Source organism: Vidua chalybeata, chromosome 16, assembly GCF_026979565.1.
Source record: "Vidua chalybeata isolate OUT-0048 chromosome 16, bVidCha1 merged haplotype, whole genome shotgun sequence".
NCBI classification, from domain to species: Eukaryota; Metazoa; Chordata; class Aves; order Passeriformes; family Viduidae; genus Vidua; species Vidua chalybeata.
The window spans coordinates 11,337,208-11,475,118 of record NC_071545.1 but is presented as its reverse complement, the minus strand read 5'-3'; the positions used below and the strand labels follow the sequence as shown (position 1 = coordinate 11,475,118).

The 137,911-nt window shown below is 50.1% G+C and overlaps 6 protein-coding genes across 16 annotated transcripts; 5 read left to right on the top strand and 1 right to left on the bottom strand.

Annotated features, from left to right (window-relative positions):
* Positions 1–11,111: 11,111 nt before the first annotated feature.
* Positions 11,112–14,483, top strand: PSMG3 (proteasome assembly chaperone 3). 3 transcript variants are annotated; one of them, XM_053957999.1, is made up of 3 exons: positions 11,112–11,450; positions 12,004–12,221; positions 14,239–14,483. In XM_053957999.1, the coding sequence occupies exons 2-3, from the start codon at positions 12,006–12,008 to the stop codon at positions 14,389–14,391; spliced, it is 369 nt and encodes a 122-aa protein (XP_053813974.1). In that variant the 5' UTR covers positions 11,112–11,450; positions 12,004–12,005; the 3' UTR covers positions 14,392–14,483. The 3 variants fall into 3 exon arrangements, with proteins under 3 accessions (XP_053813974.1, XP_053813975.1, XP_053813972.1); XM_053958000.1 differs by lacking the exon at positions 11,112–11,450 and adding an exon at positions 11,587–11,642; XM_053957997.1 differs by lacking the exon at positions 11,112–11,450 and adding an exon at positions 11,673–11,868.
* Positions 14,484–16,881: 2,398 nt separating this feature from the next.
* TMEM184A (transmembrane protein 184A) lies at positions 16,882–25,803 on the top strand. 2 transcript variants are annotated; one of them, XM_053958017.1, is made up of 9 exons: positions 16,882–16,927; positions 19,840–20,064; positions 20,682–20,847; positions 21,679–21,769; positions 21,857–21,932; positions 22,478–22,569; positions 22,981–23,150; positions 23,250–23,447; positions 23,871–25,803. In XM_053958017.1, the coding sequence occupies exons 2-9, from the start codon at positions 19,840–19,842 to the stop codon at positions 24,119–24,121; spliced, it is 1,269 nt and encodes a 422-aa protein (XP_053813992.1). In that variant the 5' UTR covers positions 16,882–16,927; the 3' UTR covers positions 24,122–25,803. The 2 variants fall into 2 exon arrangements, with proteins under 2 accessions (XP_053813992.1, XP_053813993.1); XM_053958018.1 differs by lacking the exon at positions 16,882–16,927 and adding an exon at positions 18,401–18,452.
* A 2,142-nt stretch (positions 25,804–27,945) lies between these two features.
* MAFK (MAF bZIP transcription factor K) lies at positions 27,946–42,773 on the bottom strand. 6 transcript variants are annotated; one of them, XR_008433730.1, is made up of 3 exons: positions 34,568–34,647; positions 32,501–33,371; positions 27,946–30,628 (listed from the first exon to the last, which is right to left on the bottom strand). XR_008433730.1 is itself a non-coding variant. In XM_053957449.1 (3 exons), exons 2-3 carry the CDS (start codon positions 34,601–34,603, stop codon positions 32,937–32,939), a joined length of 471 nt encoding a protein of 156 aa, XP_053813424.1. In that variant the 5' UTR covers positions 34,604–34,647; positions 42,677–42,773; the 3' UTR covers positions 27,946–32,936. The 6 variants fall into 6 exon arrangements, 4 of the variants coding, with proteins under 4 accessions (XP_053813424.1, XP_053813423.1, XP_053813422.1 ...); XR_008433731.1 differs by having other exon boundaries at positions 27,946–29,575; XM_053957449.1 differs by adding an exon at positions 42,677–42,773 and having other exon boundaries at positions 27,946–33,371.
* A 3,152-nt stretch (positions 42,774–45,925) lies between these two features.
* LOC128796402 (lysosomal alpha-glucosidase-like) lies at positions 45,926–56,424 on the top strand. The gene is made up of 20 exons (XM_053957990.1): positions 45,926–46,005; positions 47,107–47,638; positions 47,844–47,989; positions 48,935–49,100; positions 49,597–49,693; positions 50,678–50,797; positions 51,055–51,173; positions 51,242–51,373; positions 52,139–52,249; positions 53,054–53,167; positions 53,326–53,410; positions 53,754–53,871; positions 54,221–54,354; positions 54,446–54,597; positions 54,752–54,900; positions 54,981–55,122; positions 55,307–55,405; positions 55,529–55,693; positions 55,774–55,920; positions 56,112–56,424. The coding sequence occupies exons 2-20, from the start codon at positions 47,117–47,119 to the stop codon at positions 56,172–56,174; spliced, it is 2,781 nt and encodes a 926-aa protein (XP_053813965.1). The 5' UTR covers positions 45,926–46,005; positions 47,107–47,116; the 3' UTR covers positions 56,175–56,424.
* Positions 56,425–57,217: 793 nt separating this feature from the next.
* On the top strand, positions 57,218–85,393 carry INTS1 (integrator complex subunit 1). 2 transcript variants are annotated; one of them, XM_053957518.1, is made up of 47 exons: positions 57,218–57,344; positions 57,454–57,744; positions 58,302–58,498; positions 58,703–58,840; positions 59,511–59,670; positions 60,044–60,149; positions 60,419–60,605; positions 60,735–60,880; positions 61,183–61,324; positions 61,661–61,837; positions 62,089–62,197; positions 62,803–62,923; positions 63,567–63,644; positions 64,161–64,318; positions 65,506–65,602; positions 66,016–66,107; positions 66,437–66,497; positions 66,877–67,074; positions 67,355–67,484; positions 67,648–67,827; positions 67,919–68,068; positions 68,625–68,804; positions 68,987–69,091; positions 69,914–70,081; positions 70,399–70,510; positions 70,853–71,011; positions 71,764–71,910; positions 72,305–72,403; positions 72,760–72,884; positions 73,581–73,880; positions 74,530–74,689; positions 75,390–75,530; positions 75,910–76,084; positions 76,168–76,291; positions 76,825–76,943; positions 77,923–78,010; positions 78,575–78,801; positions 79,748–79,871; positions 80,349–80,482; positions 80,852–81,044; positions 81,312–81,439; positions 81,905–82,017; positions 82,570–82,683; positions 83,538–83,608; positions 84,106–84,197; positions 84,270–84,379; positions 84,782–85,393. In XM_053957518.1, exons 1-47 carry the CDS (start codon positions 57,287–57,289, stop codon positions 84,895–84,897), a joined length of 6,600 nt encoding a protein of 2,199 aa, XP_053813493.1. In that variant the 5' UTR covers positions 57,218–57,286; the 3' UTR covers positions 84,898–85,393. The 2 variants fall into 2 exon arrangements, with proteins under 2 accessions (XP_053813493.1, XP_053813491.1); XM_053957516.1 differs by having other exon boundaries at positions 70,850–71,011.
* Positions 85,394–94,208: 8,815 nt separating this feature from the next.
* Positions 94,209–118,632, top strand: MICALL2 (MICAL like 2). 2 transcript variants are annotated; one of them, XM_053957783.1, is made up of 17 exons: positions 94,209–94,426; positions 100,963–101,011; positions 104,502–104,643; positions 107,081–107,241; positions 107,878–107,999; positions 108,361–109,032; positions 109,235–109,404; positions 110,274–110,349; positions 110,491–110,606; positions 111,150–111,299; positions 113,977–114,032; positions 114,515–114,638; positions 115,086–115,176; positions 115,537–115,610; positions 115,896–116,010; positions 116,926–116,972; positions 117,064–118,632. In XM_053957783.1, exons 1-17 carry the CDS (start codon positions 94,284–94,286, stop codon positions 117,147–117,149), a joined length of 2,394 nt encoding a protein of 797 aa, XP_053813758.1. In that variant the 5' UTR covers positions 94,209–94,283; the 3' UTR covers positions 117,150–118,632. The 2 variants fall into 2 exon arrangements, with proteins under 2 accessions (XP_053813758.1, XP_053813759.1); XM_053957784.1 differs by lacking the exon at positions 111,150–111,299.
* The last annotated feature ends 19,279 nt before the right edge of the window (positions 118,633–137,911 follow it).

Genomic DNA, 137,911 nt, shown 5'->3' with positions numbered 1-137,911 from the left:
GAAATTAAACTATTTCCAGTGTATAACATCTATTGCTCTCCTTGGGGATGACTCAGGACATGAGTTACACATTTCTGGTGGAATGGTACTGGAGAGGACAGCAGGGCCAGCACTTCAGTTCTGTATTTATGGATATCATCAGAAAAGTTTTATTGGATACATATTTTGCATCACTGTCTCTGGAGGATCTTGCTTACTTTCATAGTAGTTTTGTTCTCTTGCTTTCAGTAACTGATTTTATACATGTATGTATACACAGGGGATTTGGGTAAGAATTTCTCAAAGTTTGGAGAAACACTGGGTATTTCCTACTTTATATAGGGAAGGAACACGGAACTCCAGCCTTGACTGGAAATCCAAAGGGGCTGGAGTAGGTCTAACCCTTATACTTGTCACCATATCATATTTCCTTCCTCTAAAGGAAGACTGCCATGCACTTGTCTTGCACAAAGGCCACCTGCCAAGGCTGTTTTTTCTCCCCAGCAAGACGTCCTGCTTTCTCCATTTCAGTCACCCATCAAGGACACCCAAGTACCCTCCTTGAGAGTTAATCCTGCTGGTGATCCTCTCAAGGAGCCCTGGGTTGTGTTTCAGAGGGTGTAAGTCTGTAGCACATGGTCCCAAAAGCCTTCTTGCCAAGCACTGAGCCCAGCTTTCCCCAGGGACAGTGCTCACATGGTGACACGACTGAAACATGGGATCACTGTGTAGATAAATACAAAACCCATCTGCATTCAGATGCACCAGAGAGTGATTCAGTACCAGTCCTGGTTTAGCACCTTAGTCTAGGTACCACATGCCCTCGTGTGTTGTCCTTTCTCCAAAATATGAGACATCCTAAGATTCTCACCCAAACAGGGAAACAGGAAGAAATATTTTAAAGGTTTTCACAAAAACAGCATGTCCTGCAGGTAGTTTGGGTCAATCAAATGTTTTCTTTTGCTCACTTTTCCCACGTAAGATAAGACGTGGATAAAAACTCGACATGAAGTGAAATGACTGCAACTTTGTTTGAAAAATCATCAAAGCAGAACACTGTAACCTAAAAGTTACTTTCGAAAAGGGAGTGATCAAAACAATATGGCCTGATGTATCAAAATAACATTTCAAAAAAAAAATTCCTTTAACAGCATTTTCTCAAAAGCTCTTCATTGCACCATTCCCAAAAGGACCATTCCTGGTGACAACATGAAGAGATCACCTAGGAATTTCCTCCTCTTATGCTTCCTTTTAAAGCAGTGGCAACATGCATTGGTCTCTCTCTCTTCATGTGCTGTCTTTGAGACTTTTAGTCTTTTGTACCAAGTCCTGTTATTAATGTTGGGCATGGGGAGCAGGTGTGTGAGATGCACAGCACCACAGACCCTGCACAGCTGTATCACATTCGCCTGCAATAACAGGGACTCGTTGCACTGACACAGATGTCCCCAAGACAGCAGTGATCTGTCAGAAGGAAAGGCAGCCCCACATGAAGGTCACACGACACGTTTTGCCCCATTCATATTGGTCAGTCTAACGTGCTGCTGTTTGCTGCTGTGCATGTACAGAGCAGATACTCAGATAAGAGGGGGTGTGCTCATGCACTTGTCAGCAGAGCATTGAGATGTCCAGCACACAGTAGAAATATATATAGGAGATGATTGCTGGAGCATGATCGTGTGATCCCTCAGCCCAAGATAGTACATGCTGAACTCTGTCCACACGAGTAGGCTGGTACAGACCTGAACAGAGCAGAATGAATGTCCTTCTTCATCATGCAGGTGTCACTTCTCCTGACTCAGGTTCAATTACACTCATGGAGTTATTGCAGATTTCAGCCTGCTCTTGCATATCAAGCACATGTTCCAGGGACTCCATGAAACAAGAAGTCAGCACGTGGTCTTCCTTACAGCCCCTGAGGCTTATTCATTCCTGGTGGAGCCACGTAAAGAATGAGTTTGGCCAATTTTGTCAGATGCAGCGATATCTGTGGGATAGTATGTTCAATCCTTTACGTCATCTATCTCTTCTCAGCGAAATGTATCTGTGATTACTTCTCCATTTGCTGGGTTTTTAAAATGCAGAATTATACAATAACCCTTAAACTGAAGGAGAGGGGAATAAAAATGTTTAATTTAAAAGTTTAACTAGTCAAAACAAAGTTAGGGAAAACACTGAGCATCTCAGGTGCTGGTTAACCTATAAATGAAAAATAATGAAGGCTAGAAAAATTAATATTAAATTAGGTATATTCTTAGAGGAATCATATCTTGGCTCATATACAAGTCCTCAGTGCTGCAGGAAAGGAATGGAAAGACTGAGCTGGAGGAAAAGGGAAAATCAGTGTTTTCTCATGGAAAACAAGGGAAAAGATCAGTGGAGATTGGGTAGAATGGAAAATAGCTCCACTTAAAAAAGCTTAGGTCGTATTCATACCACGTAACAATAGTAATGTGTTTTGCTCTCAAAAACAAACAGCGAGGCAAGTCTCATGCTCACACACAGCTCATCCACACATGCAGCTGGCACACAGCCCTGCAAGGATTGCTCCCGTCGCATGGAGCTCTTGCCTTAGCGTAAATATGGAGTTGTAGTGTCAGGAGAGCACCCAGAGATGGAGCTGCACACTTCTCTTTCTTCTCCAGACAGGGATACAGTCCCGTGGGAACACACACTGGCTTCTGCAGATACAGCCCCCTTCATAATTTATGGCAAGCTGCCTCAACATCCCGCCTGGATGCCTTCCTCTCCCCCGTGCAGGCATTTGGGACCCAGGCCCAGTGCAAGGGCCATCCCCTCGAGCAGCAGGTTTGGGGACAAGGATGGCTATAGACACATCATCTGCTGTCTCCAGCTTCTCTGTGGGAGCTGATGCTGAGGGATCCATGTTGCATTGTTGTGTAGAAAGGCAGAAATTCCTCTCCAAAGCTCTAATGTAACTTCCAAGTCAACAGCAAATAAACTTCTGCAAAGAATGCTGAGTTGTATTGCTGGTCCCAGCTGGTTTGGGGAACATTGTTCTGCTGGAAAACATATTTCATGGTCTGTAACTGTGACAGGGTTTTCTGAAGATGCCCAAGCATGTGGGAACACTTCTCAGTCCCTGGAAGTTAGTGGTTGTTCCTCATCATAGATTTACAATTTAATTGAAAAAAGAAAAAAAAAAAAAAAAAAGAGAGAAAGAGAAGAAATTTTGATTAACACTGCTCTTAATCACCAAAGCTTTAGCTGGAAACTACGTTGTTTTGCCAGCCCAAGCCATAACTTGTCTTAGAGGACTGACAGTAGAAACCACCAGAGAGGAGAATAAAATAAGAATGGAGTAAATGATGGTCTCATTTGCTCAGGAGCAGCTCCACAACATAAATAGCTACTCCGCATTTATGTGGCTGCAGAAGCTCAGTTTGTCCCAGTGCCTTCTCAACACTGAACATTTGTCCTGCCTTCTAATCTTTAGGACCTTCCCCTAGCAAGTGTTCTGTCAAGCTCTTATTTGTCCTGTTTGCATGATATATCAGGAAACATCTCTAAAAAGAGACATCAGTCTATGGCACGGAATTCTCTCTGGGAAATAATCTGCTGTGCTGCAGGCTGAGTAGGGGAGATCTGTTACCATTCAAGAGATGTCCCATTCAAAAACTGCTGAAACAAAAAGCAAAAATTCTCTGAGTCAACCCTGAACCAAAGTCCCAGCCAACATCAGGGAGCCCTTTTCAGTTAGAAGAGCCTCTTTTCAGTTAAGACTTTCATCCAAGGTTATCCAAACACTTGCAATCAAACGGCATTTTGTGCTAACATTAATCCTGGTGTCCTGGCCACATTCCAGTTTAAGTAACAACATTCTGCCAACCTAAATTCCTCCAGAGGTTTCAGTAGGATGGAATTTTCTTCTTCCTTTTTGTCTTCCATTTCTAGGTAGTTAACTCTGGACAGTGCAAAAAACTGCCCACCTTTCAATCCAGCACTGGCAGCACCTCTATTAGGAGGAAAGTGGACCTTGAAGTAAGAAGAACCAAAATCCTGCATGAAAACATGTAATTTATAATAAATGGCTTTTAAAACACTTTGGTGCTTTCTTTTAAATTCTGGTATCAGTTGAAAACGTAGAGCTGGAATACTACTGACATCTCTGAGAAAGTTTATCAGCAATCCCAGCAATCAGAACAGAGAGGTGCCTTTTAAGTTCTAATCAATACACTTGTGACACAAATGAAAGGGAGATGTTACATAAGGAGTTTTTTTTTTCCACTGGAGAGAGCCCTGACAGCCAGTTATTGCACTGAGGAAAGGAAGCTACCCAGATGGACTCTCCGGCACGCTAATGAAGCCATCTCATAACTGTAACAGAGACCTCATGTATCTGCTGTGACACTTAGCAAATCCGGGCATGAATAAATAGCCAAAGTCCAATTGAATTAACCTCCAGCTGATCAGCCCTACTAAACAAATTATCCTAAACTCTGAACAAGATTAGAAGGACTGGCACAGGCCAGAATCATGTGGCAGGAGTGTTAATTCAGTTTAACAAGTTTAAACCTAATCCTCCAGTGTTCTCAGATCTCAGGGTTTCAGGGCAAACTAGTTCCCAAATGCTCTTGGAAGGGTTAGAAAAGGAGGCTCACGTGAAGCTGAGAACAAAAACATGAGCTCAGCCTAGAGTCACCTAAAGATATAGAAGAAGAATTGCAAATGCAGAGCAAAGAAGGATTTAGGAAGAGCAATTTTTACTGAGACAGAAGAGAGTAGGAAAATAACATTGATTTCCTCATGGAATATTCCAACCTCATTTCCAGGATGAAACTTAAAAAGTTGATAGCATATCTGCCTTTCTTAATTATCATGTTTCTTGTGCAGAAGCAGGAGATAAGCACCTATGAAATAAGGGACAATACTCCATTTTAATGCCATTTTCTCCAGTATATAATTGTATTTTCTTCTATGAGTACATTTGTACAGTCCATCAAAAGCACAATTAAATTATCACAAACTTCAGTTCGTTACTTAGAATGGCACTAACAAACAACTTCAGTACTTGTTTCTTTTTATGTTGATTCATAAAAGAATTTATATGGTCAGTTAAAATTAACTTTGAACTTCAACTTTAACCAACTCAATATTTTGCAGGGCTTCAAAATATTAAATCTGCTTCCAAGAGGAAATATTTATTTGATTACTCTCTAGACACAGGAGGAGATGTAGAAAACTCCACAAGTTTTCTGAAATGGCGATAACCAGGATTAGAAACTCTTCTAAAAACAAGTTCCTGCAGTACATGCACATGATGCCTCATAAAATCTTTCAAATCACAATAATCTTCATAAATGTATTTCCAATCTTCTATTATAGGTAGGTGCTTCAATGGAGCTCCCAGATTCCTAAAATCTCACTCTTTTCTGTGAGTCTGCTTAGTATAGGTAGATGAAGACAGAAATCTGAGAGTCTCTATAGCCCACTAAAGGACACCTGCCTGCACTCTCCTGCCTTGCCATGGAACGTCTTTATGCAATGCTGACTTGGATTCTTTACTGTGGCTTCAATTTTTGTGTTAAATTTAAGCACCAGACTTATGGTGGATGGTAATTTTGACTGGATGGCAAAAAAATGCAATGTATCATGAAAGAGACATTCAGACACCAGGCATTTCCACCATCTTCAATACCTTTGACACCTATAGAGAACTTAAAGGCCAATCTTCACCTGACATTCAGAAGTAATTAATAACAATTTTGTTATTGTTTCATTGGCAAGGCATTGTTGCCCATTTTGTTGAGAACTGCCTGAATGCTTCCACATATTTGAGTGCTGCAAAATGAATACTCCTGTAATTCTGAAACTTCTGTTACACAACCCTCAAAATGGAATCATGACTTGTCTACTGTGTACTTTGCTGTTATTTATGTAGTATATAAATGCAAAGTAAATATTTATTCTCATTTTCCACTGTGCGCACTGACTGATATCTCCAAAAGTTAACAGCAACATTATGAACTGGAAATGATGACACATTGTCAAAGTTGAAACCACTTGGTTAGATGCCTCTTACATTTTCAAATATTCACAATGTAATTTCATAACTGTCTTGAATATAATGAGGCAACGGATTTTTCTTCTTTCAACTGTGTAACAATGAACAACTATTAGAACCACTTTATTATTTCCAGAGTTTGAGGGATCAGTGGCCACAGAGAAAGTATGCCCTTTTCAACCAAGTTTTTAATTGTTTTCTCACTTGAAAGAGGAGCTAATTTATTACTGGCAGCACAGAAGGCATTTGTCTCATCAAGATATATAATTTTAACTGTGGGTGAATCCTAGACAACAACACTATTTAATTTGCTGTCACAATTAAGTGATTTATAGGACTGACTATACTATTAGCATCATACTAATACTCTGACATTCTCGTTACTTCTGCAAGGGCCATGGAGTTATTTTCTGTGCTTTCACACTTCTCAGGAACACAGGGGTATGAGTTTTACTCTTAGAAGATATGCCACAGTAATTTTTACAATCCACTCCATTTGCATGTTGTCTTCCATCTGACAGACCACCACAAGCACCTGAAAATCTCCTACATAAGCTATAGTGAGCTTTAAGGCAATTACTGCTGTCTTTACTGATCCATGGAAATAATTCCTCTGGCCATTGCAGCAATACAAAGCTTCTGCTGCTCACAGAGGAGATCTGCTGATGGATGATACCATCCACAGGCGCTGTCATGGTTGTGATCTATGAGGGGCTGTTATTTGACAAATGAAAATTTTGTAAACAGTACTCAAACTCAATCTTGCCTCATGATGACTCTGTCTGTTCCATACCCCCTGCCTACAGTGCCCATAACAGCCAGCTGTTATCTCATGATAAATATCAAGGATAAAATTATCATCAGACAGCACCAGGTTGACTGTATGATGTAATCTTGACTCTTTTAGGTAGCTGGAGCTCTTTCAGCTCTCTTAGGTAGTCTGGAGTGTTTCTGGAGGTGTATCTCACACATTTCCAGAAAGTCATATTCATTTCAGTGGTTGTTGAAATAATTTCTGGAGAAATTTTTGCAAAGAAATCTAAGATGTGCTGGTTTTAAGGGTACTGAATATATGAAAAACACTGCTGTTTGAGATCAAGCTCCCCAAAAAATTTTCAGCAAAGTCCTTCTGCAGGTGTAACTTGCTTCACTCCTGCCAGGCTTTGCAATCTCAGCAGGAACCCCTTCCCAAGACTGTCCCCCAGCACCAAGGTTGCTCCTTTCTCCTCTCAGCCCCATGGATCTGTAATCCTCCTCCCCCAGCCTGCAGAGCAGCTCAGAAAACACCAATGACACAGCATAAAAAAGTCCTACAAGGACTGGAGTACTCCTCTATTTATAGGTCGCTAAATCTGACTAAAAAAAACTTCCACAGAGCACCAGTCAAATTGCTACCTAGATGTTTCCAGGCCCAGCCAGGGCATGCTGGCTTACTGCCATGTTTTTAAATCCTACCCTGTGCATTGAGCTTTCTCAGGAAAATCTGCTAGTGCTCATATGTGGGCTGTTACTATTGACACAAACATTAATGAACATTCCCCTATCGCTTCCTTACTAAGCTGCAAGTGCAAGAAACCAAAACAATAGCATGACCTGACAGTCTCAGGCATGTAAGCACATCCAGCACTTCTATTTCAGATGTGCAGCTGAGTGCAGTTCATTCAGAAAGGGAACAAATTGGGTTTAAGTGCTGTGTTTGTTTTTTCATCTAAGACTGTGGGTTTTTGCTGGCTGAATTTTACACTGGGAAAAAAAAACGTTTCATCAACAACAAAATAGGCTGGAGTGGTTCTGCAATGCCTGAGGATTGGCTGAGCCTTCCTCTCACACAATCAGTGAAATAAGAGATGTTCCATACAATAAGAGCCATGGGGACAACTTCAGAACAAAGCAAACCTCTTAGAATTGTCTCAGAATAAAAACTAATAATCTTGTTATCCTAGGGAGCACAGAAAAGGGACCAACACACAAAAGAGCCAGAATCTCCTCATCTTCCTTCAAAATATGAGCACATAAACTGAGAGCCTCAGAGCTTTAACTCTGAGATACTGTTCACGTATCACCTAATCCTGGGCACATCTGAACTCCTCAGTGGCTCACACTCCAACCTCAGGCTCCCCTGCACACCTGATGTCCCATTTCTGCTCATGTGCACAAGCAGCTGAGCTGTGGTTGTGTTTGGTAGGCTCATACCTTTATCAGGAGGACCTCTAGAAACCCAGAGGTAAACCAACCAACTTCAGGTGCAGCAGGGGTGACTCCTGACTGTGGACAGTCGGGTTCAAAGCTGCGTTTCCACTCCGCCAAAGGCCAAAGCCTCTCTCTGCTGAGTGCAGCCAGCCAGCCAAGGAGACCCAACTAAACAGCCCCAGGTGTGCTCTGCTCCCTGCCTCTCCCAGGGCCTCGATTCACAATTATTTTCTGAACACGGTTTCTTCCAGACTAATTAAATGCAGTGGGGATGGCTTAAAAGGAGAAATCCAGGAGGTGAATTTCTGCCATTCTTCTAGTCCTTTTACAATGGCCCCATAGAGAGAGCCCTCACACAACCCCGCTCCACCCACACCCCTGACCTCACTGTGACAGGAATAAGGGGAAGAGGAGAGTTCTGATATTGTCTGGCCCGAGGAATGTACTCACAGGCAGCTCCTCTTCATGTACCTGATTTATAACAAGGGTCAGAATAATTCCCAAGCAGCTCCTGCATCAGGGAGCAAACTAATTCCTTTCCTCTCTCCTTGGCTGCGCAGCCCAGAGTCCAGCTGCACCCAAGGTTCCAGCTCACAGTTTATATTCTGCATCATAAAAGATACAAGAGAGAAATCTAAACTAGAGAAGTAATAACCTGTAAACTAATAAACCAACCCAGCACTTTGACAGTGAGGTGCTCCCCAGAGCAGGGATTATTAATGGGTGTCCTGAAACACTGTGTGTCTATGTTCAAGAGTAGTGGGAAATATTTCTGATGCTCTGTGGATCTTACACATGTGTTCTCATAAAATCAGTTCAGATAAATGCAAAGACTAATATAAAAGCAGCCTCCTTCCAGTCTACACACATAGAGGCACTTAAGCAGTTTAAAAAGAAAAGCAGTATGAAACTGCTTGAATAAGTAATAATAAAGGTATTAAGCTGCAATATTAGGAGTAGTTTTGCTTGTCAAAGCATGGGGCTGCACAGTCATTGATTTTCTCTTATAATTGAGATAGTGACATGCATGACTTATGTTTCTTTGGCAGCGCGTGCATGGGAATGGAAGAAGGGATCTTGAAATCCTGTGAAATCTCCAGCTGATGACTTGATGGCTCTGAAACTGCTGTCGGTCTCGATTCTTTATTTCCCTCAAACCATAAAATGGGTTATATTAACAATCTGTTATGATGAAATACAGTTTATGAAGCTAAATGTAATAATGTTTGCAATGTGATCAGGGATGTATGGAGGTAAAGTGTTACAGCAACCAGGAGTGTGAGTATGGATACAGACCCTTCTCAGCCAGAAATGCTGGGAAGCAGATGACAGGCAGACAGATCCCCTCAGGGAAGGTCCCTTTACCTGTCCTGGGTGTATTCTCAAATCCCCATCCCCTGCCTCAGTCACACAAACAGGAGTTTTCTCCTTAGTTCATTTTTAATGGATTCACTTTCAGTGATGAGAATTCAGTGCTCAGTTGCTTCAGCTTGCTATATCCTACCCCAGCTACATGCCAAAATGAGACATCCAATTGACTGAAACTGTGAAAGACAACTTTTTTTTTTTTCCCCAAACTAATGCAAAACAGCAAAGAATGGTGTTTCCATGTAAATCTGAACTACAGTGGACTCCCTTTGTTCCCCTGTCATGAAAAAAATAAAATGAAGTCTAGCAAGGATGGCAGAAAGAATCCAGTCCTTTGTGTCCTGAAGTAAAGTTACTCTCTGGAGAAGGCAGAGCAAGAATAAACTTCTTTATGAGTCAGGAGGTTTTACTGACAATACCTGCTATTATCTCTGTCAAACAGGCAAAGCCTCGAGTGATTGTGGTAAGCAAGAAAGAGGAATGCTGTTTATTCAGTGCTGGAAAACAGACTATTTGCCAGACTGCAAAGAGTACCGAAAAGGTATTGAGTCTCTCAGTTTGAATTAACCACAAAAATAACCTGCTGAATTAAAAGCTTTTCCATGGACCTCTGCTGCTCTCTAACGGTGCCTTAAAGGATTCTCAGCACAAAGTCTATGTGTTCCTCCTGTAATCAAGTTTTGGTAAAACTTTTAATGCAAAACAAAGAAAAGAAGTATTCATGAGGTCCTTCAGAGATGTTACCTGAACCGATAACCCACAGGTCAGATAGCTATTGCTGTACCCATGGCCAGGATATTTGGGATGTGGTGAGGATGCTGGTAAAGGAGAGCTAAAACATGGGATTGCAGGTTTTGACTGTATTTTAGATGCAGCAATTGCAGGAGTCTGGGTGGTTGCAAACTTCTGGGAAATGCCAGTTTTCAGGGCTTTGTATAAATTAGAATGCAGAATTTTTATTCATGAGTACCAGTATTTCAAAGGGACAAATTAGCACTGCATTGATTGGGTATAACTAATAGAAACTAAGGTTTGCACCTGGGACAGACACATTTGGTTTCACTCTCCTCACACACGTCTTTATTTTATCCCCCAGTACAGCTCCAACAGCTCGGACATCTGCCAATGCTCGCTCAGCTAATGGCAAGGCCACTTCCATGACCAAAACCAGCCTTGTTTTCATAGAATCACAGAATGGTTTGGGTTGGAAAGGACCTTAAATATCATCTTGTTTCACCCTGTCGTGGATGACACCTTCCATTATCCCTGGTTGCTCCAATCCCTGTCCAACCTGGCCTTGCACACTTCCAGGGATGGGGCAGCCACAGCTGCTCTGGGCAACCTCTGCCAGGGCCTCAGCACCCTTATCGGGAAGTCTAAGTTGTAATAGCCAATACTCATTTCTTCCCTTTAAGTTTAAAAGCATTCACCTTGTTCTCTCTCTCTCTGCCTATGTAAAAAGTTGCCTCCTTTACACAAGCCCCCTTTATAAGCTACTTTTATTAAGATGGGAAAGCACACGCAGGATCTTACAGTGTGGCCTGACAAAATCCAGTACTGGGAGCAATCGCATCCCATGGGGAAACGGAGGGAAAAACAATATTCACAGCCCTTGTAGGTCCCCAGGGTCACCCGTCCCCTCACATGCCACCCCCTCATGGCGCAGGGGGGTCCTGCCCTGTGACTTCTCCCCAACTCCCGGCGTGAAACGGGGAGAAACCGGGTGTGGAGGCCGGACCGGGGGAAGGGGCTCATCCTTCCCCCGGAGAAGGGGGTTCATCCCCGGGAGGAGGGATCGGGTGCGGCAGCTCTGCGCGAGGCCGGCGGAGAACCGTGAGGAGAACGCGGGGGGGCGGACATGGCGCCTTGCCGCGCGCGAGCGCAGCGGGTAATGGCGGCGGCGCTGAGGGAAGGGGAGGGAACAGGCCGTGAGGGCAGCGGCTGCCCTGCGCCATCGCCCCCCGCCGGCTGCGGGAGGGAGAGAGGGAGGGATGGGAAGGGAAAGGAAAAGAAAGGCGCCGCTTCCGCCACGGCGGGGCGGGCCTGGGCGGAGAGCGACGGCGCGGCGGGGCTGGCAAGGGTAGGGGCGGTGAGGGCCGCGGCCTGGCGGGATGGGGGGTGGCTGTCTCCCTGTCTCCCTGTCTCTCTCAGGAAAAGCCTGGTGGAGCCGGGGTGGAAAGCAGGGCTCGAGGTTTCCCCCTCGGTACCAGCTACCCGCGTTAGCGGGGCCCCTGTCAGAGGCAGCGGGGCCATGCGGAGGCAGTGATGCCATCGCTGCGGGGCTGCGAGATCCCTCCCAGTCAGAGGTGCGGGTTTGCACTGAAATTAACTTAACCGTGGGTATTTCAAATTATGGGAAGGATTCGGTCTTTTTGTAGCCCGTAGGGCATGTTTTTAATCGAATGTTGTCGTACTGTTGTCGTTTTGTTCTTTTTCGGAAGCGATGGAAGCGAGTCCCATCGTGACGTCCAAGCAGCGGGAGGAGGTGGTGCACGGGGTGCCGACGGAGGTGGTGTGCACGGCCTTCTCCAACTCCGTCCTCGTGGTGGTCACACAGTACGGCAAGATGGGGACCATCGTCTACGTGGACCCCAACACCATCGGCGACAACGTGGGCAGGCCCTCGCTCACCACGAAGGTGCTGCTGGGCAAGGATGAGGTGAGGTGAGAGCGGATGCGAAGCGCAGAGGCAGCAAGGATAAGGGGGAAATGTAGTAGGTGGGGCTGTGCAAGTTGCCAAGGAGTTGATGAATCACAGCAGTTAAGCAGTGTTTGAATAGTGATAAGATTAATTTTAAAATGAGGAAAGAGGGTCTCATCAGAAAAGTATGTGCGCTCGTCTGCTCTGTGGACATAAAAGTTTAACTAACCGTGAGTGGTTTGGCGATCTGTTGTTTTGTATCCTACAGGATATGGATTGCTTCTGCATGTTTATGGAAAGTTTGATAAAGCTCTGTTGATTTAAGGGTTGCAAGATTAAATATGCAGCCATTGATAACCTTTTTGGGTTTCTGTTCCAGTGAGTTTGTTTTCCTTTTCAGGTCTGTTTTCCCACCCCCATCCTCTCCCATCTATGCCAGCCCCATAATGGACTTTAGTTGCCCACTCCCAAGTGTGCCTGCCAGCACCTTCCCTTGATAAAGTTTAATTTGTTTTGCTTCAACAAAATGAGGTTTTTATCGACCATTTCACAAAGCTAGCGAGAAAGCAGAAGCAAATGTGTTTTGCAAAGCATCATCTAGTCAAACATTAAAACAGAAAGTTACAGAGCTACAAGATTATGAGGCTTTCCATCAGGGTTGAAGCTATCACATATTACTTGCTAGATTTAACTAGAAAAGCTATAGCAATACAAGGTCCTGATTTTATCCATGACTTGTCCTTGTGGAGTTCTTTCTCTTGAGCAATAGCCTTCCCTTTTTTGGGAGATACTTTGCTTTCTCTGCTTTGATATCTGCAAATGCTAACCACCTCCACCCCCAAGCTTATTTTGTGTTTTATTTGGAAATGGGAAGTGCTATGTTTACTTTGTTCCATTCTATTTTTAAACAATTCTAACTAACTGATCTAAACTTCAAGAAAAGACTTTCACTAGTTTGCTGCTTTCCTGCTTGTCACTGCTAACATCCTTCTGTGGGATGATTCACACTTCCAAACAGCAGGTGAAATCAAGCAAACTCATCCTTCCGACAGACACACAACTATGGGTGTAAATAAAACCTAGACAAGCTGGGTGGTTCGAAGCTGTGCTGGGTGAGGTTGAGACTGGACATGAGAAAACAACCTCTTCACCAAGAGTGTGGTCAGACACTGGAACAGGCTTGAGGTTGTTGATGCTCTGAGCCTGTCAGTGTTTAAAAGCCATTTGGACAATCCCCTGAATGATGTTTTAACCTGGTCAGCTCTGAGTTGGTCAGGCAGTTGGGCTAGATGTCATTGTAGGTGCCTTCCACATGAAATAGTCAATGCTGTTCTGATCTATTCTTGTTAAAGAAACCTCATGGAAAAGGTTATATCCCTTTTTTTGCCTCCTTCAGCTTCACTACTTATTTCTGCTCTTCATTATTCTGTTAAAATAAAAGGCAACATGTCTGTAACACCAGACATAGAAAAAACTGTGTATTTAACACCATTTGGGGATTCTCTAGGAATTACAAAAATAACAGCTTTTTTTCAGAGCTTGTCAATGGAATATCCCCTCTTCAGAACAAGTTTTTAAACAAAAAAACTGTACTTGCAAACTTCTTTAGAAACCCGGCTCTGAAGGAAATAAAGGCATTTGGATCCATAGCTTTTCATATCATTTAACACGGTGCCGTAGTTCAGGTGGGAGGATTATGGAAGGAAAGATTCTCCGTACTGTGTTTCCAAGTTTCCCAGACAGTGCTGAACTCAATTCAAGTGCAGCTCCAGTAAAGTTGTTTCTGGGTGGTGTGGGTGGCTGGCACACTCATGGGACCAAACTCTTCCCTTTTAAGCTGTTTGAGACCGTGCTTTCTAAAGTTCCCTGTCCCATGGCTTGCCTTTGCTGACCATGTTGGAACTGCTCAACAAACATCAAGCTCAGTCTGAGTCCAGAATCAAGAGGTTCTCCACATCACTCTGGGACTCTTCCTCTCCTGCAGGAGGGCTCTCCCATCTGCAGGAGTGTACATCTGTATCCCTTTGCTTTTCAGCCCCTCGTTCATGTCTGTGCCAAAAACCTGGTGGCATTCGTGTCACAGGAAGCTGGGAACAAACCTGTTCTCCTCGCCATGGCTTTAAAGGACAAAACCATGGAAGGAATACAGGCTCTACGAGAAGTGATCCGGAGTTGCCAAGTGTGGTGAAGTTGTGCCATCTGGATTCAAGGAAATGATCTTGAGCCCATGACTCATCACCACCTATTTAAAAGGACTAGAAATGAAAATGATGGAATGTCTTTGTGGTGGTTTTGGACGTCCTGAAGAATTTCATGAATTTTTCTCTACTGTGTAGAACATTTGTGGGTTTTATTACTGGGACAGGTTTGCAAGTCCATATAGACAGTGGTGAGACGAGAGCAATTGTCTCAACATAGGAGGGAAGTGCTACTTTTATCATGTTGGGTGGGTCATTTATTTGGGAAAGGGCTCGGCACTGCACATGTGTCCTGAGGAGCAGCAGATGCCAAGCTCTGTAGCTGTGCCATACCGCAAAGGGGGAACACCCAGTGCAGAGGGAATAAAAGAAACACTGTCAAATCAAATTTTACCTGTTTTCTTTTTTGCTCTATGAGAATCTCTTCAATTGAAATACAAGCCTTGGTAAAAAATCAACAGTTCTATAATGGGAAAGATTTTCTTGCCTTTTTTTAGGAAATGAGTCCTAGATGGCTGCTTTTGTCCTTATGTCCATTCCTTTCTGGATGTAGTCTGAATTAATTTTCTACTTTCACTCTGATTTTAAAGAGAGGCAGATCATGACGCTCTGCAAATTTCATGAAAGCTGATGTCAGGGTGGAAGGCAGGAACCCAAATTAGCTGTAAGAAAATAATCTCTGCCAATGGATTATGTGGTACCAACACATCGGAGAAACAGAACATCCAGAGGCTGATCACCTGATCATCCATCTTAGGAGATGTGGGGAAAGATGGTTTGAGGGGTTACACAGGATTGTTTCTGACAAGTCACTTACAAAATGTGTCAGATTATGTTGTATGAGCTGATGCAAAGATTAATAGCCAAACTTTTGCTTGGAAAGCACATTTGTTTTTACCTCTTGTAATAAACAACAACAAGTAGTAAATTTTTAAGTGAGCTGTTGCACACTTTTGTCACTTATGTACTTGACAGCACAGACGGAGGCCAGGTCTTGGATTCTGGGAAGGAGGAGTTGTGCTGAGACCAGTTGGTACAACAGAATCAGCCCAGAGCCTGTGCCTGCCCCATCATGGTGATCCAGCTGCCAGGTCATTCTGTTGCTAAAAAATCCCCTGGAAGTAGAAAAGCAGAAAATGGATTTCGAAAGGACTCTTTTCTCTGAAGTAACAGTTATTTACAGCATTTAAAGGGATTATGAGAAATGAAACTCTTTTTAAAAAATATATTCAAACACTGCAGGCTTCCAGCTGCCCTTGACAAGAAACTTCATCTAAAAATAATTTTCTAAACTGTGCTTCCAAGAACCAAAGATTCGCATCTGTCAGAGCTATAAATTTTTCCTCTTTTACACTTCCCTTTTTTTTTTTTTTTTTTTTTTTGTCTAGGAAGGCTGAGAGAGGCATGTGGAATTAGTTATTGTCAGTCTTGGTTTACTAGTAGGGATTCTCTCCTGACACAAAACTGAGGCTCTTACTGTGTCCACAGCTCCAGCAGCTTGAGGAGAACATGCATGAATCAGCAAATTGGATAGAAATTGCATCTTCCACTGTGGTGATACAGTGGCATACCCCTGCTGTGCCCCAAAGGGCTGAGTGTTACTACCTAAAAGCCAGGCACAAGTTAAGCACCTTCATTTTCTGGCTGTGTATGTGCCACCTGGTCTGCATAGGACGGTGGGTGAGGAAAGGACATGGAAACCTCTCTGATTTGATGCTCGGAGCCAGGACAGACTTACCTTGCTGCCTTTCCATGTGTGATAAATTAGAGCACGAGCAGTCGGTCCTTCGACTTTGCTCCTCTCTGCGCCACAATAAACCAAGGGGAAGGCCTGCTCAAACAACAGGCACAAGGTGCCACCAGCTGCCTGCCTTTTAGTCATTGTTCTCCTCCAGGTAGGGATTAATTCCCAATTGCTGGGAAAACTGCCTCTGCCACCCAGGCAGAGCTCTTGCCCTCGGCCACAGGACATGTGCTGGGCGGGGGGCAGTGGCTTCAGGCCGCACCGTGGCTTTCCATCCGTGTTTGTTTTCCGGGCGTGGGTGCTGAGCACGGCGGACTGGAAAGGTAAGTTAGGTAGCTTTTCTGCAGGAGACAAAGCCCGACCTGCTGCTCCAGCTCCCACGGGGCCCGGGGCGCAGGGAGGGCGCTGGCAGGGTGAGCCGGGCACAGCGAGGGGGTGCTGGTAAGGTAAGCGGGGTGCTGGCCGGGCCCGGGGCACAGCAAGGGCCAGGGGGGACTGGCAGGGAGAGTGGGACGCTGCTGGGAAAAGTGGGGTGCTGGTGGGACCAGGGGAGCAGCCAGGGCGAGTGGGGTGCTGAAGGGGCCCAAGGCGAGTGGGGCACTGGTGGGAGCCGGGGAGCAGCGAGGGTAACTGGGGCAGTGGCAGGGCCCGCGGCCAGCAGGCGGGCAGGGCTGGGAGGGTGTCCGGAGGAGGAGTCTCCAGCGGTGCAGGTGGAGGAGGGCACGGGGGATGCAGAGGCAGGTGCACGGCAGCCAGACTCCCTCCCGGAGGAGCCCCAAAGGGTGAGTGGGGCCCTGGGGGGTGCACAGCAGCTGGGGAAAACCCCACAAATCGGGGTTGACCCAGCCATTGGTTCTGAGCACCTGTGGGAGCCGCTGGGAGGGCAGAGCCTCCTCTAAGAGCTCTGTGCCTGCGTCATCCACTCCTCCAGATGGGCTTCAGGGAGGGCTCGATGCTGCCCTGCCGCGATTTGTAGCTGTGTGCTGTAGGTCCTTCCCCCTGAGTGGCCTGATGGTGGTGTGGAGAGGCTGGTCTCGTAAATAACCCGAGTGTCCCGGCTCTATCTGACAGCAATCAGGAGGAAAGGCATGTCTCCTGCTCTGGTGGGGCTAAGCCTGGATGCTCCCCTCCCCGGGATATGGGTCAGGGATCTCAGAGGCAGTGCTGGGGGGCTGCGAGGGCTCACCTTTCCCTGCTGACTTGCTTCGCCCCACAGGGGGCTGCCACTGAGATGGGGGTGTGTCCTGGGTGCTGCAGGACACAGGGAGGCATGTGAGCTGGGAGTCTGGGCTCTGGCAGCCTGCCGATGGAGGGGAATCCCTGGCAAGGTGAAAGGCCCCATTTTGCAGTGGCCTGCCTGAACACAAGCTTCACTGCTCTCTAATATCCCAGAGAGAGTACGTAACAGGTAGACACTGTATGGCAGGTACCTGCAAGGTGTCTGAAAACAGACAGATTGAATATGGCTCAGTCCCATCGAGGAGCTGAATTTTGCAGCTGGTATTATTCCCGGTGTCTCCTTGCTGTCTTTGTTTTGGAAGCAAATGGCTCTCTAACTGCATTGAATTGCCTGACTACCTTGCACGGCCGGGATCTAATTACCTGCGGAGCTGGGAGCCCTGTCTCTGAGCGGCACCGAGGCTTTTGCTTTTAATGGCTTGCTCTGCAATGTTCAGAGTGTGACAATGTTGGGGAGGCTGCCAGGACTGGCTGTTGGTGCCACCGTGCTCACACTGCGATGGCTGGGAAAGTTAATAAGAGATGGGATGTCTTGGACCAAGCATCTCTGGCACAGCACTGGGTTGAAAACAGAATAAATGGATCTAGTGAAGAGCACAGCTCTCTGCCGTATCTTGGGGAGTAAGCTGGATCACTAGAAAAGTGACTAGAAAAACACAGCTAGAAAGAGTGAGCTTTCATCCTGCTCTGTCATGATGCTCTGGCAGAGGCAAAGCGTGGCCAAATCCAGCCATTTAGCCCCAGCCGGCAGCAGGGCAGCCCCCAGAAGGAGCGAGGAGTGACTGGGGAACAGGGCACAGCCGCACTCTCATCTCCTTCCCCGTGCCACGAGCTATCTCCGTCCTCCTGTTAATGTTTACAGGGCACGTCCGCCAGCATCCAAGTCTGTCCAAAGACCAGATCCCGCCCCGGCTTTCCCGGGATCCTTTTTCCTGCTGGCCGGGGCAGGACCACAGGACGGTGGTGGCAGGGAGGAAGAACGCGGCTCCCTGCTGCCTGTGTAACACTATCGGCCCCGCTGCTGTCCCCGCAGCCAGCTCCAGCTCCGCGGCCCCGCTCGCGGCGCAGGTACTCCGGGGTGAGCTGCTGGGGCCGCGCCAGCTGCCGCCCGGGCATCTCCGCTTACACGCGACTCCTGCCCGGCGGAGCCGGGGAGAGGTATTTTTAGGGCTGTTGATCTGACACCAGCTGAGTTTGCTCTCCTGTGAGGTTGGGGTTCGGTGAGAGGGCAGAACATGGAGCCGCAGGGTCAGCTCTTGCTTTGGTTTGTTTTCAGTGTTTAATTGGACCGAGGTCATTCCCTACCACTCTTATCTATGGCAGATATTTTTATGCTTCTCTCCAGTTCGTGCTTACAGTTTTACCCCAGGCGATAGTTACACAGCAGCTAAAGTATTTGTTTATTAACAATGCACTGAGAAGCATCTATATTGTTCAGCTTGCAGGTTGTTGGTTTTTTAAACCACTATTGTTATACTTGGGAAAAAGCAGCTTTCCATAGATTAACAGAAAGAGAACCCAAACATGGCAGTTTATGCATCTGTTGGCCTTGAGATATGAAGCTGCCCTATAAATAATTGCTTATTATTAGGTTGGTCCTTGCTGTCTATAACCACAGGGTACACGGTGTCCGTATGCCCAGCCACCCTCTGCACCAGGAATGCTCAGTGCCTTGGGGCAGCCAGCTTTGAGGAGCACACACCGAGAAGGGAGATGCCATAGCACTCCTGCATCCCCAAAGGGCAGCAGATCTGCCTCTGGCATAGCAGGCTTGCTCCCTTGTGCTTAACTGGGGTGCAGGAGGGACTGCTGGCTGTCCTTCAGGTCTTGGGGTTGGCACTACTGGCACACTGACACCCCTACAATCCTGAAATAGCTGGGTGAAGAATGTGGGTGACACCAAATGTCTGGTTTCTTGGGCAGCCCCAGGCTTTGCCCCCAGGAGGCCACACATGATGAGCCAAATTTGGGGGGGGACCTGGTGTTTTATGGGCTCCCAAGGAAGATGACACAAGTGTCCTGGTGGCTTTTTGGTAAAGGACTCTTTATTATCCTGGGTGAGAAATTGGTTTAACCCTTAAGTCTCTGGTTTCTGATGGAAAAGATGCACATTCCCTTTCAAGGGGAAGTGATTCCTGAGAAAGCAAGGAGCAAAACTGGGAAGGAGAAGTGTGTCTTTCCTTGTGACATGGGAACTGCATAGATCTCCTCAGGAAAAGAGGGTCTGCTCCTGAAGGATATTTGCATTTTCCTGCTGGTAGAAGCAGACCCAGTCATGGCAAAGGGGCTGGTTTGGGTGAAGGCTACCCTGGAAAAACCCTGGGGAGGAGATAAATCTCACAGGAGGTTTTGTACATGCTGTGTGGGCTGGGAAATCTGCTGGGACCTTCCCTGTCACCAGCTTACCTCGCTCCTGCCTTCCTGCACCACTCCCCTTCCTTCTCCCTCCCTGCAGATGAGTAATGCCACACGTGCTGTGCCCTCTCCCATGGCACCTGGCACGCCGGGGCCTGGCACAGCAGCCAGACTGGCCTCAGCCCCACCATTCTCAGCTGTTGCCCTGCTTACGGCTGCCCACAACAACTCCCAGGACGGCCAGCAGCTTTTCCTGACCACGACAGCGGCGCAGGTCATCTCTGGCATCTTCGTGTGGTCAGCACTCATCGTCACCTTCCACCAGGTATGGGCTGCAGCAGAGATGGGGCTCAACACAGGGAGAGCAAAACTATCAATTGCCCCCAAGTCCATTGCAAATCACTCAGCTCCAGGTAAGTATTTCTTCCTGTTGCTGCCCAGAGGTGATATCCCTGCTGTCAGGAGCCTGGTGCTAGCAGCTCATAAGGATGGACTTTGCCCACACTCTCCCCAGGTGGTTGCCAGAGCCAGGAGAGGCTGTAGGCACTGCCCAAAGGCAACACGGTGGGGCATTTGTGGTGTTTGGGGTGCACAGCACCAGCTGCCTTGAGGCATATCCCGAGTGGGCATGGTTTAGGGGGCTGTGCAGGTCCATGCTGCTGGAGGCAAGCAGCTGTCTTCAAGCACTGGGATGGGCACATTCCTCATACAGCCCAGGGAAGGAACCTGATTGCCACATGTTTTCATGCAAGGGATGGGCCCAGGGACTGGGATGGAGCCTGTTGTGTGTGTTCACTGCGATGGGTCTGTGGTGGAAAGCTGGCAGAGCTCTCACCCCAGAGAGGAGGGTTAACACAGCACCCCTGTGGGCTTGGGGACACCTCTAGTTCCCATCCTGACCTGTGGCAGCCACAACTCTGCATGCTTTGGGGCACTTTGCAGATCTACACACACCTGAGGAACTACACCATCCCCAAGGAGCAGCGCTACATCATCCGCATCCTCTTCATCGTGCCTGTCTATGCCTTTGACTCCTGGCTCAGCCTCCTCCTCCTCGGCAGCCACCAGTACTACGTCTACTTCGACTCGGTGCGTGACTGCTATGAAGGTGAGCACAGCATCTGCTCAGCAGGGAAGCTGAAGGCAAAGCAGGGCTCTCATCCTGCTGACCTGTCTCTGGAGCATCTTGGGTTGTGAAGTGGCAAATCTCCATTGCTTTCACTTCCCACTCTCCCTCCATGCAGAAGTTTTCCCTTTTCTTCTCTGTTGGCAGCAGGGAGGGGATGCCCCACAGACAAACAAGAGCTGCTGCCTTTCAGACACAGGCTTGGAGGGACCCCAGCACCACAGTCCTGGGAAAGAGGTTTTCTGGCTTCCTGTGGGGTAGAAGTGTAGCTTCTCTAAAACATGAGGCAGATGTACCTAAAGAATTGGAGAATTGGGGTGTGTTGAAGTGCAAGGGAAATTTGTCAGAATTAAGGCTGTTTTTCTACCTTGGTCCTCTCTTCCTCAGGAACTAAGTTGTGTGGGCATTTGCATTACTTCAGGTTTGGAGTATATGAAAAATAAGTGGTGGGGATGTCCAAGAAAACTGTTCAGGACCCGCTGCTTGCTGGCCACCAGCCATTTGTGCTGCCTCTTGGCAATTTTGAGGTACTTCCATGCAGATGGTCCCTGGATAGACTGTGTGTGCCCAGAGGAGCTTCTGTGTCTGTAATGAACTCTGTGCACATAGTGCAATGTGTCTGTCTCCACTTGGAAGTTGGATAGATTTGACCTGCTGCTTCTCTCACTGGGCTCCCACCCACCAGCATCCCAAATCTTGATGCAGTGCCAGGCTGGATGAGGAAACACCTGAGCAGGAAGGAATGCGAGATGAAAGAACCCCCTCCAGGACTTCCATCAGTCCTGCTGATCATGTCTGCCCTTGCCTTGGCAGCTTTTGTGATTTACAGCTTCCTGAGCCTGTGCTTCGAGTACCTCGGAGGGGAGAGCACCATCATGACAGAGATCCGAGGGAAGCCCATTGCGTAAGTCCCAGCATCCTGTGAGCTCCTTCTCCACCCACTTTCCCCGCCCAGCACCCCCAATGGCATCTCCTTGCCTTCTGCTTCCAGGTCCAGCTGCTTTTATGGGACCTGCTGCCTTCAGGGTATGTCCTACTCCATCGGGTTCCTGCGCTTCTGCAAGCAGGTGGGTACCCCATGGGGAGCATCGACTCCACTTCCCTCAGATGAGGCTCTCTGGGTAGCAGGTTCCTTCCCCACTGCCCTGCCAAGGGGGCTTAGCTTCATTATTCACTTAAGATGCTGGATTTGGAGGCTTTTTTCCTCTGAGGGAGGCAGGTCACCAGCTTGCTGGCACCTGGCCAGCAGCAAGGCTGCTCGCTGTCCTTGCCTCTGACTCACTGCTGAGTCAGGGCCTCCTCCCACTGCAGAGCTCAGATTGCCATCTCTGTCCAGTCCCAGGTTAGCCTGGATGCTGTCTCACTCTCGGGGACTGCACTGTGAGCTGAATCTTATCACCTGTCTGTCCCCAAGCGCTCTGGTCCCCCACCTTGCACTGGCTATGCTGCCTTTCGGGAGCTGTCTCTGGGAGCCCCACTCCCTCACATCTGCAGACCTTGTGTTGGTTCATATTTCACCCCAGAGCACTGCTCTGTCCTCTCTGTGTGTCCCTGGTGCAGAGGGGTGGCATGTTCTGCTGCCCATGGTACACCATGTCTCTCCCCTGTGCAGGCCACGCTGCAGTTCTGCATTGTGAAACCCCTCATGGCAATCGTCACCATCATCCTGCAGGCATTCGGGAAGTACCACGACGGAGACTTCAAGTGAGGATGCTGGGTGGGGCTGGGAGAGGATGGATCCCTGCTCCATCACCAGTGTGTCCTGCCAGTCTCCTCAGGAAGCTGCCCCATGGATAGTGAGAGCACTGTGAGCCCAAAGTGCTAGGGAACAGAGACTCACTGCCCCCAAACAATAAAAGAACAAAATTCCTGTGAGCCATAATAAATAAAATAATAAATAAAACAATAAATAAAATAATAAATAAAAAGAGGTTCCACCAGCAGAGGAGAAGCTGCTACCTCTGCCCTCCTCCCCCTCCTGGGCTGCATTCTCCCCAGCAGCAAAGCTATGCACCCTCCTCTTCCCCATTTATTCTCTCTTTGCCCCCAGTTGCACTTGCTTTGCTCTCCACAGCCCAGGGCAGCAGCTCTCTCTCTCTCTCTCTCTGCCTGCAGTGTCCACAGTGGGTACCTCTACATCACCATCATCTACAACTTCTCCGTCAGCCTGGCCCTTTACGCCCTTTTCCTCTTCTACTTCGCCACCATGGACCTGCTGCGCCCGTTTGAGCCAGTCCTCAAGTTCATCACCATCAAGGCCGTCATCTTCCTCTCCTTCTGGCAAGGTGGGTCCCACCATGGATGCCCAGTGCTTCTCCTCCCATAGCCCCACCTGGATCAGGGCTGCAGGAGCAGAACTGATCCCTCTCCCTTCCCCTGCACAGGGACACTGCTGGCAATCCTGGAGAAATGTGGGGTGATCCCTGAAGTTCAGATCATCGATGGGAAGGAGGTGGGAGCTGGGACAGTGGCTGCTGGCTACCAGAACTTCATCATCTGCATTGAAATGTTCTTCGCTTCCATTGCCCTGCGCTACGCATTCACCTGCCACGTGTACAGGGAGAAGAAAGAAAACTCAACAGGTTTCCTTCCTCACTTTTTCCTTTCTTCAATGACTAAAGAAAGAGGAAACTTCCCTTATTTTATTAGTAGCACATTACCAATGGGATGCTAAAAGCTACAAGAGAAATTTCTTTATCCTGTGCTCCCTGCATTTCTTCTCCCTCTTCCCTCATGACACCCACAAGCTAAAACAAGGGGGCAGGTAAGGAGACCTTGGTGTGGCTGGGCAGGATTAGGGGATGGTGGTATTACCCACATGCTCTTGGAGAGGATCTATCCTTTGGAACATGGAGTTGGGATTGTCTTCCTTCTCCTTGGAACCACAAGATGATGTGGCCCGGAATGAGCCCTTGATCTTCTTGAATTTCTAAGGAGAAGTGTCTTGGATCATTTGGGCTCATTGATTGCTGTCCCATCACCCTCCTGCTCTCTCTGTTTTGCAGCAAACCTCGCCCCGATGCAGAGCATCTCAAGTGGGCTGAAGGAGACCATCAGCCCCCAGGACATCGTGCAGGATGCCATCCACAACTTCTCGCCCGCCTACCAGCAGTACACCCAGCAGTCGATGCAGGAGGCAGAGCACAAAGCACCGGGGGAGAACGGGCATGTGGCCTCCAAGATAGATGGACAAAGCAGCAAGAAGAGCAAAAACATTGAAAAGAGAATGCTAATCCTGTCAGATGAGGAGCTGTAGGAGGTATCAGAAGAGACACTGACACTGAAGAGGTTTTAACCCATGCAGAGGGGAGGTGTCCTGAGGCTGAGACAGCCTGGGCTAATCAGAATACTGAGAAGCCAGGAACTCTATCCAAAAAGCCAGTCTCTCAAAGGGAAGATGCAATAACCCAGAAAAGGTTAAGTCAAATAGTGCCAGCTTTTGCTATCATGGATGGAGAGCTGTGTTAAACCCTGTGTTGCAGCCTGGCCTTTGCTGCCCCACTGCTGCTGTCTCTCTGCCAGCCCTGTGCCAATGCTGGGGGATGCCAGGCAGGGAGGGGAGCCAGGGTGCAGGACAGACCAGCTGCCCTCGCCCTACTCTTACCTCCAAGCAGTGCTGAGGCCTGAGAGAAATGCTTTTCTCAGCACAGTTCTGCTCTAGTTTCTCCCAGTTTGAGTAAAAAATGATCTCCAAGGGCTCCGTGGAGAAAACCAGACCAGGAAGGTGACTTCGCTTCACCTCAAAACCCGGTAAAGGTTGAAAGACGTCATTCCTTATTTTTACATCTTTCTCCCTCTCTTTCTCACAGCAAAGCTTATAGAGATGTGCAAAAGACCTTTACCAGGGAGAATGAGTAAGTCATCCGCTTCTCCCTCCAGATGTGCGTGCAGCTGTCCAAGTAACTCCCCCGGGAGTGTGGCAGGACCTCACTGGGACTAACCAGAGGTCTGCAGCTGCATTTCTGAGAGCTGCCAGTGACAGAAGTGCTTGTTATGTCTAAACCAGCTTATCTCTGAACGGATCAGAAGTTAAAAGGGATTCCAGCTTCCTTATCAGAATCTTTATTAGGGAACCAGACTGACTGGTGGTGGTAGGAATTCGCTTACTGGGAACTGTCTGTTCCTCCTAACCCTTCACTATTCCCCATCCCTGGGCTTTGCCTGACCTGTGGGAAGGCAAGCAGGAGCTGAGTCCAGCTGGGTGATCATGGTGAGGATAGAGAGGTGCTGAGGGATGTTGCCACGTGGAGCAAGACCACAGGCGAGGAAAGACTGTGTATGGAGGGATGCTCTTCATATTAGTGATGGCGAGCTCACATCCTCCTCTTAAGACTTCTTCTCCTTTCTTCCCCAATTTTTAGTCTAATTTATATTCTCCTGTTAATGAGATGATCCCTGGGAATGAACTTGGGCACTGGTTGGGCTGTTGTCTGGGATGGTAGCTGGCTAGTGGAAGGATGAAGGCAAATCTATAGCCTCATATCTGCAGTCATGTGGCAAACAAACCAATGGATAAGGCTTGGAGCCCTTTTAAACACAACTCATAGAATTTGGATCTTTTTTTCCCTGCTCTTAAGCTGCAAAATGTAAATCACAACACAAAATTATTTATTTTTTTTTTCTAATAAACAGCAATTCTAGCACAGAGCAAGCAAGCATTTTCACTGAGCTCAGCAAGCAAAGCCCACGATCTGCCTGTTCCTGCTATAATGCTGATGCTCTTAAGCTTAACGTCCTCCCTGCCCCTTAATGCTGGCCCAGCAGAAATACCTGCACACACAGCATCCTGCACATTTGGCATTCCTACAGGATTTGTGCTCATCTTTTTCACTCCACAAAGAACGTGCGTGTCTCCCGCTTCCTCTCCTTGCACAGCCCCTCTTCCAACCCTTGCCTAAGCTGTCGATGCAGGGGTTCAGAGGAGCTGGATCTGGTTTAGCTAAGCTAAGCCCAGACTCCAGCTAAGCCCAGACTCCAAGCTCTGTTTATTATTATTATTGGAGAAATCTTACCATGCTATAGCCCGGACTCCACATGAGCAACCTATAGTTCAGCCGGTCCTGCAAGTCCCTCTGGTCTGAAGGAGCACTGCTCGTACCTACTCAGCCAGTGAGACTGCTGCCACTTTTCCTGCAAGGAGGTCCATAAACAAGAGCCAGATGCTGTGCACATCCAGGCATTCATCCAGGATCCTGCACATCCTGGGAGCAAGACTGTCCTGCATAGAAAGTGCAGCCTCAGTACTCAGGGACAAGGTTGCTTGGCTTTGTAATTCAGCCAGCATAGAAGCAGGGACATCTCAGCTGAACATCTTGGTCTTCACCCCTCTGGGAGAGGACGGCCACAGCTGCAGGAACAGAGGCTGCTCTGGCTCCTGGGGCGAGGACAGACTGCAAAGGTGATGATGGCACATCTGCTGGTGTGCTCGCAGCCGCTGAGATAAAGACTTGCACAAGAACACAGCAAGAAGCGTGGTTGTACTTCATTGCACAAATGATCGACTCCAGTGCATAATGGGCTGCCTCCATTGCTCTGCCAGCAGGTGCAATTCCCAGTGCAGACAATAACATTTGCCTATTTATGTCAAGCCCTGATTACTGTATTATATGTAAAACAGATCTTTCTTGCAAGCCAAACAAGGGGGAGAAGAAAAAAAAAAAGTCAGCTGTGACTCATGCAAGTCAGCAGTGAGATACCAGCCTGAAGGAGCCGTGCTGGGCTGGACACCAGCTGGCTGCCACGACGGCAGCAGCAGGCACCCTCCCTGCTCCAGCCGGCGCGAGCTGGGCCTCCTGCTCGTCCTTTTTCTTGGAGAGGGGAGAGAGGCAAGAGCTGATGGCTCAGGCTGGGCACTGTCACAGCCCTCAAACCCTTAGGCTGTCAAAAGGCATCCATGGGGAATAGAAATGCTAACGGTGATGTAGGCTGGACACGGTCTCCTCTGCTAACGCGTCTCCTCCACCTCCGCAAAAAGGACACGGGGAAAGCTGGCGGCGAGCACACGGGTGACCTACACAGGAGCCTGCTGTGCCTGGAGCCACGCCAGCAGGCAGCCCGGGAGGAACAGGCGTCTCTCACTGCCAGCAGCAGGCTCCAGTGGTCGGCAGATTTGTTTTCCCGTTGTCGCTTGTCCTCAGGCTTTCCCCAAGGACAAGGCTGAGCTACAGCTATCGGATCTCCTGGTGCTTTTTGGGCTTGGATCAGGCAGGTTTACACCCCACTTATGTCAGAGATGATCATCACAGGCACACTCTGCCACTACACCTGCAGGAGCTCAGGCTGACCTCCTAAAAGCAGAGGGAAAGGAAGGCAGCCGCTGGCACCACAGCAGAGGCAGCTCTAACGCATGGCTGCTCACTGCACAGCACCCAGTCAGAGACAGACACTTCTTTTTTTGGGTGCTAGCACTCACCAACAAGTCCCTGGGCCCAGCTGCTGACAGGCACCAGACTGCCAGACCTGTGCCAGAGAGCAGGATTTGTGCTTTTACCACCCTGTTCACAGAGACCTTCTATGCTTCTCTCCTATGCATGGTGAACGTTGAGTTTTCTTTCACTTCTGAACCTTCACCTGGCCCATTCCTGATGCCCTTTTCCTCCTGAACTAATGCTCCTCTATCCCTCCAACAGTGACAACTGGCCCACCTCCCTGTCCCCTCTGTTGTCACCAGCTCCTACTGCAGTGACTCCAGGCAGGAGCCAAAGCAACTGATGATGCTTTTTTTGCTCAGCACAGAGACTGCCATCACCCTCAGGCTTCACCCACGTGCCTGCTCAGCCAAGCCTGCCTGGCCCCACCTAATGACCATCCATTACCTGCTGACACACAAAGCCTTTCAGCCCTGCTCCTCTTCACTTTGCCCTACCTCTTAATTCCAGCTTTGGCCAACACACCCATCTGTCTCCAACCTACTGCCTCAACACAGGCCAAGTGTTTTACCCCCTTCAGCTGTTCCCTTAAGAAACTCTACCACTTGAAATAGGGAATTAAAGCCAACACAACCCCTAAAAGCTCGCTGGCACAAGGTACTACCTTTTTAAAAGCCCCAACAGGGAAAAGCAAAAAGATGAAGTATTGATGTAAGGGGTTAAAGCAGTTTATTCACAAGCAGTCGCACAGGGAAACCATGAAGGGATATTTCACAACCCAAAGGAAGAGAGGAGTGTCTCTCTCCAGCACTTCAAGACAAGTCACGGTGTCTCCAAGCCACAAGTGGCTTTGCTCAGCATCACGACTGCAGGCAGGTCCGTGCTGAGCTGTCAGTCCTTCTTGTGCTAACACAGACAGCTCCTGATTGTGCACAAAGACAGAACGCCTGGGTCAGGAACAGACACACAGTCTGAGCACGGCACCGACCTGACAAACAGCTCGGACAAAAGCTATCCCTGGAGCACATTCCAAGTGTCCCAAGAAAGCACCACAGTAAGGCTGAGATGGGCTCCAGGAGGCCAGGTCAGACGATTGCAAAAGCCCAAGGTGCTATCCCACTCGCCTTAGCCCAGCCTGCCTCCAAAAAACACAGCGCTCACCGCAGCGCCACAGCCAGCCGGGTGCTGCGCTGGGCACAGGCAGCAAAAAAACCCAAGGAAAACACTCCACTGAAGATCAATTCAGGCTCCAAAACGCTGACCATAGACCAGGGCAAGTCTGAAACCAGAAAATGCTTTATTGGAAAGGTACAAAAAAACCAGTCACTGCAGCTAAATTTACAGCAATAAATTACGTTGTGGCTGTCAAGAGAAGTAATGGACACATACACAGGGCTATTCGCCTTACAAACAGGAATCCACATTGCTTGGTATATCAATAATTTATTTTATAATAAAAAAGCAGCACAAAAATAAATATTGAAATGAAATTACTGAGTAACCACAGAGGATAGAATGAGCTGGTGATAAAAAACAACTTAAAACAGAAGACTTCTATCATTAAAAAAATGAAAGCAAGTATCCACCATCTACAGAAACACCCCAGCAGACTGAAATACAGACAAAGGAAAACAAATCCACATTACAAAAGTTTTTCGGTTTTGTTTTCTTTTTTTTTTTTTTTTTTTTTTTCATTTTTTCCTTTTTTTTTTTTTTAAATAAAAACAATCATGACAATGAAGTTTAAATGATTCGAGAGAGAAAAAACTGCCACCTTCTCCTCCTCCCCGGGTCTGAGCCATCCCGTGGCACAGCTCGCCTCCGCCCCAGCCCAGTGCCAGCGCCTTGTCCCTCCCCGCCGTCCCGGAGCTGCTGTGGCACCCAGGTCTCTGCACTTTGTGGTCTCCTCCTGGCAGACAGTAGAGCTGGGCAGGAGCAGAGACGCTGCCTTGTTTCAAAGGGATCTGGAGCTGCCCTGGAGGGAAAGGTTCCCCACTCCCAACCGAGAGCACAGCAAACACGTCTACGAGAACAGAGGTGTCCCTTCCCGGTCCCTGCGCGACGCCTTCGTCTTCTCCTGCCTCCCACCCAGCCCTCGGTTCCCACGTCACGCTGCGGATGGGGAGCAACCAAAGAAAGGCCAGGCCCAGGGGAGAGGATCCCAGCACCCAAAAATCAGAGCCCCTGCTCCTCCTCAGCGGGGACGGGGGGACAAACTAAGAGGGGCAGAGAAGGGAGCCCCGGCATCCAAAGTACTGCAGCAGAGAGACGCGGGAGGTGCGGCTGCGGGGACGCGTCCCACGCCGCCAGCTCCCCACGCCGCGCTCGCCCTGGGTGTCAGGCTGGCAAGTGCAGGACGGAGAGAAAAAAAAAAACAAACAAACAAAACAAAACAAAATAAAATAAAACACAACAGAAACAAACCGAACCCCAGAGGAATGCAACGCGACAACCCCAAGCTGGAGGGCCCTCCCCGGCGGAGGGTGGAGGAGCTGGGTCTCCAATGCAATCAACAGCTTTCGGGTCATTCCTCCCTCCACGTTACCTTGCAATTCTGATCCCTCTGTGGAAGTTTAGCCAGGACATTTCATTCTCCTCCAGGTCACCACCCAGGGAGCCCTGGACTGGCAATTTCTTTTAATAAAGATTTACAGTATCAAACTTGGAAAAAAAATTATTTTTTTTCTTTTTTACGAAAAATCTGTACGATAAAATGTATATAATTATATATTTATATATATATTTCTCTCTCTTTAAATATTTCCACGTGGTCCTTATGGATATCCAATATGGATTACCTACCATGGCTATGGTATCAACAGCTTTAACAACACCCAGGCCTCTTGTTCTTTATCGAGTGACCAGAGATTTAAGTGCCTACCAGCACTAAACTAGCAATCACTTGGACAAGCCTTTGGCACCCTTCCAAGAACTGGAAAAAAAAGAAATACTTGGCCACAAGGGAAGTGCCACATAAAGATATGTTTCTCAACTCATTCCAACAGCAAGAAGACCCCAGGAACAAAGTTCAACCTCTGTCCCCTCTTCAGTGAGACAGGTCTGATTTCCCCGGAGGGGTGTCAAGGGCAGCCAGAGGGTGTTCCTATCTAGCCAGGAATGTTATGGAGCTCTGGAGCTGTTTTAAAGACTGGAAGCATTTGGGCATTTTCAAGTCAACTGGCCTTTTTCATTGAAGTTTTCATTTAAAGCCCCAACAGTGCCAGGAGTCTCCATTTTGCCTGGTTTTGGAGGCACCTGTAAGGTCTGGGAAAGTGTCCAATGTCTGTGAGCTGGAGAACATGAGAGGACCAGGAAATGACCGTAACATCTTTCTCTTCCTCAGCTTCTGCTGTGGGAGTCAATAACTGGTACTGATACACAGGACATCGATCTGCCTGTTTGGAGATAGGGAGGGAATGGAGGAGAAATGAGGTAACACTAAGTGCCATCCAAACTCTACGTGTTGGAAAATCACTTGAAGGAAACTCCCTGCTCCCCTCCAAAACGTGTGGATCTGGCAGGGGGAAGGAGCCTTCAGGAAGCATTTCACTGACACCCTTTCTGGCTCAGTAAAGTCACGGATGTCGATGTTGGGGACTGAATGAGAACCAAGTCTGAGGTTTCTCTTTTCATTAACCTATTTCACAAAGGATCCTCCTGGGAAATCCAGAGACTCCGATGACAAGGTGAAAATAAAAAGAAAAAGCAAGCTAACAACTTCTTCCAAAGACAAGTAGGGCTTCACTAAATTTCTACCAACTTACTGCCACTCAAGGCAAGACAAAGCCTCAAACAACAAATTATACTGGGTGTCAGATGCCAGTTCACTGTCCTCTTTCCAACAACGGTAGCACTTGATTATTCTCTTTCAGTCCAAACCACTTATGAATTCTCCGTGATCTTTGTTCCAGAGCCCAAATTCTTTAAGCTCTTCTCCTCATCTTAAAACCTCAGCAATCTCATTCTCTTCTCACCTGCATGACAACAGGCATCGTCCATTCCATAAGTCTCTGACCTGCCCTACAAAACACGCAGTCCCTTTCCTTTCCTACTTCAAGAAGAAAAAAAAAAAAAACAACAATAAAACACACAAACACCAACATAGCTATTTTTTTTTTTTTACAGTGACCTGGAAACATTCATTGTTTCATCACTGCTGCGTGACAGCAGAACCTCTCCTTTCAGCTTCCCAAATCCTGCCCACTGCCAAGCCAGAAATCCCTCTCCCAAACCACTGCTCAGAGCCAAACAAACGACTTCTCGATCCCAATTTCTGTCCCCTACACGCACATTGATTTTCCATCCTGCCCTCATTGTAACTCACCCACTTGCAAGAGAAAGCATCAAGTTTCAGGGTCACATTCACACAGGTTGTCTGAACACTGAGGGTTGTTCACTGTACTCTTTGGATCCCAAATTCAGCATCTGATGTGCTATGGAGAGGGAAAGACTCTTCCAAGCTCCCATCTGACCTCTCCACAGCCCTTCTCTGATCACCAAGGACTGGTGAGCACAGCTCTCCAGCTAAGGATGCTCACTGCTAACATACCAATGCTTTTGTCAAAGAGGAGACACTAAACTTCTCTCCTCCTGGCTGAATGCTATTGCCCTCTAGTTACACTTCAGTGCTTCAAAAACATCCTTCCAAAATCCTCTGCACAAACCCCTTCTCGTAGTGCTGATCCCAGCAGAACTGTCCCACCTTCTCTCAAAGCCAATTCTGCCTCCACCAGTAATATGTGCAGCATTTTTCCTCCTCATCTCCCCTTCTCCTCCTCACCACACTGCTCTTCACAGCATTTACTGTGCCTCCCTCCCTTCAGCTTCAGGTAACCAAGGAAAAAAAAAGCTGCTACTTCAAGACTGCGGATCATTTGGAAGAAATAAACTGCATAAATATACCCAATTCACAGGCACACCTTTGGGAAGGAGCTATCAGGAAACTTGGGCTTGGAATAAAGGAGGCTGCAATGTTGTTTTTTTTACAGGCCACACAGGTAATGGGGCATATTAAAATATGCAAAATATATATTTTTCCATATTTTAACAGCATGGATTGAAAACAAAAGGTTATTCTTAATGGGTGTGGTCAGACCCAAGCATTTATCTCCATCATCCTCCCACTCCCATCCACTGTTAGCAGGACGAAATCAAACCCAAAAAGCCTATATTCCTGCCCTCATAATATCAGGTGGAAATGGGGAAGGTAGGGGAGACCCTTCTTACAAGGAGTAGGAGGCCACTAAAGGAAACTCTTTTTCCCATACATTCATCTCACATGATGATTTCTACGGTCCATATGTTTCCTGGCTCTTGAGCATCATTCACAAAGACTCTGCAGGCTCCTCAGGTATCTTCTCCCAGCTGGAAAGCTGCCCACAGCTGAGAGGGGTTTGTGGAGGCAGAGGGAAGGAGGAAGCAGATCTTGCTATTTGTACTGCATACAGAGCTCAAATCCTGGACACGAGAGGTTGATGGAGCCACTGAGTCCAGACAGAAGCAGCCAGTTAAGTTCCCTTTGCAGGAACCCTTTGGGTTTGTTTGTTTTTCTCTTTTCTTTTTTTATATTCTTCTGTTTTTTTGCACTTTTGGAAGAGACTTCTTAAAATGCCAATTCTTGACGTGACCAAGGACTCCGGAACAATGCATAAGAGCCTTATCCCCTCCCCTCTGAAAGGCTGCTAGTTCCCCCCACCGAGGGCACTAGGAGGCTGCTGAAAACGGCACAGAACTGGATGAGATTTCGGCTGATTTCACGATGGTGATGACACTGGTGGTGGCAACTTTGGTCGGGGTAATAGGCCCTCGCGCCACAGTACGAGCAAAGGTCTGGAGTGCTTCGTACTTGGAGCGCAAGGCATCCAGCTCTAGCTTCATGCTGCTGTTTTCTCTGGCCAGCTTCTCCACCTCTTGCTGCAGCTCAACCCGCTGCCTCTCGAGCTCCTCTTTCTGAGTCACACGCTTGATGCGGCAGCTGGCAGCGTAGCCCCGGTTCTTCAGCGTGCGCCTCCGCTGCTTCAGACGGATGACCTCCTCTTTGGTGAGACCCCTCAGGTGCTGGTTCAGCTCCCGTACGGACATTGACACGAGTTCATCATCACTCAGCACTGGGGCATTCTCTCCTGACTCCTCCTTTACCTGCAAATACCAACAGCACAGGGGTAGCAGCAACCCGATGTGAGCGGATGCTCTGGGCAGAAGAAGGAGAAAAGGCCACCCCTCAACAACGTGACATCCCTACCTGGAAAATATTCCTGACGTGCTGTGGACAGCACAAACTCCACTAGAACATCTGGGTTAAACATGGCAGAGATCTGAGCCCTGCAGTTCTCTGGGTTAGACAGACAACTTAGATCAGAGAAAGCAGTGATTTTACATACCCACTGTGATCCCAACAGCAAGGTTTTCAAGGGGACAAATGTAAAGTCAGATGAAGCCTTTTTTTGTGAAGTCCTTTGTCAGGACCTGGAATTCATAATGAATGCTAAAGATGACACCTTATCCCAGCATTATGCTGGGACACCAGTGCAGCATCTCAAAAGCAGAGTAGCTGCTTCTGTGCAGGGCTTAGTTCAGCATTTTTTGGTTTTTCGTTGAAGATTGCTCATTTGAGTCGTGAACAAAATCAGCCATGCTTGGCTTCAAGGACAGCCTGATTTGGTTTTGCTAGGGCACAGCATGTAGTAACTGAAGTTACATGAGAAAACCACCAAGTCCTTGCCCTTTCCTCAAGCACATTTGCCACCACCATTATTTTCAGAATCACAAAACTGTTTAGGCTGAAAAACACCACCAATATCACTGAACACAGAACTTTTAAGACACCATCCTTTTGTCTTTTCAGAGACTGCAGGACATACGGAATGAAGAGCCAAAACACTACAAAGAAATTTCAACCATGCATGAACAGCCCAGGCACAGACCACCATCAAACTGGTATGTCTGAGGCATTTACTGTCTCATGGACCTGGGAGACACCAGCTGAACAAGTCCCTTCCCCAGTGCCTCCCAGTCCTGAGAGTAAAAGTACTTCATTGCCAAGACTGGGAGCACTGGTCTCAGGATGCTGCCAATACCTCCTGTAGTAAGAAGTCTCTTGGATAGCTGCTGGTATATGCCAGCCTCCATGCCATCCCAGAGACTTCAGGCCTCTTTCTGGCTAATGCCAGCATTCTTCTACCCTAACCTTTCCTGTAGACAGTGGGAAATTGTATCAGCACCCATTTCTAGGAGTCTCTCGGAATGAAAACGAACAGTCACGTACGACCGGCACAGCACAGTTCTGTGACAGCCTCCCCAGCCACCCAGCACCACCCACTCAGCTTCTTCCCTACCTTTAATGCCTTGTTCGGTTTGGGATTAGTCGTCATAACCTGAGCACAGTCTTCCGGACAAAACTGCTCAGAAATTGCAACTGGAAAAACAAAACAAGGTTTCCAGGTTAATCGCAGAGATGAAGGCAGGAAGAAAATACCCAGCACACAGCCCGAACCCCCAAATCAACCACCATTAAAAGAAGCAAGCACACAGTTGTTTGAAGCACTGGGATGGATTCAGATATCATTTACCCTATTCAGATAAGAGAAAGAGAAATTTGTGTTGACAAGTGCATTGCTCTTTAACACCAAGACCCCGTATTTTGCTGTTAACCACACTAAGATGCAGCAGAGAAGACAGAGCAGGGAGGAAAGAAGGACACCCACATTCACCTGTAAACAAGAGTCACACTAAGCATCACGCACCACCTTGCCATGTGCCACCCCTTCCCAAGGGGAGAATGAAGCGTGGCCTCCAAGGCCCCATCACTGGCTCACCTCCCTCTGGAGGCATCCCAGACGCTCCAAATGGCCTATTAGGGACTGAATTAAGAGTTACCTCTGCTCATAAAAGGCACTGAAAAGCCACAAGACAACAACTCCCTTCATTCTCATTTTGATGATTATTAGCTGGGCTCAAAATTGAGCCAGCAACCCAGAGAGAAGCTGCCTGGTTTGTAACCTGCTTCCAGTGCTGTCCCCACCCAAAGGAGACGCTACCAGAAAACCCAAACAACAGAAATAAAAGCGCCCCGATAACAAAGCCGGGAAGGAGTTCACCTCTCCCAACACACCAAGACTGCTGCTTCCCAATCCTCCAGCCCCAGACTGCGAGAGCAGACCTGCTTGATGTTTCTAGTGACGTGGAGTCATGTCCATCAACAGCCAGCCCGTCCCCTGCCATGACACTGCCCTTCACTCTCACCTTAGGCAGCGACTATACCCCTCCGACCAGCGCCTTGCAGAAAATCCACCTGCCCGCACCTCCACCCAACCCCTTCACCCCGTGGTCCGGTGGTACCTACCCTGGGAGAGGCACCGGCAGCCGTGCCACCATCACAGCCTCTGCTATGGCTCCCCAGAGGGGAGGGGTGAGGCTCCGGTGCCCCCGATGCAGGGCGGCTTCGAGGGCTGCACACCCGCGGCACTGCAGAGCGCTGCCTGTCTGGCGGGAGTCCTCTCTCTCCCCCCACCTTCTCCAGCCCAGCCCAAACCCTCCCCATTTCCACGTCTGCATCGTGTCACACATCCTAATCATTCATGAAAAATCCAGCCAAAGCATCCCAAGCATGATTCCCTTCTGATAGTTGCCATGGTGACCTTGGGAAAGTAGCCAACCCAGAGACAGTCACCATGGAAACAGAGAAGCCCAAAAGCAATAATGACTTCAGGTCATGTCTGTGCAAAGACATCACGAGGTCGTCGGAGAGTAAACAAACTCATTCATATCTGCAAACAGGGGTGGCGGGATTTGGGGGGGTGCAAAGGTGGGGCATGGGGACCAGTGGGAGCCGAGTGGGTGAAGGTGCTGGCTCAGCCCGTGCTGCTGTCACTTGAATTTTATCAGTCAAGGCACCTCATCATCACACGACTTACATAAAAATCAAGATGAAGAGCAGGAGGGGGAAAAAATAATCCTGTAATTGCAGAGCTGCAAGATACTATCCTAGATATTAGGGAGTGTATTTAGGCGCCTCCTCTATTTTTAAGCCTGAGACAGCAGAGCTCTCCATGTCTGGAGGAGGGACAAGGACAGCCGCACAGCACACAAGCCAAGATGCTCCGTGATGAATGGACCACTTACAGCAACTGGTGTGCGCTGCATTTTCTAGAGCATCACCGAGTCCTTCCCTGCTCTCCTCCAGCACTGAGCCCCACCCTAGGCACACCTCCAGCCACAGCCCCTTGTCTCGCCAGGACAGGAGGAGTGGGCAGGGCACGGGGCAGGGGGGCAAGTCCCAGCCCCTCTCAGCTGCCTCCGACAGACGGGGATGTGCCCAACCTCTGTCTGCGTGCTCTTCAGAGCCCGAGCTCCTGTGAGCACAGGCACCTCTTCAGACCCCAGCACTGCCCCTTTGACCGTCCATCGCTTCCCCTCCACACCAAGCATTTGCTGCCCACCCCTACCTCCCGGCCGGAGCCGCAGACGTAGGCACTGGCAGCCGGGGGGGAAGGAAAAAGCTCCTTGTCTTGGCCAAGAGGTCTCGGAGCGGAGGAGCGCAGAGGCGCTGCCAGTGCGTAGAGGAAAGGGCCGGCAGCCCCCTCCCTGCAGAGGCGCAGCCGGGCCGCAGGCAGTTGGTGCCATAGTTATGCAGTGAGTCACCAGCTGTTTACAGAGTTTGAGCGCTCACATTCCCACAGCATCAGAAACTCTTCCTTCCCTCGGCGGCATCCCCCCTCCCTCGCCGCCCCCATCCCTACAAGGGAAGGGGCGCACTGGCCGCTCGCCGCGCTGCGAACGCCGGAAAAGGAAAGGCAAAAAGGAGGGGGAGGCCAACGACAGCCCCGTCACACCCACCAAAAGGCACAAAAAGCCTTTTGATCCTCACCCAGCGCGTCTTCAAAGCGTTTTGTGCGCCAGCCGATGGAAAAACTGAACGCGGCCACTTGGCCGCGCGGAGATGGAAAGAAATGTAAAGTATCATGGAAAACCAAGGGGTGAGGTTGCCTCCAGTGGGGGTCAGCGTGAGGGCTCACCTGCCACCCTGAGCAATGCTCCAGCTCTGAGTGATGAAACCCTGCTGGTCACCTGTTGCTCCATGTCACCAAAGCAACAGCTCCTTACCCTGCACATTCCTCAGAGGACAGCACAAGCACTTGGCTCAGCGTCTTCTGCTGCACACCTGTCTCCCCCCACACCATAACACCCCGAATGGGCCAGCATCCCTCAGACACAGGCTGGGATCCACTCTACTGCACCAGGGGCCATGGCCAGAGATGTTGCTGACACAAATTAACGAGGAGGTTCAAGGCACCATCAGGAATTGTGATGCCAGACCCTCTTAAAAGAAGGGTGGGAGACTGTGGGCTGGCCTGACCCAAAGGGCAAGATGTCATAGAGCAAGTAGAAACACTCAAACAGGCTCAAGTCTCACACTCAGATATGAGTGCAAGGGTGAGTCTTATCTCTGCACTAGGTGAAGGCACAGGTGTGGTCCTGGCTCCGCTCGAAACTGATACAACAACACTCGCAATCCTCACCAGCAGTCCTCCAGGGCCTTGGGCCTCATCTCATCTACCAAATCCTTCCCATCAGGATTATTTGGGACTATTCAGCTACCAGCAAGAAGACACTAAAAATCAGCATGTCATCTCCCTTACATTTGTTACTTACAAAGCAAAACCCCGCAATGAAATCATAAACCACTCTGCAAACAAGTCATAGCCAGCAGCGTTCCCTAAACATGCTGCACAGGGGTCTTCTGGGATCCTGCCTGCGATTTGATTATTAGAACCCTTTTAGTCTTTACCCTACTCCTGCCCTTCTTTCCTTAATTGCATTTGCTGCATCACATCTAAAATTAGGAGCTCAGCTTTTTGGAACAAGGACCGCGCTACATCCCTGCTCTGTAAGCAGTACGACACATTTCGAATGCCACATCAATAAAGCAGCAAGTAGTATTACACCAACTGTGAGGGGAAAAAGCTTTTCCAGAGCAGCTCCACGCTCGTATTTACAGCAAGTGTTTTGACTGTGGGTTACATAAAGAGCCCTTGTAATTCTGCAATAAAGTTACCTATTGACAGCCTTGCCAACGCCCTCTCCCTCTCTCAGACAGCTCCTATGCCTCCTGCAGCATCCTCCCAAAAACCTGGAAGTCTCCAGCTGACATCCTAAGTCTGACAGTCTCAGCTTAGAGCATTTAGAGATCCCAGTTCCTTTGCTTTGAAAGGGAAAGGCAGCAGAAAGCCTGACTCAGGCAGAGGTAGGACAGAGCTTTCCACACAAGGCTTGCAATTAAGGAAGAAAACGTGCCAGAGTGAGACTTCAGACTCTCCACGCTACAGGGCTTTCCAAGCGCATTACACATTAAGGAATTACTATAAAATCACTGCTGACACCCGACAACTGCAGATGAACTTGAATTTTAGAACTCTTTCTACACTGAAAGACAACCCCGGCCACAACATGAGTGCCTGGCAGACAGCCCTGCTGGTGTTTAGCTTCCATCCTCACACACATACAGCAAACTGAAAACATGCAACCCTCACCTTCCGCCAGGCCAGCAACGACTTCCCGAGGGCAGAAAAACAGCGCAAGGTTCAAGCGGCGACAGGGATCTCTGCCATCACGTCTCAATTCGGCACCGACAGCTACGCAGGGAATATTCTACTCATTCCCAAATGCAGCCATTTAAATCCTAGGCAGCTGTTTAAATTTCTCGTTTATCCTCAAGTTTTTCCCAGCTCCAGAGCGCTAGCCAAACGGATGTGCCTACCACGGGTAACATCTGAGCTGACAGGTGAAGGCAACTACAGATGCTCAAATCCTCATCGCCGTGCCTCTGCCGCTCAGAGACACGACACGGATTTCCAGCACATTGCAGCATGGTAGGCAGAGCACCATCCCTCTCCCCATCACTCAAAAAGCCATTCTCCTGCTCTGACAACCTTCACACATCCTGTAAGGCAGACTGACGCTTGTCACTCATTTGTAATGAGAGCGGGGAGGGACGGGCTGGTGGTGTGAATCAGAGAGTAGAGAAGCATATGCGAGGCAATATATTTGACATGAAGAGAGAGAAGACACAAGGAGGGGGTGAGTCACTGTTTACTGTTCTAGAGGAGCTCCACGCAGCCCTCGCCCAGCTGGCCAGCTTTCCATTTCCCTTATGGATCGGAACCAGCATCCAGCAGCAAAGGGGAGATTCAGGAACCTTCAGAGCACATTTGAGAGCTGCCAGGACACAGCTCTCTGAGGCGCTCTCTGGGGAAGCCTGGACATGGATCAGACAGTCTTCAGTGGTTTGGTAAACAACCTAGTCAGAAGCTGCAGAGAGCCTGTGGTTAGGGAGCAGGGATATGGAGCACCAGGCAGGTATGTCTGTGTGTCACCTCTGACACTTCACGGAGGAGGAGGCTGAAGGGGAAAGGTATGCGACAGCCAGCCCTGGTACTGACAAGCTTACAGCACTTTTTCCATCACGTGCTTGTAAAACGCGGTGACAGAGATATACTGGAATTACACCTCAGCATCACCAGCCCAGAGATGCAGCTCCCCAGCCGGACAAGCTGAGCCACCAAGCAACAAATAACTTTCTTGGATGCACAGCCAGACCCTGGGGCAGAACTGGGATTGGGATTCCTAACTTTGCTGCTCCTGACCCAAAGTGCCAGCCATCAAGTCAGAGATCTTCACTAACTGTAACAATGGAACATAGCAGCATCGCTATTTGGCATCCTGCAACATTGCAAAGCAGTGGGATCCACTATGTAGCCTGTCCCTCAACGCAGGAGCACAGTGCCAGGGTAATTGCTCTCACTACTGCCTTCCCCCAGCCCTTGTTCTGATGGTCACAGAGCACTGCATTGCTTGTGCTTGCTTCATGCTTGGAAGACTCTGCCCAAGTTTGAAGATAGCCTCAAACAATAGCTGAGACAGAAGTGGAAATTGCCTGTTCATCTCTACAGGGTGCTGAGCCTGAAACTTCCTGATAATTGAAAGTGCTAGCACCGCTCAAGTATTTCACAGCTGGATGTTTACAAAAATGATCAGCGAGCGAGCTTATCCCGCAAACCCCAACTGCCGCAGGGGCCAGCGCTCCCAGCTGTCCTTTCTTCACTTCCCAAACATCTCACACAGCTAGAGATTTTCAATACCAAGTCCTGCAGCACATTCCATGCCATTAATCATCTTCCAATCCTGATGGAAATCAGAGGGTATCAAGCTGATCTGTATTTTTCCCTTTCAGGAGGCACACAGCAGTACTGAACTCCATGCTGCAACAGATTGCTGAGACGGGTGACGGCGCAGAAATGACATAAAACATGACAAAGCACGCTGTCCTCGACAAGCAAGCAGGGGAAAAAAAAATTCTGCCTCTGGTTCAGAAACAGTTGTGAAGCAAGGCAAGAAGCTGGCGTAATACAGCCGAGAACACCTAACAGGGCTCAAAGCCCTGTCAAGCTCAGAGGCCGCAGAAGCGGGCAGGGTGTCCTGACGGCCAGAGTCACCGTGTGCCCAACCTTGCGGCAAGCGGCCCGTGGCCTCCCGCTGCCAGCGCCGGGTCCGGCAGCCCGGCCGGGCGGGAGCGGAGTTAACTCCGGGGCCGCGCAGCCCTGCGCGCTGCCATTGGGCAGCCGCGGCGTCCATCAGCCCGAGGAAGTGACTGCACGAGGAAGGCTTGAGGAAGGCTTCTCCGCAGGCAGCACCGCGGACACACACGGAAGGAGAAGGGGGAAAGAGCGGAGGGACGCACGCTCCTTTCATCAGTGAGGAAAAAAAAAAAAAAAAAAAACCCACCAGGTAAATTCATTCGCTGCTAAAACCCCGACAGCACCCACGGCACGAGGCGCTGGGCTGGGGCGCAGGGCTGCGTCCGCCACAGGGCTTACAAAAACTGAAAGTGCAAGAAAAAGGCGTGCAGCTTTTCAGGGAAACACTCAGCTCTCACTGGCTCCCTCCACCTTCCGCAGTCCCAGCTCAGCTTTAGGCACGCTAGCAAAGGAGGGGGCGGCCAGGTGAAAGCGAAAATGGAGGCCCTTCCCTTTTCTGTAACAACTTTGCCCAAAGGGGGCTCGTTCCTAATTTGAGACCTCATGGCCTGCTTTCGGCAGAATCTGTAAAATAAATCCTCCACGGAGAAACCCACGAGGGAGGGGAACGGGCTCTCAGCCCGAGGAAGAAGAGGAGGAGGAGGAGGAGGAAGGAAACAGACCCTGACACACTGAGAGAGTTTGGAGATCTCAGTTCCCGTCGCTCGTGGCCTGGATGTTTCCCCACCTTATGTCGCTGCCGTCACGGGGAGGTTGAAGAGGTTCCCCCCACCCACCTCCTCACTCCTGATTAAATCCCCAAACCGTCCCGCACCCACCAGACAGTCACGCGGCAGTGCCCGCTCCCGGAATGTCACCGTCCCCTTTCCTCCCACGGCCAGTCCCTGGGCGGCCGCAGAGCGCCCCGTTTCCAGGGCGGCCCCATACACACGCAGCCCTCCCTCCCACAGGCTCCGGGACCAGCCCGAACACACCGTGCACCTCTCCCTCTTTCGACCCAACCAGCAGCTGTGCTCAGCAGAGATAAGCCCCCCACCCGCCGCAGCCCTAACCCCCAGCCCATCCGATGGGCAGCGACGCGCCCGCCTGGCATTTCCCGGTGGCGGCGGCTGCTGCTGCCCGATAACCCGGGGCGGACGGCGGATCACGAAGCCGCCACCACGCCCGGCCACCGCCGCACGCCGCGGCCACGCTGCCCGGCCCCGGCTGCGCCCCGGCTCCCTCCGTACTACAAAAGCTGCTATTTTTAGTCGCCGGAGCGCGCGGCGTCACAACAGGTTTCCTCACATGTATTTTAAGAGCCATTCAAAGGCAGAGGCAGGCAGCGCGCTCATCCTCGGGGGGAAGAAAAATAACAACAAGAAACAGGGAAAGCATCACCCCGGCAAACACCCAGGGGACCCTCAGCCCCGTGTCCCCGAGGGTGCGGGGGCGCTGCCAGCCCCGTCCCACGGGGGGTTCAGCGGTGCCGGCTCCGCACTGGTGCGAGGTGACAGGGAAGCTGTGACGGCGGGGCCGTCGCGCCTCCGCCCCGCGGGGGCTTCGGGGGCCGCTCGGCGGGGGCGGGCGGAGCTCCCCGAGCCTCCTGCCGCTCCCCCGCGGCGGGGCCGCCGCCGCCCGCCCCGAGCCCCCCGCCGGGCCCCACGTGCGCGCCCGGCCCGGCCCGGCCCGGTGCGAGGGGCGGCGGCACCACGTGCCCGGCGCGGTGGTGACTCAGCACTTTTACCTCCGCCGCCCCGCCCGCCCGCGCCCAACCGGACCCGACCGGACCGAGCGGGACCCGGGCCGGACCCGGGCCGAGCCGCCCCTTCCCCCGCGATCGAGCGGCAACGCGCGGCCACCCCCCCTTCCCGGCTCCGACCCACCCCCCCGCCCCCGCCCCCTCCGCGCCGCGCCCGGGCGGCTCCTCACCTGCGTGCCGGCGGGAGCGCCCCGTGGCGGGGGCGGCGGCGGGGGCGGCGGGGGCGCGGGGGCGGCGGCGGGGGCGCTGCGCGGCTCCCTCCTCCCTCCCTGCCAGCGAGTCCCGCGGACAACAACAAGCGCGGGGCGGCCGCCTCCCCCCCGCCGCGCCGCCGACCAACCAGCGCCCCCGCCGCTTCCGGCATGGCGCGTCACCGCGCGCGTCACCGCCCGGCCCGGCCCGCCCGCCGCGTCACCGCCGGGACCGCCCGCGCGGTTCATTCATGGGGAAGGGCGCGGGACGGGCGGGGCGCCGCTGCCGGCACGTAGTCGCCCCCCTTCGTCCCCGTCCTTATTCTCATTGTGATCCTCATTCATCTCCATCTTTCTCCCCATCCTCACCCTGATCCTCATCCCTCTTTTATGTCCCCTTCATCCCCATCCTCATCCTCTACACCACGCCCCGTGCCCCCGCCCCGCTGCGGGGCTCGCCCCTCTCCGGCAGCTCCCTACCACCCGCCAGCTCCCTTCCACCCGCATCGGTCCCGATGGCGAGGGCGCAGCGTGGCCGGGGTTTTGCACGCTCACACACGGGTGTGTTTTATACAATCATAGAATGGTTGGTTAGGGAGGGACCTTTAAGCTCATCGCGTTTCAACCCCCCTTCCACTAGACGAGGCTGTTCCAAACTGCATCTAAACTGGCCTTGAACACCTCCAGGGATGTGGCATCCACAACTTTTCTGTGTGACCTGTGCCAGTGCCTCACCACCCTCATGGAAATGATTTATTTCTGATTTCTAATCTAAAGCTGCTCTTTGTCAGTTTAAAGCCATTACCCCTTGTCCTGCCACCACACACATGCCCCAGTCAAAAGTCCCTCTTTAGCTTTCTTGCAGGCTCCCTTCAGACAGGGAAAGATGGCAGTAAGATCTCCCTGAAGATCTCCTTCTCTTGTCCAGGCTGAGCAATCCCAATTCTCTCCTTTCCTCATACGAGAAGTGGTCCATCCCTCTAATCAATTTGGTGGCCTCCTCTGGACTCACTCCAACAGCTCCATGCCCTTCCTGTGCTGAGGACCCCAGAGCTGGACACAGCACTGCAGGTGGAGAGCAGAGCAGAAGGGTAGAATCACTTCCCTTGACCTGCTGGCCTCTCTGTTTTTGGTGCAGCCCAGGACACGGTTGGTTTTCTAGGCTGCAAGTGCTTTTTGGCTCATATCCAGCCTCTCATCCACCAGCACCCCCAAATCCTTGGAAGTGCTGCTCTTGATCCCTTCATCCCCCAGTCTGGATTGATACCAGGAGTTACCGTGACCCAGGTGCAGCACCAGCACTTGGCCTTGTTGGAGGCCAAATGATGGTGGGGAAACGTGTCCTGGGCATCCCAATACTCTTGGGAGGACTTGCTTGTTCCCTGGGCTCCTTGAGGTGGCCACTGACTAGCCTTGTCCTCCACTAGCTCTGGACCAGCCTTTGCCAGCACTGCCTGTCCTGCAGCTCCCTGAGCATTGCAGCAGGGCCAAATCCTGCCCAGGGCTGGATCCTCAACCCAATCTTTGCACTTTCCTTATGCAGTTGTGCAAGCTGCTAAACACAGTACCCTGACCCCAATGGTGTGAACAGCATTTCAGACCCTGGGAGCATCCAATGATGATGATAATGCATAAAAAAATGTAATAACACAGGCAGTTTGACTAAACCATACTGCCTCCATCTCAGCTGGGCTTGTTTTGATTTCTTTGTGTCCATAACAATGTTGGAAAGTCTGTGTTAGCCTCATGCAGTTTGTGCTTTCCAGCCTTGGGGCCAAATATTGGAGCAGCTCTAAGGGCCATAACTGAGGCTGTGAGTAAGAGCCCGTCTTTCCCTGCTCCCTTTGAACAACAAGAGCTGCAAAAAACACAGGGAGCCTCATATCTGGCACAGCCCTGTGGATCTGGGCAGCCAGAGCAAGGTTTAGGTGAATGCACCTCCCTGATGTTAAGAAATCCCTATTTATCATTGGAACTGAGCTAATGAGGTTGGCTAAAGCTCCCAGGTGGTGGGTGGCATGAAGCTGCTGTCCAGTGTAGCTGCAACAGCTCTGGCCTTCACCTCTCCCAGGTTTGCAGACACTGGTTGAAATCCTGCACTGGGTGCTGGGACAGGGTGAGCTAAGGGCTAAGGACAGCTAAGGGCTCTAGCTAAGGGCTAGAGGACAGATTTCAGCCGTCATTGTGGTCTCCACTGATGCCTCTGAGGTTTGTCTCCAGATCTCCTTTCCATCCAGGAAGGTTTTAGTGTCTCAGAGAGCCAAGACAAGCAAGGAGAGGGATGTTGGGTGTGGGAGCCTTTGGGGCCACTGATGTCCCCAACACAGCCACCTGCTCCTTGTGCTCTCTCTGAGTGGTGATAACCAAGAGTGGTCAGAGCCATCCTAAATCATCCAGAGTTTATCCCTGAGACATCCACGAGATGCTGGTCCTCAAGGGCAGGAGGGATGGGCTGGCTGCATCCTGCATGGGGGTTTCACACTCTGTGGTGACAGCCCCACACATGGGCCTCACCAGAACTGAGATATTTCCCCCTCTTTTTGCAACAACATGGGGTTTGACAGATCACATAGGGCAGGAGAGGAGCAGCTGTGTCACCTGAATTTCTGTTTCTGGATGAATTGCGCTGTTCACAACAGGTTACTTTTCGTTTTCATTCCCTGGGGAAAGTAGCTGTGCTCCAAAGGTCTGTTTTCATTCACTGCTGAACTTTAGACTGCAGTGGCCTTCAAAAATAAACAAGGAACATCTCTCCAGTCCCTTAAAATGTGGGAAAGCCTGTGCAGCACACACACTTGTTAAGCAAATGAAGAGGAGTGCATGGGAGACAGGACCTCTGGTGAAAACTTGGCTGGAGAAAGGACGGTGTTCTGGGCTGTGTGGGGTTTTGTGAGTCTGGCCCAGAACACACCCAGCATCACGATTCCCTGAAGCCACTGAGCAGGGATAAATTGCTCTTACCCTATAAGGGTGCACAGAGGTGTTAGTTCTTTGGGTCTTGACACCCTGCGTGCATCAACTGTGGAAAAACCTAAAAAACCCGCTGCTCTCCCATACTCTCCACTCTTGAACAGCACCGAGCGTAGACACAAATATTAAAAATAAAACTGAAAAAGCGCCCAGCGCGGAGGAGCGAGCGGAGGAGGGGCGTGTGGGGATGCGCTGCTACTAGAGAGGCGCGGTAGGAGGCGGCCGAGCGGCTCGTCGGGTGTTTACGGCGGGGCCGGCGGAGCCGCAGCGCCGGGAGCGCTGCCCGCCCGCTGCCCGCTGCCCGCTGCCCGCGGCCACAATGTCAAGAGGAGACACGTGTATGTAAGCGCCGGCACGGCCGGAGCGGGGCCCGCGGGCGGGCAGGGGCTCCCGGGGCGCGCCTCTGCCCGTGCCCGCCCGGGGACGCCGCGGCTGTGTGTCCCCCCCGCCCCGCCCGCAGTGCCGCCGCTGCGGGCCGGCCGGGCACTGACCCTGGCTGCGTGAGCCGTGGCGTGCAGAGGTCCCCGCGGCCCCCCGCGCGTGGGGAAGCGCCGGGCGGTTGCATAAGGCGGAGGCGCTGCCGCTCGGGGAGGTTCGCGGCCGGGCCCCGGCGGGTTTGAGCCGTCGTGGTGGCCCGAGCTGGGAGAGGGCTGGGGACTAAACCTGTTTGTGCGGGACGGAGCCGTTTTCTGAGCCTTTGCGGGGAGGAGGGTGAGGGGAGCAGGGTCTGAGTGAGAGTGAGGAGATGGAGACAAGAAAGTTGTTGCTCTTTTTTAAGATGCTGAGATTGCTCCCTGCAAACTCAACAGGAGCACGGGGATCTCCTTTGCTTCGAGTCTGGGAGTTGTTTGCTTGAGAGGTTGTGAGAATCAGCATTTATCGGTGGAAAGCAAGGACTAATGGCAAATTCCCAGCCATCCCTTGCTCAGCCTTCCTCGGGTCTAAAACCTCTGAGTCAGGGCTTTGGACGATGATGACAGAGGATGCTCGAAGAGGATGCTCAGAGCAGAGAATGCTCCACACCTCGGAGCTGCAGCTCTCAGCATCACAGCTCTGCTCCCACAGGAAGAGCAAGATCGGTTTTGCTTGCACCTTCTAGAAACACTGCAGCCCATTAATTCAGACCTGGGAAAAACTCCTTGAGGGGCCACTCTGCCACATCCCAAAATCAAACGGTGCTTTGTCCCTTGGGATTGGTGGGCAGTTGGGTGTCAGTGTCTCCCCACACTTAGCAGGGTCAGGACCACCTGACCTTGGCAAAGCTGAGTTTGCCAGGTGCATCTTGGCTGAAGGTGCAGATGCAATGCTGCAGGGTGCTGAGGCAGGCAGGCTCTGCCCAAACCACAGGCATCAGGAGAGGGGGAAGCTGTCCTTGCAGCCTGGGCAAGCTCTCCCCTTCTGTCTCCTTCACACCTGCCACCATCTCCCCCTCCATCCAGCACCAGGACAATGAAGTCGTACCAGAAGCTGACGACAACACAGCCAGCAGCATGCCGGGTGGAAGAGGAGGGGGCTGCCCCGATGCCCTCCAGCCATGGGAAGCTGGCCCCGTGGTGGGTGGGCAGCGGGCTGCTGGTGGCCGCTGTTCTGCTGAGCACCATCACTGTCTGGGTGCTGCGGCAAGTATCGGGGGGCTGGCTCGGACCCACGCCACCCCCCAAATGTCTCCTGGTACCTGAGAGCCATCGCTTTGACTGCTACCCGGAGCGGCGCGTGGTGGTGACCCAGGAGCTCTGTGAAAGCCGAGGGTGCTGCTTCATCCAGAGTCCCCCACTGGCAGAGGGCAAGCAGGGGGTGCCTTGGTGCTTCTATCCCCCTGACTTCCCCAGCTACACCCTGGAGAGCCTCAACCAGACAGCGCTGGGCATGATGGGGCTGCTGGTGCGAAGGGAGAAGGCCTATTACCCCCGGGATGTTGAGAAGCTGAGGCTGGATGTGGAGTTTGAGACGGACACAAGGCTGCACATCAAGGTGAGCTTCCTGCTGGCTGCCCTCAAGAACCTGTTGCTGTGCTCCTGACCCTTGCACCTGCCATCCTGTAGGTGACCATCCCTTGCTTGGATCAAGTCTGGAATCTGCTGTGCTCCAGGCATGGCTATGCAGGGCCAGTGAGCATCTCCAGCCCTTTGCCCTCTTGCTTTGCTGTTCTTTAAAGCCCTTTTTCTCCCTTTTGCAGATAACAGATGCAGCCAACCCACGCTATGAGGTTCCCCTTGATGTTCCCCAGGTGATGAAGAGAGCAGAAAACCCCATCTACAGTCTGAACTTCTCCTGGGACCCCTTTGGGGTGCTGCTGCAGCGCAAGGCAACAGGGACAGTGCTGTAAGAACCCACCTCATGCTCACAGTGTGTCAGGTGGAGAGAAGCTTTTCCCACCCTAGTCAGAATCCAGCATGCTTCCCAGAGGTTTTTCAATAGGAAAACCCATGCTGCGAGGTCTCCCGCCAATTATTGCTCTTTGTCTTGCATTTTTTGAGCAATGCTGACATGGGGATGTGGCAGCTGGTGGCTTCCTGGCCCCAGGAGCTGGCCACGTGCTTGCTCTGGCCGTGGCAGACCTATGTGGGATCAGCATCTCTCCAAAAATTTCCCAGTGCTCTGATTCCTCTCAGGGTCCTACCGAAGCCAAACATTGTGTAGATCCCAGCACATCACCAATAAATGATCTGGTGGCTCAGGAAAAATGCCAAAGAACAGTTGTGGCTTTGCCCTCTCCCTGCTTTTGGGTTTCCCTGGCTGTCCAAGCTATAGGGACACTCACAGCTCCAGGCTTTTTGTGGCAAAGGACTGTGGGTGACTTTGCTGTACATCTTCTGTCACCTCCACAGCTTTGCCCACACTAAGTTGGTGGTGAGCACCAACAGCTGGACAATGTCTGGTCAGGGTGTTTTGGGATCAGGGTGTTTTGGGATCTTTCCCATTTGCTGGTGACTGTGGTCCATTCTGTACTTGGGAGCTGCTTATCAGTGATAGCAGGCTGAGAAACCCCATGACCATATCACCTCAGTGGTTAATAATAACCTGGGTGGAAACTTGTGGTGTCAAAGGGAAGGCTGTGCTGTGCTGGGTCAGGCTGCCCTGTGTCCAGCCAGACCTGAATTTGCTCCTGGGCCAGGGTGCTGGGGCTGGATGCAGGGTGGGATGTGCTGCTAGACTTCCCCTTGAGATGCTTTGAGAGGGAAGAGATCAGTTATCGATGGGCAAATGGATCCTAATGAGTCCCAGAACCCTCTCCTGACCCTCTCTTTCTTGGTGTCACCCTGTCAGGCTAAACACAACCGTGGCCCCCTTGATCTTTGCTGACCAGTTTCTCCAGATATCCACATCACTCCCATCCAAGTTCCTCTATGGGCTGGGGGAGCACCGTGGCAGCCTCCTGCACAGCCTGGACTGGAACACCCTCACACTGTGGGCCCGCGACGTCTCTCCCACGGTACGTCTGCCCTCTCCCCGTAGGGGTGCAGGGGGTGAGGGCGGGAGTGCCGCTCTCCTGTGCCTTGGACAAACCCTGGGAAAGCATGGCAGGGGTGGGCAGCAGCACTGGGAGAGGCTGGGGATGGTTGAGGCTGATGAGCAGGTATGTGCCAGGGAGGATTTCAGAGCAGTTGCAAAATGCTCTTGGCACTCCAAGGGCACTGGGTGTTTCTGCTCCACCCTGCTCCTCGTGCAATGTGTTGTGGTGAGGCAGGAGGTTTCCCCCTCACCCAGCCCAGCTCAGGAGCAGCTCCTGAGCTGGAGGAAGAAGCAGCCTCCCATGGCCTTAAACTGGAAACCTATCCTCATTCCTTGTCTTACACTCCAGAGGAGTGACAGATGCCTGGTTAGGTGGTGGCAGCATATACAGCTCAGGGTCATTTATTCACCTTCAGTGACATGGGGCTCTCCTGCTTTGCCCTCTTTGCTGTCTTACCAGGCACCTCTCCTTGCAGGAATCATTCAACCTGTACGGCGCCCACCCCTTCTACCTGCTGATGGAGGAGGGTGGAAATGCTCATGGTGTTTTCCTACTCAACAGCAATGCCATGGGTAGGTGTCCAGGGCACCCCAGGCCAGCTTGTCCATGGTGGAGGACCTGGCAGACTGGGACAGATGGGAGCTGCTGGAGTGGCCAGTTTGGGACCTTGGGGCGGGAGGGAGCCATAAAAAGGAAAGATGTGGTTTGATGGCTCCGTTATTGAGCGCAGCCATCTGTTTCCTGGCTACGGCGAGGCTCTTTAGCAACTGCCGAGCAGTTTAACCACACACCCAGCTGCCGAGTTGCCATCAGGAAAGCGAGTCCCTTGCATGCAGTTCCGTGCCCATTCCCCCTGCACCGGCAGCGGGGCACGGCTGGGGCGCAGCCGGGGGTGCCATCTGTCACCCGCGCTCCTCCCAGCTGTGCTGCGCCAGCTGCGGCCGTGGGATCTGCCCGTGTGTGCCAGCTGATAACACAGCAGCTCCTGCGGGCTCCTGCCGTGCCAGGGCCGGCACCAGGACCACCCGTCCCTCCCAGCAGCTGCCTCTTGCAGCCAGCTGGGATGATGCTGCTCGCACCAGGGCTCCAGCTGTGCTCAGCTCTGTTGCCCTGATGCTGCTGAGGAGGAGCTCCTGCGAGATGCAGCCACCTGAGCTGAGGTGAAAAGGCTGCTCCATGTGAAGAGCCCTTCCCAGGAAAGGCCTGGCTGCCACGTGCTTGCTTATACAAGAGGCTCTCTATTCACTTAGGAAGGGATTTCGGGGGCGGGCATGAAGGAAAGCACTGCACTGAAGTGCTTAGTCTTGGTCCAGCAGTGGAAGCTGGCACAGATTTGAGCTTAAACAGCAAATTTTCAAGATAGCATGAACCCATGATATCTCTGGGCTGTGAGGATTTAAACATCTGCTGAGTGCAAGACAGGGATTTCTCTCTTCCCCTGAGCATTGCCTGTGGTGCTGCCTGGGCTCCATCATAGGAGCTAAGGTCTGGGGGTTGCTCCCCAGTTGTCACTACCTTTTTCTCTTCTCTTTCCCTTTCTACCTTCCCACTCAAAGAGGTGGCTCTGCAGCCTGCTCCAGGCCTGACCTGGAGGACCATTGGAGGTGTACTGGATTTTTACATCTTCCTGGGGCCCGATCCCAACATGGTCATCCAGCAGTACCAGCAGGTGATAGGTAAGTGCCCACACCCCAGCACAGCTCTCTACCCGCACCTCCTTCATGCCCACATCCTTGTCTCACTCCAGCTTCACCACCATCCCCATCCCTGAGAGCTGGGCAGGGATTAGCATCTCCCAGCTGTTCCATCCCCAGCCCTTCTAGCACACTGTGGTTGGTGATCACCTTTTATCCTCCTTCTCTCCTTTCCATCCTTTTGAGATGCTGCTGTCATCTTGGGTAACCCCATCCACGCTCCCACTGTCCCACTGCAGGTTTCCCAGCCATGCCACCCATCTGGGCTCTTGGCTTCCACCTCTGCCGCTGGGGCTACGGATCCAGCAATGAGACGTGGCAGACTGTGAGAGCCATGAGGAACTACCAGATCCCCCAGGTAACCCCCAGGCCTGTGGGGCAGGGGGTTCAGTCTCCATCACCCATTCCTGAGTGTCTTTCCCACAGGATGGGCAGTGGAATGACATCGATTACATGGATGGGTACCGGGACTTCACTTTGGATTCCCAGAAGTTTGCCTCCCTCCCCTCCCTGGTGGAAGACCTCCACAAACACGGGCAGCACTACGTTATGATCTTGGTATTCCCCCTCCTCTCCCACTCTGCTGTCTTTGCTGCAGGGATGTCACACATGGACATAATGGATGCTCCTGTTCCCAGCTGGTCATTCCTGGCTCTGGGGATTTTTGTAGGAGGCCAGTTCCCAGTGCTGGTCAGTTAGCTGTAAACAGTGACTGGAAATCCCCCTAATACAGGGACCTTGGAGACACAGCCAGGTTCTTGTGCTGTGCTTCTGTCTTTCTGTGGGTACAAGGATGGCCCTGACCCCTGTGAGAGAAGGAATGGAGGAACTGTGGGTCAGGCAGTTTAACTTGTGGGTGCTCAGCTTAGGTGCCTTCACATCCCCACAAGTGCTGAGATCTTGTGACCTGGCTGTGATGTTCCTTCTTCCCTCTGCAAGGAGTTGGGGCATGAGTTCTGCTTGCTGGAGGCAGAGGGGACCAGCAGATCCTTGCAGGGGGAAGTTGGATTTCCTCCTCATTGAACTCTCTGTAGTAGCCCTGTCCATGACCTGACATTTCTTGCATGAGAGCAAGATTTCTTGTATTTGTCCCCCCTTCCCCAAAACACCGTAACGGGTCCTGGGGACTTGCAGAAGTGGCATTTTAGAAAACATGCCTGGAAACGTTGAAGCAAGTTTCTCTTCCCCTTGAGGGGAAAAAGCCGCCACATGTGGGCTCTGGCTGACCCTGTCTGGGTTCTCTTCTGTGAATCACACCGGTCTGCCCAGGGGAAGGAGCCATGGTCTGCCTGGAGTGGCACTAACCCTCTGCTCCATCCCCAGGATCCTGGCATCAGCAGCACCAGCCCTCACGGCTCCTACTGGCCTTTTGATGAGGGCTTGAGACGGGGCTTGTTCCTCAACACCACCCAAGGGCAGCCACTCATTGGGCAGGTGAGGAGCTCCAGGGGGAAATCCCAGCCCAGTGGGGTTGTGCAATACCAGGGTTGGGATTTCACCACAATAGAGGGAAAGCCAAGTGGCCAAGGGACTTCTCCGGGATAATTGCCAGAGCCTGGCTCAGCCCTTGTCCTCCTCATGTGTCACCTCCCGGTGTCTTCACCAGCCCTGGGACCAGCCCCTGCTCAGCAGAGGAGCCTGTGGAAGTCATATGAGCTTAACAGAGTCAGCAGTGCTGCCTAAGGCTGGTCATCTGATTTCTCTCCCTTCCTGTTTCTGGGGTGAGGGGAGGTTGTCTGTGATGAACAGTGTGCCTGAGATCTGCTCTGCAGCTGTTCCCTCCCACTTTGACCCCTCTGGCTGTTTTCTCCCACCTGCTCTCTCTCACTGTCTCCAAGGAAGGAGCTTTTGATGTAGCCTGAAAACATGGGGGGAAATGAATTGGCTAAAATTTCTGGAATGAGGCAAAGCACAGAGAAATTATGGCTTTTCCCTGACATGTTCTTGGTGAGGAGGTCTTGTGCAAGTGAGGGCAGAGCAGCTGCTCCATCAGCTGCCACTGCCCACGGGCTGTGGGGTCTCCTCAGCACCTGGTCCTCCCAGTACCATGGGGGTAGGAGGGATGCTCAGTGTGTGTAGCACCCAGGACTCGAAGCACTGGCTGGGTTTATCTTCTGTTTCATTGCTTGTTTCACCCCCAGCTGAAATCCCTGGCATGCTCTGGTACCCTGTTCCCCATGGTGGCTCCCCACAAAATCAGCTGCTCACTGAACCCATGGATTTGTGGTGTCCCCACAGGTCTGGCCTGGTTTCACTGCCTTCGCAGACTTCTCCAACCCAGACACACACCAGTGGTGGCTGGAGAACCTGCAGCACTTCTATGCCCACGTGCCCTTTGATGGCCTCTGGATCGTAAGTCCCTCCTTGCCCCTGGGTTGCTCCCTGCCAGCAGCTCAGCTCCTGCCTGCTGTGTGTCCTGCCAGGACTGTCCCTCAAATGCAGCTTTTCCAGCTCTACCACGAATCCCAAAAACACACACCTGAAATTGCAGCACAATTTTCTTTGCTTAGGACATGAACGAGCCATCCAACTTCATGGATGGGTCTGAAGATGGATGCCCCCCAGGAGAGTTCGACAACCCACCCTACACTCCAGGTAAGGAGGGAGATGAGATACAAGGCTGTGCTTATAGGTACTGTGTGCTTTGAGATGGCTGCCAACTGAGTGTGGTGAAAGAAAGCCACTTCTGAGAGACATTGTGTCTCTTTTATACCCTGAATGCCTCCATCCCTACCTTGATGTGCCAGTATCCAGGTCTAAGCCATGCACACTTGTTAGGGCCGTGTCAGGGTGCAGGATGGGGCCATTTGCATGAGCTTTTGGCACTGGGTTGGCAGTGACAGCTGGCTGTGGGAGGACTGACCCAGAGCCAGCAAGTGTGGGGAGTTCATGTCCCCTGCACCCCAGCTGAGTCCAACTGGGCTCTCCCTCCTGGCAGCCGTGCTGGGCGATTCCCTCTCTGCAAAGACGGTGTGTGCCTCGGCAAAGCAGAAAGTCTCGGTGCACTACAACCTCCACAACCTCTATGGGCTGATGGAAGCCAAAGCCACAGCAAGGTACCTCAGCATCCCTCTTCCTGGCAGCCTGGGGACGGGTTGGGTCAAAATCCTTCTCAGAGCTGAGTAGGAAAAGGATGGGGGTTTGAGTGTGATCTGAAGCGGAGAAGCTCTGACTGCTCACAGCTTCTGGGATGGGAATAACCCGGGAGAAGAGGAGAGCTGACACTGCTCTGGGAGGAATGGGTGAATGAGGCTGGTCCTGCTGGAAGCCTTTGCCACAGTGCTCGGACTGACTCTCCACCCCTCCGTCAGGGGGCTGGAATTTTCCCTCAAGTGTTGTGGGATAAGGCAAACTCCTGGCGGGCTGCTCTTACCTTCTGCCCCCAGCTCTCCTGTTGTTTTCCAGCGCCTTGATCAAGATCCGGGGCAAGCGCCCCTTCGTCATCTCCCGCTCCACCTTCCCCAGCCAGGGCCGGTACTCAGGGCACTGGCTGGGTGACAACCGGAGCCAGTGGAAGGACATGTGTTACTCAATTCCAGGTGGGTGCCACACAGCCCCTACCAGCACTCCTAGAGCTTTCTGCTTGTTTGGAGATGTCAACGGTGCCCTGTTGACTGTCCCTGCCCTCAGGGCTGCTGAGCTTCAGCCTCTTTGGCATCCCACTGGTCGGGGCAGACATCTGCGGCTTCTCCGGCAGCACCTCGGAGGAGCTGTGCACCCGCTGGATGCAGCTCGGTGCCTTCTACCCCTTCGCTCGCAACCACAACACCCAGAACGAGAAGGTCAGTGTGCCCAGGGGGAGGCATCCTAGGGCTGGGATGTGGGATGTGGGATGTGGGATGTGGGATGTGGGATGTGGGATGTGGGATGTGGAATGGGGGATGCAGGAGGTGGGGTCGGGGTGGGACAGCTGCTGACTGCCCGTGTCTCCCCCAGGCCCAGGACCCAGCAGTGTTCAGCCCTGCAGCCAGGACAGCCATGAAGGATGTGCTGCTGACCCGCTATTCCCTCCTGCCCTTCCTCTACACCCTTTTCCACCGTGCCCACCTGCAAGGGGACACCGTGGCCCGGCCCTTGTTCTTTGAGTAAGGCCATCCCCACCGGGAGCTGGGCAGATGATTGGGCCGAATCAGGGAGATCGAGCAGCGTCTCCATCCCACCACAGGTTCCCTTGGGATGTGGCCACGTGGGAGCTGGACAGGCAGTTCCTGTGGGGCCGGAGCCTGCTGGTAACACCAGTGCTGGAGCCCGGGGTGGACTCAGTCACAGGTTACGTCCCCCAGGGCACGTGGTACGACTTCTACACGGTGAGGAGCATCACGGCATTTGGCTGGGGGCCGGGTGATCCCCGCTTGACCCTCTTGGGGCTGGGCTGGGAAGCCCTGGCTGAGCCCAGTGTGCACTAATGGAGGGAGGGTTGGGGATGGCTGCTTCTCAGAGCTGTGCCTGAGCCCTGATCCCTCACACCCATGTCTCTCGCCGCCTGCCCAGGGCTCCTCGGTGAACAGCAGTGGGGAGATGTTGAAGATGTCCGCCCCTCTGGAGCACCTCAACCTGCACATCCGGGAAGGTTCCATCCTGCCCACCCAGGTGAGTGCCCACCCATCGCCTTCCTGGCTGCTGTCCTGAGCATGTGTGTCCCCCAGCACCTCAACTCCTGGCCCCCATCCCCAGTGGTCATGGCCCTACAGAGCCCATGTCTTTGAACCCCAGAAACCAGGAACCACCACAGAGATGACCCGAGGGAATCCCCTGCGTCTCATTGTGGCCTTGTCCTCACATGCCACTGCCTGGGGTGACCTTTTCTGGGATGATGGTGAGAGCCTGGACACCTTCGAGAAGGGCAACTACTCCTACGTGGTGTTCAATGTCACACAGGTGGGATGTGGTGGGGAGGGCAGGAGTGGGGTGTCCCATGGTACCTGGTCACCTTGAGCTCATGCTGTCCCATCCTACAGAACATCTTCACCTCCACCGTCCTCCATGCCAGCACCGAGGCCACCAAGGTCACCGTTGGCACACTGAGCATCTTTGGGGTGCAGAAACCGCCCAGCAAGGTCCTCCTGAATGGCCAGGAGAAGCCCTTTTCCTACCTGGACAACCAGGTTTGGCTCCATTTCAGAGTGCCCTTTGCTGAGTGAGCACTCCACTCCTCCTCCTCCAGGGTCACAGTATGACCAAAGAGAGGGGTCAGGACTCTCTGTGGCTCTCCTGTCATGCCAGGGTTTAGGGGAAAGCATTCTCCACTTCCCTCCTGTCAAGGCTGTACCCCAAAATGTCTCTTCTCCCCCCACAGGTTCTCAACGTGAGTGACCTTGGCATGAGCCTCAGCCAGGGCTTCTCCCTGCAGTGGCTGTGAGCAGGGGGCTGTGGGGTCACCCTCACCTCACCAGGACACCCTGCCAGGAGAGGGTCCATGCTCCAGCCCCTGAAGCCAGGATGCTGCCATGGAGGGGGCACTGGGGACTGTCACCTGCTGCTGCTCGTCCCCCTCCAGCACGGCTGGGGACAGGGGGCGTGGGATGGGGGCTTGGCTGCTGGGTGTCCCCTGCATGGTCCTGGGTGGGTGGTGTAGGTGGAGGTGTGGGTCCCCACTGCAATAAAGGCATGTGGAGAACTTGTCCTGGGAGTGTGATATGGGGACAGAAGGGGTGGCATGGGGAAAGGGGGTGGGCAGCCAGTTGCTGCTGTTTTAGTCCTCGACCTCCATTCTCCTGACTCTATCACCCTGATTTCAGCTGCTCAATTTTAGCCCCAATCCAACACCCCCAATCCCAGCCCCACATTCCACCCCTCCGCTTTCAGCCACTACTTTCAGCTCCCCAATTTCAGCCCCTGACTTCAGCCTCCAATCCCACCTCCTTGATTCCCTTCTTTGATCCCAGAACCCCCAATCACAGAATCATTTAAGCTGGAAAAGACCTCCGAGATCAAGTCCAGCCGTGGACTAATGACTTTTTCAAATACACCATGGCGCTGAGTGCTACGTCCAGTCATATCCTGAACACCTCCATGGACGGTCACTCCATCACCACCCTGGGCAGCCCATTCCAGTATGTAATCCCCCTTTCCGTGAAGAAATTCCTCCTTATGTCTGACTTAACACCCCCTGGTGCTGCCTGAGACTATGTCCTCTTGTCCTGCCGCTAGTGGCGTGGGAGAAGAGACGGATCAATCACCAAAGAACACAGTTTCTTAAGAAAACGTATTTTTACATATTCCACATCTTGCAGCCTCTCTGACCTCGGGCTCCCCCAGAGCGCCCCGATCCCCGGGCGGTGCAGTTCCCCCTCCCGCCCGCCAGACGGCGCTGCCCAGCGGGGCGGTTCGGGGCGGGCGGTGCCGCTGCGGCGGCGGTTCCGCTTCCGCGTGGCCGCGGCCGTCGGTCGGTCCCGGCTGTCGCTCCCCGGTGTCTGTCTGTCCGTCCCGGCTGTCGCTCGGCCCGTCCCTGGGCCGGTGCTCGGCGGCGCCATGAACCGGCCCAAGGCGGCGGCAGTGCGGCGGCCCAGCGCCGTGCCCAAGCCCTCCGGTGAGTCCCGCGGGGCCGGGCGGGCGGGGGCTGCGGGCGCTGTCTCTCCCTGTCGCTCCCTGTCGCTCCCTGTCGCTGTCGCTCACTGTCGCTGTGTCTCCCCTCGCAGCGCACCCGCCGCCCGGAGACTTCATCGCGCTGGGCTCCAAGGGGCAGAGCGGCGAGGGCAAGGCCGCCGTCACGCTGCTGAAGCCGGCGCCGCCCGGGCTGCCCTCGGAGCGCAAGCGGGACGCGGCCGCCGCCTTGGCGGGCCCGGCGGGGCTGCCCGGGCTGACCAAGCGCCCCAAGCTCTCCTCCACGCCGCCCCTCAGCGCCCTGGGACGCCTGGCAGAGGCGGCCGTGGCGGAGAAAAGAGCCATCTCGCCCTCCATCAAGGAGCCGTCCGTCATCCCCATCGAAGGTGAGGTCTCGCTGCGCTCCTGCCGTCACACGGAAGCCTCGGGGAAACTTCTTTCTCTGGACTCTCATCCCAGGAGTCTTGCTTGAAGCCCACACTGTAATTATGTGCTGTCCTCGAGGGTTTCCTTCCCTGGATATGGGGCTGAAGTCAAGGTTTTCTCTTCTGTTGGCATTGGGTTGTGTTCATTCTGTCTGACAGCTGTTTAGGAGCTGTATGTGAAATACTCCTTTGAGGAAATCTCAAAGTCTGGATTGTGGTATTTTATTCACATACTTCTTTAGCAAACTCGGGGTCTGGATGTTGCCTTTTGAATTGTCATTCCGTTTCTGATGTTGGATACATTTGCAGAGGAGTGTGCTAGCCTGGAAAAACAATGAAGGGACATTGTCAGTTGTGAAGCAGAACTTGCAATGGCAATTGAGTAGGGAAAAGCTATTGCTGGGGCTAAAAGTGAGCTGGTCTGTCCTTTGTTGTCCCTTGTGACTGGTTCTGCAGCACCTCGGGGTGGTCATTTGGCATGAGGGTAAATGCTGATGCCTGTGTGTTGGTGGTTACAGTCGTCCCCACGGTGCTGCTGGATGAGATTGAGGCAGCAGAGGCAGAAGGCAACGATGACCGTATTGAGGGGGTGCTGTGTGGAGCTGTGAAGCAGCTGAAGATGAACAGAGCCAAACCTGACACCACTCTCTACCTGAGCCTCATGTACCTGGCAAAAATCAAACCCAACATATTTGCCACCGAAGGGGTTATTGAGGTGAGGACTCGCGAAATCACTGACGGATCTTTCCTGCCAAACTGTGAGCAGAGTTGCACTTTCTCTCAGGCCAGAGCATGGTCTGCATGGCTTTGTGAATACCAGAGCTCTGTGGCAAGCTGCTGCAGTTTGTATTTCTCTTTCTGCATGCTTTCTCAATAAGTCACTTGTTTATTATTTTATTTTTTGTGGATGTTATTTCAGGCATTATGCAGCCTACTCCGAAGAGATGCCTCCATCAATTTTAAAGCCAAAGGGAATAGTCTTGTGTCTGTCTTGGCATGCAACCTTCTCATGGCAGCTTATGAAGAGGATGAGAACTGGCCAGAGATCTTTGTCAAGGTTGATGAACTGAGGGGGCTTCTGCTGGACTGAGGCAGTGGTGGGCAGACGGGGTTGGGAAATGTGGATATGTTGGAGTAGGAGAGCAGCACAGGATTTATTAGAGCTGTAGGGAAGGGGGTGGCTAGTGTCCTCTTGTCCACTGTGGGAATGCAGCTGGAGGAGGCCTAAATTGGAGTCTGGGCCCATTCTTGTAAAGAAAAATCTCCATGGGTTTCTGGAATGTAGCCTCCATTGCCTTTTGTTGCCTTAACTCTGCTCTTTTCTGAGATGTCTTTGAGAGTCTGTATTGATATAAGTGTTGCAGAGACTCCTTGCTTTCTATTTGGTGTGTAGGGACTAAAATAGCTCATTAAATTAAAAAGGCTGAGCTGACCAGCTTCTATATTTTGGTGGCAGAAATTGTTGTAAAGTCTTTCTTGAGAAGGTGCCCAGTAGAGCTTGGGATGTGGTGGTGTGTATTTTTGCTCTTGTATGATCATCTGGTTTTCATCCATGCACTGGTTATGCTAGTTTCCTAATATATATATATAGATATATAGATATATAGATATATAGATATATAGATATATGTTGGAAATCCATAAAATATGTATATTGTAAATCCATAAAAACTCACAAATACTCCTTTAATTAACCCCCTGAAAATGGACTGTGCTCCCTGCTGCAGGTTTACATTGAGGACTCCCTTGGGGAGCGCATCTGGGTGGACAGCCCTCACTGCAAGACATTTGTGGATAACATCCAGACAGCTTTTAACACAAAGATGCCTCCTAAGACCATGCTCTTGCATGGAGAAGTTGGACGTAGTGGAGGGGACCTTAGTGCTGGTAAGAAGATGTTTGGGAACCAGGAGCAAAGGTTTAGGGAAAGGATGGAGCCTGCAGTGCTTATTGACTGGTGAGAATAGTTTGGTACTGGATGGAGTCGCATAGACCAGGTTTTGAGTTCCAGGCATTGCTTTTCTTCTTTTTGGAGCTCTTTCATGTCCAGGGGATGTTTGAGGGTAGTGAAAAATGGGCCTGTATGGGATGTAGTGTGAGAGGCTGTGGTCTTGCTGAAGGGGATCCCTGAAAAGAAGCTGAACAAACCAGAGCACAAGTGATTGATCTCTAGAGAGGGGAGTTGTGTGCTGTGTCCAGTGATTGATCTCTAGGGAGAGGAGTTATCTCATGGAGTGTGCTGTGTTCTGGTCTCTCTTAGGGAGTAGCCCACACCCTTCCATGACAGAGGAGGAGGACAGCCAGAGTGAGCTGCTGATTGCAGAGGAGAAAATGAGCCCAGAGCAGGCGGGCCAGCTCATGCCCAGGTACAGTGCCTCTTCCCCTCCTAACACAGTTGTGTGCTGGTGTGTGTGTAGATGTGTCTGTGCTCACCCACCCTGCAGAGCTGTGGCAGGAAGCTCCTTCTCTGTACTCCTGTAGCACCTGCTGGGGGATATTGAGCAAAAGATAAAACTAGTGCCAGGAGAAAAGTGGAGATTTTCTTGGTTTGCAAGTCATACCACAAACAAGAAAGGGTGCTGATCCCTGGGCTGGCTTTTGTGGAAATGAGTAAAGTTCCATTTGTGTGGCCCAGGTATGAAGACCTTGCAGAGAGTGTGGAGGAGTATGTCCTAGACATGCTTCGGGACCAGCTGAACCGGCGCCAGCCCATGGACAATGTCTCCAGGAACCTCCTGCGGCTGCTGACGGCAACCTGTGGCTACAAAGAGGTGCGTCAGATGGCTGTGCAGAGGCTGGAGATGTGGCTGCAGAATCCAAAGGTAAGGAGAGGAGCTGTTGAGGCACAACCCTGGTCTGGAATCCAGCCAGGAGGGCTGCATGCTGTACTCCAGTTACATTTCTGGTCTGTAATAGCAGGTGGCTGGAGTCTTTCTGCTCTTTTTCTGCAGTTGACCAAGCCAGCTCAGGACTTGCTGATGTCAGTCTGTATGAACTGTAACACCCACAGCTCAGAGGACATGGAAGTTATCTCCAACCTGATCAAAATTCGTCTCAAGCCAAAAGTCCTTCTCAACCATTACATGCTGTGTGTCAGGTGAGTGACTGGGTCTGTGACAGGAAGAGAAAGCACTGTGGGAGATGTGCCCAGGGACTTGACCATCTCATTGTCGCTGCACAGTGCTTTTAAATACCAGCTTGGGGCATGGAGTGTCTTGTGTTCATTTAAATGAATTTCATTGTCCTAGAAATCTTTCAGTAGTCCTTTGATATTATCCTTTGATATGTGCTGTTCTATCCTTTTCATTTTTGTGTGCTAAATACTTCAAGGAGAAATGAGAAGAATGTGTCCAGCTGCAATGAAATGTCAGTTCAGGTATCTCTGGTCTTCCCTTGCAGAGAGCTGCTGAATGCACACAGGGATAACCTAGGCACCACCATTAAGTTTGTGATTTTCAATGAACTATCAAATGCAAGAAATCCCAACAATATGCAGATCCTGTATACTGTGCTTCAGCACAGCTCAGAGCAAGCTCCAAAGGTAGGTGCAGTGTCTTGGATGACTGATGGTAACCCCAGAACCCCACCTGACAGATTTAGTTGTTTTGAGGCTCAGATAAATCTTTTCACAGACAGCTGTCTGATATTTATCATACTATTTTGTAATTATATCATTATTGGTAGGAATAAACACAAATGGGCATTTTCTAAATCTCACATTCTGGGTGATAATGCAGTTTCATGAGAGAAATATTATTACAGCTCCCCAGGGGTCTGAAGGACAGGATACCTCCAGCATGGTTTCCTTGTGTCTCTTAATGTTGTGGATGCAGACCCATTACTGTGCACTGAAAGTTTTCTCTCTGTGTGGCCCCAGTACCTGGCAATGGTGTTCCAGGACCTGTTGACCACCAAGGATGATTATCTGCGAGCTTCACGGGCTTTGCTGAGGGAGATCATCAAACAGACAAAGCACGAGATCAACTTCCAGGCCTTCTGCCTGGGTCTCATGCAGGAGCGGAAGGAGGCCCTGTATGCAGAGATGGAGTTCAAGGTACCATTTTCTTCCCTTGTGCTGCTGGATGTGCCAGTGATGCACTGAGCTCTTCTGTGTCTGCTTTCCTGGCCATTCTTCCTTTTGCTCTTTGGTGTCTGAGTGAGTCACTACTTGTGTGTCTCATAGCAGCACTCCCATATCTCATTTTCAAACATCCACGTTCATAATTTTTGATGACAAAACACTTCCAGAAGGCAGCTCTGGGTGTTGCTATTCAACTCTTTTTTTTTTTTTTTTTCTATTTTAAGGAGCGGTTTGTCATTCACATAACCGACCTGCTAGCTGTCTCCATGATGCTGGGTATCACAGCCCAGGTGAAGGAGGCTGGAATTGCTTGGGACAAAGGAGAGAAAAAGAGTAAGCAGAAGAACCTAGGTTTTCTTTGAGGATGAGCATTTTAGTAGATATCTGCCCCTGATGATGAGAAAACATCAGCTAGGGTTGGGAGCTGGCTGTCATCCTGGGGCTGACAGAGATTGGGAATGTGGCAATTGCATGGCCAGATGCTTCTTGTATCTATGGAAGCAGTGCCTGAGAGGCTGGGTGGAGGGGCCTCAGGCCTCAAGGAGCAGCTGTAAGGATTAAGGGGCTGGGAAGACAGGCCTTTGGTGTGGCACTGACATGACTGCCCACATGGCTTCTTCTTACAAAACTAATCCATCTGTGCTTTGTGTTGGGGGTTTTGCTGCAGCACGTGTCAGAAAGCAAAGAACATGTTCTGTCAGAGCTGAGGGACTCAAGCCTTTCTCATACACTCCTCTGGTTTCCCTTCTCTAGTGGAAGGTGTCCCTGCCTGTGGTGCAGGAATCGGAACAAGATGATCTTTAAGGTTCCTTCCAACCCAAACCATTCTGTGATTCTATGATTTACTATTGATGCCTCAGAGTCCTGGTTGCTGTCTTAAAACCACCATGCTTCTGATGATGCCCACATGTGTATTTTGTGACCTGACTGTTTTTCAGACCTGGAAGTGCTGCGCTCTTTCCAGAACCAAATTGCTGCTATCCAACGTGATGCTGTCTGGTGGCTGCATACAGTTGTTCCATCTATCAGCAAGCTGGCTCCAAAGGACTATGTGCACTGGTGAGAGTCAGCCTGGTCATGTTTGTGCATAACCAATCCCTTCCCCAACACTGATATATTATGAAAAAACAGGTATACACCAGGGTTTGGTTAGATTTCTCTCCCACTTTCAGACAGGGAGCAGAAACAGTTTTAGCAGGGACTATCTCCCTCTCTGAAATTCCTTCAGGTGAATCCTTGTACCAGAAATATATGATAATGGAAATATTTCTGATTTATATTATTTGGGTCCACTCTGTAGTGGATTTTTAGCTATCTGACCAAACAAATTCCCTGTGGACTCCTTGTTTTTTTGTTTGACATCCTTTTTAAGGCTCTGTGACTGAGGGCTCCACAGATAGTTCTGTCTTCTGGAGGACAGATGGGATTCTGGGGTCTTGACACAAGGCATTACTGAGACAGTTCAATCCAGAATTAATAGTAAGCAAGATAGGTTACTGAAAGTATAAAAGCCCAGAGCCCATATTGATTGTATAGTCCTCTCTGTTCTGAATCATGTTGTTACTGTTGCTTGTCTCACTTATCTGAGGGGGCTCCTTCATGTGCAGGATGGGAAGCTTTAGCAGGATTTGAGGGAGACTGGACTGTTGTATGTATTCTTAAGCCTCACAGATGGTGTTTACTGTGCTCTTCATCTCTGCAGCCTCCACAAGGTGCTCTTCACAGAGCAGCCAGAAACCTACTACAAATGGGACAACTGGCCCCCTGAGAGTGACCGCAAGTGAGTGTGTGCCCCTCCTGTGGCAGGTGCAGGTGGGGAGCTGCTCTAGCTGGAGGCAGAGGAATGGGTGTTTTCTGGTGATCCTTATATAGCTTTGTGTTGGAAAAGCTTGGAACTGTGCTCAGATTTTCTTCATCTGTTACACTGCCATAAAACTGGGGGGTGTTGTTCCACTCTCCATCTGTTCCTCTTCCTCCTTCATTCCTGTTTCCTGTGCCAAGTCAAGTTGTTCTGTATCTTGACACTGTAGTTGTAAGGAGAGCAGCCCCACAGTGTGTGGGTAACTGGGGTAAAGTTAGGGAGCTCAGACTCAAGGAGGCTGAAGCATCGAGGTACGAGGCACTGCAAGTGATACTCGGATAATAATTTCTTTCAAATAGTTGCATTTGGAGCTGGAGCTGGGAGAAAGAAGCTGTGATGTATCTTCTGCTCTGATGAGTTGTAGGGTCTGTGGAGGGTTCCAGGAGCCCTCACGCTGCTGCCCGAAGTGTGATTGATGTCTCGTGTCTCCTGCAGCTTCTTCCTTCGCCTGTGCTCCGAGGTGCCCATCCTGGAGGACACGCTGATGCGCATCCTTGTGATCGGATTGTCGCGGGACCTGCCCCTGGGCCCCGCCGATGCCATGGAGCTCGCCGACCACTTGGTGAAGAGGGCTGCAGCTGTGCAGGCAGATGGTGAGGCTGCACACAGCTCCCACCAGCCAGTGCTCGCTTCTCCACGTCTTCCTATTGCCACCCAGGGCTGAGACAGCTCTTGCCACCTACCAAAGAGCCTTTGCATCACTTAAAGCATATTTTAGTCGTGATGGCTAAACATTTGGCTCAAAGCCAGACATGCTGCTGTTGCTTTCTCACTAGAGAAGCTTCTTATTTTCTCTTACTGTTTCTCTCTGTTACTAATTTTGTATCGTGGAGTGTTTGGGAAATTATTGGTTGTGTGGAAAATGAAGGACTGTGAACAACCACCCAGGGTTTTGAGTCAGCATTTTTAAATTCAATTTAGTCCTTTGTACGTACTGTAAAATGAAATTTGTAGGCTATGCAAAAATGGAAGGATTGGAAGTTAAATTAATTAACCAATTGTGTGTTCTTCCCAAGTCCATTATTGGGACACTTACAGAATAGCAGTTACAAAAGCAATCTTTACTCTTACTCCTTTTATGAACTCATTTAGCATTTGTCTAAATTCCTGCATTGCTGGTAAATGCATCCATTCAGCTGAGCTGTACGTGTTTGTGGCAGAATTGAGGGTGTTGTCAGAGTTTGATTCTAAAGCATCTTACATGCTTTTAGTGCTGACTGGTTAATGGCAAAGAGTGATCTTGAACTGCTCAGTGCTTGTGGAAGGATCTAGACTTTGCTTGCTTTATTGCTGTTCCGTATCCTCTCAAAATGTGTCCAGCCTCTCATTTATGATGAGATTATATTTAAATCCTGCCCCATTTCATATACTGGAAGACTCAGAGTGAATCTGAAAACTTGCAACAAAGTTGAAATGCATTTTTAGTTCCTCTGAGCCCCAGAAGTTCTGAGCAGATTTGTTGCTTACCTGAAGGAGTGTATCCAAGTTCTGAAAAAGTTACAAGTATCATATTGGATGCATTTGGGAAAAAAAGTACCCTTAAGAATTTAAACTAGATTGCTGCTGAACAGCTCCATATCCTTATATATTGACTTATAGGATTTTTTAAGTGTTGTTGTTCTTTAAATGTTGATTTTTAGTTTTTGTAATATCACAAGAGCAAGCCCACAATAACATAGTTGCTTGAAGTAAAATTTTTTTACACTGTAATGCTTTTCTTGAAGGACTTTCAGGCAGGTAGACAGGTCAATAACTTGTTCAGTCTTTTCTTCTCCTCCAGATGTTGAGGTCCTGAGGGTAGAAAGAATCCAGCTGATCGATGCAGTCTTAAATCTGTGCACTTATCACCATCCAGAGAATATCCAGCTACCTCCAGGGTAAGACTTATCACATAGATAATCTTGCTGTGATCTAGCTCACTTTCACCTTGTGACTAACATTCCCAGCTCACAGATTTTAAGATGCCTTTCTTTATTAAAATTTGTAATAACAAAATGACAAGGATTTTCAGGGTTGTGGTCAGGTGGGTATTTCTCTAGAGCAATCAAGACCCGAGTCGTGGAATGTACTTTGGTCTGAAAGAACTGACCTTTCTGCCCTGGAAATCTTCAGCTGAATTCTGCTTTCCCTCCTGAAAGGATTTTTGTGTGTGTGTGGGTGTCTCTTTGTTGGGAAAAGCACTGAACTAGCATGCCTGAATCTAAACAGTGCATGATTAAGAAGAAAAGCAGACTTGAGATGGGATAAGGAACCAAACTTGACCACTTATCTCTATTGGTGGTTTTTGCAGATACCAGCCTCCAAATCTAGCTATTTCTACTCTCTACTGGAAAGCCTGGCCTCTCCTGCTAGTAGTGGCTGCATTCAATCCTGAAAATATTGGTGAGTGTGGACATTTCTCAGCATACCAGTTTTGCTGCAAAAACTCGCCAAGGTGCTTTCTGCAGAAGTCTGGTTGCTTGTGTGCAAGGCCTGTGTTGGGTTGGTGAGGTGACTGCAGTTAAATAACTGTGTATCCCCTGTGGGTGAAAAATGTGTGCAGGTGGGATTTGCACCAGCATGTGGCTGGAGTTGCCTTGTTTGTACTCTGAGTGTTATGAGCTGTTCTCAAGTGAGTTTGTGTTTCCCCACCTTGCAATGTGTTAGAGTATATATAAAGGCTCTATTTTTTTTTCCTGTATTCCTTACTGTTCTTCTCTTCTCTGCTGCAGGTCTGGCTGCATGGGAGGAGTACCCCTCTCTAAAGATGCTCATGGAAATGGTCATGACCAAGTTAGTATGGTTAAATCCCTACATATATCTAACAGGCCACTGAAAACACACATTTCTGAATTAAGTTTGTGCCATGCAACTCCTTCCTTTCCAGTGGGACTTGTGTAAAATAAACTGGCATCAACACTGCAGTTGGAGTGGGAAAAGTGCCTTCCCTTGACAAAAATATTATAAGCAAGGGAATAAAGCTGAGAAAAAGGGGGAGGGGGATGACTGCTGTGCCTTGCTGAGAAGGTCTCAGTCTCCTGGCTCCACTGAGAAACTACTTGGCTTTTTCTACGTTGCTATCAGAGCTGAGGTCCTGTGTTCTTTCTGACTGGTTCATAAATTTTGAACAGAACAAGATAACCATTTCCTTTTTGTAAATTTATTTTCTCAGTAATTATTCCTATCCTCAATGTACCTTGACGGATGAGGAGACACGCACAGAGATGATTAATCGTGAACTTCAAATCTCCCAGAGAGAAAAACAGGAGATTCTTGCATTTGAGGGTCATCTGGCAGCTGCATCCACAAAACAAACAATTACAGAAAGCAGCAGCCTCTTGCTGTCCCAGCTGACAAGTCTGGACCCTCAGTAAGTAGCCTTCTGCATTCTAGTATCATCATGAAATCCTAGTTAACAAGTCAGGAAACACTGCTCCTCCACAGGGTGGTTAATGTTGGGAAGAAGAACCCTGTGGTGTGGTAGCCCATGGGATCACAGAATCATAGAATGGTTTTGGTTGGAAGATCATCCGGTTCCAACCTGCCTGCCACCTTCCTATAAACCCCTCATGCACTACAGAACTGACTGATCCTCATCACATCAGAGTGAAGTTACAGTGTCAGCCTGTAACTTGCTGTTTCTGTGGCAGGGGCCCCCCTCGCAGACCTCCACCACATGTCCTGGAGCAGGTGAAAAGCCTGAACCAATCTCTTCGCTTGGGCCACCTTCTGTGTCGCAGTCGCCATCCTGACTTTCTTCTCAACATCATCCAAAGACAGGTGGGCTGTGGTGGGACTGGATCCCTTCCTCTGAAACTTGAGCAGAGTGAGGGGCAAAAGGAAGCCAAGTGAGATTCAGGGGAAGGTGGTTTGCTGCTCAGGAATTAAATGATCAGTGTGCTGCATCTATGTTCTGCTGATGTGTTACTCTCATCCTTCCCAGGCCTCATCACAGTCAATGCCATGGCTGGCAGATCTGGTTCAGTCCAGTGAGGGCTCATTGGATGTCCTGCCCGTGCAGTGTCTTTGTGAGTTCCTGCTTCATGATGCTGCCGATGAATCGACCTCAGGTGAAGAAGAAGAGGAGGGTGAGAGTAAGGACCAGCGTGCCAAGAAACGCCAGGTGAGCATTCTTTTGGAGATCCCTTCTGTTACCTACTTTTTGTGCATCCCAGATTTGATTTCACTGGACAGACCAACTTATTTCTCCACAGAGACAACAGAAACAAAGGCAGTTGCTTGGACGCTTGCAAGACTTGCTGTTGGGACCCAAAGCGGATGAACAGACAACCTGCGAGGTGCTTGACTACTTCCTGCGGCGCCTGAGCTCCTCCCAGGTGGCTTCCCGGGTCCTGGCCATGAAGGTGAGCAGAATGAAAATCATCTTGACTAGGGTCTGTCTGAAGCCCAGGGCAGAGCCCTAGGTTATCTTGAGTCCAGAGCCAGCACAGTGAAATTGTTCCATGTCATCCTCCTTCAGTGACTTGTCTCAAAATCCAAACCCCATCAAATACACTTCTGCTCCCTGCTGCTCAGAAGTTATTGTTCTACAGCTAAGTTGTACTTAAGATAGAGCTGGATTTTACCTTGTTTCCTGTGGAGTTCAGGTGTAGGATCAGGAGATTGTGTGCCATGTGGAGTAATTGGCAGAAGCTGTTATTTGTGAGTGAGTGCCTAGTGCTCTGGAGCATAGACAAAGCAAAGAGAATTGCAGGAAACCTCACAAAGATCATGCTCAGACTGAAACTTCAAGCAGGGTATCTGTCAAGAAAACACATTATATGAGATAAAACCTGTTGTGTGCTGCATTTGGATCCTTCTGTGGTGTTTGAAGCATGTTTCTGTTATATTCAGTAATATGAAAGTAGCAGTCCAGCTGTGGCTTCATATGCAACAGCTGTATGTGTGTGACTTGTGCAGGGCCTGTCCTTGGTGCTGTCAGAAGGAGGAATGCGTGATGGGGAGGAGAAGGATCACCCCATGGAAGAAGACTCTGGTGATTCTGAGCTGCTGCAGGGATATCAGTGGCTGCTGAGAGACCTCCCGAGGCTGCCACTGTTTGACAGTGTGAGAGCCACGACAGCTCTGGCCTTGCAGCAGGTGGGTGGAAGCAGCTGAAAGGGAGTGTCAGGCTTGTTCTTTTACTAATGCTGAAACAGATCTAAACAAACTGGATCTGGCTGTGATACTGGCATGTTTGTGTGCTTGAAGAAGAATTTTGCTTGTGCTGGTGCTTGTTTTCATTAAATCCTGATTTCTAATGAAAGGAATTCTCATTCTAGGCCATCCACATGGAGACAGATCCCCAGACCATCAGTGCTTACCTGGTGTACCTCTCCCAGCATGCCCCAGTGGAGGAGCAGGGACAGCACAACGACCTTGCTCTGGTGAGAGGAGGGATTGTGTTGGGGACACATGGCATGTCCCAGGACAGTGGTAGGCATGGGACTTGCTGTACCACCAAGATGAGTTTTGAGGAGTGTGTTACTCCAAAAACTTCATGTTTGTGTCTGTGCATGGGTTGAAAGGCAAACCTGTGTCTTTGGTTTATATAATGAAATGGTAATCAGAGCAATAACCAGAGCAATAATTCCAGCAGCTGGAATGGGGAATGCAAGAGTGAATAGTGTTTTGATGGAAATCCCACCACCTGGCAGTGTTTCATAAATAAGCAGGTGCTAAACCTGCAGTCATATGTGTTTGGGGAGAGAATGGGAAGTCAGGAACTTTAGTGGTGAGTTATTTCTGTAACCAAAACTAGATTTCTGGATTTATTTGTTTGTGTGAAGTTTTTTTTTTCTTTTTAGAAAAGCTTTTGGTGATTTTTTTATAATTTTTTTTTCTTTTTTCTCCCTGGGTACTTTTTTTGCTGCTTTTAAGACTTACGAATGAGCCTCTGTTTGGATACACGGGGGAGGTTGAATGATAAGCATCAGGGAATTTTTCTCTTCAGAGAAATGCTATGTAAATGCTTACTTTGTAGTGGGGTGCATCAGAATGCATCTCTGCTCCACCGGGGCACTGTAAGATGCATGCAGAGCACTGGCCCTTTCCCTCCTGTGTCAATTCTACTCTTGACTCCACAAGCTGATCTCCAGAGTGGTGTGTACTGGGCTGATGATGGTATCTGGAGAACATGATGCAGTGAAGCAGTGGGACCTGGCTGTGTTTTGCAGTAAAGACCTCCCGGATGTTTTTTTTCCCTGCAGGATGTCGCCCGGCTGATCGTGGAGCGCTCCACCATCATGTCCCACCTGTTCTCCAAGCTCTCCTACAGTGCTGAGTCAGATGCAGTGCTCGTGGCTCTGCTCTCCATCTTCTCCCGCTACATCAAGCGCATGCGGCAGAGCAAGGAGGGCGAGGAGGTGTACAGCTGGGTGAGTGCCTCCTGCCTTGTCCCAGCAGGTCACAGACACTGGGCAGGTTATCAAAACAGGAGCCCTTAATGGGTTACTCAATTTGAATAAACCAAGTTCAGCTCAAGAATTCCCTGATCTGAAAATAATCAAATCGTGACATAATATCAGAGCCAAGCCTATGTGTTTGTAAAATGCCTTTTTAACTTTTCCCCAAATACCTTTTGTGGCCACTGTTGGAGATGTTGGGAACTATGGTCTGAATAAATTAATCCATTCTCATGTTCTTCTTTCTCTCCCCACCTTTGCTCATCCTGTCTTATCCTGCCTTTTTCCAGTCAGAGTCCCAGGATCAGGTGTTCCTTCGTTGGACTAGTGGGGAAACAGCCACCATGCACATCCTTGTGGTCCATGCCATGGTTATTCTCCTGACACTGGGGCCACCTCAAGGTTGGTGAAGTATGCTCAGATTTTTTTGGGGGGGTAACGGTCAGTACAGGACAGCTTTTCTCTATCTGCTGTCTCCTAACAGGTCAGACTGGTGTTAATCCTTCTACTCACAGGCTTGACCCTTGCAGTACATGTTTGTAGCTGTAAGATTTATCAGAATATTGCTGCAAAGAGTGAAGGAATTGCAGGCTGGTTGTTTTTGTTTTGTTTTGTTTTTTTTTTGCTTTCTACAACAGCACGAAATACAAAAACAATGATGTGTTTGGTGTATTGATAGAGAAGAGCAGGGTGTCATAGGTGCTTGTGAACATGGGAAATAATCTTTTATCCACTCTTAAGCAGGGGATGGTGATTTTTACACCTTACTGGATATATGGTTCCCGGAGAAAAAGCCCCTTCCTACTGCTTTTCTGGTTGACACCTCCGAGGAGGCTCTGCTGCTCCCCGACTGGCTGAAGCTGCGGATGATCCGCTCCGAGGTCCCACGGCTCGTGGATGCAGGTGAGCCTGTGGCGTGTTTGTTGGTGTTTCAAACTCTGCTGAAAGGAAAGGGAAAGGCTTCCTTGCTCAAGTGTGCCCAGCCATCCTGTTTGGATGCCTTTGGATGTAGCCATCTGTCACTGTTACTTTTAAAACAGGGAAGCAAGTCTGAATGGATATTCCCCTTTCTGTGTATTTTAAAGGAATGGGAGACTCTGAATTGAGGTCCCATCTCTTTTACAACAATGCAGATGGAACAAAGCTATGCAATCACCAGACAACAGGCACAGCACTGTGGAAAGCTGTGCCTAAAGGATGTAAGCTAAACCTCTGGTTACTCTGGTCCTTGTACCACTCGTCAGGGCTCTCTTTCTTCTTGGTATTCAGAGCTTTCATCCCATTTTACTAATTAAATGACAGCTGTCTATAGCCAGTGATTGAATTATTCAATAATTCTTGCCTGCAGCCATCAAGAGATAGGGGGGAAGTTATTTTTTAATATGAATGATTGCATTACTGAGGATCTAATAAAATTAAACAGAAGATCAGATTAGCCAGTGAGTGAATTAACTGGAAGATGCAATAAGGCGGCAATGATTTGTAGAGGAAAGAAAATATAGTAGGCAGCTGTCAGACTTCTGGCTTTAGGCTCTCTGCAGCTCTGTCATTAATGTGTCACTGTTGGTCCAGACAAAAGCACAAAGATCATGTAATAAAGATGACCCTTCATGGGCAGTTGAGATGTCTGAGGATTCAGTGTTTGTGTATTTCAGCCCTGCAGGACCTGGAGCCACAGCAGCTGCTTCTCTTTGTTCAGTCCTTTGGAATCCCAGTTTCCAGCATGAGCAAACTTCTGCAGTACCTGGATCAGGCAGTATCTCATGACCCACAGACGCTGGAGCAGAACATCATGGACAAGAGTAAGAGCTACAGAGGAGGCTGACTAGGCATTTAACTTTTTCTTGAACTGTTTCCATGAGTATCTCCTGTGACTTCCTTGGAAAAATCCAAGCTAGTTCAGCAAACTTTGTGCACAGGCTGATTTGGCAGCTTGTTGTCACTGTAGACACCTGGGTGGCCCTTGGCTGTTTTTCCCAAAATAGAGGAGGATTTTTAGGATTGGAATGTACAGCATCAAAAAGTACTTTGGAAGGTACTTTGTAAAAGAAACTAAGCTTTAAAGGCATCATGTTTACAAAGTGTGTGGGAACAGCAGATTCTCTTGTCTGTGGAAGCTGTACAAACAGCCAGTTATGTCCTGCGTTAATGGAGAGGGCAAGATGATGATGTGCTCTTATTTCTTCCTTTTTTCAGACTACATGGCTCATCTTGTGGAGGTTCAACATGAGAGAGGAGCAACAGGAGGCCAGACTTTCCACTCCCTGCTTACTGCCTCCTTACCAGCCCGCCGAGGTACTGCCCGTGATAGCCTAAATATCAAAGTCACCTTCCAAACTTCCCTCCTTTGTTGCTGTTGAGAGGAACAGGCAGAGATGTCTTAAAAAGCAGGCACGTTTTAATAAACCAGCAAGCTACAGTTAGACACCAGTCCTCGCTAGAGTTTTTTTGCTTCTGGCAAAGAGAGAAATTCCAGTATTTTTGGCGTTTATTACAGTGAGCTTTTCTGAGTCATATGGAAAAGTAGGTCTTGCTTGGAATTAAGAGAAAAGCTGCTGAATTTCTCAGTAGTTAGAGACTGTAAAGATGAAGGTGATCTGGTGATCTACCATAACAACATTTTCATTTCTTCCCTTTTATTCTTCTTGCAGACAGTGCTGAGACTGCAAGGTCAAAATCTAGTCCTGAAAACTCTCAAAGTCAAAGTCGGATCCGGGCCTTGAGCCAGGTCCGTGTTGTGGGCCCAGAAGATGACCTGGCAGGCATCTTGCTGCAGGTACTGTTATAACCTCCAGCTGAGTAGCTGCTTCCCTGCAGCAGCTTTACTAAATCCATTTCTCTTACACTTGCATCTTGTGACTCCTTATCCTGCAGTGTTTGCAGGCAATAAATAAGAAAGCCCTGATGCAGTGAGGCTGTGCGATTACAGCCTGGTGGAGTTGATACTGGCAAGAATTTTCTCTTGTAGCTGGAACATGATGTGGCTTTTGATCATGCCTGGTACTGTCAGTACTACTAACATGTTGCTGTCTCTGCACCTTGTTTGTTCTGTGGATAGTGCCTTTCCTCTCAGCAGTGGATGCAGGATTTGTGAAATGCTCACAGGGCCCTGGCAGCAAAGCTGTGTGCAAACAGCATTTGTACTCTGGCTTGTCTGCTTACAGAGCTTCCCTCCCTCCACTGACTCTGGAAGGAGCCTACAGGGAATTAATTGGCCAAGTCAGTTGTTGGTGTTTGTGTAGTAGGATTCCCCTGCAGTGTCAGTATTGATAGTCATGTTGGGGTTGCAGAGATGCTGCTTATGTTCATGTGCCAGGCACGAGAATATAGAAAAAGCTGTATCATAAGGTTCCTGTTAACGTATAATCAGCATAACTCTACAAGGTAAATCGCTCCTCTGCCTCGGGGTGTTCATGGTACAGCCATCCTTTCATTGTCTGTCATAAATGTACTCCCTGTTGTATCCCCCCAGCTTTTCCCACTGACCCCGGACCCGCGGTGGCAGAACTCCAGCCTGCGGCCACTGGCCCTGGCACTGCAGCAGTCGCTGGGGCAGGAGCTGGCCCACATCCGCCAAGGGGCCAAGCCAGAGAGCGGGGTCACGGCCAGCGGGGTCACGGCCAGCGGGGTCACGGCCAGCGGGGTCACGGCGCGGCTGCTGCAGGCCGTGGCTGCGCTGCTCAACTCCGCACACAGCGGCGCCCTGGTCATGGCCATGCACCGCCACCACTTCATCTCCTGCCCCCTCATGCGCCAGCTCTACCAGTACCACGTGAGTGCCTTTGGGAGCATTCCATAAAGAGGGGTGAGGGAGGAACGGGAAATCTGTTTGGGAGCATTTCATAAAGAGGGGTGAGGGAGAAATGGGAAATCTGTTTGGGAGCATTTCATAAAGAGAGATGAGAGAGAAATGGGAAATCTGCAGGGCATCTGCTGTGCGGTGTGCACACTTTGTAATGCTCAGCTCAGGTTGCCTGGCCATGGGCACCTGGATGTAGGCTGGCTGCATTAGCCTGGCACTGCTGAGATTACCTGCAGAGTTAGTAATCTAACTAAATGGTTACCTTACCCAGCCTGGTAACCATTTTTTGGATTTACAGCTGTAGGTCTCTGCTGGTTTTGGGATCTGTAGTCTGTGCTGTTCTGCAGCGTTGGACATGTCTTGCAAGCCAGGGCGTTTGCAGACAGTTTGAGAGCTGAAGTCTAATTCATAGAGCCATAAAATGGTTTGGGTTGGAAGGGACCTTAAAGATCACCTAGCTCCAATTCCCCTGCCATGGGCAGGGGCACCTTTCTCTAGACCAGGTTCCTCCCAGCCCATCCTACCTGGCTTTGAACACTTCCAGGGATGGGGAGTTCAGAACCTCTGGGCAACCTCTGCCAGTGCCTCACCATCCTCACTGTAAAGAATTTCTTTGCAGCGCTCCATGCCACAGGACACTGCCTTCTCCTCGCTCTTCTTCAAAGTGCTCATGCAGATGCTGCAGTGGTTGGAGAACCCCGCGGTGGAAGATGGTCCCCTGCGAGCTCAGCTGAAGGCCTTTGCTGTGCAATACTCCTCAAGGCACAGGATCAGTGATGGTACTGGCACTGGGCAGCTTATGGAACCAGAGGGGACAAAGTGGGACAAAGAAAGAGACAAACAAAACTGCACCTGGAGTAGGAAGTGTTGTGGACAGCTTATGGAACCAGAGGGGACAAAGTGGGACAAGAAAGAGACAAACAAAACTGCACCTGGAGTAGGAAGTGTCGTGGGCAGCCTATTAGACAGGTGTCATAAGGAATTACAAAAGTAGCACATTGTGCTGCAGAAACTCTTTGAGGCTGTGAACAAGTGCTTTAGCCCTGGGGGCTTGCAATAGACACCTGGTAGCATCTCACCAAGCACAGCAGATCTCTCAGGGAAAACTTAAAATTTCTCAGGCCAGGAATTCTGTGTGAGTTGTAGTTTTGGTAGATGAGCACGCAGGAATGCCTCTGGAACAAGATCACATCATGACTTGTAGAGTTGTTTATCATCTGCCATCCCTTGGAAGCAGGAGTCTAACCAAAAGCTTGGGCATGGAAATGGGTTTGTGGTTACAGAGCTTTTTCTTAGCCACATGTCCCTGTAACATGCAGGAGAGCTGTCAAGGGTTGTGGTGGCCATAAATGGCAGTAGAATGTATATTTGTATGTTTGAGTAGTTGTGCCCTGGAGCCACATGGGAAATCTGTAGGAGGGAAGTCTGATGTGGGGGCTGGCTTGTCCCTGTGATGCCAGTGCTGTGATTTTGTTACAGTGCGAGGTGGCTTCTTGCACCTCACGGAAGCACTTTCTTTCCGTCGTGACCCGGACTTGATCAGCTCCACAGTCTGTGCCATCATTGCAACCCTGAAATCAGGAGAGAAGTGTAATGTGGAGCCAGAGCTCATCAGCAAAGGTATGGATGTCCTTCTGCTCTCCTTTGCAGCAGCAGCTTGAGCTTCCATCCCAGCAAGGCAGTGCCTAGTGTGCAGGCTGTGGGAATCTGCCTTCTCCCTGGATGAGAAAATGTGAACTCATCCAAGCTTGGCCCTATCCTGTATCACTTCCTTTCCCCCACTGTATGTGGATTTATAAACTGTGATCTGGGTATCGGATTAAGTCTCTGAGCAAATTGTTTGTTTCCACTAACAAAAAGAAAGGGAAACCTATTATCCCAGATAAAAATGGCTTCTCTCTTCCTCACTGAGCCTGGCTATCAGGAGTAATACTTGTAAGGTTCCATACCTTTCACCACATCCTGAAGTTTATGAGTGGCATCTTTCTCCCTCTGCTAGTCCTTCAAGGTCTGATTGAAACCCACTCTCCATACCTGGAGGAGCTCCTGACCGTCCTCTTCTCAGCTACTGTTGAGACCAAGTGTCCTGCCGTGAAACCAATTGCTGTGGTGTGCTCCTTGTTGCTCCAGGACAAAGAAGAAACACCAGTAAAGCAGGAGGTGGAGAGTTGCAGGTGAGCCAAGGCAATGCTGGGAATTCACAGGTAGGTCTGGGTGCATGGTATCACCAGTGACACTGGCCTTGCTTTGTCCACAGTGCTGAATCAGCTTGGCCAGGGCCTGCCTCTGGCCTTCTCAATGACTGGCTGGAGATGTTGGACCCCGAGGTCATCAGCAGCTGCCCTGATCTACAGCAGAAGCTACTGTTCTCCTGGAACAAAGTAAGAGTTGTTGGGCAGAGGGACTGCTGTGATAAAAGGACTTTCTGGGGTACTGACCTGCACCTGGAAACAGGGCAAGGGCTAGTTTTATGTTCTGCCAAGGTTACTGTATGAGTTCAAAGCAGTACAGGCTAACTAGGAGGACAGTTCTGTGCAAGGCTCGCATTTCTCAGTGCAGGGCTTATGTTTCCTCTTATCTTTATATTTCCTCAGCTATGTTCTTTTAAGGACTGCAAAGTGTTTTACAGACACAGCACGGTCCCATAACAACCCAGCCAGCTGTGTTTTCGTTGGTATTTTTGCAGACAGATGAATAGCTTGCCCAAAGTGCCATGTCAAAGCGCTTAACCAAAGTTAAAGCTGAAACTGAATTTCACATCTGATGCCATGTTCTCTGACAAAATGCTGCCCTAAATCCTCGTGCTATCTGTCCTCCTGGATTACCATCCTTCTGCAATACACATGGCATCTCCTACAGCCACCTTGCTACCAGGACCTGTTCATTACATGTCTTCCTCTTTCGGTGCTTCCAGGCAGGGTCCCAGGTGCCCTCCTTCCGCCCATACCTCTTGGCTCTTCTGACTCACCAGTCCAGCTGGAGCACACTGCACCAGTGCATCAGGCTTCTGCTTGGCAGGAACAGGGAGCAAAGGTGAGTCTTGTTTGTCAGGCCTAGCCAAGGGATTGTGTTGTGCAGCTCTGTCTGTCTGAGAGAGAACAAGACCTGCCATGTTCATGATGTGTCTGCCAGGAGATGTAAGTCAGCCAAAAATAGGCTTTGTGAGAAGGATGCAGATTTCAGTCCTGCTGATTTGTGTACCTTGATATAAATATTACCTACTGTTTGATGGAAGCAGCACATAAAGATTTGGCTGTGTTCTAAACAGGAAGTGCTAATTGTAGGTAATCCATCTTGCATTGCCCTTGCTGGTAGTCTTTATGAACACAGGGTTTGCAGGATGGCTTGGATAGCAAACTGAGAGCTGTCTCTGTACCTGGGCAGGCTCTGATGGATCTTTTGGTTGTACTAAACTCTATTTCCAGTCTTTCTCTAACCCTTTCATTACATCAGACCCCTAGTTTTCATCTCTGCAGCAGCCCTAGCTCTGAGCTTCTATGCATAGCTTTCAAATACTGAAGTTCCAGTGTGGTAGTATTGTTACAGTTATGGACCAGGAAATGCTAAAATCTAATAACAGCAATACTTCTAAAACTGGTAATATTTCAGATTATTATTTTATTCTTAATTTCTTGCTCAAATTTAAATTACTTTCTCAGTTCAAGGTAACTGTGATAGGGACAGTAAGGTCATTGGTCTGATTGTACCAATTGTTTGTGTTGATGACCAACTCCTGGCCTTGGTGTAAGGCTCCATGTAGCCCCCACACTTGCTGGATGCCATTTGTTCTGTTCTGTACCCTGTGCTGTGCTTATTGCAACAACTATTTAGTCATAATCTGGGAACAGAACCAAACCCCTTCTTGGGACTTAATAGGTCCTATTTTTACATTTGCAGATGTTTCTTTCTTCACAGCACTCATCATGTTTAGTGATGCTTCCATGTGTTCGTGTGCTGCCCGAAGGTTGTGTTGACTCTAATTGCAAATCTGTCTTCTTTTATCTTCTGGCAGGTTTGACCCAACTGCATCCTTGGATTTCTTGTGGGCCTGTATTCACATTCCTCGGATCTGGCAGGGAAGGGACCAGAGAACTCCTCAGGTATTGGTTCAGTTCTTCCAAGATTCCTATCTGGATGGTGTGAGAGGCAATGTTTTCACAGTGCCTGATTTTTACATGGCCAAGAGGTGGCTGGAGTGATTCAGGTGCAGTGTGCCAAGTTTGCTGCCTGTACCTCAGCTGATTACTTAGCTGCTCTGCTGTTACATATTACAGTGGCAGTTTAGAGTCCAAAAAGCTGATAGGAACACATAAAGTTTGCCCACTTGGCATTCCCCCTGCAGCAGTTGCCACAATATCTGGTAAAGGCACAAGAGAGTGTCAGGCAAGCTAAAACTCAGCATGGGATAATTGCCATTTTACAAAGAAAAGGATGCTGTGTCTCTTCTCCACAGAATTTCTTTGGTTTGGTGACTGAATTATGCTTTCTGACCCATCACACATGCTGAGATGGAAGTGAATGAAGAAGTAGAGGAGGGGTAAAGAGATTTTATTTTAAGTCTAGTTCTAAGATGTTCTATTCCAGTCAGGGAACGTGTGACTAGAAGGAGCTAAGGATCTTGGGATTTAGTGTGGAATAATTTGTGGTGTCCTCTTGCATTACAGAAGCGCCGTGAGGAATTTGTGCTCCACCTGAAGGCATCAGAACTGATCAGCATGGTGGAGCTGATCCTGGCTGAGGCAGAGACCAGATACCAGAACACTGATGAGGCCTCCTGCACACTCATCCAGTCTCGACTGCCCTTGCTGCTCAGTTGTTCTCATGGAGACCTTGAGAATGTCAAAAAAGTAACAGAATATTTGACCAGCTGCATCCAGCAGTGGGGAAGCAGGTGAGGGTGCAAATGAGGAGCATTGTCTGCTTGAATTGTAGTTCTTGGGCATAGGCAGGCAGGTTATGATGAGACTTACCAGTATGTCTTCATTTAAAAATATCATGTTCCAGAGCCTGTATGAAAATGCACACTATCCTCCCCGAGGTTTGGGGAAATAACAAGTGGTTTTAAGTGGTACTCAGACCAGGAAGCTGACTTCAAAAGTGAAATTTAAGGACCCTCTTGCTTTTAGGACTTCAGAATTAAATTCCTTGACATGCTTGGTTTTTTTTTTTTCTTTTGTTCTTTAAGGCAGTGGTTATTTTTAATTACTAGTTCCTAACATGGGATTTCTTGTCTACTCATCCCTTGAGTCACTGCTTGTAATACAACCTGCTTCTGACTTGCTTTCAAAGCTGAATGGAGACCAGATTATTTCCTAACAGCTATTTTAAGACTGTGGAAAGAACAGGAAGATGATGTTTTTGTGTCAGTGAAAGGAACTGACCTGATTCCAGCCTTACTTATGGTGATACTAGGAAAGATTCTAAGTAACTGTTGCTTTCTACTGCTTCCCAGTACAGACTATGTCAGGGATCTCCAGGAGTTTCAGGTGTGTAGAGAACATGCTGGTTAGTCTGAATAGTTGTGGTTCTGACTTCTTTTCCAATTAGAATGGGGCTGACCGCTTTCTTGTCCTGTGCCCTTTGAACTGCAGTTTTCTAACTCAGATGGCCTCGTGATGGATCCCCGTAGGCTGTGGATGGATCTCTGTAGAAAGTGAATGATTTGAGCTGTCCAAAAGAAGCAAAGTCTTAAAAAACACTGGTTAAAATTAGTCATGTCTGTGTTTTCACATGCTCTGCCACATGCAGGAAGGGTGTTAATAATCTGATGGTTCTTGGGTGTTTGCTGGTTGAACTAATGTAGTAACCAGTGGCTGACCTCTCCCTTTTTCCTTTAGCTCTGTGGGGAAATGCTGCCAGGACCTTCTGCTGCAGATATACCTGCAACTACCTGAGCTCCTTGTGCCTATGCCTGAGATGCTTCTTACCAGTGAAGGAGCCAGAGACAGCAGCACTTGCAAGGTAAAGTTGGAGGCATAGGAAAGCCCCTTTCCAGTTGTGTATGCAGAATAGGTGCTACCTTGATGCCCAGTTTAGAAGGTGAGGCTGGCAAAAGCTTCCTGGGTGACTTTGGTTTCTTTATTTTGCTTTTCTGTCACCCCATCCCTGCCTGCACTCTCCAGAGCAGAGAGTTCTGATGTGGTTTATTTTGCAGTGTCCTTCTATCAAATAATATAAGCTCCACAAGCTTCTGTGTGACAAATGCTTTTGTAAGGCACAAGTGTGCAGGCATCTGATCCTGCTTTGATGTCTGTAGGGACTGTGGACTTCAGATCCCATGCCAGCTGGAACACTGCATGTGCTCACAGATTCTACCTGAAAATAATTTCTTTTAACCCCCCTGTGTAGCTCAAAAGGAATTGGGAAACACTGCTGGAGAGCCAGGGGCTGGTTTGTACATTAAACTTCTTAACAGTTTGCTCATTATTTTTCTTCCAGCTTGATGCCCTGGTTCACAGATTCATTAACCTCCTCGCAGACACCAGTGACTCCAAGTCATCCGAAAGCCGCGTGTGGGATGCCAATATGGCCTGCAGGAAGTTGGCTGTGGCTCATCCCATCCTCCTCCTTAGGTACCTCTCTCTCCCTGTGTGTGGCTGGGGCTTATTGAAAAGCATCCACCCTTGTCCTCGAAAGGGAACAAAACAAACTTGCAGCAATCACAATGGTGGTGACAGAATTCACCTTCATGTACAGAAGTCAGGAGAAAAGGCATCAAAGTTACATCTTTTACAGTGAGGCAACACCTTGTGTCTGTCAGGAAATAATCTTGGAACTGGAGACTAGGGAACAGAGTATGGGTGGGAAATGGGGCATGCTGTGTCTATACAGGGATCAAGACAAGAACTCTGAGAGAGGATAAGGGATTTTGCCTTCCAGGAACTGAGGTAACATGTAACTTCCAAAGATCTAGGCCTAGATTTTCTTGTTTGGTGTTTCAGGCACTTGCCAATGATTGCAGCACTGCTGCACGGCCGCGTTCACCTCAATTTCCAGGAATTCAGGCAGCAGAACCACTTGACCTTCTTCATCCATGTCCTGGGGATCCTGGAGCTGCTCCAGCCGCAGGTGTTTCAGAACGAGCACCAGGCGGCACTCTGGGACTGTCTCCTGTCCTTCATCCGTCTGCTGCTGGTAGGAAAATCCTGCTTCCCTCCGTGTGCAGGCTGCTGGCCACTAGATGGGGAAGCTCGTGTAACACAGGGCCAACCTTGGTGCTTCTCATTTGAAGGGAAAGCCTTCCTAAGTGCCTAAGAACAAAAAAGTTCATGAAGTACCTTGGAGAGCTTGAAGAGGAGGCAGGAGATCAAGAAACTGCTCCCTGGTACCCAGAGGTGCAGGATTGGGCAGTGCTTTGCTACTGTTTTTTGGTTAACTCTCACCTTCTTGATCCTTTCCCAGAACTACAGAAAGTCCTCACGGCACCTGGCTGCCTTCATCAGCAAGTTTGTCCAGTTTATCCACAAGTACATCACGTGCAATGCCCAGGCAGCTGTCTCCTTCTTGCAGAAGCACTCGGATCCACTCCAGTAAGCTTCCTTATGCCTGTTAGCCCATGCACAGTCAGATTGCCAGGGGCTAATCAGACAGAAGACAGCAAGAGGATGTGGTAGAGTAGCTGCTAATATGGCACTTTTTTACCCTTGGCTCCCTTAAGTCTCCACTGAAATGAGCAGCATATCTCTTCTTTATAGGTGAAAACTGAGCCCAAGGAAGTCACATAATGACTTTAACTCACATAATGGCCCAAATGTTATATCGAGGTATTATAGTGCCCTGCAACCTTTCCAGAGAAGCAGCTGGAGAGCCTTTCCCCAGAGCAGTGGCTGCAGGGTCCCACCTACAGATAAGTGGGGAAAATGCATTTGAGTTCCAGTTATGAAGAAAGGAAAAATCTTGTTTCTGCTTCTAAGAAGCTCTTTGTTTCAGTGTACATATCTGTGCTCATGCCCTTATTGCTATTGAAAACCAAGCACACCACCTCTTTTTCCCAGTGACCTGTCATCAGACAACAGTGACCTAGCAATGCTGAAGTCCCTCCTGGCTGGGCTGAGTCTGCCTAGTAAGAGTGGCATCTTGGACAGGGGCTCTGATGAAGAGAAGGATGGTGAGTCTGGGTGGGAGAAGAGTTATTCCAGCTGATAAACCTGCAGTATGTTTTGTAGAATTGATGGTTTTGTGGGGTGTATACTGTGCTTGTTCTTGTAACAATTCCATGTGTTTAGAGTGGAGAATGGTACTTGTATGCTCAGCAGTTGGGAATCCAGTATTTGGGATGGGTTAATTTGTTTTCCTGCCAGTGGTATCACTACTGGAGCAGAACAGCTCTTAACAAGGGTGAGTTTCCTGGTCGTGGATTTTGCCCTTTTAATCCACACTTAAGGATTGACCTGTTGGGGGGATTCTAAGGGTACATCCATTCTTCCACTGTTTACAGCTTGCACAGCTTGCATGGGAAAATTATTCAGTATTAAAAGAGCTTGCAAAGCTTCCTCCTCAGTGTCAGCTGAGGGGGTTACAGGAGGTGCAGTGAGATTAGAGACAGTGTGAGAGCCAGGAACTGTATCTCAGCATTGCTGGTGGCTCATGATACACCACTGCACTGGCAGGGAAGTCCACAGGCTGTTAGGAGTGCCCTGCTTTCTCTCTCTCCCCCCAGATGAAGCAGCTGCTGGCTCTCTCCCCCTGGTCAGCGTGTCCCTCTTCACTCCCCTCACGCCGGCTGAAATGGCCCCGTATATGAAGAGGCTCTCCAGAGGCCAGACAGTGGAGGGTGAGTGAGGACCTGCTGTGCAAAGACACAGGGCAAATGCAGATATTTGTCAACCTTTTTACTTATCTGTCAGCAGCAGCCTGGTTTTCCTGTTTCAGTCTTGTGTTTGGAAGTCTCCAGCAGTCAGGATGTTGTTCCATTTTTGGATTAACTTGTCCATAGCCTCCTGTGGTTCTGTGACAGAGGCTTCCTATGATTCTGTTATCACTTAGCTCAGCAGTACTTCAGTGGCCCTTCTAGGCCATTTGAGATTGGCCCTTCTGGGCCATTTGATGGCCCCTTTGAGGCTCTTCAAGGATCTTTAAGCATTTTGGGAGATAGTATGAGTAAATCAAGGAGTGCTGCAGTTCTGAAGTGCTGATAGGAATGAAATACCAAACTGATGAGAAGCAGGATTTGCTAGAAATCCCCAAATGGCCTTCATGGAAGAAAACCATGTTAATCTGGCATATGGGAACAATAATCTCCAAAGGTCTTCTGAAATTACAGGTGTCCTGTGTTCAAACCTAGGTTGTGACAGTTTTCCTTCCAAGGTAGAATAGGACAAAAAAGTCCTGCCTGTACCCTGTCTTTTAAAGAGACATACTCTGAAGGTCTTTAGATACAGAAGAAGGTGTTCTGAAACTGAAACCTCCCACCCCATTGCATTCCTTCCTCTGCTTGGGCAGGTTGGGATATGTTGATCTGGCACATCTCTGGTCTTCTCCTTTCTTCAGAACTGCCTTTATTACGCTACCTTTGTATGCAAGTGGGAAAACTTGATGGCTTGGGAGATGTGTTTTGTGGGGAAAAAGAAAGATTCTTTGCTGGATCAGTGAATTTCAGTCACCTTTTCAACCTGTGTCTTCTCCCAGACATCCTGGAGGTGCTGACAGACATCGATGAGATGTCCAGACGGAGGCCAGAAATTCTTGCCTTTTTTGCTGTGAGTATTGGTCTCAGACTGGAAGGAAGAGATTCTTTTCACCAGAGTCTGTTGCACTGCCAGCTTAAGCACTACCCTTCCTCTGCTTTTTGGGTGGTTGTTGCAGCACCTTAGGAGAAAAGTGTCCTCAGTTAGCCCTGCTGAGGGCAGACAGTATTTCCCTCCATTGCATACTGCCTCAGCTATCATCTACTATATGTCAGAGGAAGAATTAAGCCTCTATCCTCTTCCCAGTGCAAGGAGAGAACAGAACAGCGCTGTTGAATAAGCTGGAAACTAGGGAAAACTCAGCTGTCCCACATGAAATAAGATTACAGAAGAGTACTTTAAAGTATTCAAAACCAGGATAATCTGTTTTACAAAAAGGGATTTCTGGGGTCAGCCAGTACCTGCTGGATTTGTGTTGGGCTGGATTGGTGTGGAGGGGGAGCAATGCCAGTCTGAGGAGTTTGTGCTCCCTGAATGGCCCTGTGATCCACATTTGTTCCATCTTTCAGACAAACCTGCAGAAGCTGATGAGTTCATCAGAGGATTCCTGCCGAAACCTGGCCTTCAGCCTGGCTTTGCGCTCCATCCAGAACAACCCCAGGTGAGCACCACTGGAACTGAGGCTGTGCTGGCTGATCTGGGCTGTACTGACCCTGTCATGTTTCACTCCCAGCATTGCTGCAGATTTCCTGCCCACCTACATGTACTGCCTCGGCAGCCGAGACTTCGAGGTGGTGCAGACAGCACTGAGGAACCTGCCTGAATACACCCTCCTCTGCCAAGGTACGTGGAGATCAGACCTTTGGGGCATGGTTGGCCTCACAGGGGTCAAAGCTGGGGTCCTGTGCTCCCCTGGGAAGTTGCCATGGATTGCTGTTGCTTAGACCCATCTGAGAGTAGCAACAGTAGCTTTGGGCTGAACTTCACAAGGAGGATTTGTCATAGAGACAAGGGGGGCTTCCTTGAAATGGATTTGCTCCCTTACTTTTTTGTTTTCTCTGAGTTGTGACCTCTCACATGATCACAAACCCACAGAGCTGTTAGAGGGGCGGTTGTGCCAAGTTCTTATGGAAGGGGAGATTTCTCATACAGCTGCAAATGCTCACCCAGTGGTTGTTGGTGGATTGCTCTTGCACATGGAGCCCTGGGGCCAGTCCTCACTCTGCCTTTCTCTCCCTTTCCCAGAGCATGCAGCAGTTCTGCTGCACAGGGCCTTCCTGGTGGGCATGTACGGCCAGATCGACACCAGCTCTCAGATCTCAGAGGCCTTGAAGATTCTGCACATGGAGGCCATGATATGAACATGTGGTTCTGGGAGTTCCACTTCCAGAGGAATTAATTTAATGGATTCATCAGCTGCATTACAACCCTGTAAGAAGAACAGTGTATTGCAACCCATGTGCTGGAGGATCAAAGAGGTGATGTGGTAGGCCAGACTGGGCTGGAAAAGAAGAAGGTGCTGACTGAAGATCAGAAAAGGACAAGGATCAATCTGGCTGGCTAAGATGCCATTATTGTGGGAGAAAAATCTCCTAAACTTTGTGCCAAACAGGGACCACTTCCTTCATGGGGTCTTGGGACAGTGGCTGTCGGTTTGTTGTTTGGGGCCTTTTGTGTCTCCAAGAAGGCAGAGCTGCTGAGAGAGCAGAAGGGAGTGAGTGATGGCCCTTACATTTGAAGTGTCTGCACTCTCTGTGTTGGAGAGAACATGCAGATTTGTGCAGGGGGAGAGACCACTTTGGTTTCTGGGGGTGGGTGGTTTTTTTTATTTTATAATTAAAATTCTCTTTGTTTCCATTGTGCCTTTCTCTGCTCCCTTGGGCGTAGCTTCACATCCCTCTCACCCTGTTCTTCAGTCTCTTGTTACTCTAGACAAAACATCTCTGGAAGACCTGTCTCCATGGCCAAGTGCTCACAGGGCTCTCTAGGCCTTTTGCAGCATATGCAAGGAATGGAGCATATTTGGAAGGATCAGTGGGGTACCATGGATGAGTTGGGTCAGTACCAACTGCTGACAGGACAACTTCTAAGAGGTTCCTTGGAAAACTTTTGTTTAAAAACAAATAAAACAAACTTCTTGGTACATCTGCAAACATCCCAGCAGCTGGCCACTGTCACAGTGGAGTCTTTGAACAAGCACCTTTGTTTCGTCTTTGGGATCTGCCAGTTCCTCCCTGTGACTCTTCTGCCCACTACTCTCTGGTCCTTGCCTGCTGATAGGGGTGAGGGTTTATTTGCCAGCTGTAATTTGAGGACAGAAAATCTTCCTTTCCTCTGCTCCAGAGAAATGGCTGCTCCGTGTGCTTTTTCTCCAGTCTCAGTTCTAATCACCAGTTTGTTCTCATGTCTCTATTCCTCTGGTACTCCACTTGTTAGTAGAGAAACACTGTAGTACAGTAATGACAAACATCCTGGAGGAATTTTATCTGTATTTTTTTGCTGGTGGCAGGGACAGTTGTGACCTCATAGGTGGCTGGGTGGGGAAATATTGGCTGTTCTTGCATGTGAGGAATACCACAGCTGAGCACTTTAGCTGGTGTGTCAAAATATGAATGAATGTCCAGCTGGCTTTGCAAAGAAATGGAGAAGAAAAGGGGGAGAACTGAACCTCCCATCAACTCTTAGTAGCCTTGTCTTTAAATAGAGATTAGAGCCATCAGTTATGGATGCAACATGCTCTTTTCCTCAGCAGCATCTGCTTTGCATCCAGAGCCACTACTGTGGCAATTAGCTCCATATAAATTATGTGGAGGAACAGCTGAAGGAGATCAAGTCAGTGGAATGGGTTTCCTGAGGGGCTCAGTGACAGCAGGATTAACGCCTGTCCAAGGGGAGCCAGTAATCTCACTGGGAACCCTTGCCTTAGTCCCTTATCACACATCGTTAAGGCACTGCTCAGTTTGTCAGAGCAGGGAGGTAGTTCTGTTGGTGCTGCTGTGGGCCTAGAGCAGCTGGGAACTTGTGGGACTTCCTGGAAAAGGGCTTATAAGGACTTTGAGTCAAGGAGCAAGGAAGATATCTCAAGAGTGTTATTGTGCAAAGACAGTGAGTCAAACACGATAGCTTTGGTAAAGATCATCTCTGCAACTGGGGCTTTCCAGAAATTCCACTCTGGAGCTGCAACTAGAAACATTTACAGGCAAAACCAAACAATGTGGTTGGTCCCAAATTGTCCTGTGTCTGTTTTGCAATGCCTGTGGTGAGCAGACCTGCTCCAGGATGCCTGAGTCACAGGAGCAGGGCACGCTTGGATGTTGGCAGAACTACTTCATGACCCCCTCAGTCCAGAGCAGACAGGCTTTGCAGAGCTCTGTGGAAAGAGCTGGGAAGGTGGAAGGAGCATCTCTTTAACAGCAGCAGCAATCTCCTTTTGGGAAATCAGGAAATGAAGCCAAATGGAGATTATGTGGGTGGAAGTTACTCTGCAGAACTGAGGCTTCCCATAGATCTCCCAGTACAAAAATCATCATCTGTGATTTGTTGATCTCTCCTTTTTGCTGTGTTGAGGGTTGCCACAATGCATTTTCTCTGCTGCCATCCTCTGCTTGGACCCAGTGGAGCTAAGCAGGTTGCCTTGGCTTGAAGCACATCAACAAAACCAGATCAGTGCTGAAAACAGAGCTGTCAGAGAGTGCCTGGCTGGGTGGAGACAGCTCAGGGCAGGGCCCCATCCCTGCTCTTGGTGAAGGCAGCCGTGACAGCTCTCAAATGGTTGGTGACAGTGGTACTGATGCCCTGACACTTGCCTGCCTGTAATCTGTGCTCTGTAATTTCCATCTCTGCCTGGCTGAGCACTCCTCTCTTCCCATCCTGACTGAGCTGACAGTGTCACCCTTCACGGCTCATCCCAGGCTCCTGCTGGGGCTGGGGCCATCTTCTGTGTCTTCAAGAGCTTGTGCCTTGATCAGAAGAGGAGTGGTGAGGAGGTTTGTAGGGTCTTTCCTGGCCAAGCCCATGGGACCCCATGATTCACCCAGTGCAAGTCACTGCTCCCATCTGCCTTACAGGCAGCACATCCCAAACTGGTGCAAAATGCTTGTTTAAACACCTTTTTACCATCATCTCCTGTAGTCAAGAGCTTTCTAAAGAGAACTGTGCTGCCAGAGCTGGTGTCTGGGGCTGGGGAATGTTTAACACTGGCTCATGGGGAGGCTTTTTCTCTTCTCAGATACACTGGGAATCCCTTGCCAGCTGTAGGGGGAGGCATGATGGGGAAAACTGGCCAGAGGTTTGTTTCCCATCCTGTGACTGCACCCAGCTCAGGGCAAGGCTGCCCTGGGCCTCCACTGCTTGGCTGAGCACAAGTGGGCATCTCTAAGCTGGCCATACCACACACCTGGCAACCCCTGTGTGGCTGGAATGTGTCAATATCCTGGAGGTTTGTGGCTCTTTGACACAGCTCTGGGCAAGGTTGTGCATCCCAGGAACTGAGAGAGTTATCCTGGAGCAGCATGTAAATTTGGTCATGAGCAGGGCATGACTAAGCAGGGAGGTGCCTGCCTGTTTCCTGCCTCAGTGGCTGCTGCCTCTGGGACGTGCTTGGCATTGGGGTGCTGGGTAAGTCCCACCACTGAGCTCAGAGGAAAATCTGCCCAACCTGCTGTGCCAGCAGTGGAAGCACGGGGAGAGGTGTGCAGGTAACAGCCACCAACTGGGATTTCATGGCTAAAGGCTGATGTGCCAGCCATGAGTAATGAGAAAGGGTAAAGAGAAGCCTCACCTTGCAAGGAGCAGCAGGCAAGAAGTCTTGTGCAAAATAAAAAAGAAAAACTCTTCTTTTACCTGGTGTCTGTGAGTGGAGCCTATTCCCAGGACTGCTCCCTGGGGCCCTGCCATCCACTTCCTCCAGCCAACCTCATCTGTGACCTCCATCAGTGACAAATGCAGTCCTGGCCCTGTCTGCCCTCAATTAACTTCCTTCTGGCCAAACCATGATTCAGGACAGTATGGTTCACACTTAACTCGAGGACTTGTTTGCTAAAAGCTAAAAATTGTAAGAATTTTGTTAACTTTAGGGCTGTCAAAGCCAGCCCCATGCCATCCAAGTAGCCTGGCTGTTATAGGGATAGCATTTGCCTGAGGTGGACTGTTCTCTGTGTTGCCTGTCTTTGTATTTAGATTATTTGCCCCTAAAGTAGCAGAATATAGACCTTGAAATTTCCCATCATTTTAAAATCAGAAGACCTCTGTAACAACATATCTGCCTGTCCTGTGTTGCTGGTGGTTTGGTATCAGCCTGTTTGCAGGAGCACCATCTATGACACAAGAAGATACTGGCAAAACATGTCAAGACCCCCAGCAACAATTAAAAAATTAATTAAGCTACAGTAGCCCAGTCATTGCTGGGTAATTATTAAGCTGTAAGAATTGCTAATGGTCTTATTCGCATTAAGCAATTATGCAAATAATGGAAAACATACCATAAGAGTAATAAAATTACCTCCTTTTCTCTCACTCTTTTTTTTTTTAAACCAATAATGATACTCAAAATGGAAAGTGATGCATATAGTTTTATTGTGAGTATCTTTGGAGAGGAGTGAGACCTCTAAGGGTGCTCAGCCCTTTTTGGGGCATCCCAAAACACATCCACCATGAGTTCTCTTGCAGAGCTTGTAGTGCCCCACACCAGGCCATCCCCTGATTCTGCACCTACCAAGGCACCAACACAGGGACACAGGGTGCCAGTGGCTGTGGAGGACACAGAGTGGCCCGGACTGGAGAGTCACAATTTTATACTGTCATAGATGTTCTAGGGGAGTCCCTGTTCTCCCCCTAATAAAGCACATAGTGCTTCAGGTTTGGTCTGGGTGAAAACAAGGCAATTCGTAGTTTTTCCATCGATTCAGTGCAGAAGTGGAAAGTTCTGGCCTTTAGAGTTACTCTGTCTCAAGGATTTTATTGCTATGAAGTTCATAACCTGAGGTAAGACCTGGCTCTTTTCCAGGTGAGGTTCCAGCTGGATTTCAGGGTTCAGAAATAAGCTGAATGATGAGCAAGTGTTTTTGTGTTCCTTGAAACAAGAACAAGACCTCACTTACCCTCACTACCCGGAAAAGGAAACTGCACTTAATCATATCTACAATGGGCCTGGAAAACATGAAGTGCTTTTTTGCTTCAGCACGTTCACACTGTTAATCACTAACAAATTTTATTGGTTTTACAGGCTTTAAATCCTGCTTTACTGATAAGACACAGCATTTCCAAGTGCCCAAGCCAGTTCCTGCTCCAGGGTGTGTTCTGCTCCCATGGTGGTGCCTTGATAAACCTGGGGTCACTTCACCCAGTTGCATGATCCAACAGGTTTTGGTCTGCAAAACACACTTTTGCTTTCGCTTTCTGGTAAGAATGGGGATGTGTGCAGCTCCTGGAGGACCAGAGAGAGTGTTCTGCCATGGCAGTGCAAAGACTGGGGATCACCATCATGTTTTCCCCTCTTTGGAAGACAAGGGGAGATCACCTTATGAAATAAGTACTACCCCCAACCCTGTTGGAGTGGTCCTGTCAGCTCCCTGGGACTGGTGACCCACTAAACTGCTGTTTATGCCCTTTTCATTTTTCCTGTCTCCTGGTGTATAGGATGCAGATGTGAGCAATCTCTTTGTTGCATGGAAACAACTTTCTAAAATCACCCTCTAGCCTGTCCCTCATTTCAGTCCACTGGGGGACAGAAAAGCCAGCAGGACAGGCTGGTGGGTAGGAGGGACAAGAGAGAGAGACTTCTTTCTGTTTTGATGTGATATTGTGTTATACCTAGGTGATAGGACACTCTTTTTTCTGGTGCTCACTGGTTTTGGTCCTTTGAGATTTTAGGATAACGGGTTTACCATTTATGAGCTTCTCAGGGGGATGTGTTGCAGAGAGATTTATCAAAGTGCCTATTCCTGTAACTTCTCTTTTCTCTTTCATCTTTCTTGAAAGAATGGAAGAAGTGGAAATTCTTGTTCAGACTTGAATTTCATAATAACTTTTTTTCTGCTACTTTTACAGGTCAAACTAGTCAGACTCTGAGGGGAGGCAGGTATCATGTGGAAGCATTTCTGCGTGAATAGCTGTGAAATTGTTGGGGCTTTCTTTTCCCTGTTTGGGGCCTTTCCATCTCTGTGGAGTCAGCCTGGCTGCCTTCTGGGAAGAGAGAGCTGATGAGGCATGTTACTGATGAGACAAATGCTTTTTCCTTCTTGTTTTAAATCCCTCAATTTAATTCAAGCCATGGGCACATGGATGTATGAGAGTTCTTGGCTACGACACACACTTCCTATTGTTGGGAGTGAACAGCCCTGCACAGAGCCCGCAGCAAAATTATGAAATAGCTCAATTTGATCAGCTGATTTCTCACAATAGTTAAAAGATGTGATTTTTTTTTCTATGATGTTACACTCTTATGAAAAAATAAAAAAAAAAAAGCATCACTTGATTCTCAGCTTCATGAGACCCAACATTTCCTGATACAAGGAATCAGCCCTTCCTCCCTTCGAGTCTTCAAGGTGACAAATGTTGGTTGGTTGGGTTTTTTTTTTTTGGGATTTAGCATGGTCTAGTCAGATATTTAAGTTTTTTCTCCACTAATGGTAAAATCCATTGGTTGCTGCATATGGGAACCAGGATAAATTTAAGATGTGATGGTGGAGTAATCCTCACTAGTCATAGTCATAGCAACTGTCAGGAAGCACCAGCATTTCTCTGGTGCAGCCTGGTATCTAAGAAGAGAACTGAAAAGGACTGAGGAAGAGAAAGAAGAATGTCTTTAGGTAGAGAAGAATAAATCAGTCCATATCTGTGGATTGCTGCTCCAAGAAGCTTCCAAACACATCTTGGGAAGGGAGGTAGGGGAGCAGGCACTGTGCTGCAGGACACACTCTGCTCCATGAGCCAGCTGTGCATCACAGGTGGGAAACCTCACCCAGCAGCTCTGGGAAAAGCTCAGTGAGCAGGGGCAAGGTCTGCAAAACAGGATAAGGACCTGTAAGGCTCCCTCGAAGGAAAAGATGTAGAAAGGAGAGGTACAATCCAGAGTAAGGATTTGTAAGTATCATCCCCTGAGGAACATCCTCAGAGAACAGCAGCTGTGGGTAATAGGCAGCTGCACAGGCAGCTCTGCTCCCTTCCTGCCCCCTTCCTCTCTCAGTGTGTGTTAGTTTACCTGTTGGTGCATTAAAGGCTCATCAGAGCTGCAAACTCCCACAGAGCTCTCCTCCAGATGTTGCACAAGTCTCTGCTGCCTGTACTTTGGAAAGCCATTATTGGGCCAGCAGTAATACCCTTACTGTATTAGCAAACTCCTTCAGCAATGTCATTTTAATCACCTTAGTGGAAAATGTGGACCTGATTCTTCTGGTGTACCAAGGGCTGTACCTCCAGATTAATCCTCTCTTGGGATGCACAGCTTGGAGCCAGCAACTAATAGTTTCTTCTTCTGGTGCCTGCAAACCTGGATTTGTGGTCTGACCATCCTGGTGAAAAACAGGACTCGGTGCAGGGATGGACGAGGTGAAACGTGGTGGCCTTTGATACACAGAAAATCACAACTGCTCTGAGCCCAGCCTGGCTTTCCACTCCCTGGGTCTGTGTCCCCTGCCACCCAGCCCCAGGGACTGACTGCATTGGCTCATTGAGCTGGGTTTGTTAGAAGACAGATTGTCATGTTAAACAAATATATTTTAAAAAAACCCCTAAGTCTCATTCCCTGGGCTGAGCCCCATCTGGGCCATTAAATCTGAAAGGGCTGTATCAAAGCTGCACTCAGGAGCTGATTTGCACTGTTTGTATGACTGGCAACTGGCAACCACTCCATTTCCAAACCTCATTTCCTTCTCCTCCTTTCCCAGAGCTGCACTGTGTCGATTGCAAGCGCAGCAGGGGATGCACACTGCTAAACAGAAACTCCACAGACACATTTCCTAAACCCAGCGCTTCCTCTTTATTTCTCACCAAGCCCTAAGATACCTGAGGATGGGAAGGGCTGCTCATTTTTAGCCAGGCTTTTTGCAAATTACACAATTTTATCAAAGGTGTTGTGGAAATGTGGGACAGCTCATCTTTCAGGGCTCCAGCAAGTGTCTTTTTTGAGGGAAGTGAGGGGTAAAACCCCAACTTTGAGTTAATCCAGCATTTCTTTTGATCGGTCCCTCGGTAGTCTGGTTAATTTTGAGTGCAGATGTTTCTGCTTTCCATCACAGAATACACCCAGGACCTGGGAGCAGCCTCACAGTGCCGTATTTCCTCCTCACCACACCATTCTTGTTACGGTTGTGCAGCAACATATGCTAAGGCCTTATTACAAGGGATTCCTATAAATGGCATAAAGGATTAATAATGTATTTATAACACAACTTTTTTTTAGTATAAAGTGATCTATAAATTTGTAATAAATGTTTTATAATGTTTTTGTAGCCTGTTATAAATGATAAATGGGAGACTATAGATGCCACATCAAATATTCATGCTGCATTGTGTGCATTATTATGCCATTACTGTTCAGGAAACCATTAATAATAAAGTGAATGGAGATGTAAAAGTTGCTGACATGCCCAGCAAGCCATTTATAATGAAATGTATAATCCTTACCATAAAGTAAATACATTGGCCAGTGATTGTTGATGAAATGGAAACACTCTGAATTATTTGTGAGGTATTTATATATTAATGTATATTATCCATATCATGTCACAGAAATGCCGTTAATATATTATATGTATTATTGATTATTTCCCCCTAATTTATAGGCAGCCGTTTAAGTGTTACCTTGTCTCTTCTCGTGTTTTGCCAGCTGCATGAGGTCTGCTGAGTTATTTTATGGGATGCGTGTGCTGCGGGGCAGCTGCTGCGAGGTGGCCATCGCAGCGCTGGAGCGAGCCCAGCGGGGCAGCACGGCGGCGGGGCCGCCTTCGCGCCCCCTCACCGAGCCACCCCGCACTTCTCCGTGCGGACGGGGCGGGGAGGAACCCGCGGGTTCCTTCCAGCCTGAACGATTCCATGATTTCATGGCACTGCCGACGCCTGGTGCGCTGCCCCAGCAGCGACAGACCCCCTGCTCCCGGCTGGCCTCCCTCCCTCGCCACAACGAGACCTCTGGGCAGGCTCCGAGCAGGCTCCGGGCTGGTTCTGGCAGCCGAGCTTCGTCCTCCCTCCTCCTCCTCTCCGTTCTCTCTTTCTAGGGCGGGAGAGGGGCTCTGGCGGCTCCGCTCGCACTTGGTGTTACTTGGTGATGCTGGGGATGTATCCGCCAGCTCAGGGCTATCCAGCGGACACTTACATTTAGGTGCTTTATGGTGCTTTTTAACTTTTTCTCCTCCAAATGGGGAGAAAACATCCCTCCCAGCGACTAAACACGATTCACGCTTCCCCCGGTGGCCGCCCCTTCGGGGCAGGACGTTTTTGTGCGGGAGCAGAGGAAATTTCCCTTGCCGTCCGAGCGGGCCGGGCTCCCTTGCGCCGCGGCTGCCGGGGGTGCCCGTGCCCGGTCCCCGAGGCGAGGCGGCGCCGCAGCCGCCGCTTCTCCGCCGCTCCTCCGCCCCTGGCCCGCCCCTTTCCCCGCCTACCGCCGCCGGTCCGGCCGCTACCCGCGGGCTGCTCGGCCCGGGCTGGGCACGGCGCGGCGCGGAGGGTCCCCGGCCCTGCCCGGCCTTGCCCGGCCCTGCCCGGCCCTGCCGAGCCCCGCGCCGCGGCGCCCTCCGGCTCCCCGCGGGCCATGGCGGCCATCCAGAACCTGCAGCTGTGGTGCCGGCAGCAGTGCGAGGGCTACCGCGATGTCAGCATCACCAACATGACCACCTCGTTCCGTGACGGCCTCGCCTTCTGCGCCATCCTGCACCGACACCGCCCCGACCTCATGTGAGTACCGTGCCGGGCATCGAGGGCCGCGCCAGGGCTGCCGGCTCGGCGGGGCTGAGACCCCCCGCTCGCTGGGCTGTGCCCATCCCGCCGTCCATCGAGCTGGGGACCCCGTGTCCTCCATCCCCGCAGAACCCGTGCTGGGCTGTGCCCATCCCACCATCCATCAAGCTGTGCATGGGCTGTGCCCATCCTGCCGTCCATCAAGCTGTGCATGGGCTGTGCCCATCCTGCCGTCCATCAAGCTGTGCATGGGCTGTGCCCATCCTGCCGTCCATCCAGCTGTGCTTGGGCTGTGCCCATCCTGCCATCCATCCAGCTGTGCTTGGGCTGTGCCCATCCTGCTGTCCATCCAGCTGTGCACGGGCTGTGCCCGTCCCACCCTCCATCGAGCTGCAGACCCCTGGTTCTCCATCCACCCAAGAACCCTCTCCAGGCTGTGGCCATGCCGCCATCCATCAAGTTGTGATGGGCTGTGGCTGTCCTGCCATCCACTGAGCTGTGAACCCTGGTCTTCCACCTTCCCTGGGCTCTTGCCTCTCCCTGTGGGCACATCACCAGTAGCGTTCTGCTCACACCCACGCTGAGAATCTCCCAGAGAAAAGCTCCGCTCTCCCAGCCTACGTGCTGGTTTTTTCCATACGTTTTTTCTTTTTCCCTTTTCTTCCCTCAGTAGCTGGATTATAAATGTTCCAAATGCGTCCTTTCCATTGCAAAACAAGTTCAGGCACTGATCTTTGGGGCAGCATTTCCTTCTTTGCTGTTGTGTTTGCTCTGGCTGGGCTCTCCTCGCTCAGCCCAACAGCAGCGCAGAGCTCACAAGTCGCAAGGCAAGGGCTGTTTAAACAAAATGCAGTAAAAGGGCAGGGCCCCACAGCCACTGGATTCCTGCACATCCTTGTTTTTCCCATCTAGAGCTCTGTCTATGGGAGCTTAAGTGCTTTTCATGTGCTGGGGCATTTTCTGGTGCCCTGTGGGTTTTGAACTGTGTCTGCCCCAATGTTGACATCTGGGAAGGTGAATGGCCAAAGGGAGTCACAGATCCTGCTTTGTAGCTGGGTTTTTTTGAGTTTGATTTTTTTTTTTCTTTTGGGCTCTTTGAGATGGTGGGATTGAGGGGGAAGATGAAGGCAAAGGAGCCCTGGAAAGAGTGCCCAGGAGTATTAATTTAAGCATTGGGTCTCTCTTGGTCAGATGTGCCTAGCTGGGTGAGGAACAGATTGGGTGGTCTGTACTGCAGTTTTCCTCCTGTCCTGTGTATTCTCCCTTTTCCTTCATGCTCCCAGGACAGCCTGCCACATGGGTTTGTGTGCAGCCATCCCTCTTGCAGGTGTCTTGCTTCTGGTTGAATCCAAGAGAAGACCTCTTGTTTTCTCTCCTCAGTTATCTTGAAACTTGACAGGAATTGGAGCAGGCTCGGGCAGCAGGAGGTTGGATCAGGAGCTCCAGGAACACTTTGTTGTCCCAGTGCTTGGGCCGTCACTGTGGTGTTGCCGTGTATGACTTCCTGACATGTTGTCATGTCCACGTGACTCCAAATATTTCCTTTCCTTCCTTTGATTCACAGTCCCAAAAATACAAAACACCGGGGCAGAAGGGTTGAGGTGTTCTCGTGGAGGGGCTGTGACTGCTTCCTGCAGCTGGCCCATCCGGAGCCTGCTGTACACAGGGGCTCAGCGATGTGAGAGCTGGAATAATCCTGTTGCCCAGTTTAGTGAGTTGTTTATAATCCTTGAACTGTGCAAAAAGGGTTGCGGATAGACATCTCTTAAATAAATTTTCCTGTGCTGAAGAGGGAAGATGTTCCTTGAGGCATCTCTCTGTTCCCATTCATTTTCTTTTATGGTGGACATTCTGCCTGACTTTATTTGGGACATCACAGAAGCTCTTTCTGACTCGGACCAGCTCAGCAAGGGCTGCCTGAAGGTTAAAGTAAGAGAAGCCTTTATTTGTGACCTCCTTCATCCGTGTCAGTGCTGTAATACAGGAAAGCACCACGTGTACTACAGACTGGGCAAAGTCCTGCTGGAAGGAAGTGGTGCTTTCGGGTGGTTGGTGGCAAGGATTGCCAGGTGCCATGTGTCAGATCCTGGGGTAGAATCCTTGTGCAGATTTTCCGTGTATCCCAAAAAGCTTCTCTGAGTGTTCTTGGTGCAGGGTACAATGGTGGAGAAACACAGCTTGGTGCACATGTGACTGTGACTTCTGCTTTTCCAGGGGTCCATCCTGGGCTCCTGTCCTTGCTTCTACCAAAGATCCTAGTTAAAAATTAAAATCACCAGACTGAAAGTAAAACTAGAAAGGGGTCTTTGGAGCACTTGGTGTGTTTGCAGCAGCTCTGCTGCATAGGTCACTTGCAGAACATGATTCAGTCACAGCATCAGTTTTGCAACAGTGTGTTTTCTGTCTTGGTTTACACAAATTACATTCTTGGGCTGAGTGCAGGGGATTTCTCCTGCAGGAGCCTGAAAAATTACCAGGAAAACTTTAAGCTCAAAACATGGACGTAAACATGAGCTTCTCTTGTGAAGTATGTAGCTCAGAGGACAGGCAGGGTCTCTCCTTCCTTCCTGTTTTCTTGCTGGAAAACATATGGAAAATATGATAACTTCTCTCAAACTTAGCCAATGTTGGCTTGTGTGCTACCAGTGAAGAGGGCAAGCTGTGTAAAATTAGAAATGCATTTCCCACTCACTTCCCACTCATGCAAGGATGCTTGGGGGAGTGAAGATCCACACTGAATTACCATGGAAATCCACTTTTTTTTGTCCCAGTTAAAGAGTGCTTCAGAGTCAGTCCCAGCTGGGCACACACGCTGTTTCAGGCAGGCTCCAGCCCATTTTCTGGGATGATTGTAGAGCCTGGGGACATCTCTTGTCAAAGGAACATGAAGCCTCATTGCAGCGTGGTAGGAGGCTGAGGTCAGCAGCTGCCACATGTGGTGGTGAAGGCTGTGCAAGCTTCAGCCACAGTTTTAGTGGCCTTGTTCTGATAAATGAGTTAGAAGAGGCAGGGGAGCTGTGCACGCTCACTCAGTATTAATGCCAGATGTCAAGGAAAGGTTTTGATTAAGATCCTTCTCTTCATCCAGGATCTTGCTCTTTCCCAGACTGCAAGCTGGGGTTCTGGGAATGGGCTGGTGGTGAAATCCCCCTTGGCAGCTGAGCAGCAGCAGTGCTCTTTCCTCCAGCAGCATTTCCAGGTCAGTGTCAGCTCAGCAGGGCAGGATGAGGTCGCGCTGGCTCTGCTGGGGATGGGTTGTCTGCAGTCTCTCTCCTCAGCAGAAGGCTGGGGTGAAGCAGAGCTCCCTGCTTGGCTTGGTGGGTTTGTGGTTTGTGTGACAGGCGTAGGCAGGGGAGGATGGCTCGGGGTTCGTTTCGGCAGCATTCTGTCACTTACCAGCCAGAGCACGGCAGTGTGGAGCAGGCATTCCTGAGAGGAGGGTGGGCACATGGGGGAATCTCCCTCCTGGAATTCCCAGCCTTGTCCCACCTCCTGGGCTTTGCATCTCCAGAAAGAGCGCAGCTGAAAGGTCCTGTTCCCAGCAGAGCATGCTGGATTTGAGCCCCCTGTCCAAGGCTGTGAGCTGGCAAAGGGCGCCTCACTCTTTTACAGTGATCCTTTTTTCTGCACATCTTATTGTCTGTAGAGAAAGTAGCGCAAAAGTGCCAAAAAGCAGAAACTTTTTTGGTGCCATTGCGGCTCTGGGATTTTTTTTTTGCTCAATCTGCTCCAAGGTCAAGTTTCCAATCAAGTGCTTGCAGCAGCAGAGATTCCTCCTATGGAAGCACACGTGCTTGCAGAGGACTGTGGCATGTTTGTGAGTGCTGGATCTGTGCAGCTGGAGCAGGGGGTGGTCACAGAGATTTGTGGGCATGAGAAATGCTCAGCTACTTATTTGCTAAGGGAAGGGGTTTTTCAGAGCTAAAAACTTCTCCTGTTTTAAAACAGGAATAAAACTATTCCTGTGCTTGTGAACTCCACTCTGATTTGTTTCCAACACTGGAGGCCTCTCTTGGGTCACATTTATATTTTTCACATTTTCCAATTAATTCAGTTGCCGGTGTTTTCTCAGTGGAGAACTCCTACTTCTCTGTTTGTATTACCTTTGCTGTCTTAGGATTACATTGGTCCAGAGAGCTTTGATATTCCAAGACAGGAGATGCAACAGCAAGATCAATTTCCAAAAGAAATATTAGATGTAAGCAGTTCACCTGACTAGCCAGGGAAAGAATGATGCTGAGAGGTCAGGGGACTCTTGAAATGACCAAATAACCTGGTTGTTTGCACTTTCTTTTGAGAAATAGAAGGGGACTTGAGACATTCACCATCAAAAGGTTGGGGTTTTTAGGTCTCTGCTGCATGCCAGGGAGTGCACACACCACCACAGCAAACAGCATTGAGTGTGGCTGAAGGCCACTGACTGACAATAAATCGTAATTCCAGTGCCTTGCATGTCAGAATGACCAAGGAAGGTGGAGCTCCTCTTTGTTCTTGCAGTGTTTTGCTGCATTTCCATGCTACAGGGACTGTTTGGGAGCAGAACTGGGAGTGAGGCAAAGAGCTGAAATCACCTCCTTCAGCTGTGTCTTAAAAAAAGCCAGTTTTCTGGCCTGACTTAACCCAAGGATGGTTGTATCTATTGTTTCACTGAGACTTTTTTTTGGCGCATGATTATTTTTTGTTGCTCTTTTTAATCCATTGTCTCAGGGAAGGGAAATCTTTGGGCAGGAGCATTGCTTGAAGAAAAACCTCTGCAATTCCCTTTGATTTTGCACAGGAAAGACTCTATGGTTTAGAGGTGGGATGTGCCTTGTCTTTACGTGCTCTTTGGGGGAGTTTACCCTCAGGGTCTTATCTGTCATTCCTTCTCTCCTTATCCCACATAGCAATACCAGATGTGGGAAGCAGGGAGGAGGCATAGGCTGTGGCATGATGAGCAAGCCTGTTTAAGGTTCCTCTCTTATTTATGATGTAATGCTCCACTTTCTGTGCTGAGTAGATAAAGGACCTGGCTTGCTCCTTGCTGTTACAAGCAGTGGAAAAAGTTCCCCTGCTGCGATACAGATCATGTGTTTCCCTCATGAATAGGTTGCTGCAAGCCAGCTTTGCCCTGGCTCTCAGAGTTACCCTGGCTCATCCCAGAGGAGAGAGATGGGCTAAGAAGGAGGGTCCACACCGGGTATAAAGGTGCTACATACAAGGAATGCAAAGTTGGTGCTGTTTTCTGTTTATCAGTGAGAATTCCCTCTCAGGTATCAGCCTCTCTGCTCAGCTCTGTGCCAGCAGACACAAGGATTGTAAGGTGAAACGGGGCTATCAGAAAGGAATTCACCCTGCCAACTTGCCTGGGCAGAAGGAAGCAGTGTTGGAGAGCAGGGCTGCCAGCCAACAGCCAGTTTTGTATTCCCTGTTTAGCAAGTGGCAGTCAGTTTAAAACAAAGCTGCTGATGCTGTTTCCTAAGCAAGGGACACGCTCTGCTGTGGCTGAGGGAGCACGCTGTGTTGTGGCTCTACTTCCAGCAGCACAAGCTCTCCCCTGTGCCTTCATCCCTGTCCCAGCACATCCCAGGTTCTGAGCTCCCAGCACAGTGCAGAGAGTGTGGCATCTGGGCTGGACCAGGGAGAGGGAAAGCAAATCTGGGGAGAGGTGAAGAGGGAAGTGATGTCTGGAGACAGCAGAAAGGAGTTGTTGACTTTGGCTTGGATTTGTGAGCAGTAATTGTCACTTCCTTTTCAGTTACTGATTGTGAGCACAAATCAAAAGTTACAGCCCTAGGGAAAGCAGACTAAAATTTCTACTGGCAACTTTGGTGTTGTCAGATGCAGTATGGTGTGGGCAGAGGTTTTCCCAGGCAGATCCCTGGTGCTGGTTTTGTGGACTTCTGCCAGAGGGAAAAAAGAAGATTTGAAGCCAGAACTCATGTGCTGCTGGACCCAGGAGCTTCTGAGATCAGAGGATATGGGTGTGTTGGAAAAGCATGTGATATGTGCAGTGTGTGAGGGATGCATGAGAGACCTCCTTGGAGCTGAGCTCTCTCTGTGTGGAGACAACTTTCAAGACAGGAGAAGAACATGGATGTGACTGGAAAGTACTTTCAGGGAGAGCGTGTTCATACCTGGCAAGCAGGTATTGGTGTGTCTCTTTGAGGTGGGAGGGAAGCAAGGCTTTTCTGGGGCCCAAGAAACCACCCCATGAATTAGAGGTTGCTCCTGGCTGTCTCAGCAGAGCCGCTCAATCTGCCTGGGATGTTTTTGCACCGACCTGTCCTGTCCACAGGCAGCTGTGGGAGTCAGCCCTGCAAAGGTAGATGTGCCAAAATTGTCTTGTGCTGCCTGTGGGCAGATGCTGTGCCTGCTGCACATCTCTGTCCTGGGTACAGCAGGTCTGTGACTCTCGGGTGGGATCTGCCATGCTGCCCTCCCTGGAGCTGTCCAGGGATGGATGGGGTGCTCTGTCCCCTGAGCCAGAGCTGGAAGTGGAGCAGCTCACTCTACATCACCAACCTGAGATTTTTCCTTTTTCTGTATTTCAGAAACTTTGACTCCCTCAGAAAAGAAAATGTGTACGAGAACAACAAGTTGGTAAGTGACTTTTAATGTTTACTTTTGGTCTAGTCTGTGACCTGGCACTTTGCTCATGTGATTTAGCAACAGAAACCCTGCAGACACAGTATGCCCATTGTGCTGTGTTCCAATCCTTTGCCTTACTCTGCACCTTCCAGCCTTCTCCTCTGAACAGCAATGTCCAGCCTGGGTGGCTGCTTGAAAGCACCTTCAGGCTGTTCATACTTCTTAGCTGGCCACACAGTGATTCCTGTTCCCAGTGTGCCCTGTGGCAGCAGGAGCTCAGACAGAGCTGCTAGAGCTCAAACCATGGACATGTTGAGTGTGTGATGCTCCTGAGGGGTGGAGCAGGAGCGGGGAAAAAGCTGGTGTGTGAGGAAGCACAGGGAGTGTTCTCCCATTCCTTTCTGGTGCAGGGGATCAAGGTGGATACATCCTAAAACCTGATGCTCCCTGGACACTTCACTCCAGCCTGGTATTGGAGGTTCTCATGCTCTTTCCACAAAGAAAATAGAAGTTAGGCAGGCCAACCCCCTCCTGCACTGAATTCTGGCATGGTCTTAGTGATCCAAAGAAGGATTTTCCTCTCCCTCTCTCCATTGCAAAAGGAGAGGCAGTGAATTGTAACACTCCTCTTCTCTTGGCATTGCTCCACGCAGTTTCATGGCTGCTTGACAGGAGCTTGGGATACGAACAAACCATGGCAGCTTACCCTTGTCTGGGCTGGAGGAGTGACACCCTCTCAGGCAGTGAGCTGGCTGAAGTGCTTCTTTCCTCTGGAAGAGCTAAACTTGTCCCCTCATGGCTCCTTAGCATCTGCTGCCCTTCATCCCTGGCCGTGTCTGCAGCTCCCATCACAGACCCTCTGTCCCCAGGGTGGGGCTGCAGCCTTGAGGAGTTAGTGACACTCTGGGGCTCAGCCCCGTGTGTTCCTCTCCTCAAGGGGAGATTCAGACCACGCATTTTGCCCTGGAGGTTTGGTGCTTGGCAGGAGTTGGGGCCTCTTCTCCATGAAAGCATATCTTGGCTGAGGTGCTGAGGATCCCCGAGTGTTGCTCCTTGTCCAGCTGGGCTGATGGTTCTGCTTGTGTCTGGGAAATGAGCTCTGCGAGCTGCCTCTGCTGCTTCTATTAATGAAAAGCTTCTTTGTGCTCCTCATAGAGTTGCTCCCCTCCTTTGTTGCAGTCTGTGTGTCCCCTCCTCCCCCTTTCTGAGTTTCTTTATGTCCTTTGTTTTGCTCTCTCTTGCTTACTCCACCTGCTGTGGGATGACTTGTCTGTGCTGTCCTTTCCCTGCTGGTGTCCTGCTGCCTTGGCTGTGCTGTCTGTGGGATTGCCCCTCCACCTCTCTGTGCTCTGAGGCTGGCCTCCCCCTCGGGCTGCTCTCCTTCCTAGCTCCTACACTTCCTTGCTCTGGCTGTCCTTGGGATACAAGAGGGCCTGATTTCTCCCAGCATTATTTCTCTGCTATTGTCCAGACCCTCCTTGATGCCTTACTCAGTCAGAGGCTTCTTTGCAAGGGCTGTTTTGTGCATGTAAAAAAGCCTTGTTTGAAATGCATTTTGCCATATGAGGTCATCTGTCAAGGAAGAATGTTTCACTTCTCATGTACCACAGTACCAACCCCAAACCCTAGAAAAATTTCGGTTGGTGGCATTTTTTTGCCTAGAGATTTCAAAAACATATAAAGAGGAGGAAAGTTTCTAGAGGCCTTGGAGTCAGTGCTGGTGGATGGTGGTGTGGTGTAGCAGGTGGAGCCTGTGCCAGAGGGAACCTGTGCCAGGCCAGCTCAGGTGGCCTCAAGCATATCATTTTCCCATTTTGCATGGACATGGCAGCAGTGGCACTTTCTTCCTCTGGAAAGCACTTGGAGCTGCACTGGTGGAAAACAAGATGCAAAGCCAACATGCTGGTCCCTTAAGGGCAGCCTGGGCAGGCAGGCAGAGGAGAAGGGTGGCTGGGTCCTGTTAGGTGCTGATCCTGTTGGGTCTCCAGGCAAGAGCAGTTCCAGGAACACGAGGGTGCTGCAGGCACAGGGGACACCATGTCCTAACGATGCTCTCTGCATTGCTCACCTGGCTCTGGCCAAACCAGGTGGGTGCACAGAGCATCCTCCTCTCTGTGGTCCAGGCAGCCCCTTGCTCATGTTCCGTGCCCGTGACTGGTGTCACCCGTGACACAGCATGGCAGGAGATGGCATGACCTGTGTTGCCACTAAACACACCAGGAATGGCCAGCAAGAAAACTCAACTGGTCAGACCAGTTGTGCAGCCAGTGCAGTGGGGAACACTCCAAAGAATGTATTAAGTGCCAGTTTACAAGACAGGAAAATGCCAGGCTGGGCTGGCACTGGGGTGACACAGCTGGTGGTAACTGGCTGAAAGCATTTTTAATGTCAGCTCTGTTATATTTTTACTGGGATACCCAATGGAAAAAAATGATAATTATCTTGCTGAAAAATAGTGGCTGTTTGTTTCTTCTAAGCAGGAATGGTTGGCTTGCACACCAACACTGTGTGTGTCCCTGCCAGAGGTCAAATGCGGAGGGGTTTAATATATTCCATTTTTTTTTTTTTAACTCTTTCATTGTGGACTTTAGCAGTAGCCTTCCTTGTGCCTCTGGTTCTGCAAGTGCTGTTTTCCTTTGGAAAAAGGAAAGGATTTTTTCCCTATAAGTTGGGAAGGAACAAGGCTGGAGAAGGTCCTTAGTAAAAGCCCTAAACTGAACTGGGCAAGGGTGAAGTTTGGATGTTGCTTTTTTTTTTTTTTTCTGTTCTATTAAAGTCTTTTTTTCAGAGGCAAGAGAAAATAGCTTTTGCCTCCTTTACCTGCAATTTTAAAGCAGAGGACACCACAAAGAGGAATATATACCCCAAATGCATGTTAGGCAGCATGGAAACAGTTAAACTGGAAGGGAGCTATGTATCAGGAATTTTTCTGCATTACACCTCTTTTCCCCCTTTCTGGTCTGGGAGAGCAGGGTCCCTCCTGCAGCCCAATTTTCAGATGGAGAAGAGCAGGCAGTAGGAGGCAGGAAGCTTTTGCCCAGCACTCAGAGAGAGAAGCTGCCTGCAAGCACCTACCAGCCCCACCGTTAATTGGGGAGCGCTCCAGGTTGGGCTGGGAGCCTGGAAACAGCTCTGCCAGCCTGGGCTGACACATCCCCTTCTGCCAGGCCTGGCTCTCTGCAGCTGTGCACTCACACACACAGGCAGGCTGCAGGAAGAGCAAGGGAAGCCCAGGTGAGTTACTGTGCAGCGAGCTATGGCCAGCTTGCCAGGCCAGATTTTTGGCTCCTTGCCTGGATTTCTCAAGGCAGTGGCTGGAAGCCATGACTCCGTTGGTTCCTATGATGTAGGAGTTAAACTGGTGCAGCTGTTCCCCAGTAGAGTTATTTTTATTTGAGTGGGGCTGTTTGCAGTGCACTTTCTTACTTAGGATGAGGAGCAGCTCTGCTGCCTGCCATGGATAAGACCCCTCTGGTTTTATTTTATTTTTCCCCTTCTCCAGGCATTTCGGGTGGCAGAGGAGGAGCTGGGGATCCCAGCTTTGCTGGATGCAGAGGATATGGTTGCTCTGAAGGTACCAGACAGGCTGAGCATCCTCACCTACGTTTCCCAGTATTATAACTACTTCCATGGACGGTCTCCTAGTAAGTACCATATTCCCTGGAGGGCTGGGAAGCATCAGGGCTTCATTTCATGCATTCCCTTGCCTCCTGACAGCTTGGGAAAAGCAAAATTAGCTGCACAGAGGCCTTTTTGGTAGCAGAACTGTTTCACTGGGGGGATCTGGACTCTGCACAGCAGCCTACAGTTGCACCAGTGCTTTTGGATGGGTACAAAGCTATGTCTTGTCTTTGAAACTACTGCCTTAAAATTTAATATACAGTCTAAAATTTCTTATGGTCCAGCTAGAGAGGACTACTGAAGGTTCTTCTCCATGGTCCCCACCTCAGCTTTCCATTCTTGAGCACCTCCACCCCTGTTCCAGTCTTTGCCACACCTGAGGGCTGGTGAGAGCATGGAGTAGAACAAGGCTGAGCTTGTCTATGAGGCTGTGCCAATGTGACAGCATCAGTGCTGGGGCTTGAACAGCACAGCAGCACTGATGGAAGGAAGGAGAAGAAAATTATCACCCTAACTGACATAATTGTGATAGAAATTCTGTCAAACATGAAACAGAGCTGCCAAGGCATTATATTCATATACTGGAGAGTTTAGTTGGGCTCACAGGAGCATTGTTGTAGTCTTGGTTTATATTTGGCTTTAAGCTCACATAACATGAAGTAATATGATAAACCAATTTTACAGGTTCCTCCAGAGGAAACTTTCTAAAGTGGGACATGAGTGACTTAACTGGTTAAGGTGAATGTAAATGGAGAGATATGTATTGAAAATGTCCTACATCTTGGAAAGAAAGCACAATTCACTCAGAGCTGCCTTTAATGTTTAAACTCTTCCTACTTCTCCACCTCTTTACATTTAAGCATGCTTTTTTTCTCCCTCCACAACTTCTTCCCTCCCCCTCTTCATTTTTTATTTCTTATTTTAAAACTGTTCTGATTGAAATCAAACAAATTCCATCATGTTTGTGCCAAGTGGTGAGAATCTGGGTCAGGTTGGGGTCTTTGCCCCCTCCCCCCTGCATCTTGTCTACCACATCATCAAGCACAGCACATTTTTATACTCCCACAAGTGTCCCTCAAAACACTTTGGTTGCATTCCTGTTGCTGGGGTGAATGTGAATGTCTGAAAATGAGCCCAGCCTGGAATGTGCCCTCTGACACCAAACAGAGTCATGGAATCACAGTCGTGCCCTTCAGATGGGTTCCAGCAGGACCATGAAATAATCAGGACACAGGAGGACAGAGAGGGTGAGCAGACAGGGTTTTAGTGAGGTCATGCTTTTGGGGATGAGCGGAGTTGAAGCCACCCATCTTTGTGCTGGGCTTTGGGAATTCAGTAAATGGCACAAGTGGGAAGTGAGGGGCAGTCTGAGCCTGAGCTGCTTACGGGGTCAGCTGTCCCCTGGTCCCTGCAGGAGGAGTCCTGGGTGTTTATTTGGAGAGTTGGCTTTCTTGAGGGCAGACTGCTGGGAACTGGGCTCCCTCTCTGCTCCCTGCCCTTTCTGTGTTTACTGAGCAGGGTATAATCTGACTGGCCATTTAAGTGTCACTTGGAAAGTGAAACTGTGGCTCAAATATCCCACAAGAAACACAGAGACATCTCGTTCAGAATAGGAAGTGGTGCAAGAATAACATCCCTGTGAGACACTTGGGGTTTGTGTCTGTAAAAACTTTGCACAAAGCCTTCTTTCCCAGGGAGGTTTCCCTGCACTTCCCAGGGCACAGGGCAGCATTCCCTGCTTGACTGAAGTGTGTTGGAGATTCTCTTTCTCCACTTATAGTGAATTTTGAGGGGTTCTATTTCATCTGCAAAGAAAAGAGAATTGGGCATTTTCAGGCTGTTTGTGGCAACTCGTGGTTTCCACATCAGCATCTCTATGGCATCTCCAAGTCTTTGCAGAATTACCCATTTTTAGTGGTCATTTCCACATTGAACAAGGCTGTTTGCTCTGTGGGAGTCCCAGCTGGGATGTAGGATGGACACTTGCAGCAGTGAATATTCAGGCTTTGTAGGAAGTCTGGAGCACAAGGACTTGAATGAAGCAAACCCTATGTTTGCAAACCCTTCAGCTGCTGAGCTGTAACACCTCTGCCTGTTCCAGCAGGGCCTGTTTCAGCTGGGATCAGTTCCAGCCAAACCATGGGCTGGAATTGAAAACCCAAGGTCTTCTTCTCACCATCAATGGATGGCAATTTGCATTTCTTCACTTTTGTATTTCTCTTCATGAAATTCCCCGAGAAGAGAAAAATCAGCAGTTTCAGAATGTTGTTACAATTCACTTGTTGCCTCTTGCCCCTCAGTCCAGAACAGAACTGCTCATGAAGTAAGTCTGTATCCCCTTGTGTGCTTTTCATGTTACCCATCAGGCACCTCTGGATATCCTTACTTTGTAAATTATTGCTAAACTAGTGAGCTTTCCTTATGTTTCCTTAAAAATATTCCCTTCTTCCATTCTTCCAGTTGGAGGCATGGCTGGAATCAAGCGTCCTTCCTCTGAATCTCCAGAGCAGCATCCTGGGAAGAAAACTGCTCCAGAACCTCCTAAGCCAGTGCCACCAAAACTGCCTCCTGCCCACCCACCAGCCAGAGCTAAGCCAAAGGAAACCTCCCCAGTTACCACGGTAAGAAATGTGGCTTTGGGTGTTCTTTATGCCTTGAATCTGTGAGATAGAGTACTGGGCTAGCTCAAGGCTCCTCCTGGTAAGGACTTGGTCAAATTTTCTGTTCACTATGAGTGATTTAATCCAGAGGTCTGATTCTGGCATAGATTGAGGTGGGAGTCACTGGAAAACCATCAGTCAGCCTGGATACTTCATGAACAGGATGTGGGACATATCCATGTCTTAGGACATGGATATGCTGTTCCTAGATATTGGAGATGGAGATCTTTACAGGATGTAGTATTAATTTTGCTAGAAAACATTGATCCAATTATTGGACATGGTTTCAAAGCAGAGTAGGGATGAAAACAGGGTAGAAGCCCTTTCCCAGCTAATTTAAATCAGAGACCTTTGCCTATAGGCAGACAGGGCACTCTGGTCCTCTGGTTTTGTGGGAAGATATTCCCCATACTCTGTCCTTCCAAGGACTGTTTCACTTCTGTGACTTCTGTGACAAAGGGATTAGAGGGAGAGGGGATTCCCTGGATGTCACTCCTCTGTCCTGGTTGTGCCTGCCAAACACTCACCTTCCTGGGAGATTTGTAGCTGTGTCCAGGGCCATGTTCTTGTCTGCTCATCCTCTGCTTCTCCCCACAGAAAAGGGTCCTGGCAGAGAGTGGGAATGTCCCCAGCAGCAGCTGTGGGGTCTGTGGGAAACACGTGCACCTGGTGCAGCGCTACTTGGTCGATGGGAAGCTCTATCACAGGAACTGCTTCAGGTACAGCAGCTCTTGAAGGCAGGGGCACAGCCCTGGGGGACACAGAGGGCCAGCCTGGTTCTTTGGGACTGGAGAGAGTGGTGTGGCACATTTTATTCAGAGTGGAGGCAGTCTGGGCTTGCTCTTGACCTGTGTGTAAGGGAAACTGTCTCCACAGGTCTGTTTTCATCTACACCTTTCTTGCTTTAGGCTGTGCTATCAACAGCTCTTGTATTGGTGCCCGAGGAATGTGCACACAGGGTCTGCTCACTGCCAGTGTGGTGCCTTCACCCTCCTGTGGATGGTGGAGATGTGCCTGCACGCCCAGCTGTGTGTCTCCCAGCACTCTGGAGGATGTTTCCTGAGACTTTTGTATCCACAGGTGCAGGCAGTGTTGGAACTTGCTTCTTCCTGGAAGCTACAAAGCTGGGCCTGAGCCCGGTACATTCATCTGTACCAGCCACCAGCAGCCAGACAATGTCCAGATCTCTGGGCTCCACAGTACTGGGAAAAAGCCTGACAGTACCCCAGCCCCTACTGCTGCCACGGTGTTCCAGAAAGCAGCAGAACTCAAGAAACCAGAGCAGGTGTTGAAGAAACCCAGCCAGGAAGGCCTCACTAATTCAACCAAGCCATCTGTTTCATCTTCTGGAAGCTCTGGCTTCAAAAGTGTAAATACTCCATGGTCCTCCTCAGCTGTAAATAAATCAGATGACTGCAAAGGTGCCTTGTTGGGGAATAAAACAGATCACCATGAAGGCACCCCATCGAAGCCTCCTTGGACATCCTCCACAACAAAAACACAGCAAGCCCGAGAAAATTTTTTTCGGTCTTTGGAGTCCTCCAGCAATAAATCTTCTGACACTCCAAAACAAGTCCAGGCTCCTCATGGCCCTGATAAAACTGCCCCTGCCAGAACCACTGCTGAGGTCAGTCGAGTGAACGCTGGGAAGGATCAGGCACGTAACCATATTATACAGGCTCTGTCTGCATCAAGCTCTTCTCCAAACAGGCCAGGAGCACTCAGTTCCACTGGCTCCTCAGCACCTGGCAGGTAAGCACTCTTTCCCTTTTTACTGCCAGGATGTTCCTTGGGGTAATTTGAGAAGCCCCTGCATCTTTCTTTGGTTTGTCCTGACTGCTCTTGTGGCTCAGTTTTAAAGGCACGTAAAGGGACACATCAAATCATTGGAACAGAGGCAAATAAAAAGGTCCATCGTTTCAAAAAAGACTCACTAAGTTGTTCTTTTTTGCAGTGGCAAGTTTTCTCCCACCAGTTCTCAGAGTCCAGCTCCAAAAACACAGTCCAGCAAAGCAGGGTACGCAGCACCAAAGCAGGAAAAGATTACAGACCCTGTGCCCAAGAGCCAGGCTGCCAGCAAACCTGTTGACTTTTTGCACAAGGCAGAGTCAAAAGGCGTCAAAGGTGAGGATGAATGATTCACACAGTTCTGCCTGGACACAGCACTCCAACTTGATGCCTTCCTCTTGGACTAGTACAGCAAATGTGTCCATGTCCTTTGTGTCTGTACCACCACTTAAGTGTTTTCTGAGCCGTGGGGCTCAACTCACCTCCATTTATCCCTGTGCAATTGGTCCCTCTAGCATGGTGAGTTCTACTACTCTGAGGATGTCCAGGTATTTGAAGCTGTACCTGCTGTCATCAAACATTGAGATCACCGTGGCTTTCAAAGGCTTAAGTTTTCCCAGATGGGAGACCTTGCCAGAGCTTTGGGATGATGTTTTGATTGCAGTTGCAGGTCACCCAGCCTCCTTGTCTCAAGCTTCCATCACAGTGACTTAGCAGTAGGCCAGGGGATGATATCTAGGGGTTCCCAGTGTCCCAGGCACTTTCAGATGGCTGGTATTTTTTTTGGGGGGGGGGGGCAGAAGAACTGTCTGTTTGCAGTTTTCTGTGACTTTGTGGGGCTTTTTGTCTCTCCCTCTTCCTGCCCCAGCCTTTGGTCTCTGAGATCTGAGCTGTTTGTGTTGTATTGCTGTTGAATGTGCCTGTTCACGTACTCTGTGGCTGAATTTCTGTAACTGTAGGTTTTAAAGCATTTGATCTGAAAGACAAAATGCCACTGAGATTACCTACTACCTATTGTATCTGAATCTGTCCATGTTAAACTTGTTGAGCTGGTGCTGGTTTGCTGCAATAACATCATAGTACCTGCCCCAGTGCATGCCTTATCTCCTAGGATTCTCCTGAGACTCAAATCTGGCTTGTTTCTTTTTATTGGATGTTTTTGTTCTTGTTTATTTTTATTTACCTTGCTTTGTTCTTTTCTTCAGGAAGCACAAATGTTGCTGACAACAAGTCTGAGAGCCCAGAAGGGTGGAGATCTCTGTTGAAGCCTGTAGCCAACAAGTGAGTGTCTTTGCAGCTGCTGGGTTTCCATGACAAATGTGAACATCCCAGGTGGAGATCCACCCCAGGATGTCCAGAACTTTTGCTGTGGACCATTCTGTAAGAAGGATTGTTTCCTACCTTTGTCTTTTTTCTTTGCAGGGACCGAGATGGCTCTAAGAAACCCACTGATAACTCCCAGGTGGGAACAGGGAGCCCAGCACACAAGGAGCCAAAGCCAAGCCCATTAGTTGTGCCACCAGCAAAGCAGGACTCTGGTATGAAGGATAAAAGCTTTGCCTTCATTTTGCTTATCAGGAAGGGGCCAGGCATTGGTACTGCAAGGCTCATGTGAGGAATGTGTTGGTGGAGAATGTGCCTTGCTTTCAGGGATCTTTGCTCTCTGCACCTGCTTTAGCCTTGTGGTGCCTTTATTTTGTGCCTTTGATGGGTGGCCTCCCATCCTTCCCCAAGGAGAGGGACTCAGTACCCACAGGGTTCCCTTCTCCTGCAAGACAGCCAGCAAGATTTCACTTACTCTCTCTTGCATGACTGTGTAATGTTGAGAAATCTTAGTGATGGTTCCCAGCTGTTTATTGTCCTCCCAAATGTTTATTCTCCTCTTACTCTGGTGTTGTAATGAGTGTTTTTTCCCTGTTTACTTTGGGCTTATGCCCTTCATTATCATCAAGAGAGGAGAACTAGGACTAGAAATGGAGTTTGGTAGTGGTGACTGCCAGAGACATTGGACAATAAAGGGATTTTTTTGAGATAAGGGTTGAAATTTCTTACCCAAAACCTGTCTGTGCTTCTTAATCCAGCTTCATCTGGTGGATTCACAAAGAAGTTGTTGATTCCCAGCTCAGATCTTATCAGGAGCTGTCAGAATTCAAAGCAAGACTGTAAAGATCCTGGAGGGTCTGCCAAGAAGGAGGAAGATGGCAACCAGTTGAAAACAAGCACTGCTACGTGTAAGATCTCTTCTGGCTGCTAAAGTCACTCTTTCCTCTGCACTGTCAGGGAACAGCCTGAGTGGTCAGTATGGGATATGTGTCCCAGAGTTTTCTGTGACTAACCCTGTGGCTGCTGTCATGGGAGCAGAGTCTGTGTAATTGATTTTTATTAGCCAGCTTGGCCTGAGCAGGAAGCAGCAAGGCCAGAGAATTCAGTGGGAAAGGAAGAAACTGAAATAGGAAATTTTCAAGGTCACTGCCCTGTCATTCTTTAAACTTAGTGCTATGAAGAGGACCATCTCCTAATCTGGGGAACTGGGATCTAGTTGATGTCTCTGTTCCTCTTCAGCTGAGTGGCTCTAGGAAATAAAAGGAATGCAGAGAACTGTCATCCAGAGACTCCAGCTGGCAGGACCCACAGGAGCAGGAGCCAAGGCTGCTGTTTCCTTGATATTCAAAGATGTCCTGACCAGTTTGTCCCCAGTCTTAGTCCAGTTTCTTACTCCTGTTTGTTCAGCCACAGCTTTACTGTGCACCTCTCCTCCAATGCCCAGTTATCCTTGCTCTGACATATCCCACCACAATGCTGAGGAAATTTTCTAGAACTAACCTGATGTTTGCTGCTGTCCTGTTTGCTCAGCTTTGTCGTCTCCCCTTTCCTTACCCCATCTTGCTGTGTCTTACCTGTCTGGAGTAGAAGATTCACACAGCAGGGCTCAGTCCTGCCCCTGATGTTTGTCTTGGAGCAAGCAGGATGGGTCCTGATGGCTCAATGGCCTCAGGCTTTATTTATTGTCAGCTGGTTCCAGCGTTGTCCTTAGCCAGCACCTTTGACAGCTACCAATCATTCAGTCTCCAGTCATGTTGTCTTTTTTAAAAGTTTGGTGTGCCTCCTTTGCCAGCATTTTCCCAAAACTTCCCACCTCCTCTTTCCTGAGACTCAGCCCCAGGGCTCAGCACTAGTCTCTCCCAAGAAGTGAGCTGTTAAGATAAGGGAGGCTGGGTTTAGATCTGTCTTTCTAAAGGTTAATGATTGCCATGGGGGAGGGCCATTGGGAAGTTTTCCTGGCAGTCTCCCCCCACTTTTCCCCACCTGAAAGGCTGGTTCCTGCTGCTGTCACTGGGCAGGCTGTGCGTTAGGGACAGAGCTGTTGCTCCTCTGTGTAGATTTTTACCTCAGCACTCAGAGCTGTGAAGAGTCAGCTGCTGTTCCTGCCCTCAGTCCTGGGGTTGTGTTGAGCTGTGGATGGTGAGCATTTCTGTAGATCATTCATTTTCTTTGGTGGTAGGTGGTGTTTTCTGTTGAGAAAGGAGGCTCCAGGGTTTTCCTGCCAACTGTCCTACTTCCAACCCATCCTGTGTCTGTCAAGCCAGAACCTGAGGGTATCAGGGGATATCAGATCCTGAGCTGGCCACAGGGTGTCATTTTACAGGCTCTTCCCCTCCAGTGACCATGGCCTTCTCTCCATCACTGGTGCAGCTTTCTGCCTTGGTTGGAGATCCTGCAGAGGCCACTTGGAAAGAGCCTGGAGATGCAGGACTGAGCTGGGAGAGGGAAGTGTTTAGGCAGACAGCTCAAGGCAGGACAAGTCCCTCTTGGAGGAATCTTTAAGAGAAGTGTGAGTTGCAGGCAGTGCACAGGCAGCAAACCAGCAGCATCCAGAGGGAAGAGATCCCTGACAGAGACAGGAACAACACAGCCACATCCAGCATCTTCTCCCTTTGCACTCCTTCTAGAAAGCACAGTAGAGCTTAGGTTGACTGTCTGTACTCTGGGCTGGGCAACTGGAGAGCTGTCCTTGAGCTCTTCCTCAGTCTCTCAGGAGGCTCCCCTCGTCTGTCTGTCCTGTCTTTCTGCTTGTGTGTGCTGAGCCTGCATCACTGCTGCCTTTGTTACAGCCGTGCTCTTTTGATAGCAGAGTTTTCCTTCCTTATCACATCATCCACTCACGCCTCTGTTCTCTCTCTGTGGTAATTATCCAGCCCAGCCCCTCGAGTATCCAAATACCTCACACTCTTCTGTAGTTATCCTTGCAGCACAGTTGGGCAGAGGAAGCTGAAGCACAGTGGAACAAATACACATTGCTTAAGGATTGATTTTAATAGGTGTCCAGAGCCTAAATAATGCTGTGTAGTGGGGCCTAAGGGACTTCTCACCTAGGAAGTGTTTTGTGGGAGGAATTGAACCTTAGTTTCCTGAGATCTACACTGAGGTCCCCTAGACCATCTTTATTTCATCAGTATTTACTGATACTCCTTTGTAAAAGAGCACTAGAGGGACATTTTTAGTATGTTTTGGTGTTTCCTGTGACAGTAACCCTGTATTTCTGTGCTATCCTTTGGAAGCTTAATAAGGAATGGGTTTTGCCACAACAAATACCTTTGGGTTTTAACAAGATAGTGAATGAACATGCGAGTCAGTATTCTTGGGTGGAAGTTCCCAAGTCACACCTGAATTAAGTGACTGTCTATACCCTGGGGTTGAAAGCAGCAACCTGTGACCTGAGTGACAAGGCACAAGGAGTAAATCAGGCTGTGAGGATATGTCCTTACTTTGGTCAGGCATGTGGATGTATGTGTATCATCTGTGACCTCTGCTGGGTAGCCGGGACCTGTTGTGCTCTGGTGGTGGAGGCACCCTCCCACACCATAAAATTATTTAAAGGTTGTTGTGACTTTTTTTTCTCCCTTCTAGATAAACTCCCTGTTGCAAGAAGCAAAGGGAAGCTTCAAGTGGTGTCCCCAACCAAGGTATGGCTGGAAACCAGGTGTCAGGGGAGCAGGCTGGGATGGTTAAATATCCTTCTGGAGCGCTTGTCCAGATATATCTAAGTTTGTCTTATTGGGAGGGTTTATTTGGATACCCAGGGAAAGGGTGAAATGCTCTGGGGCAGAGACAAGGTGGAGAAGCTGCTGATTATCTTCCATGCAAGGAGACAATCAGAGCTGGAATGAGACAGAGCCAAACAAAACTATGGTAGAGATTGTATTCCCCACAGAAGGAGGGAGAATGTCTGCAGACTGACAGGTGTGGGTGGAGTTACCACTGACAGCAGAGTGGCCACTGCTCTGTCGTGAGCAGCCAGCTCTGCTCCTCTGCTGACCTGGCCCTCCCAGGCTGTGCCTCTGTAGCTGGGCTCCTTATGCCCTTTCCCATCTCTGTTGTGTCCTCAGCAGGCAGTCTGAGCATTGCTGAGCTGCATTTGGCCCTACTTTTTTTTTTTTTTTCCTAGCTGCACCCAGACTACCTCCCTGAGGAGAAAATCCAGGAGAAGGTCTGTGACATCGAGAAGCAGCTGGACGAGCTGGAATTGAAAGGAGTGGATCTGGAGAAGCAGCTGCGTGCCTGCGAGGGAGGTAAAGGAGCCCTGGTGCCAGCTCTGCTGTGGTGGGGAGATGTGGGGCTCATGTCCTACCCCTGGGCACTCTCGGCTGCATTTTTAGGAGCTCAGGTTACATGTGAGTCACCAGGTTGCCAGAGGTACCTGGTATACAAAGATAAAGCCTGGGGAATTTTGAACCTTCTCTGGCTGTTTTGTAGTATATTTTTGAGCAGGTCCTGTGTTAATTTGGCTGAGGATCAGAGTTTTGGGAGTCCTGTAGCAGAATATCCATAAGCAGATTCCTTGAATCCACAGGGAGTGACCTGCATCCCTTGTAGCCAGGAGCTCCAAAGATTGCCTGTTTTCACTTGAGGTTGCCTGAGGCTCACATGAGTCATCCTAGGCTCTCCCACAAGAGATTGTGTGTTTGAGCGAGGGGGGCTGGACTGATGCAGCTTCTTGCCCTTTGTCTCCTCTGTAGATGAATCTGAGGATGCCCTTATGGTGGATTGGTTCAAACTGATCCATGAGAAACAGCTGCTGCTCAGACAGGAATCAGAGTTGATGTACAAGTGAGTACAACCAGAAATTCTCCTGTCTGCTTGTGCACTTCCGTGAGCAGTGAAGGAGAGGGAGTGTGGCAGCCCAAAAAAATCCAGTGCCAGTTGGTGGGATGAGAAGGGTTGAGGGTGTCTCTGGGAGAACTGCCAGCATCACGATGTATTAGCTGGTGGGCTTTGAGCACCCAGGGTCTGTGAAGAGCTCATGAGGAGGGAAACTTCAGAACAGTGATGGAGGAAGATTTCCCCTGACCCACCAGCCCCTGCACAGGTGGTGGGCAACACAGAGATGAGGCTTTAGCATGACAGGAGAAGGATCCAACCCTGGGGCATGGCAGGGCAGTAACTCATCACTTCTGTCATTCCTTCCAGGATGAAGCAGCAGAACCTGGAGGAGCAGCAGTGGAATATAGAGATGGAGCTGCGAAGCCTCATGAGCAAACCAGGTAAGGACTGGCCATACTGGGAGTCCTGCTGGCCTCCACTTTGTGTGCCAGCCCTGGGATGTCCTTCAGCTCTGAAGGCACTGCAGGGATTGCACTGTGGGTGTCCCCTGTCAGGGGCAGACTCCCTGTGACATCCAGCCCACCTCTGCTTTGTGAGGGGATGTAGGATGTGCCCCTGAGTGTGAGGATAGTAAAATTAGCCCTGCTGGAGCAGGGGGGAGGCAGGAGCCACACTGGAGAGGTACTGCCTGTAGCTGTATGATGGGCTTCCCTTGTCTTGTGCAGAAGAACTGAAGACACCCAGGGAGAAGGAGCAAGAGAAGGAGCTGCTGGAGTTGTACCTGAACACAGTCAATGATCGGAATAATATTGTGGATTGCCTGGATGAGGACAGACTCAGGTGAGGGTGCTCAGATGGTGGGAAATGAGCCAACACTACTGTATTTCCACTGCTGCCCAGGCTGTAGGGGTGGATGAGTGGCTATAGTCCAGACTTCTGCTCCATGAGAGGTGGGTGGCCACCTGTCATCAGCCATCTTGTCCTAAATGAGCTGTCTTTGCATCCTTGGCAGCTGTTAGAAAGAGATCAGGGCCACAGCCCTCTTCTCTCTCAAGCTAAAGCTGCTGTGAGAACAGGGCTGTGAAAATGTGGAATGCAGGGTAGGAGAGGGAGAGGCTGGAGATGGGGAGACTGGAGGCAGTATGGGAGATACAGGAGGAACCTGGGAACATGAAGTCAGGAATGTGCTCGTCTGCTGCAGCAAGTGGAAGAACAACTTCCACAGTTCCAGCCAAGAACTGAATCCTTCCCAAACTGAAAGGAAAACTGCTGTGTCAAGTAGCTGGATTTGTGCCTCCTGATGCTGAGAGCAGCCTCCATTGCTTGACCTCAGAGCACCAGCTCCTGCTTGTGGATTCTGGTACTGCCCAGGACAAGGGGGTGACAGCAGTGTGCTTGTCCCTGATGGCAGTGAGCACCTCTGTAACACCCTGGGCTACTCTGTCTCAGCTTCATTCATCTCCTCGGGTGCGGTGGTGTCTCACCACTCTATGAAGTCGAATGATTCATCAGCCAGCTGGGAGAAGGTCTGGAAATCCCCACACAGGCCCTTGCTTTCAAAGGAGCCAGATGGAATTTGCTAATGTCTAAGACTCTAACTGTTGGGGTTTTTTTTCCTGCAGCCTTCTCAGGGTATGCTGTGGGGGTTGGTCATTTCTTACTGGGGAATAAGAGCAGTATTTGCATGGGCTTTGGTATCTACCAGCTTGTCATGAACACAGCCAAGTTTTCTAATACCATGCTGTTCTATTACAGAGAGAAAGAGGAAGACCAGATGTTGGCAGACATGATACAGAGGTTGGGTAAGGGCCCTTTCTCCTCTTACAGAGCAGCACTGGGGCTCACTGGGGCTGTGGCTCTCAACCTGCTCTGTGTCTGCTCCCTCTCCTGCAGATGGATCTCTTGAGAGCCAGGAGCCAGAGAGGAAGAAGAACAAGTTCCGCTTGTCCAAAATATGGAAGCAGAAAAAACAAGAGTAAAGCTCAGGAGCTTGGTGTTCCTTTTCCCAGTGGTCCAGAGAGACCCATCAAAAGTGTGGTCCTTCCTCAGTCCTGCTTTTTTGGAGCTGTGCAGGACTGTGAGAGGCCCCAGGAGGCCTATCAAAGGCGTGGTCCTTCCTGAGTGCTGCTTTCCTGCAGCTCCTGGACTGTGAGAGGCTCCTGTGCTCCCTGACGTGGAGGCTGCAGGTTTGCTGGCCAAAGGGACAGTGTGAATCCCCTCTGGCCCTGGCATGGGGCCCAAGGATACCTTTCCCAGCACATGGACTTTTAAGACTGTTTTCCTTCTTTGGCTCTGGGTCAGAGCTGGTTCAGCCTTGTTGGCAGCTCAGGTTGCCCACCCAGTGCTCGGGTCAGTGCAGTCCTGAAAGCAGGAATGTGGTCCTGCACGGTGTCCCATACCTGTCACCAGGGCTGCCCCCAGGACACTGCACTGGGCTGTGGGAGGACCCTTGTCCCTCCCTTCCTCCCTCTCTGCTTGTGCTGTGGCTCTTTGGCCAGGATCAGAGATGCAGAGAGGGAGATGCTACAGGGCAAGAGGGATTGATGGTTTCCCTCTTACCACACCAGTGCAAACTGGAGGCTCCATGTCAGGGGGGAGCAGAGAGCAGAACCTCCTCTGTGTCTGGCATGGGATGTTCTTGACCCACAGCAGTTTCAGCAATACTGATTTGTTTCCAGACCTCTTTTGGAAGTTGCTGTAGGCTGATTTCTCAAAGCCATGAGAGGCTGCTCACTGCTTCGTTCCCTCTGTGGGGGAGATTTGTAGCCTCCTTATTTCTCTGACTGCTCAGTGAAGCAGTGTTTTTGTTGTCTGTGGCCTATCCTGATGAAAATGAACAGAACTATTATTTTAATAACCTGGTGCTAACTTGGGAGCACAAGGGAATTAATGGGTTTGCCTCACTCCTGAGTCTTCTGCATGGGACCAATATTTCAGTTCCTGAGCTCCATCCCTGGCCATCCAGTGCCCTCAAGGGGTGTTGTGGGTCACCTTGGTGAGACCAGAAGTGTAGGAGCAGGTTCTGGGCTGCTGCAGGGAGCCTTTCCACTCTTCCCTCAGTGCAGTGTCTGCAGCCAGACGCCTGCCTCTGTTCCCAGTCCAGCTGGGGAGCAGGGATGGAGACAGCCATGGAAAGATCAGATTGCAAATTCATGATGCCTCTGGTCTGTGTGGACCTCCTCCCTCCACGCCAGCTCCTCGAGGTTTCTGCGGGTGCTGTTGCCCAGCAGGAGCAGGGATTTTGCCGGAGGAGGTTTGCTGTGCCGGCGGCAGAGCAGAGGCGATGCGTCCCTTTCCCACGAGGTGGCAGTGGGACTCTCCGGGCAGGGATGCGCTGGGGTGGGACCCAGTGCCCGAGGGGCTTCCTGGAGCCCACAGGGGCGACCGTGTACGTGCAAGTGCTGGGATACCCCGTACCTGCGCCTGCTTTCGCCCAATAAAGAATTACTGGAGCAAATCTCAGCATCGCAGTGTGATTTGGGGATCCTGTGGATATGGCTGTCCTGGACACTGTGAGCACTGCTAGTCCCTCTCTGGAGCTTGGTGTACCTGTGATGGAGCAATCCTTGCCCAGAGCCTGCAGGGCAGCTGCACGTCCTGAGGGAGCAGTGGCACCAAGGGCTTTTTCACTGACTTTGCTTTGGTGTCAAACTCACCCCTGCTCTCAGGTAAATGCAATTCCCCCCTTGCTGCTTTAGCATCACACACGTCCCAAAGCCTGTGGGGTCCCAGCCTGGCCAGCAGGTGTGGGAGAGACAGGAGGCAGAGCTTGTTCTGCCAGAGCTGGACCGTGGCATTGGTGACGCGGGTGGCAGAACCGCGCTGTCGCCGGGGGAAAGGTGGCTCTGCCACCACACTGCCCCATGCGGGCCTGTGCTCCCCCCCAGGGGAAGACAGACTGGTTTGTGGGGACGTGCTGACCACAGGGGTGGGCATGCTGTGCAGTGCCATCCTGGTCTGCTTGTCAGGAAGCTCTTTCTTCCCTGGGGCTGTGTGTAAACATGAGGGGAGGGAGGAGGGCTCCTCTTCCAGACCTGGGCAGTGGCAGCAAATCCCCAGAACTAAACCTGCCTTTGTGGGCTGCCAGCTGAGAGGAAGGGAGCTGAAAGCATCTCTGCTGAAGGAAATACCTTTCCTGATGAGCTGTCCCAGGCTGTCATTATTGCTGGGCTTTCATCTTTTCAGGCTCTGGTTCTCCAGCCTCAAGAAGTTTAGTCTGCATGGATTTGGAGGATGGTGGCAGCACCATCCAAACTCATCCAATCCTTTCCTCTCCAGCCTTCACCCACCTTGAAAACAGGCAGGAAATGGACCTCTGCAGGAATGTGATAACAAAGTGCTTAAACAACCACCCCAGGGCCCTGTGGTGGCAATGGTTGGACCTGCTGTAGGGTTTGCTTTTGTGAGGCCAGGCTGCTGCCAGACAGCAGGCAAGGGTACACCTGCTAGCTACCTGCTCCAAGAACAAGTTTTGAAGGGAAAACTGCTCCTTCTTCCATCTAGAGTCTGTTTGAGATAGTAGCCATGGTCTGTGGGATATGAGGTTCACCTGGAAGTGCTGTGTGGGTTTAGGTTTAAGTTTCTCGGTAGAAAAATACTGAGAGGTGGGGGAGACAGAACCCAGCCTGCCTCACCATGCTGCTGGTGTGAGGCTGACTACAAGACTAACTTCAGTTGTTTCTACACCAAAGATAGGAGGGTAAATAGTGGAGTAGTGATCCAAACATCCTGCTCGGAGTCCCAAATTCTGGTCTGTATCCATGGAATGCTGTCTGGCTGTGGCCAGGGTATACCAAAACCAAGCTCTGTACAGCCTGTCTCACAGCTCCTGCACACCCTGGCAAATGCTGATGGTGACCATGAGAACTTGTTCCTCCTTCCTCTGCCTTGAATTTGGGACTCATAGGATTTGCAATTCCACCATTCTCCTAATCCAGTGCTTCAGACGAGCCCTAGAAGAACTAAGCTGTTGGCTAAGGTGGAGAAAAGGAATGGCTTTTCTCCAGCTGGCTGCTTTTAGCTGAGCTGATTCCCCTGCCTGACCCCTGTTTGCTCTCCTGGCACAAGCAGCTTTGCTCATCCCGTGGAAGTGCTCCAGGAGGCAAAGCAAGAGGATTTGGCCTTCGGACTGAGCAGCAAGGGAGGTCTTGGGAAACCAGCTCTCGACTGCCTCTCCACAGTGGTCAGTCCTCAGTAATTAGGCAATCCAGGCACCCTCCTATAACCGAATGGGAATCAAATTCCTCTCCCTTCTCCATGAGAAAGGGCTGTTTGTGCTCTGCTCCAGCCCCACCAGACGCCGAGCCCCGAGGTCAGGCTGGCAGGGGGTTGACAGATACATTGCTGTGTGCATGTGGGTGTCTGCATTTCGGTGATGACTGAGGGCTTAATTACTCTTCTAGGTCAGCTGCTCCACTTCCAAAATGGTTTTAAGGGGGCTGAGCTTCCTGCTCATTTCCTGATGGCCTCCAGTCGGGTTCGTGGCCTCACCAGCTCCTGGATACCTGGAGTGCTGCTGCTGCTTTCTTTGTAGCTGAAGAGGAGTGTGGGGGCTGCACAGGGCCGGGGGGCTGCACCCCTGAGCCTCTGCCATTTCGGAGGTTCTTGGGGATCCCTCTGCAGGTTTGGGGTGCTGTTGGCTCTGTCACTTCCAGACTTGCAGATGAAGCTGTGATTAGGCACTGTGTGTGTGTGTGTGTGTGTGTGTGTCTTCTGCTGTTTTCTTTAATTACATTCTCCGAGGTAATTTCTGACGCATCATTAACAGTTCTGAGTAAACAAGGGGAATTCTCCAAATTATTTGCCATGAGCACAAAGGGAAATCGACTTTCATCGTCTCCCTCTTCATCCAAGTAAGAAGCTGATCTGCAGGGAGCGTGAGGATGTTGTGGCTGCCCTCTGATGCTTTGAGTCTATTTGAGACAGAGCAGCACCACCTCCAGCTTTTCCAGCTGACTGAGGCCAATTCTGCCCACAGCTTTTTGTCCCCACTGCTGAGCAAAGTGGCTGGGACTCGTCACCATTGCAACTGTGCTTCTTGCCCTGAGAGCTTTGGGTGCTGCATTTGAGTGTTCACCTCTTGTTTCCAGCTGGATGAATCGGAACATGAGCTGCTCAGGAGATGGGACAGTGCAAAAGCATCCTCAAGGCTGGGTCTCAGCTTGGAAGGTCGTGGCTGTTGGGTTGAAGGGTAATACCTGGGACCAGTGTGGATTTAATGAGGGAAAGAAGGAGCACTGATATGGAGAGAGTGCAGTGTTGGGAAGGGAAGGGAAGGAAGGAGCACTGAAACAGAAGAACTTGGAGCCTGGGAAACTAGGTCTGGTCCAAAGCAAGAACTCACAGGGATGCTGGTGTGTCCTGTGAGAGCCACAAACACACCTGGCAGTGGGTAGGAGGTGGCTGGAGAGGACTGCCTAGCTGGGTGGGAGAGCATTCCAGCCTAGTGCAGGGCTCAGGGGAAAGGGGCCTCCTTAGAGGGGTGGCACGTGGAGCTCAGAGGAGGCAGTGCCTCTTTTGGAGCATCCCTACCCCTGCCCTGCTCTGACAGCTCCTTCCTTCACCCACGCTCCAGCACAGTGGCAAAGCATCTGCGCAGCAGCCGAGGGAGCGAAGATTATTTATATTCATGCTGCAGCTCTGCCAGCCGTGACTCTGTTATCTGCCATGCATGAATATTATTTGAATACGGAGTTTGTCCTGACTATTCTTCCGCGTGAAACGAGGGATTTGCTGTGGGATGGGAGCCCTCCCTCTGGCTGTCAGTCAGGAGGGGTTTCCTTTTCCTGTCTCGTTGGAAGCCTCGTCCCCAGCAAGGTGAGACAGTGGACACTTTTTCTCTTGTTAATATCCATGTCTAATCTCCTCTCAGAGGGGCCCTTTGTCCTAGACTGTAGCCAAGATGAGTAATTCAGGGATAGATGAGACGCTATAATTGGTTTGTGACAAATTAAAACATTTTTCCTTCGGAGCTGAGAGCAGGACTGTGGTCTGGAGCTGTCAAGCGTCACAGGGGAGGGCGATTTTCGGAGTAAGCGCATTGCAAATTGGCTCCAGATATGCCTTGGAGTCTGAAATTAAACTCCAGCTGGTGACTCTTCTCAGTTGGGGTTTTATTTTAGGGGGGACAAAGGGAACATGTGTGTGGAGGGACAGCCTGATCGATACAGAGGATGTGACTGCTTTTTACATCATGCCATGAGCTGGGAACCAGAATGAGCCATGGTGGGGGTGCTGGGGAGCACCAGGGCTCACCACTGCCAGTGTTTCCTTCACACTCCTCTCAGTGGTTCCTCCATCACGTCCCAGAAAGGAAGAACCATGATGGAAAGCTGCAGATCACACCATCTCCTCTCTTGGTCACAAGTGGGTGCCAGCTGCAGAACTTCTTTAGGAGATACAGGCTGGTCCTTGCCTTCTAATAATTCTTTTACTGAGCCAAAAAGAGTCCCTTACCTCCACCCAGAGAGTAGGGGATTAGCTAAAATTCAGGAACACAGATGGTCAGGACAGAGAGCTAGATGACATACTTGGTTTGACCCTAAGATGTTTATGAGCTGGTCTAGGGCAAAGGGGTGGAGATAGGGGGGAAAGGACTTCCTGATGCTCAGCACAGCTGCATGGAGAGAGCTACAGCAGCAGCATCTCCACCTCACAGTGAAGATGGGTGGAGAATGAAGGAATGCTTGGAAAGGACGTGGGCCTGTAAAGGAGGTTTGAAAGGCACAAGAGGAATCACCATGTGGGCTGGTTTGTGTGTAGGTGATGGTGGGGAAGAAAGCCTCGAGGTCTTGTATCTGATACAGAAGAAAAGGGAGGCCCGAGGAAGGCGTGCTGTGAGTTTTGCAGGAAGGCTGTGTCTCAAAGTGAACCAAACAGTCTGGAAGAGATAGTCCTAGCTGTGAAAACAGGGTAAGTGCAAAGGCTGTCAGTGAGTTGGAAGAGTTCGGACCCTGGAGGTGCTGGGTGAAGAAAGGAGGAGATCTGGGCATCTCTTAGGTATGAGGAGTAAAACGAGCAGGCCACGGTGGCAGGGTGATGGGTGATGGGGAGTTGGGGGCTTGGAAGGAAAGATCAGAGGATCTGGTTTAGCAATGGAAAGTGCATAGATGCAGCAAATCCTGAAAGGCAGGATCAGATGGTGAGCTGTGACTGGTGTCACTGGCATTAAGACGTTAGCTAATCCGGTTTAAGGGGATAAGCCCAAGAAAAACTGTGGAGACCTAAATTGGAGCTTGTCACTCTCCTATGGAAAGCAGAAGTGTGGAGGAGGAGGAGGAGGATTTGCTGAAAGAGGCCCTGGATGGTTGGTCAGAAACAGGGGGTGAATGGAGGATGGCGGTGAAGATGAAGGGTCAGGAAGTATCAGGTGGGAAGGAAACAGAAGGACAGGAGTCACCAAAAGTACAGAAACCCAGGAGCCTTCTGGTGTGCACAGTCTCTCTTTTAATGACTGACCTGGAGCCCATCCTAATGGTGAAGCTGGCAAGGTAGCAGGGAATCTACAGAAACCCAGTGATTTTGGTCTGGGAAGCTTAAATGATGCATATCAAAGCCAGGATGTAAATTGCACAAGTGTGATGTAGGTCTGGCACTAAAGTGATAAGAGTCATATCAAGGGAATAACTTAATTAACTGGTCTTGATCAAAGAACTATATGAATTCAATAGCCCAGTTTTCAGCGCTAAATGATGAAGTTTAGAAAAACTGTACTTGACACAATTATCAATTTTCCTGTCCGAGGAGCTTTGAAGTGCCATTAAGAAGGGACAGTCTGTTGTTCTGTTTAGGACAACGTTCTCCTTCTCTCCAGTGATCAGGAGGCAGAGGGGCTCTCTCTCCTTTTCAAGTGCTCATTTGAAATGGTCTGAAGCATAATAAACACTGCATGTCAAGGGGAATGGTACTGTGGATTTCACAAATTAATTGTTTCAGATGATGTGAATCAGGAGCACAGAGCTGCCCTTTCCCTGCCATTCAGAAAAAAAAAATCCAAACAAAAACAAAACCAAAAAACAACCCAACAAAAACACCAACCACAAAACCTCTTTTTTTCCCTATAGCTTTCATTTTGCTCAGATTTTTGGATGGGAAGTGGTCCCATTTAACTTCCATCAGTCCTGGACCATCCAGTCCCTCTGACAAGCAAGATGCTGGGTGTGAGCAAGGAATGAGTCAGGCTGTGGAAAGGCTTCTGGAAATCTTTGAAATACGGAATGCCATGTCTGTCTATCCAATTTGGATGTGTCTGTATGTACCACAGTGTTGGTGTCTATCACGAGTTGCGTTCCTGTGCTGAATGACACCTGGGGCCAAAGGGAGAGGGAAGTGTCTGGCCAGGATGAGCCACAGTGGCCCAGATTCGGGTGCTTTGTCCACTGAGCATCTTCCTAGTGATGGGTTCTTCAGCTGCTGCCTCACACAGTGCTGCACTGGGGTTTGCACCTGGATTAACCTGCCCAACTTCACAGTTATTTTGAGGGAGATGGGCAGTCCTGTGCTGCCCCTGCATCACTGCATGTGCCCTCCATTTGCTGGTGGTTTCTCTCCCCTCCCTCCTGCCCATCTGGTGTCCTGAAGACTCAGCCTTTTGCTTAGGTGTAGTGCAGGAGATGGGTCTTTTCTCTGCTGTTACCTTGGCAGACCTCAACCAGGGATTCCAGAGAGGGATCTGCACATTTGGATGTGCCTTCTGGAAAAGGATGTCTAAACCTTGTCAGTGACAGTGGTGGGAGTAAAGCCCTACTACTTCCAGCTACTTCTATCTGTGAACAGACTTCCCTGCCCTTCTCCATTCTCTGGGCACTGTGTCCTTTCCACTGGTGAGTACCTCATTCCAAGGCAGGGAAAACTGGGAACGTGTCTTGTCTGTCCAGTGCAGTGTGAAAAGGTGAGAAGCCTCAGAAAGTCCCTTGGGAAATCAAGGATTAATTCAATTTCTTTACTACTCCAGGACTTCCCACTGCAGAACACAGATGGACTCTGAAATGAGGTGGTTCCTCCTCCTGGGCAGAGAGAGGGAATGATTTCCAAAGCAAGCCCAAGTTCCTCTTGCTTGGGTCTTCCCCAGAATAAGACGAGCTATGGCAGTGGGATGATTCCCTCTCCAAGCCACACCGCTGGTTTTCCTCCAGGAGATGGAAGGAAGCTGGGTGCTGGTAGCCAGGAGGCAAAGCTGCAGCTGGCCATGCCGGCTCCGAACAGCGAGGGCAATTAGAGATCAGAAGAGCTGGGGTGACTTCGTCACATTTCCCTGCTGCTGTTCTGGAGGTGATAATATAATTCATATCAGAAGAGTTAGTGGGCTGAAAATGAATTGGAGAAATCAATCCAGAGGGTATAAATGAATTAGCATGTAAATGAGGACACTTGCTCTACATAGTTTAATATTGCCTGCAGCTGTAAATAATTCCAGGGATGGAATCAAAAGCCGCAAACAACTTCATTTTTGTGCTCCTCCCCCGTCCGGGAGCACCTGCAGCTACAACCGACCCACCCTTGCAGAATCATCGCATTGCAAGGAAATGAAAGGAGATGAGATGTATAAACTTTTTTTTTTCTCCCCTGATTGGCCATTATTTACAAGACTGCTGCTCCCAGTTCTGTGCATCAAGTCCCTGTTTGTGCATGCTCATGGCAGTCTAAGTGGTGGGGAGGGGGAGGTGGGGAACCAGCCAGCGGTGAGACCTGTGCAGCGCATCAGGAGCCATCCCGCTCACCCTGTGGTGGGCTGGCGTGCGTGTGAAATAGCAATTTCTCACCAAACAGCTGCAGTATGAAAGCTCTCGGCTGGGGTGGAGGATTTAACCCTCCTGGAGTGCCTGAGGGTGGGAGAGGTGGGTGCTTGGAGAGCAGGAGCTGGCTGGGGTAGCACCTTGGTTCTTGGAGCTGTCTGGAGAGAAGGCATTCCCAAGGAATGGGGAAGTATTTGCACGGGGGGACTGCACACTTATGTGCAGTCTGGAAAACTGGAAGAGGAGCAGAGCCAGGTCATCAGAGTGGGGAAGGTGTTGGGAAGCCCCTTTATGACAGATGACTAAACAAGCACAGCTTATTTGGCCTAATGAAAGGAAGGCTGAGAGATGTGATTGCACAGGTAGATAAACACAAGAGAGGGACAGGAGCTAGTTATGCTGAAGGCCAATGTTGATACCAAAACATGCAGATACAAACTAGTCATGAATAAATTTCATAGGGAAATGAGATGGAAGTGTCTAAGCAACAGAGCAGAGACTATGGACGAGTGCTGGAGAGTCCACAGAACCAGGCTGCTCTTGCACTGGCGTTTGACTGTAAAACAGGATTATAGGAGCACGTCCCTTGAGATCAGGCAACTACATTTTATGATCTGGGAAGTTCTGCCTGTTGCCAAAAGCCCCTTTATTATTCTGGCAGGAGAAGGATGCAGATCTGAGGAAGGGCATATGTCTCATTGAGTGACTCCAAGAGCGGTTGTTGAGAGCTTTTGGAGTGATGCTGATGACAGGAGGTTAAAGATGATCCTCAGCAGTCTTTTATCAGTACTTCCCTCTTGGTTTTTGACACTGACAGATCACTGAGTTCCCTCTTTCATCAGGTTGGAGTTTCAGGTTCTGCACTAACTAGATCTCCCAGGTGGAATGGAAACACTGATTAAGATGGATAGAGTGAAAGCAAGTCCATTAAATTGTTAATAAAGAATATTACACACATACCTTAATCTGCAGCTAGCCTGACACTTTATAAAAGTACATTAGGATATAATCCAATTGAAGCCACAATATCGAGAACATCTTATCTCATCACAAATTGAAATTATATCATATTCCTCATTTCTTAAATTAAAAAGCTAAAACCTTTTAGTTTGCTCTCATATGCTTGTGTAAAACTTAATCAGAGGTTTTAACAACATTATTTTTCAATATGGGCCATTTCTGCTCTCATTTATTTACAAGAGAGAACTTCCTGGTAGAAGAAGTGATTCAATTTGCAGGAGGATACATCAAGCACTTAAGGATTTTGTGGGGATTGATTGATTATTTATCGTGTTATCTTGCCTGGAGACGTCTGATATGCCTGTGCTTTTGCTATCTCTCATTCCACCTAATGCTCTCCCTTTGCGTCTCGCTCCCCTCCGGTGCCACGGGCGCTCTCCCCGCGCACACGTGTCTGCACGAGCACGTCGGAGGGAAAGGGGGTCAGGGAGGCAGGGCTGAGGTTGTCTCTGCTAGGATGAAGACGCTGGACTGGGCAGATGGGAGAGATTCATTTCACTGGGAGATAGCACAGAGGTGAGAGGTGGAAGGGTGGTTTGAAGTTCTGCTGGGTTTGAACCGCAGGCTGCGGCACTTCTCCGAGTGCAGCTAACGTGTCCTTCCTTGCAGGGGAAGGAGCTGGGACACAGAGAGGCTGGATGGTTTGCTGGAAGTGCCCCCAGGAGCAGAAAACAGCCCTGAGGGGCCATCAGCTCTGGTTGGTAGTTGGTCACCTGGGGCCACACTGCCCAGGGTAGCCATAATTACCTTCAAGTTGCCCAGTGAAGCACTGGATGATGTCCTGACACTTATGAGGAATCTGGTGACCTGATAAGGCCAGCATTGGGGTGCAGAGAGGAAGGGGCCACCTCTTCATCCTTAAAGAAAACCACTCTCACAGCAATGTCTGATTATCTCCCACTGCTTCACTGTGGCAGAGGGGCTCATTAGCAATGACAATTAGTCCTTCATAGAGGTGTCAACCCAAGGCCTAAGGGGTGACATGCAAGTCTCCATCTGAGGGGGGATGACCCTCAGGAGCCCCGCAAGGGAGCTGTGGCTTGAGCTTTGTCTTGAACGTTGGCCACATGAGTGGGAGAAGAAGGGATGCTGTCAGTGGGAGCTCTTGGCCTCCCGTACGTGGTGGGACATTGGGGCATTGGATATAGCAAGAAAGAAAACTTTTTTGCTTTTATGCAAGAAAACGATGACAACAGAAACTCCAACCAAACCCTCGAGCGTTTGGACTGTGATTGTCTGTAGGCACTGGGAACCAGGACATCTGAGGTTTATTCTTTTCACTGCTGCAGATTTTGGCAAATCGCTCTCCCTGCCATAGTTTTCCCTGAGCAGTTTGAGATCAGCTGGGTTTATTCTTTTATGAGTACTGGAGTGCAGGAATTGCTGTCTTCTGGTGAAAATAAATACAAAAATCCTGAAGCACGACTCCAAAGAGAGATGAGCCTGCAAAAAAAAGTACCACGCTGGAAAGGGAGTATGTTTGGTTTGTCTTATTTTTCTTTTGCTTTCTGGGATTTTAGGATTCCTGTTGCAGGGATTGCACCAAGATGACAAACTAGAGAGTTTTCAAAATGGAAACACAATCCCCTGACTCCAGGAGCTCAGACTTAAATATCAACAAATAACTCAGGATGCAGTGCGAGTGCTGATGGAGCAGCTGACTCGGTGAGTGTGGAGGTGAGCAGCTCAGGAGCCCCACAGAGCCCCACAGTCCTGATTTGCTGAACCCAGTGGAATGAATTCCTATACTGGATGATCCATGTGCATGGGCCTCCATGGGACCACAGCCAACATTTGCAAAGCACTGTGAGATGCTTGGATGAAAGAGACCACAGAAGCATAAAGTATTACTTTTTCATGATTGCTGCAATTGCTATCCTTGGGGCTGTCCAAATACTGTTGTTCCAAATGAAAATATAAAATCCTTTTGGCACATTTCTGTTTTGCATTGTGGTAAATAGAAATGCAGGAGGGGGAAAAAAATATCTACTCCTAGGAGCGAGAGAAGGAAAAGCAGCCCCTGTGCAATTTGTTACACATCTCAAATGTCTCTGACTGCTAGCTGCAGAGATATTTAAAGGGAATATTTAGCCAGCCTAGTGCACAGCCTCTGGAGTCCTGGCTTCTGCTTTGGTCCATGCTTGGTTGAACCTTTACAGCAGCTTTAGGGTTTTCCAGCACAGCGTTTCAGGAGAGGCTTTGATTCTGGAGGATGCCAACTGCGCCGAGTGAAGCTAAGATGATTAATCAAATTATTTGAAGGGCGTTCGCCAGAACTGGGCAGTGACCAGTCTCTGTCCTAATCTCTGGATTGAGATGTCAAGCCGGCCTCCAGCTCGGAGCACTGAGCTCGCCAGGAGGCAGAGGGTGGAAAGAAATCTCCAGCAGCAAACAGCCTGGCAGGGCTGCCCGTGGTGGGGAGGGAAACTGGCCATCGGGGCCACGGGCTGGTGCTGCCCAGTGGGCAGGGGGAGGCTGGGGGGCTTTATATGTCAGGAAGGCTGGACAAAGCTTCTCTAGCTGTCATGAAACAGGAACAAGGTGATGGTTGTGCCTCAGGCTGCCTTGCTCCCACCAGGCTGCAGGGAGGAAGGAGGAATGGCTGGGATGTGCAGAGCTCCTGCACCTCCCAGCTGGCCACAGGATGAGGGCTTCTCTGCTCCCATGTCAGTTTAGGCTGGGGCTGAGCAGGACGGAGGAACAAGTGGTCTGGAGTGGAAGAGATACAGGCACTGAGCGAGTCATTTTGAACTTGGTGCCCGTGTCGGGTCCTATGGGGAGCTGGAGCTTTGGTTGGAGTCTTGCAGGGAATGGTGCAGGGTGGGTGGTGTGGGACGAGGCTGGCAGAGGGCTCCAGGAGATGAGAAACACAGAGGAAAGCAGGGACTTCGGCTCGGTGGTGTGCTTTTCCCTTCAGGGACCAGCTGGGTTTTTTGCCCACCTGCTTTTCTGTTCAGTGAGTGCTTGGTTATATTCACAGTTAAAGATGGAGCCAAAGCACCTGAGAAGGAGAAGGCACATGCAGCAGCAGCACAGCCCAGGGCAGCTGGGGTGGGGTTAAGGGGAAAGCCACTCACATGGGGGCGAGGGACCCTCCTCTGCCTCCCTCCCCTCCTGCTCTGGGGACTGCAGGCAGATGGGCTTTCCCCAGTGCCAGGGCGAGCACTTGGCACTGCCGCACAGGGAATTGCAGGTCTCGCTCTCCTCTCCAGCTGGCTGGGTGGGCAGGGTCTCTGCTTCTACGTGAGCCCCAAAGCGTGCCGGGATCCCCTTTGCTGCATGATCTGACAGCACCTGAGCCGTTTCACGGACCACTGCCCCGAGCATCCTCCCTCTCTGCCCTCCCCGGCACGCTGGGGGCTGATTTCCTGCCCACCACTCAACTCTTCCTCTGCAAAAACCTCTTTGCATCTCTCCACGTCTCCTCCAGCCCCATCCCGGGCGCTGTCACCCCGGGCCGGAGCAGCGGCGGGGCCGCGCGGTCGCGGGACCCCGCTCGCCATCTGCGCGGCTCCGGCCGGCGCCGCTGGCTCCCGGCCAGCCCTCGGAGGGTCGAGCTGCCGGCAGCCTCCGCCGCTTCACCGGGCACCCGGTGCCCACGGCACCGCCGTCACGTGTGGCCATCAGCTGATGGGGAGGATGACTCAGCCGGCAGCTGTCGGGCCCCTAAAATAATGACAAAAACAATTAGCAGTCCAAGCAGTAGCCTCTCCTTAATTATCTCCTCCGAGTTTAATTAACTAGCTAAATTATCAGCAGTAATGTAGGCATTAATTATGTCAAATTACAGTGTAAAAATCACAAAGTGTGGAAAATGTCAATTCAGCTGCGCTCACCTGCCGGGCTGAGACAGTGCCGGTGACAGAGGCTCAGCCTGGCACAGGGGAAGGGCTGCTCCTCCTCCCCGGGGGATCAGGATCCTGCCACGGCAGCCTCAGTGACACCGGGGGGACACCAGCACCGATGCCGACAGCAGCCGGTGGCACAGTTTTAGTTGGGAGCCGGTGGGGGCTGCCTGGATGGGTGCTGGAGAGGGGAAGGGGGAACGTTTTGGCTCTGGCAGAGGGAGGGGAAGGAGCATGGCTCCCCAAACCAGATGGCTTGGATGCTGAATTATTAAATTATGAATATTAATACAAATCAGACACGGAAGAGGTAATAATTTTGCTGCCCTACAGAAATAATTAACATAATTTTGATAAATTACATGATAAGAGAATCTCAAAATTGAGGTAGATTTATCTTAATTAATATCTTGGACTTGCTCCGAAAGGTAAATTGTTCCACTGGGGACTGGAAGGGTGAAGAAGGGGCCCCTGGCCGTGTGAGCCAGACCTTTCCCAGGGTTAGCATGATGGGGAGGACAGGGCACTCCCCCAGGCTGCACCCCAGCCCTGGCTCTGAGGGTGCAATATCAGGGTTATTCCCACCCCCACGGGGACAGTGAGTGACTTATTTCAGGTTGCATGGGTTGGTCAGAGAGCAGGAGTCTGAGCTGGTGTCTCCAAGCTCCTGTGGACCCAGAGCTGCACCCCTGGGCTCTGCCAGGCATTTTTCCACAGCACAGTCACTGAGGCCTGAGCCCACAGGATAAATGGCTTCAGCAAGAACTGCTGCCCAAGGGTCCCTTGGCTTTGCTTCAGGTGCCCCTGCTTGGGCACACGTGCATTGCAACCCGTGTGCCTGTTCTATCCACCCCTCCTCACGGACACTCCGGGCAGCTACAGCAAGTACAGGGGTTTGCTTTTTGCTGGTGAACGTCCACAGGCTGAACCAATGTTGGTGGGGATGTGCCACATTGGAAATTAGCCTGGAGGGGAATGGGACGTTCAGTAATTGAGTGATTTGCTTCACCATCACTCACTGTGGTGTTGCCATGTCCTAGATGGTTTTCCTTTGGCCTGCATGACTCCAGGTAAGTCCATGTCCCTCTCCAAGTGTGTGTGTGTGACGATGAGCAGCGCCCTTCCCTGTTTGCAAGCTGGGGTTTTCCCCAGGTCTTTGTCTTGGTGCTGCTGCTCATCAGCTCTGCCTGCAAAGGTGCAAATCTGCCAAAAAAGGAATGTAGAGACAGGGTGTGCAAAATTGCTTTATATTATATTTGCATAAAATGTGGTACTTATATCTCAGAGTCATCAGGAGGATGTAACATTCCAGCAGTGACTTAACCCCCAGAACAGCCCCCGGGCACAGGCAATGCTGGTACAGATGTGTGCATGGAGATCATCCATAGCTTGTGGCATCAAAGCTGCAACTAGAATTACAGGGCTAATTGCAAAATTAAAGTCAGTTATTCTTTACTGTGACGTATTTGTAATGTCAGGTCAGGCGATGTAGAAGATGTTATCTGTACATCCATATTGTCCACTTTAAATGTCCAGAGCTGTGGCCCCGCCACAGTTCTTCCTGTAGCCTGGTTATGTTTCAAGTGTGTGTCTGCTGAAAGGGCTTAGAGCTCGGTTACTTGATGTATTTCTGACACGGGTGAGCAGGAGGAGAGCGAGGAGCAGCCAGGAGAGGCTGTTCTCAGGAGGCTTCAGTCTTGGTCTTGAGCTTGAGAGGTTTTTAGATTCACATCCATGCGTTTGCCAGCTTAATTGGCAAAAGCTTTAATTTTTCAGAAGGGTTAGAAATCTTGTTGATCTGTTCCCACTGGCAGGATTTAAAGCCTCAAACACTTTACTTTTTCAAAGAGCTGTACAAATGTTAACTAATACAGCCCCAGTTAAGCACAATCTCTAGATGGGGAAACAGAGTCACACGCTGCATGAGTGCCTCAGCCTGGATGGGGAGTTGCTGGGACTTTGTCCCATGCTTCATTCAGAAGGCACTGTCATCTCTTCCAAGCCTTCCCCACTCTGCCTGATCCCCTTGCCTTGCTGCTGCAAAACCAAGCTGCACTTAATTGTTTTTGGCTGTGCAGAAAATAACAAAAAGGGAAAATCCAAAGGCACTGATTGCTGCCATGCCAAGGCACAGGCTGGAAGCAGAGACTTCTCACCATGTGGCAGCATTGGTGCAACCAGGTGAGACCAAGGATGGTGCTCAGGATAATAAGGGATATTCCTGAAGCACAGTGAGCAGTAGGAACCAGTACTGGGAATATCATTCACGGAAAATGCACAACAGGAGATCCTTTGCCCTACTGGGGACTTCCAACTATGGACTAACAGTCACTGCTGTTATGGAGCATGTGGGCCAGCACCCCGCACGGTCACTCTGACACCCCTGCTGCTCCCCACCCAGCTTGTGGGGTGCCCGAAGAGGGAGGTTTACCTTGGGGTCCCCTCTTGTGCGGACCCCATCAAACAGTCCCGTGGCTGGAGCTGCCGGCAGCCCCAGCCGCCAAGAGGGATGTGAAGCCACGTGCTGGAAATCCTGTTCAGACGAGGGCACCGTGCCGAGGGACACTGAACTCTGTGCCACCCGTCCCCTGGGCTGGGGCAGTGAGCTGGCTGGGCAGCCCTTCCTCACACGCGGCTCCAGGGCAGGGCAGGGCACCTCTGGGCTCCTCCTTTCACCCCTCTGCACATTTTCCTTGCAGAGCAGGGAGAGCCCGGTGCTCTGGTGTGGCAGGACTGCCCCGTGTGCATCCCCGGGGGAGCTGCTGTGCAGCGGGGCTCACGCTGTGTGTAGATGTATGCACACGCACACACACCCGGGGATGGCCTGGCACAAACACCCGCTGAGTGCAACGAGTCAATCTGAGCCCAGCCTTAACCCCTTCACTGCTGCAGGAGGCAAATCCTGGCGCTCAGTGCTGTCAGGAGTGGGGGGCACGCACTTGGTGGAACTTAAAGCCATTGAGATGGGGAGAATGTGGCTGGTTCTTGGGGAAATCAGGTTGTTCAGCTGTATCCGAAGTAGGGAATGGAGAAAGGAAATTGAAACCCAGTGTAATGTAAGGCACAAAGGAAGGATTTTAGGAGGTCTGGGTGGAAAGAGGGTTGGATGGAGAATGGGGTTGGAAGAGCACCCCCTCTCAGGCACCAACCCTGATCTGGAGGAGGAGGGGGTGGAAAGGGGGGAAACTGAGGCAGGGAAATAGATGGACATATATGGAGAGGGGCAGTTCTTGGTGTGACCACCCTGCTTCTGCTTGACAAGGAGTTCTGTATGGGGAGAAGGAATCCAGGCTGAGACAGCAGCAGAGTGCAGGAGCCATCCCTACACACACACATATGGGTGCGAGCAAGATGTTCCCACCTAGGAGATCACATCTGTGATGTGGAGCTGATGGAAACCTCATCATTCCCCTCCTCTTGCAAACTCCCCACTGCTGGGGCTGGATGAAGGGAGACTGGCACTGCTTCTGCCTTTTGTGGTTGCTGTTTCCACTTTGTTTCAGGTTTCTCCTCTGTTGGGACTTTGGGCCTTCCCGTTCCCCAGTAATTATATAATTACTTCACAACATGCTGCAGGAATAGTCAGGGAGATGGCTACAGCTAGCACAACAATGGTGACAAGTAAAACATTAATTTCTGGAGTTCTTTTAATTAATTCATCAGGAATCGTGCTGTGCGGGATGATTACGTTAAAGTGTTTAATTACAAATTTATATGTAATGATGCACTTTAATTACTTTGGACTGGTACAATATTATTGGGCCCTTTTCCCAAGATTCCTGGCACTGGGTTTGGGCTTCACATAAGCAGTGTCATGGATGCTTGTGGCTCTAAATTATTTACATGGCATGGGAGAAATCCGGTGCTGATTGATGAGAGCAAATTTTTCCCTTAGCTGAACGGGAGCGAGGGCCTTGGGGAATCCGGAGGAGGAAGGTCAGTGTGGCATGTGTGTGTCAGGCAGAACATGAGGGCATTTTTTGTTGGAAGAATCGAGGTTAATCTGGTGGAAACCGAAGTGATAGAGAGCCAGGCACGACAAATATTTATCAAAGGGACCAGTGTCAGGATTCTGGTTCACCAATGCAGATATGTCGTGGACGGATCTCACAAAGAGCCCTCGCCAAGCACGTCGGGTGGTTTCTCCAGCTCCCCTCCTTTTGCTTGTCCCCCTTGCCTTTGTCTTGCCTGTCTTTGTGTGCATATGTGTGTGTGTGTGTGTGCATGCACACTCATTTTCTTTCCCTTTAGGCTCCCATTTTCCCCTCATCCCGTCTCTATTTGCCTCCGTGCACAGGGAGCATCTGTCATTCTTCTTTCTCCTTTGTCAGCATCCTCCCAGGCTAGACAGACCCCAGAGGGATGGCCATGCTGTTAGAGAGGCCTGGGAGCTAAAGGGCTTCAAGTAAGTTTGGGGTTAGCCTGTCTTTAAGCTGCTCTACGTGCAAAATAGCCAGTTGTGTAGTACATATATATATATAAAAATATAGATTATTTAGGTATAGGTAGATATACCTATGCTAAGTAGTCTGCAGGGCAGGCAGCACCTTGCTGTTTAGGGTTCACAGCTTCTAGCACACAAGGATCTGGCAAAACCTGAGGTTTGTTTGCATTTGGGGATCAGTATCTGGCAAGGAAGAAATCAGACCACTTCCTTCTCAAGAGAGAGGGAAAGACAGGTCAGCTTTGAGTTTGTATTGATGACTCCTGGCAGGTGCACTGGTGAGGTTTGGTGTAGTGTCACTGACACTTGTCTTGCAGTGGGTTTATGTCAGTGCAATTGCAACCAGAATTTGCTGGCAAATAGCAGCAAATGGACCCTGTGAGATGCTCTGCTCCACTGCAGCCGTGACTTTGCATGCTTATTTTCTGTGCAGTTGCACAGATGATGCACAGCTTTGCCCAGGACCACAGGGTCCCGGGGTCCAAGCCACTTAGCTGTGTTCTCTGACTTTGAACACACACAAAAGAAGTCACTTGCACGTGCTGATGTCACACTGCCACTTTCTGTAGGTGCAAGTCACTTTTAGGGATGTGCCAGGTTCTGGTGGAACTGGCTAGGAAGGTGTGAGAATTTTCATGTGATCTGGGAGAGGTGCCTGGACAGAGGTAGGTGAGGATTGCCCTCGTGGCCAGCACCCATTGCTCAGGGGCTGCTTTGCTGCAGTGAAGCCAACACGAGGGTGAGCAGGTCGGAAAGAATCCCTCCGAGAGCCACAATACACATCACCCTGCTGACTCACAGCTGCTGCTGCTGCTATAGCTGAGGAGGTGGGGGAAACCCTTTTTCCCAGGGGAAGACCGGATGCTTGCAAGCACAGCTCATTCCAGAAAGTTTTGTCTCCTGTCAGGCTTTGCAGAGGCTGTTGCAGCCCGTGGGAATGACCCCTCACTGCACGGGAGGGAGGGAGGGAGGGAAGCCCTTGCCCCTGCAGCCTTCCTGCACCCTTTTCCTTTGCAAATGTGTTTGTAAGTTGTGAGCACATTTTGGCAGAGAGCTGGGGGCGCTGGACGGCTCAGTGAGAGCAGAAGCATCTCTCGCCACTGCTCAGGTATTTCCAGGCCAGAGCTGGTCCCAGAGTTCAGCATTGCACATGTGAGGTCATGCCACCCCTTTCCTGCCAGTCCTCGGTGGGAAGGGATTTGGGAGTGATGGCAGGAGCAGGGCTTTCCTGGAGGGTGGGTAGGATTTAGGGAGCTGTGAACACAGTACAGGCAAAATGTGTGAGCATCATGGAAAGCAAACCAAATGGACTTAGGTTTATCCTAAAGTCCTTGAGTGGGACATATCCTGCACAGATTTGTGGTAGCCATGGACTCTGCCCTCATGGACTTTGTTAGAATGCCAGGCAGGCTTCGGGTGTGGGGTTTGTTTTTTGTTTTGTTTTTAATTCCCTTTGACCTTACTCCAGACACCCAGAAATGGTTTTAGTGCTGGTACTTCCTCAGGGCGGAGGAGATAGGATACTGCACACATAGCCACCTATCCCAGGTGTGCTGTGCCAGACAGAGGCAGCTTTCCAGGGCAGACCCACCAGGCAGAGAAATTCATTTTGCCATAAATAATTCCAATTTGTGGCTCTTGTCCTGCCCACACCAGCAGGTTCAGGTGCTGGAAGCAGAGGCTGCTGCCTCGCTGTGATGTGCAGGAGCCCCAAGGAGGGCTCCCTGCCGTGTGCCACCTCCCCATCGCCTGATGCTGGAGGGACTTGGCAGCTCCTGTGGGGACAGGAGATGATGCCTGAGCTGCTCTAAAGCACCTGCGGGCTGCCAAAGGCTCCCCTTCTCGCGGGGCCAGGAGGCACGGAACCCCCCCGGAGCGCCCGGTCCCTTCCCCGCCCGCTGTCCCCGGCGGCGCGGCGGCCCCCTGGCCGTGCCGAGCGCGGCTGGCACGGGGCTGGCGCTGCTGGGGAAGGGTCCTCGGGCCTGCCAAGGCAGATGGTGTTTGCGAGCGGCGCCAGGTCCCAGCTGAGCGCTGCCCGGCGAGACGCGCGGGAGCTGCCGCCGCAGCCGGCGCTGCCAAAGCCGCGGCATATGCTGCGCTCTGCCCTACACCTGCCCACGGGCAGCGCCGCGGGACTCCGCCGCCCAGCGAGCGGGAGAAGCGGCAGCCCCATCTGGAAGGAACTGAGCTGATAAAGGAGGGCCTAGAGCCCCCAGAATGGGAGTAATAAAGAAAGCGGTGGTGCGAGGGGAGATGCAGCAATCCCCGGTGAGGTCGTGGGGAGCAGCGGGGGAGGGCAGAGCAGCACCCAGGGGACACGGGACATGGGACATGTCCCCTTCCACACAGAGCCCATCCCCACCAGGATCCCCGTTTCCCTTTGCACAGCACAGGGCCATCTGCCCGACCATGTCCCCACCAGCCTCAGGAAAAGGTTTGGGAAACTGCTGGGGGATATTTAACTTCTTCTCAGGAGCAAACCCCAAATGGTTGTGAGCACAATTGACAGGAGAATATACTTTCTGCCTATTTTGAATTTACTTTGGTAAACTGTACTCACTCGGGGCTCGGTCTATAATTTATTGAAAAGAACCAGACTGGAAACCAGCTTCATACTGTGAGTAATTTCTAGCATCGTGTAATCTATCACCACGAGACAGGGCACTTTGTTTCTCTGAAAAATTATTTTTATACTTGGC

Excerpts from the sequence above, each read along its gene's own strand:
- PSMG3 (XM_053957999.1), top strand. The coding sequence starts at position 12,006 with ATGGAAGCGAGTCCCATCGTGACGTCCAAGCAGCGGGAGGAGGTGGTG. Across the intron at positions 12,222-14,238 it reads TGCTGCTGGGCAAGGATGAG|CCCCTCGTTCATGTCTGTGC; the intron begins GTGAGGTGAGAG and ends TTTGCTTTTCAG.
- INTS1 (XM_053957516.1), top strand. The coding sequence starts at position 57,287 with ATGAACCGGCCCAAGGCGGCGGCAGTGCGGCGGCCCAGCGCCGTGCCC. Across the intron at positions 60,606-60,734 it reads TGTGGCTGCAGAATCCAAAG|TTGACCAAGCCAGCTCAGGA; the intron begins GTAAGGAGAGGA and ends CTTTTTCTGCAG. Across the intron at positions 68,069-68,624 it reads CCCGGGTCCTGGCCATGAAG|GGCCTGTCCTTGGTGCTGTC; the intron begins GTGAGCAGAATG and ends TGACTTGTGCAG.
- TMEM184A (XM_053958017.1), top strand. The coding sequence starts at position 19,840 with ATGAGTAATGCCACACGTGCTGTGCCCTCTCCCATGGCACCTGGCACG. Across the intron at positions 20,065-20,681 it reads TCATCGTCACCTTCCACCAG|ATCTACACACACCTGAGGAA; the intron begins GTATGGGCTGCA and ends GGCACTTTGCAG. Across the intron at positions 23,448-23,870 it reads GAAGAAAGAAAACTCAACAG|CAAACCTCGCCCCGATGCAG; the intron begins GTTTCCTTCCTC and ends TCTGTTTTGCAG.
- LOC128796402 (XM_053957990.1), top strand. The coding sequence starts at position 47,117 with ATGAAGTCGTACCAGAAGCTGACGACAACACAGCCAGCAGCATGCCGG. Across the intron at positions 54,355-54,445 it reads CATGTGTTACTCAATTCCAG|GGCTGCTGAGCTTCAGCCTC; the intron begins GTGGGTGCCACA and ends CCCTGCCCTCAG. Across the intron at positions 55,921-56,111 it reads TTTCCTACCTGGACAACCAG|GTTCTCAACGTGAGTGACCT; the intron begins GTTTGGCTCCAT and ends CTCCCCCCACAG.
- MAFK (XM_053957445.1), bottom strand. The coding sequence starts at position 37,310 with ATGGAGCAACAGGTGACCAGCAGGGTTTCATCACTCAGAGCTGGAGCA. Across the intron at positions 34,648-37,246 it reads AGCATTGCTCAGGGTGGCAG|TTGCAATTTCTGAGCAGTTT; the intron begins GTGAGCCCTCAC and ends TTGTTTTTCCAG. Across the intron at positions 33,372-34,567 it reads AACCGAACAAGGCATTAAAG|GTAAAGGAGGAGTCAGGAGA; the intron begins GTAGGGAAGAAG and ends TGGTATTTGCAG.
- MICALL2 (XM_053957783.1), top strand. The coding sequence starts at position 94,284 with ATGGCGGCCATCCAGAACCTGCAGCTGTGGTGCCGGCAGCAGTGCGAG. Across the intron at positions 109,033-109,234 it reads GGCTCCTCAGCACCTGGCAG|TGGCAAGTTTTCTCCCACCA; the intron begins GTAAGCACTCTT and ends TCTTTTTTGCAG. Across the intron at positions 114,639-115,085 it reads GCTGCGTGCCTGCGAGGGAG|ATGAATCTGAGGATGCCCTT; the intron begins GTAAAGGAGCCC and ends TCTCCTCTGTAG.